At 36.5% G+C, this 129,982-nt stretch overlaps 1 protein-coding gene and 1 pseudogene across 1 annotated transcript; both read right to left on the bottom strand.

Moving 5' to 3' along the window:
• Positions 1-10,811: 10,811 nt before the first annotated feature.
• On the bottom strand, positions 10,812-82,003 carry VWDE (von Willebrand factor D and EGF domains). The gene is made up of 30 exons (XM_059395722.1): positions 81,743-82,003; positions 71,904-72,088; positions 68,319-68,550; positions 59,556-59,621; positions 58,432-58,679; positions 57,224-57,313; positions 54,850-54,994; positions 51,623-51,840; positions 51,301-51,374; positions 49,447-49,717; positions 46,640-46,848; positions 45,528-46,492; positions 42,295-42,431; positions 38,638-38,793; positions 38,427-38,531; positions 36,015-36,129; positions 33,854-34,104; positions 32,569-32,788; positions 30,908-31,045; positions 25,219-25,788; positions 23,718-23,813; positions 23,541-23,636; positions 21,797-21,892; positions 21,126-21,221; positions 19,797-19,892; positions 17,359-17,454; positions 17,164-17,259; positions 16,307-16,402; positions 13,692-13,795; positions 10,812-11,109 (listed from the first exon to the last, which is right to left on the bottom strand). The coding sequence occupies exons 1-30, from the start codon at positions 81,801-81,803 to the stop codon at positions 11,095-11,097; spliced, it is 5,343 nt and encodes a 1,780-aa protein (XP_059251705.1). The 5' UTR covers positions 81,804-82,003; the 3' UTR covers positions 10,812-11,094.
• A 41,633-nt stretch (positions 82,004-123,636) lies between these two features.
• Positions 123,637-124,933, bottom strand: LOC132015057 (RNA-binding motif protein, X chromosome-like; annotated as a pseudogene).
• Positions 124,934-129,982: the final 5,049 nt, after the last annotated feature.

Genomic DNA, 129,982 nt, shown 5'->3' with positions numbered 1-129,982 from the left:
CTTAATCTCACAAAACAAACTGAGGGTTGCTGGGGAGAGGGGGGTTGGGAGAAAGGGGGTGGGGTTATGGACATTGGGGAGGGTATGTGTTTTGGTGAGTGCTGTGAATTGTGTAAATCTGGCGATTCACAGACCTGTACCCCTGGCGATAAAAATATATTATATGTTTATAAAAAATAAAAAAATTTTTAAAAATAAATCTTTAAAAAAAGAAATAAAAACAAAAATAGTAAAACCCCACAACTTGGACCCATGCAATAAGCAAACTCTAAGAAATTTCCTTTGATTTGTAATCAGAGCCCTTAACCAAGAAAGGAGCATCTCAATTTTGGCAGCACTGAGCCAAAACAGTGAAGGAAATGCAGATGAAGATCCCTAGATCCTAGAAGGAGAATCCAAATTAGACAGTAACAATATTTCTTGGCCATATTAACAAGGATTACCACCAATTCCATGATGAGGAAGACTGAAGTCTGATATCAGAAGCCACTCTATATATTTTGATCTATTTATCGGTCATGTCTTCTGAGGGAATTGAAAAATAAAATAAATTGGGATTATTCTCACTATAATATTTGTAACCAGTAAGTCTTATTACTTTTCTCTAGTTCATAGTGTCTTGAGTCAAAGATTTTTCAGGTATCGTCACATACAGTACATGTAGCTGGGGGAACCTTACTTACTTCAGACAAAATGATGGTGCCAAGAAGGAGCACATTCATGAAAGAATCCTTTACAAAGATTTTTTTTTTTTCTCTCCCCCACAGGGTGTGCTACATACTGATATAGGATTATTTGTTAAAGACAGGGAAAACAAGGCATAATTTTGAAATACCTCTCACTGCTGGTTATTTTAATTGCGAGAATTTTCCAAGCTCAATGTATATATGAAAAGCAAAATGTTTTTCTGCTTACACTAATACACTCACAACAATTTTAATCTAGTACAAATTGGGTAAATCACCACTTCTTTGAATGAATTGTTCAGAGCACTCAGGCAAGTGGCTGTTATTATTGATTACTCACCAGGTGAGATGAAGACATCTAAGTTCTCAGGAAATACAGATATCATATTAATGACGAGTTTTATTTTGAAGAACATCCTGTTTGCATTAAATATTTAATATGCTTTCTCACTGAAGCGGTCCTTTCTCATTTCTGGTATGTTACCTGGGAACTGAGGATCTAGCACCACCTGCAGGCAAAAATTGGCTCATTTCATCTGGCAGTCGAAAGTTTGACAAAAGCTTTCCCACTGAGGTCAAAATTGTTTCTCCAAAGAAAAAGGTGGTCCTTACAATAAACATGCAAAGCGAAGTGGCATCTGGTTTGTCTTCCCTTTCTTTTCTTCTCTCAGAGCATGCAGACTGCCTCCTTAATAAGTACTGTGGTCTAACATGGTGTGTGGGCCACAGGCTGCCACGCTGGCCAGTGTGTCACCTTCCTGACCACCACGCACAAGAGGCACAGTGACTAGGGTTCACAGTACTTTCAAAGGCTCAAGAAAATGTTTTCCTTTCTTTTAAAATCAGGGGGAAGAAACCTTTTAGCTTAAAGAAAATGTTTTAAAATATAAATACATTTGCCTTTTTACCAACCCATCTGTAGAATATCACTTTAAATATTTTTATGTGAAGGAAGGGGCCGGAAGACAAAAGGGCTTAGGGCCCCCAGCCGCCTCCACGATGAAGAATTACAGGGAGCACCTCCTCACAGCTGCGTCAGGAGGCACAATCCACCAAACCCTTTGGAAAGCACTCACAACCCAGCCTGACACACGCACAGCTCGCGAACTGTGCTCACTCTGTGCCAGCTGCTTTTAAAGCCTATTTACCCTCGTTCTTACTAATCATATGCCAGACTTGAAGTAAAATTTCCATTCACTTATTTTATCTTGTTTTCATCCCACATACTGTTTAATCAATGCTTTTTTAAAAGTAAATTCTTTAATCAGGGAGCAAGACTCATCAATATACAGTAATCATTGGAAAACCTAAAGCCCAAGTGGGGGAGTCTGCCTGCCATCCTTTCTTCAGCTAGTTGCACAGATTGTTTTCAGCAACAGAAATAATATAAATAGTAAATATTAAAAACAAACATCAATATTGTCAGTAATACTGATAAATATTAATCAAACCCATATATTTGGCATTTATTAGATGGCAGTCACTGTGAAAAAATCATTTCTAATAATCTCATTTTTTACTTAAAAATACCCAGTAATGCTGTGAAATAAATATTATTTACTCCTATGTTACAAATGAAGAAATTAAATATAGAAGGAGGTGAAGCTCTCTGTGCAAGTCCACATCACTGGGAAGAGGTAGAACAAGGATTTGGGGTTGAATTAAACTGAGAGTCTCCTAACTCTAAGTCATAGCCCAATGTCCAGCTGCTCTTCTGGCTTTAGTCCTATCTCTGCAAGGATGCCTTTTCTTACCAGACATCTTTCTAGATACAGCGTATTCCACAGCTAAGATCAAACAGGCTACTAATTCAGAAAGTCTTCTTGAAATGTGTTCCTTTCAAAAATATTTTTTCTGGGAGATTTAGAGCAAGATGGCATAGGAGCAGCAGACTGAAATATCATTAGGTCCCAGGAGTTCAGCTAGATAGTTATCAAACCATTCCAAACACCTACAAACTCAATAGGAGATAGAAGAGAAGAAGAGCAGCAATTCTAGGAACAGAAAATTGACTTGATTATCAAAAAGGAAAGAGAAAGGACCCAAAATAAATAAAATAATGAATGAAAGAAGAGAGATCACAACCAACACCAAAGAAATACAAATAATTATTATTGTTTGTTAATATTGTTAATATTATGAGCAACAATATACCAGCAAATTTGACAATTTGGAAGAAATGGATACATTCCTAGAGATGTATTACCAAAATTGAACCAGGAAGAAATAGAAAACCTGAACAGACCCATAAGCAGTAAGGAGATTGAAGCAGTCATCAAAAATCTCCCAACAAACAAGAGCCCAGGGCCAGACACCCTTCTAGGGGAATTCTACCAAACATTTAAAGAATTAATACTTATTTTCCTGAAACTGTTCCAAAAAATAGAAATAGAAGGAAAACTTCCAAATTCATTTTATGAAGGCAGCATTACCTTGATCCCAACCAGACAAGGTTCCCATCAAAAAGAAGAATTACAGACAAATATCCTTGATGAACACAGATGCAAAAATTCTCACCAAAATACTAGCCAATAGGATCCAAAAGTACATTAAAAGGATTATTCACCACAACCAAGTGGGATTTATTCCTGGGCTGCAAGGTTGGTTCAACATCTACAAATCAATCAATGTGATATGATACATTAATAAAAGAAAGAACAAGAACCATATGATACTCTCAATAGATGCTGAAAAAGCATTTGACAAAGTACAGCATCCGTTCTTGAGCAAAACTTTTCAGACTGTAGGGATAGAGGGTACATACCTCAATATCAACAAAGCCATCTATGAAAAACCCACAGCGAATATCATTCTCGATGCGGAAAAACTGAGAGCTTTTCTCCTAAGGTCAGGAACATGGCAGGGATGTCCATTATCACAATTGCTATTCAACATAGTACTAGAAGTCCTACCCTCAGCAATCAGACAACAAAAATCTGAATCTGCATCTGAATCTGCAAAGAAGAAGTTTAACTATCACTATTTGCAGGTGATATGATACTTATGTGGAAAACCCAAAAGACACCACTCTAAAACTGCTAAAACTCATACAGGAATTCAGTAAAGTGTCAGGATATAAAATCAATGCTCAGAAAACAGCTGCATTTCTATACACCAACAGCAAGAGAGAAGAAAGAGAAATTAAGGAGTTGATCCCATTTACGATTGCACCCCAAACCGTAAGATACCTAGGAATAAACCTAACAAAAGAGGCAAAGAATCTGTATTCAAAAAGCTATAAAGTACTCATGAAAGAAATTGAGGAAGACACAAAGAAATGGAAAATCATTCCATGCTCATAGATTGGAAGAACAAATATTGTGAAAATGTCTATGCTACTTAAAGCAATCTACACATTTAATCCAATCCCTATCAAAATACCATCCATTTTTTTCAAATAAGTGGAACAAATAATCCTAAAATTTATACAGAACCAGAAAAGACCCCGAATAGCCAGGGGAATGTTGAAAAAGAAAGCCAAAGTTGGTGGCATCACAATTCCGGACTTCAAGCTCTATTACAAAGCTGTCATCATCAAGACAGCATGGTACTGGCACAAAAACAGACATTTAGATCAACGGAACAGAAGAGAGAGCCCTGAAATGGACCCTCAACTCTATGGTCAACTAATCTTCGACAAACCAGGAAAGAATGTCCAATGGAAAGAAGTGTCTTCAACAAATGGTGTTGGGAATATTGGACAGCCACATACAGAAGAATGAAACTGGACCACTTCCTTACATCACAAATAAAAAAGCATGAAAGACTTCAGTGGGAGATAGGAATCCATCAAAATCCTTGAGGAGAACACAGACAGCAACCTCTTCGACCTCAGCCACATCAACTTCTTCCTAGAAACATCGCCACAGTCAATGGAAGCAAGGGCAAAAATAAACTGTTGGGGCTTCATCAAGATCAAAAGCTTTTTGCACAGCAAAGGAAACAGTCAACAAAACCAAAAGACAACTGACAGAATGGGAGAAGATATTTGCAAATGACATATCAAATAAAGGGCTATTATCATATGATTTCTCTGATAGGAATTTGAGAGGCAGGGCAGGGGTTTTGGGGGATAGGGAAGGAAAAATGAAACAAGATGGGACTGGGAGGGAGACAAACCATAAGTGACTCTTAATCTCACAAAACAAACAGGGTTGTTGGGGGGTTGGGGGGCAGGGAGAGGGTGGTTGGGTTATGGATATTGGGGAGGGTATGTGCTATGGTGAGTGCTGTGAAGTGTGAAAACCTGGCAATTCACAGACCTTTACCCCTGGGGCAAATAATACATTATATGTTAATAAAAATAAGTAAAATGGAAATTTTTTTTTTGCTGGCTTAATGAATAAATTAAAACCTTTTATTTTAACATGCATAGCTTTCTATATCAGTGCATACTGTGGATCAAAAAGATATGGGGGAAGAGATACTGATGAGGAATCCTTTACTGAAGTTATCAAGTGGTCTTGAGCCATTAAAAGCCATTGAAAATACCTGGCTTTTTTTTTTTTTTTTTTTTTTTTTTAATAAGTGATACAATGCAGTTAAATAATAGGTTTTGGTTTCAGACAGGCATCCGAATACAATCACTGCAATATGTAAGCAGCAGGGTACTAAACAACTGAACTCTTCCGACTTTTAGGATATTCATCTGTAAAATGGGGATGAGTCTCCTTATCTCAGTAATTTTGTGAGGTCTAAATAATTAATGTTAGTTAAAATCCTTAGTGTCATGTTCAATACACTTCAGGTTTTTTTCCCCTTTCAGTGTAGCCTGACAATTTGATAGTCAAATAATTGATCTACTTCCAATCAAGAAAACACTTTTGGGGCGCCTGGGTGGCTCAGTGGTTTGGGCTGCTGCCTTCGGCTCGGGTCATGATCTCAGGGTCCTGGGATCGAGCCCCGCATCGGGCTCCCTGCTCCACAGGAAGCCTGCTTCCCTCTCTCTCTCTCTCGCTCTGCCTGCTTCTCTGCCTACTTGTGATCTCTGTCTGTCAAATAAATAAATAAAATCTTTAAAAGAAAAAAAAAAAGAAAAGAAAACACTTTTGATTCTCACTGTATGCTACTGAATAATTTATGAAAATAAAGTGGATATTGACTGGAGATAGTATCGTACATACACTGTCCTTTAACAGACATTTATTCTCATGGGCTTTAGTTTACCTGTCTCAAATACATAAATTTAAAAAAACCCAGGGACACCTAGGTGGCTCACTTAAGCATCCAACTCTCCGTTTTGGCCCAGATCATGATCTCAGGGTCATGAGTTCCATTTAAGAATCCCTCCTCAGTGGGGAGTCTGCTGAAAATTCTCACCTTCTGACCCTCCCCCCATTTGTTAGCACTTAAGCTCATGTTCTCTCTCTAAAATAAACAAGTAAATCTTTAAATAATCAAAATAAATAAATAAAATTTAAAAACCCAATTACAAAAAACTTCCCTTGACAACATTTTCTGCCTACAAATACCATAATTTCCCAAGAATGGGGGCTTATTCGGGCCTAGTTATTTGCCTCATTTAATTTCAGCATCACAAAAGTCAAACGTTTAATTATTTACAATTAATTTCCGCATCATAAAAGTCAAACTCTGGAAATGAAGGCATACTGGGATCTTCCAGTATTCAGAAGTGTTACATGCCTACCTCAAAAGGTGAACTTCCTCATAGCCTAAACACAGACGATTCCACCCATATGACTTCCAGCTATGATCATGGCTAACCCCCAGGGATGGACAATGCCTCAAGCCTGCCCAATCTTCTGACTCTTCCTTACCTTCTGAGGTTTTTCTATCTCGAACTTTTGAACTAAATGACGTGTTTTCTAGCCAATGGGTGACCACTATGGGAACTGAAAGATTTCCAGGTAGACGTGGCAGCCTTGTGAGATCCTAAGGTGGATCATAAAGGATAGCAATGAGTAGAGAGAAAAGAGAAAAGAGTGGGTCTATTTTCTTGATTACTTTCCGTTCTCATTAAGCCCAACTTTGCATCTTGCCTTTGAGCTCTGCGACATTTTCTATATCCTTTTTCACTAAGTCACCATTTTTACTGAGTTCAATCAAATGTAAAACTTCAACTTGATGGTTCGTACCTTAGAGAAGGGAGGCAGTTTTTATCAAAGTGAGACAAGACGGAAAATGAAGGAAACTGAGGGCAGTTACCCACTCTTCAACACCAGGGAGAGGTAGCTGTCCAACGTACTTGTCCACAGCAACCTCCGGAGCAGTTCAGGCCATTGTGAACAGATAATAGATGCAGTGTCAACGACGACGCTGTCCATCATTTTCAACATCAATGAAGTTACATGAGGAGGTCCTTGGGAGGCAAATTGAAAACTGGGGGGTAAAACTGACAAAGTCATCAACAGGCTCAGGTTCTGCAACCCATTTTCAGGGTTAGGGGGGCTGAGTTCTATGAAAAATGGGAGGTATCTAGGAAAAGGCTTTGTAAGATATTTCTTATTTAATATTAAATATTAGTAATTTCAGCCCAACTGTGTTCTACTGCTGTTCACAAGTACACCATTTCATCCACTTCATCAGATGAGGAAAATGTGCTGAAGACTTATGCAATCTTAAAACTATCAGGCTTTTCTTTTTCTATAAACAAGAAGAGAGTTGATGTTTTCAGTATCATTTGCAAACAGCGACTGAGAAAATGCCAGCTACAGTGCTATTCCAAGTCTCTTATATAAGAATTAATTAATACATTCCACTTAGGTCATCTATTAAGCTTTATATGAACACATAACTATAGCTATTCCACTTTTTAAAAAAATAAAATCTTATAACTGCCTGTTATTTACTTCTTACATATAACATTGTAGATATAATACTGTGTTTCTTTTTTTCATGTTTTCTGTATTTATTGCTTTTTCCCCATTTAATATGTTTAATATTTAGGTCACTTCATCTCATTTTAGAAATAAGTGGCATGCTTATCATAAGGAATGAATTATTAAGTGACATAAAGGAGAGAAAATATTACATTCATTTAACTAATATAAATACACGTGGTTTAAACTCTAGCAAGTGGGGCACCTGGGTGGCTCAGTGGGTTAATGCCTCTGCCTTCAGCTCAGGTCATGATCCCAGGGCCCTGGGATGGAGCCCCACATCGGGCTCTCTGCTCAGTGGGGAGCCTTGCTTCACCCCCCCACCCCGCCTCTCTGCCTAATTGTGATCTCTGTCTGTCAAATAAATAAATAAAATCTTTAAAACAAAAAAAAGAAAAAAAAACCTCTATCATGTAAATGCTTTAAAAACAATTACATGGTTATAATGATACTTATTTTATATCTATCTGTCTATAGATCGATAGATAGATATAAAATGTTCCAATATAGGCTCTAAAAATTTTCAAGTAGTTCTAATCTGAAATTTAAAATTTTATTATGTATGTTGCAATTTGGATCAGTTTTATAATTTGTGAATATGAAAAATAAGATATATTTCTAATTCTATCAAAAAATTATGATACTTTAATATTTTGGAGTAAGGGCTAGCAGCATTATTTTAAAGTTTAGAGAAGTTTGTATTTTATTTATTTATTTATTTATTTATTTAATTTATTTATTTGACAGAGAGAGATCACAAGTAGACAGAGAGGCAGGCAGAGAGAGAGAGGAGGAAGCAGACTCCCTGCTGAGCAGAAAGCCCAATGCGGGACTCGATCCCAGGACCCTGAGATCATGACGTGAGCCGAAGGCAGCGGCCTAACCCACTGAGCCACCCAGGCGCCCCGAAGTTTGTATTTTAAACAAAGGGCCAAAGAAAGAGTCAGAATATTGGATGCATAATATTGGACATAAACCTTTCATTTAAATGCTAACATGAATAAACACAAAATAACCAAGCATATTAAACAAGGTCTATAATCTGAATTCTTTTTGGAAAATGATTTATAAAGTAAACATTGAAAGGTATATATTTTCAAGCACCTTTGCTTTATCTTCGAAGTATTATCCAATAGACTCTGGATAAAAAATTTTAAAGTTAATAAATGTGAAAATATCAACAAGAATAAGAAAAAATTAAATTTCTTCTCCATAAATTTATCAAATTACTTGCTTTTCTAAACTCACATTATATTTCTAAAACATTACTTTCATTTGCATGAGTCATTAGCTTTCATAAGGAGTGCTTTTATATAAAATCTGTAAACCATAGCATTTCTTCATTATTAGCATGTACAGGCCCATTAAATCTATTATAAATGGGCAGTCTACTGATGAATATTTTAATTGTTGCTTGGGATTCTTGGTGTGGATCTAGAAAATGTTTATGAAAGATTTAAAAGTGTTGGTTTAGACATTTCAGAATAAGTCCTTGAGCAATTATAACTTTTTAACCATAAAAATATACATTGAAAATTCACAAGGCTATTGATAAAGCTGCTATGTTGTATACTGAGCAAAGGTGACAAAGAGATGAATATTCAAATTACATCTATTTTTATTACAACTATTTTTGTAGGAATTTCAATTCTAATGATTAACTTGCAAAAAGTATTCATTTTTATCTAGAGTGCTTTTTTCTTTCTAGGACTTCTGTTTCTGTGAGAGCGTAAAAATTCAAGCACACACTAATTGTCAAAGGTTTATTTTACATTTATGTATCCATACTTTTGGTAACAAACTAAAACACAGTGAAACATTATATTTTCTTAAATCTTTAAAACTATCTTTCAGTAAATATGAAATAAAATCTCTTTAATTCTGACATTGAATGCTATTATTTATAAGATTCTTATCAAAGTTAGCATAATTTTATTCTAATAATGTCTTACTTTATCTGATACTTTAAACCTGGCTTAGGAATGTTCAGTATTTCCACTTAAAAGAACAAAATGAGTTTTGTGAACTTCTCTGACTTAAAATAGACACAATCAAGTTAAAATATTTTCTAGAGCACCTGGGTGGCTCAGATGGTTAGGCATTTGCCTTAGGTTCAAGTCTTGATCTCCAGGTCCTGGGATCTGCAGGGAGTCAGCTTCTCCCCCTGTCCCTCTTTCTTGTAAATAAATAAAAAAGTAAAAATCTTTTAAAAACATTAAAATATTTTCTGAAAAAAGACAAACAGTGTGAGGTCAAGTATGATAGGAGAGGAAAGATTTATAACTATAGATAACCTATAGTAATTTTTATCTCTGAGACAAATCTTTCAATTATATGTATATACCTGTTGATATTACCCACTTCCCCAATAATTAATGCCATTAAATTTTGCTTTTATTTAGCTTTCACTTCTCCTTTGGTATTTGTAGAAGGATCTGATTTTGTGATAGTTTTTCTCTTGCTTCTACACCAAAATAGATCAAGGTACCAAAAGAATGGAAAAATGAAACAGACATCTTCATGTTCTTTTTACATATCAGGACAGTGACCAAGTAAGTCTTCTAAGATCAAAATTTCATTCTTTTTTCCACCTTGTCCAGAAATGTACAGGTCAGAGCAACAGAAAGACTGGAGGGGAAATCAGGCAAAAGTAAATATGGTGTTTTCATCATGGAAAAATGATGGCTTCAGTATCTGGAATACAGTCCAAAGCAGTAAGATGCGGGGTATGTCCTATGTTAGCTCACTATCATCTCTTCATGACTGTCAGTTCTGTGTAAGGGTAGAGCTACTTTTTCTGGAATCCCCTTTCCTGTGTGGTTCTGGGTTAGAGTTGATGACAAAAGCTGATGACAAAAGCTTTCCAGGGAGACATAAGATGGAAATGGGAAGTCATTATTTTTTCAAAGGTGTTTGCAGCTAGATATTTGGATAGATAAAAGATTCACAGTGGCCTTCCAACAGATTTTTTTTTTTTTTTTTTATAATGACCTGCTTTGCTTGAGAAGTTGGAGTTTTTTAAAGATTCTCAAGTACTGCAGCAGCTCCAAGAAAGATGAAAAGCATCTGCTTGGTGCTTTAGGCTAGCATCTTCAATATCTACCTCTCTGACTTTCAGCAGCTGCTTTTGGGACCTCTATCTTCCTCTCTCCCTACATTCACCCCCAGGTCATCCAAGAGTCCTGAAAGTTCGTAATTCTGCATTAAACACTATATATCTGAATACATCAAATAGCTTCAGTTATGCTGACTGATCCCTGATGATAAAGACACCATCACATAAGAACTGGGAAATAGTTTATTAGATAATGTGAATGTCTTGAATATCAGATACATCATTTTTATAAGTAAATATCAAATCACATTTCAAAATCCATTCAGATTACCTGGATTTCTTCTTTGCTTTTCTCTAACAATGATAGGTAAGATCATTCTATATGTTATTAGTTTCTTCAGTCTTTAAAATAATTTTTTAAATTATGCTCAAATAAACTTCAAATAATTATCTTCAGCTTTTTCTGAATAAAAATTTCATTCTTATGACAGGCTTGTGATTCACATACTTGATATTAATGGCGTTTTGTCTGTAATAAGAAGAGGGAAATCAAGTTTCAATGAATATTAGAAAACTGTTTAACCCTTGCTCATTATTTGTCACCTACTTCTCTCTGTCGTGATACAGAAAGCTCTTGCTTCTGTGTTTGCCACTGGAGACTAAGTACTGCTTTCATGAAACTGAGATCTAATCCAGATCATATTTAAATATGAAAAATGTTGTGACTAAATGAAGCTTAGAGACTATATGACTCCATCTTGACCAAAGGTTACACTCAAGAAACAGCCTTGCTCAATAAAACCCAGTACATTTTTTTCCCTGATACTTTTCAGGAAAAGACTGTTTTCAATTCATGGCAACGTTTCTTTCCAGTCTCTTTCCTCATTCTTTTCCTTCTCCATGTCTATTCTTCTCTTCAGTGTAATAACTGATAACCAACTAACCCAACTTACACAGTGTCTTTTACATACCAGCCACCTGCGGCGACCTATTTAGTCCTTTAACAACTCTATGATTAGGTGTTACTAGCACCACAGTACAGATGAAGAAACTGAGGCTCAGAGGAGTTCAATACCTTGCTGAAGGTCATAGAGTGTGAACAAGCGGCAGGGCCAATGCTAATTTTAACTACAGCAGCTGGGCAGCAAGTTCAGAAGCCTCTGAAAGTCTTTCATAAACCTCCCCCTCTTCAGCACCTCCTTCGCCCAATTTCCCTTTTCTTTGTGTCCTTTGTTTCTAGCTAGTAATTCTCATTCTGTTGTTGTTTTCATTGAAATGCTGGCAACTCAATCACTATCTTCCAATTCTTTTCCCCCCAGTACCTCAGGATGGTGGAAGAAGGGCCAAGAAGCAGGAAAGGAGTGGGGAGGAGTCAGGGAAGGTTCTGTAAATGCTCATAATGGTACTTGTTTGTTTGTTTCCTATTAAAAAGAAAGTTATTTTTATCCTCTGTTTTGGAGCCATAGAAATATATAAAAGCAAATGAAGCGACGATACCAATGAGCAACAGAGTAAAACTCAAGTGAGAATTAAAGTCAAGGATTTAGAAGAGCTGATTATATAGGAAAGCAGGACATAGGATCCTTGAGCTAATCTCTTCTTTGTTTTCCTTTTCCTTCCCTAATGTGGTTCCAGATGCAATCGCAGAAGTACCATTAGTGGGGATGTTGATGATCTGAGGAAGGATTCAGGTAGTAAAGAAATAGATAAAAACAAGTTATAGCTAAGTCACCTAGTTTGGTATGTCGGAGTGAAATTGAAAGCTTTTGAGGTCATAGAGTTTTCTATGCCATAAAAATCTCCAAATTAAATAAAATAATACATGTGTACACTGCCTTTAGGCCAGGGAATTCACATTTTTACATTTATTGTTCTTAACAACACCTGATCCAAGAGGTACTCCATAACTTATGTTTTCTGGTTTTCAAACCACAGTACTGTCATAAGCTTGTTTGCTTTGTTTTCACAATGGAGGCCATACGCATCCAGGCCGAACACCTGTGCAAGTAGAAACACGTGCGCATGCACTTTGCCTCTGAGCCAGACTGATCTTGGATCACACTTCAAAAAGAAAATTCCTTATCATTTTTCAAATTATGGCACTCCAGCGTACTTTGATATTCACAACACTTGGGCCTTCTGAAGTGTGCAAAATTGCTTTTTATATTAAAACTAATATAGATTAAGAAATTTTTGAGATCTCTGTAGATATTCAGAAACTTAAGATTGGAGACAAAGTAAAGTTCAGTTTGATCTTATGAGCACAGATTTGATCATGAAAACTTTAAAAATAGATGTTTCTACAGCACTGGCCTTGTAAGAGTGAGGCAATATCAGAAACTCTAAGAAAGTGTTTACTTTTCCTTTGTTTTCTTGATTTTTCTAAAATAAAAATAAATCCTAATTCTAATGATATGAAGAGTTTTTTATTGCTTTCCCTGAAATGGATTTTATTTTATTTTTTAAAGATTTTATTTATTTACTTGAGAGAGAGAGTTCATATACAAGCAGGGCGAGAGGCAGGCAGAGGGAGAAGCAGGCAGGCTCCCTGGTGAGCAAGGAGGCAGAGGTTTAACCAAATGAGCCACCCAGGCACCCCTGAAATGGACTGGGGAGCAAATAACGAGAAAGAAATACTGTCCAGGAAAAGAATGAAGATAGACAAGGTCTTAGTGGCACACAACCCATCCTCAAATCAATGAAGCAGTGGATATAAAAGTAGTAGATTAAAAAAAAAAAAAAATGGAGGGAGGGATGAAGGTAGTCTTTTTATCTAGTATTTGACCAAAATATAAATTAGTGGTATCTTAAGTCCATATTGGGGAATATTTGCTCTCTTTCAGCTCCAATGCCATGAAATAGAATATTACACTTGACAGTTACACCTATACATTAAAACTCCTTAAGTGCACATCAAACTTTTGAATAAGAAGATAACTCTATCATGACACAAAAATGATATTATTTTTAGTTTGAGGGCAAATAGTAAATCCTTGCATATTTTTTTAATTTGGAAATAAAATAAACATTAACAGATAGGTATCAATTGCTAAGCAGAATATCTGAGTAGATAGATGTCAATATTTATTTTCCATTTAAAATTTAAAATACCTGTACTTTCTTTTCACATTTGACTCCAGAATATCCATCACGACAAGAGCACACATTGGGAAATACACATCTGCCTCCATGAAGACACTTTTGATTGCAAATTGCTGTAATACATAAATTTTGACCATTAACATCCTTTGACACCAATGCTTGTGACATAGTCTATGCTAATGGTCAGAAGCCATTCAGCAACTCAACTATAAAATAGTTGTAAGACTTTATGAATGGCCAACTACACTCCCATCCTTGTGTGGTCAGAGCACACACATATAGTCATCATACACATAAAAAAAACAAAACACCCGGAACTTAACACAGCAGTTTCACTATTCTTTAAAGATATTATTAAAGTGAAGAGAATTTTCATTGGATACATTTTAAACACTGGGTGTATGTTTTGCTTTCTTGAGAGACGAGATTCAAATTAGAAACATAAAATAGCATTCATAATTTGTTTTTTATTAATTTAGCAAGCATTTAAAAGAAACAATTCAGTACCAGCCAGTGTATGGAAAAATTGACAATTTAATATACTATCATTGGAAGTTTAATGTGAAATAACTGTTTTAGACACTTCCTAAACATTTTTACACTAGCAATTTCTTCCTTAAAAATTTCTTCTCGGGAAACTTATATATACCTACATCTATCTCAACATACCTCAATATCGATCTATTTTTCTATCATCCACCTACTCTATCCACCTATATTATCATCTATTATCTGTTTTTATTATCACCTATCCACTTACAGACAGAAAATGCTTGTCAGAGTAATAACATAAACAACAGAAGGGCAAAAGTCAAGTGAATTATATAAATTATGTTATATATTTAAAATTATATATATTATGGAACTTAATATTTCATTCAAAATTATGTTTTGAAGGACATGGAAAATGCTTTTAAGTAATACTGAGTGAAAATAAGTATAATATAAAATTACATACAATACAGTTATTTTTCATGAGAGAGATATCTGCTTCCATAGCTCATTAGGAAAGTTTGTGTAACCCAAGAATAATATTCACTTTGGTATAAGTGCAACATTAAAAGGTTATGTTTTTAACCATGCTGTTGGGTATAGTTGGGCAGGTTGTGTAATGCACAAGGTACCACAGCTAAGGAAGAACTTCTCACATCACAGACATCATAGATTTGAATACTTGTTACAATAACTTTCCAGCAGATGGCAATAAGACATCTTGTTCAAATAACGTCAATATTCAGAATTTCTGGACAGTTGGAAATAAAACATTTTGAGACTGGGGACTTTGAAAAATTCATATAGAAGTGCTGCAAGGCGCAAAATTAGAGTGCAGATCATAAGGCTACAGAGTACCTCAACCCACACTCACTGGGGCATCTTCGGACACTTTTTTAACATCTCATCATTTTCACCTGTGGACCACATAGCCCTCTTTCCAGAATAAGCAGCTCAAACTGAGGGTGATAACTCTTTTTTTTTTTTTAGCGGTTTATCACATCTAATTTCCAAAGAGAATTATTGATTTTTGAGCAGATATTTCTTAAGTAGATACTAGCACTTGGTGATTTCTTTGATAATATCTTCTTAAGATGAAAAATGTGTAAGTTATAATAGGTATTACCAATAAAATAAAGTAAGAGAGTCACAGGGTTATATGCAGAATCTATGATACATGGAAACAAGTGTAGTTCATAAAACATACAAAAAAAAAAACAGGGCAGGTATTTCCAGTAAAATCACATGGTTCAGTTTAGTAACTGTATTTTCAGTTTATAATGCACTTGGATTACCAGTTTTGAAATGATGTAAGTACTGATTATTTGAAAATATTTGGGGGGAGGGGCACCTGGATGGCTCAGTGGGTTAAGCCTCTGCCTTTGGCTCAGGTCATGGTCTCAGAGTCCTGGGATCGAGCCCCGCATCAGGCTTTCTGCTCAGCAGGTAGCCTGCTTCCCGCCCCTCACCCCCACCTGCCTCTCTGACTACTTATGATTTCTGTCAAATAAATAAATAAAATCTTTAAAAGAAAAAATATTTGGGGGGTATTTCCAGTTTTCCCCTATTCGGTTAATTTTTGTTAATATTTTAACATGTTATTTCAAGTTTTCATACATTTTAAAATTATATAATATTTGATTTTCCTCAATACCCTGAGAACTCATCTATGTAATACACATGACTAAAACTAAGGGAAATGTATTAACATATTAAAGTCATAATAGGAATTAGTTCTGGGTGGTAGAATCAGGGACAATTTAGTTTTTAAAACTTTTTAATATAGTTTATGATTTTCATGATTGATATGTATTTTTCTCATAATATGAAAAAAATATTTAAAGTGTATATTAAAAACCATCTCCAGCACACCTGAAAGAACTTCAAAGGCAATGCACAGACCACAATTAGGAGTTACCTGTGTCACATAAAATCTTAATATATTTTACCATATTTTCTTCTTTTAAATGGGTATGACAATGAAGAAGATTTTCTTTTTTTCTAAAACCATTTTTTTAATGGATCAGCATGCTGGGATTTGTTTTTTCTATGATTTCTCCTCACACTACTTTGCTCAATAACTGTAACAGATTCAGGTTCAGAAGACAGATTAACAAATTCTGTAGGCTTACGTATTTGACACTGCACTCCTTCCCATGTGGTAGGACAATGGCATATACTGGGAGCAATACACTCACCACCATTTTTACATTTCTGAAAGCAGACAGCTGCAAAGAGAAATATAAACAAGTTAAAAATTTATTTTGCTAGTCAAATACTCATGAATAAACCACAAAAAATTTCACCAAAGAAAAGAGAACCAGTTAAAAGTTAACGATTTAAAGGAGATTTTTTCCCATAACATTTTAGCAAGAACATTTTTCAATGTCACACTGATTCTTGGATAAGGCGACTTTAAAGGTTATATAACATTCCACTGATCGGATGTGTGGTGATTTAACTTTTCCTCAATTTGGGGGCATTTATGTTGCTTTTTTTTTCACTTTGACCAATAGATTATAATGGCTGGTAATTTTAAATGGTAATTTATAAAAAGAAAAAAATGAAATATTTGAATGAGGAGAGCTGTTATCACCTCAAAACCCAGCCCGATTTAAAAGCAGTGGCACCCTACCTTGGAAGGTTCTGAATTGGCTGGTCTGAAATGGGGTCAAGGAATCAGTAACTTTTTACACCTTCTCCTGCCCCCTACATAAGACAAGGAGATGGGACTTAAAGACTTGTCATTTATCCTGGCAATTATAGTGGACAGACTGGAAATCCGGAACATTCTCTTTCTCTGCTAACCTAAGAGAATGAACTCAGAGCTCTTTTTATTCTACTCTATTTCAAAAAGGGATCCCCTAATGTAGGAACAAACAATAAAAAACAAAGACAAAACACAACAAAAACAAGGAAAATGCTCTTTGTAGTAAATTCTGCTTTATGTTCTCATGAGGCTTTAACATTTTAAGAGTATTCCTCTTACCTATGTTGCATTGTTTCCCTCTCCAACCAGAAGGACAAGAGCAAACATTTGGTCCCATGCATTTTCCTCCATTCATGCACATTGGATCACAGATACCTTCAGGGAATAGAATGAAACAGCCCTCAAGTAGCAATCCTTTACTATTTCATGTGTTGGATTTACCTCTGGCTGGCAATACCTTCAGTGGTGCCTTACTTTTTTGGCATCTCCTACCAGTGTATCCCTCACGACAGGCGCACACGTTATTTCTCATGCAGCGTCCGCCATTCTTACAGGGAGGGTGACAGAGAGCTGAAAGAACACATGGCCGCAATCTGTGAATATTACATCTCTGATTATTACATATTACATATTGCCTCATGTGCTTGTTATCTATGGGGCCATAAGGCAGAAAAATGTGCTATTAAAATAAAAGATCACAACTGCAAGTCATTAAAATCATCCTTTCTAAATCATAAAATCCAATGCTCATAGCTCTCAGCAGCCTGTGGATTAGCACAATTTGAAATGTATCGATGAACTGTTCATAACAAACGGCATCTTGCTACTATAGTGCTTAAATTACAAACCCAGTCTTATATTTCACCATTCTCGAAAGTAAAGAGTGAAATGATTGGGGAAGAACCAAGAAAATAAGTCAAAACCTAGCTCAAAATAAGAGATGTATCTATGCCTGTAGAAATTAGAAAAATCTCCACAATCTAACACATGATTTTTGGAAAATAATTTTAAGTTGACTTTTGAACACCTGCTGAGGTCATAAAGGCAGAGCTTTATATGTCACTTATTTCTGTGAAAGCTTAGTGAAAAGTCCTTTTAACAGTAATTCCTTGGCTTTGTTAGGACTGTTTATTGGATAACCTTGACTAAACTGTACTAGTATTTTCTGTGTATATGATTCTGCTCCATGGAATTTAAAAATTAGTATTTATTATCTTTTATGAGAGGATTTTTATTCCTTCATATTTCTTCCAGAAATGACAATTAAATACCTTTATTTAAAAAAAAAATGATAAGCAAACCTGCCTGGAAATTTTAAAACTTATTTTTTCCCTCAATGATAATAAAGATCATGTTTTTATTTCTTCTGCATCTTCTGCAGCATGTCCTAAAGACCACTGTACTGGGGCACCTGCGGGGCTCAGTCGGTCAAGTGCCCGACTCTTGATTTGAGTCAAGAACTCTGGTCATGAATCTCGGGCTCGTGAGATTAAGCCCTGCAGTGGGCTCTGCCCTTGATGGAGCCGGCTTAAGATTCTCTCTCCTTCTACCTCTGCCCTCCCCCTCCTCCCCTAAAATAATAACCCCCCAAAACAATTGTACTATTATTTCTGGTAGCTAGCCATGCACTTACAGTATGTATGTCTCACTGACTCCTTATGTCAACTGTCTAGTTCAAACCCGAAATTCAGGAAGTCTGATCCTGGAAACTTTAAGTCAATCCCCAAATCAATGCCAGCTAGAAGTTTTAGAGGCTACCTAACTCCAAAGCCTGCTAGCATGACATATGTTCAACAAATGCATTTTAGTGCAATACTTAATAATTTAGAGATTTCCTCCTTTCCCAGTTACTCGGTTGGAATATAAATTATAGAGACGTTTTCTCACTCTATCTTACATCGACAGCAAGGAGCATGGGGGTTATCAGCTTTTTATTCCCTTCTTAACGTTCTCAGTCAAAACTACACCTACAGATCACAAATACGGGTTTAGATGTAGCTGCTTGGTTTTCAAGGTTTGCCTTAATTTAGTCTTTACTTCTTCCCATTTCACAAGCCGTTTCCTTAAAGAAAATCTTAATTAGAAAAACTCATTTGCTATGCCTGTGTACCTAGAACTTCAGCAATGCCTTCTTTTCTACCTCGACTGCAACCTAAGAATCCTAGCCAACCTCCAAATAAAAGAGATGAAATCACATTAAAGTATAACATGGCAAGGAAAGTATAGGTTTTAGGAATTAAATTATGACAGGTTTTGACATGTTTCTACTAAAAATCTACTCTGCATTTTGCATAAACTCAAAGATATGAAGATGTAGAAAATACATTTTAAATTTCATTTATTGACATTAATTCATGCCTACACTGTCAGCCTCAGGACAAGCTGATAGCAATGCTACAGATTTTTTACTAGAATAGTAACAGGGGAAGTGTTAAAATAGCAGGACATTAAGGGGGGAAATGATGCATCTTTTTGTCTCCCTGTCACCTTGCACAGTGCTGTGCATAGCTTTTCATAAATGTTTAACAAAACTAAAGTTGAGAGATCATGAGATAATAGTGGACATTGGACTGGCCACAAATCAAGCATTTTGGCTGTGAGGGCAATAAAAATGGCACCACGGCACACAGCAGACTGCAAGGGAACTTTGCTTGTTTGGTTCACACCTTGATCCTACAAAACTGCCCAGCCAAGTGCTGAGGCGGGAGCCTAATACATGGGGAAGAAATACAAATATTTTACATAAGAACTCATACATTTCCATGATCTGATCATTCGGTGACCACAACAGCAACATCACAGGAAGGAGAGAAAAAAAATGGCATCTTCCCCTTTGAGACTAGTCTTAGGTTTACTCTGAGTTCTGTTTATGCCTTTCCCTTTTTATTTAGAAAGAAAGAAAGAATAATTACCATTCTGACACTGTGCACCAAAGAATCCATTTGGACAAAGGCAAGTGTTTGGCTTATTACAGGAACCACCATTGAGGCAAACAGGGTCACACAAAGCTAATGAACAGCAGGGGGAAGAGAGACCATAAAAGTTTTATTATTTAAAAAATGAAAGCTGCACTAAAGTACAAAATGGTGCATAATGAAATATTTTATTTTTACTGCAAGTAAAACCCATAACCTATAATTAATTTGACTTTGCCAAACATAAGAGGAATGAAATAACTGGCTAATAGCTTTGAGAGTCTGTTCATTAAGTTTACAAATAATACCACGCTAAGAATATGGAGGTTATGATTAGAATTCAGAATGCCCTCTGTAAGCTGAAAAAATGATGGGAAATTGGAAGACACGTCAACAGCACTAACTGGATGGTCTTTAATCTGCTCAAATACATGGGGCCACATGTGTACCTCCTTAAGTCTCCTTCCTAATTCAAACAGGAACACTGCGTTCAAGTCTTGGCATGCTCAAAAGCATTCTATTTTTGCTTCTTTACTTTTGTTCCACTTTGAGAGTCACCCCCAAATCCATTTTTCAACCAAGACTTTATTCATCCTCCAAAGCCTACCTCAATACTATTTTCTTCCAAAGTGTAATTGCCAGAATGAATTTTTGTCTTTTCTGCTCCCAAGGAGCAATGCGCTATTACATTACTTATTATAATCCAACTTGTATCATAGTCTTTTTGAATAAGTGTATCCTGTGTCTCCTTCACTAATGATGTGCTATTGGAAGTCAGGACAAAAATCAAATTGATCTTTGTGTCCCCTTGCATCATGCTTCACACATAGTTGGCAAGCTATAAGCATTAAATTAAATTTATGTTGAGAAAAGTCATTAGATCACAATGGCTTAGATTATTCATAGATAACCACGAACATGCTGGCAAAGAAGTAAGCCTGATATTGTGATAAAGACACAAATACCGTGATGGTGTCCTTTAACTGTTTGAATGTTTCATGAAACAGAATGTCTGTGCTGTGATAGAAAACTTGAAAGAGATCGAGGAAATGTAACAGATTTCTCTCCACTATGAGGCAAGTGGATGATGGAAATACAAAGGCAAAAAAAAAAAAAAGTACTGATTGGTCTTGATAACAGTAAAGCTGAAATTCTATGGTCTGATAGGAGAAGAAGAAGAATCAAGACAAAAGGCATGTTTTTAATAAAACTTCATACCAGTCTTGTCACATTAGTGTTATGCTTTGGGGTGCTGGTCTTTAGGATACCGGTGCACTTTACATTTGTTTTAACTGATTTATTCATTGAACATATTTCTGATTTTACCTGTACCACAAGTAGGTCCATACCAGCCAGGCTTGCACTGGCAGGTATCTGGTGTAAGACATTCACCTCCATTTTCACAGTGCCTGTTACAAACCACTAAGGTCGTAGAATAAAAATAAAAGCAAGGTAGATTAGGCTTGGAACTGGCCATATTATTGGCTATTACCTAGCTTGCTTGTAATTGCCAATCACATCCTCTAATGAATAAGATCAGAGAAAAAAAGAAAAATAGCTTATTCTTTGGCTTTAAATGGTCTCTGATTCTCCCATTCAGCTATTTTTTGCTCATAGAGTTGGGGAAGGAAGGAAATCATTGAGCTGAATGATAAACAAGAGTTCGCTGATTGAGAAAATTATTAGTAATGAAAATAATCATAGATCTAAATTAAACAAGATAAACTTATATGCAAACCAACGAACTGGAATTCTTATTATTATCTCAAGGAATGGTCATGGATAGGGTCAAGACGAGAGTTGCTTCCAAGAACACTTCTTTATCTTAGTACTGGCACCTGGGGCTCCCAGGGATATGCAGAATGAGAACTGTCAGAACAAATCATGAATAATATGTCCTTTAAGTAGACATTGGGTTTATTTTAGTTAGTACTAAAGCCACCAACTACTCAAAGGAGCAGTTCCCTTACATTAGGCTGCAAGAGAGTTTTGCTTACTTGTTTCACACCTTGGTCCTATAAAACCATAAGGACAAGTGCAGAGATTTCCAGCCAAGCAGGTGCCGCCATGTTGACAAGGTGGACTACAGTGTTCTGCAGACACAGATTATGTTCTTAAGTCAGCTCTGAATTAGGAAAAGGTCAGTTGATATTTATGAATCACAGCACAATACACTTTCTTCTAACAGCAGTTTATAGTAAACTCAGTTCTCATTTACTATGAAATTTAGCTCTGTGGGATTGACTATACAAGTTTATACTCTAACACCACCAACAAATCATCAGCATGTTTTGGTTTATAAAACTCTTGGTTAGCATGTAAATATATCATCTTGGGTTTCTTCTGAAGAGTGAGACCTGGATGTACACATTCCTGCCCTAAAAATGGAATACTCCTCTTGGGGCGCCTGGGTGGCTCAGTGGGTTAAGCCTCTTCCTTTGGCTCAGGTCATGGTCTCAGGGTCCTGGGATTGAGCCCCGAGTCGGGCTCTCTGCTCAGCAGGGAGCCTGCTTTCTCCTCTCTCTGTGCCTGCCTCTCTTCCTACTTGTGATCTCTCTTTCTGTCAAATAAATAAATAAAATTAAAAAAAAAAAAGGAATACTCCTATATTTCCACAATTATTTTCATCATCATTGATATTGTTTCTATTAGTTCACTCTGGATTTACTTTAATTTATTAATTTGTACTTTGCCTTGTCATGGAAGTATTTAGTGTGGCTCTTGGCTTGTTCATAGTTATTGTACCGTCTATCAAAGATATTCTTTAAAATATTATTTAAGGGGAGCCTGGGTGGCTCAGTCATTAAGCGTCTGCCTTTGGCTCAGTTCATGACCCCAGGGACCTAGGATAGAGGCCCGCATCAGGCTCCCTGCCTGGCAGGAGGCCTGCTTCTCCCTCTCCCGCGTCCCCTGCTTGTGTTCCCTCTCTCGTTGTGTCTGTCTTTGTCAAATAAATAAAATATTTTAAAAATAAATAAATAATAAATAGAATATTATGTTAAAGATAACAAATATGTCCTTTTAAAATATTATCCATTTGAAAATGCCATTTCATAAACTCTCAAAATTCCAAAAAAATATTATATAGCTATAGATATGTTTTTATATTTTGTTTATTTTTAAAATATTTTATTTATTTATTTGTCAGAGAAAGAGACAGAGAGAGTGCACAAGCAGGGGGAGATGCAGGCAGAGGGAAAAGCAGGCTCCCCGTTGAGCAAAGAGTCCCATGTGGGACTCAATTCCAGGACCCTGAGATCATGACCTGAGCCAAAGGCAGATGCTTAACTGACTAAGCCACTCAGCTGTCCCTGAATACACGTTTTTAAAAATCACTTTTTAGGATTCTTTTTACCACTTAATATCTTCTAATTATTTGGTATTTAGCACTTTCTTGGAGCCATGTCTGAAAAGTCATTCAATAATCAGGAGTCCTCTGCTTGAAACTAAAATACATATTGGGATATGGCACATTATAACTAAATCTCAAAAATATTACTTCTGAAGACAATTTTACCAAGGAAAAATAAGCTGTTACTCTTTGGCTACCTAATTTTAGAAACTTAAGTGTTTAGAAGCTTCAAATAAATTATTTTTAATAAACATTAAAAAGCTTAGATTTCCCTGCCAGCATTAAGATTTATCAGTACAAACACAGCAAAACTGAATTATCTTTCTAAAAAGCTTTAAAGAAAATAGTGTTATTTTGCTTCTTATTTGGTTTTTAATTTGAATGATCACCTTCATCACATGTTGCTCCGCCATGCCCTGGGGGACATTCACAAACGTTAGGCTTAATACATTTTCCATGGTTTCTGCAATCAGGATGACATATAGCTGTATAAAATAAAGCTCATGTTTTAGAAATGCCCATTATCGATTAAATTCATTATGCAAACTAGTGAGTGCTGTACCTACCAGTTTGGCAGTTAGAACCGGTGTAGCCAGGTTTACACCTGCATATGTTTGGGGCAACACACTCCCTGCTTTTTCCACATGGGTGTCTACAAATGGCTGCAAAAATCAAGGAAAAAAGGTTGAACTGCTGATACAATATACACATGTTGCCCATAGACTTACTTATAAGAAAATTCAAATTCTCTGAAAATTCTGAGGCTGCTTATTGAACAATAATCACTACATTTATCTATAAAATTATTTTTTCCCTTTGAATTTGTTTTACTACTAAGTGACTGAGAAACATGACTAATACAGTCAAAAAGAAATATCATATGAGGTAATTACTCCCATAGCAAAGCCTGATGTTGAAGGTGGCTGCTAGCCATAAATGGGATTACACTTTTCCAGAGGTCAATAAAGTTTCAGAAACTAACCAGACAAATGTTGGTAAATGGTGGGAATAATCAGAATTTCAAAGAGCAAGAGGCTAGAAACACGTCATAAGTTTATAGGCTTATATTCCTTGAGCTTAACTACCTGATATATTTTATTAGACATTTAACATTTTTCTGAGGTAAACAAAATGTATGATTGTTTTGTCTTACTAATAATATGACATTTTATATTATAAACATGTAAGTATTGAAAGTTGTTATTATTATCACTATTCCTACAAAAAAAAAAAACCCAAAAACAAACAGAAAAAGTACCTCTCAGTAATACTGAGAACAAAGAAATACATACCCCAACAGCTCTATTGCTTAATTAAGTTGGTCTCAAATAAATCAAAACACAAATAATACAAAACAAAGTAACAAAATACCAACAACACAAAATAGCTTCTGCAGTATCAAAGCCAAAATTTTGATTTGCCTCAAAGAAAACAATACTGATAATTGTGAAAAGAAGCAAACACTCCTTTCAAAATTAAAGTGATGCCCAACTTGTTTTATTCTCAAGAGCTGGAGGAATTATAGAGAAACCCAGTTTATGCAAATAAGCAAATACACCCAAATTAGTAATTTAAAGTGCTAAGTGCCCACTGCAAGCTGAAAAGAATCCAGACCACAATGTTATTCATATCCTTATTTTCTCTCTTTATCTGCTTAATGCTAGGCAAGTCAGTTAGCCCTGTAAGGCTTTGCCTTTCCTATCCGGATAAGGGGAAAAATAAATAGTCCATGTGCAGAGTCTTTATGGATTATATGACATAATTGATAAAGAATGTGTCTATAAACCTTGGAACACAGCATGTACCCAAACCATATTTATAATATATTATATAGTTATAGTACTATTTGATTTAATTTTTAAAAATAACTCAGGAACAGCCATGTTAATTTTTTTTTGAAATATGAAGAAGATATATATACAAATAATAAATACAATGAATAGAAATTGGTGAACTAAATGAAATAAGCAGAAATTAATAGAGAGAATAGAGAGGCATTTCTTTTTAATCACTTAAATGTGAACTTAAATGCACTTAAATGCATCTTCTCAAGAATTTTCATACTACCTCTGCAATTGATACCATCTCCATAATATCCAAGGGGGCAGCGTCCACACTGGAAGTGACCATCTGTGGTTGGCACACAAGAAACACCAAGAAAACAAGGTGATTCAGCACAAGTTGATATTCTGGTCCATCCAGGCTTTTCTGGCAAAGTAGTGATGGCTCTAGTAACCGATGAGGCAAACCCATCCTTATACTGCGTGTAACCTTTGGCAGGCCTGTTAATTTGAGAATTATTCCCTCCAGCCTCTGTCTGGATAGTGTTCTGTTTAACATCCTTTACTTCACCAGGGGAACCATTTGGGTTGATGCTTAAAGAACTATGGTTTTTCGTCGTCACTCCCAATTCCTCCAGACTGAAATTTGTACTGATAGTATGATCCGCCTGTTCAAACCCTGGTATCTGATGGGAAATAATGTTTTTTGAATTATTCATTTGAGTTGTAACTGATTTTAATGAGAAGTGCGAGATGTCACTGGTTGTGTTCAAGAACTTTTTGATAGTGGCAGGCCTGTGGGTAAAGCTTGCACCGGATGATGAATGATCTGTTGACAGTGACTGAAATTTTATATCTGAAGAACCAAAAAAGAAAAAGAAATGTCAGTCAATAACATTTATTAATATTCTGCTCTTTCCCCAGTATTTAACATTAATTCATTCCTTTATTTAATGCCTATCACATGTATGCCATTACAGTAGTAAGAAGTCATCATACACTTCCTGCCTTCAAAGATTTACAATCTATTTGGATATATCAGGTACCCAGACTGTTAAACATTGTAAAAGTTAAAGAACAATAATTAATAATTTTATTAAGAGTTAGAAAGAGCCAACAAACATTTATTGACCACTTCATACACTGAGGCTCAAAGCAAAGGAAATTGCTCACGTTTGTATTCTTGACATGTGAGCAATTCATAATAATCTGAAGCAAATTTTAAATCATACAAACATACTATGTATAATTTTAAATGAAGACTTAAAATTTTTTTGCAAAATATAATTAAATTGACTGAAGAAGAGCCAGAGGAGTTGATAGAACAATTGCAATGAGAGAAACAAAAATAATCTAAATCTAAATAATCTAAAATAATCGAAAGTCATTAAATATCATGCTAAGACAGATGATCCAATAGAAAAAAAATTACCAAACTATCAAGGAAAGAATATTGTATAAAACTCTTGCAATGCATAGAAAGAGATAAAAATTTTTTACTTTTTATTTTTTTAAAGATTTTATTTATTTATTTGGCAGAGAGAGAGATCACAAATAGGCAGAGAGGCAGGCAGAGAGAGAGGGGGAAGGGGGAAGCAGGCTCCCCACTGAGCAGAGAGCCTGATGTGGGGCTTGATCCCAGGACCCTGAGATCACGACCTGAGCCAGAGGCAGAGGCTTAACCCACTGAGCCACCCAGGCACCCCAAGATGAAAAGTTTTATAAACATTTGATCAAGTGACATAATCCTAAAGTCAGTATCATTTATGAAAATACATATACATTTTCAATGAAATACTACCAGATGAAATGAAGCAGTGTAGTTACAGACTACAACATCCGGATGAAACTGACTTGTATTTCTACTTACCGAATTATATTACATAATTTCATTATGATATTATAATATAAAGAAAATATAAAATGTTAAAAAGTAATTTGATACAATTTTCTCCTGAAAACATTCTAAAAAAGTTAGTCTAACAAAACATTAATAGAAATTATAGCAAGTCATAAATGATGCCGAAAAACCATTTGATAAAATTTAAAAACCACTTTTTTAAAGATTTTATTTATTTATTTAACAGAGAGAGTGTAATCACAGGTAGGCAGAGAGAGAGGGGGAAGCAGGCTCCCTGCTGAGCAGAGAACCCAATCCCACAAAGCCACCCAGGTGCCCCTAAAAACCACTTCTAAATTAAATCTAAAGAGAATTCTGAGAAAGCAACAAATAAAAGGAAAATCCCTTAACTGAATGAAGGGTTTCTAGCAGAAACCTACCATAATATCATACTTAATGGTGAAACATGAGAAGAATTTCCATTAAAATCATTAAAAACTATTCCCTGCCTACACACTGGAGGTCCAGCCATTACAATGGGGGCTCAAATTTGAGAGCTGGGACTGCAGTCAGACTGCTCATGTTCAAATCTCTCTTCTTTTACAAATTGTATATATCTGAACAGAATATTTAACCCATCTATGCCTCTGTACAGATGACTAACATGGAAATAATAACTGTTACTGTCTATAGCTATTGAGAAGATGGAATGACACAGTATATAAATATTTGTCCTGGCATATCATAAATATAGATTAAATCGTAATTACTATTATAATAAGAAAGTAAGTAAGAATAAGAGACAAACTCACTATTGGCAAGAGGCATTGTCTATTTATAAAACCAAGAAAAAGAATCAACTATAAAAAAAAGTGTAGAATGTTTAATAAGGCAACTGGATGCATGAATAAATTAAAATCAAGAGTATTCCTATATTACAGTAATTGATAAAGATATCTTGCAAAATAAGTGCAGTGATAATCTTGCAAGATGAATAGCTAATATAAAATGCAAAACCATAAAGAAAGCTTATGTAAAATGTGTAAGGTCATTGTAAAGACAATCAGAATATTAATTGAATAAATCAAGAGTTATAAGGACAGCACTATGGAAAATAAAAGGCCTAATGAAATAATGAGTTTCTTCTAGTCTTTAGGGTTTAAGTCGATGTTGAATGACCAGGGAGTTGTAAAATGTAACTTTGAAATGGTTACTTATAATCATAAGCCTCGCAGAAATCACCTTAGATATCATTTGTTCATTATACAACATGCATCATTTTTCTAGACTATAAGCCAGGGAGTGAACGGATTAGAAAGAAAAAGAATAATTTGTAAACTGCATTGTATAATCTTAGGCAATCTTTCTAAAGGGAAAAATTCCTAAGGAAGAAATATATTTGTCTTCTGGAAAATAAATGAAAGGTATTACTTGTCCTTTGATTTTATTTAGCAAGACCATTACTTACTAGAGGCAGTTCTATTTGTTGACTTAAAATGCCTGTCTCTCTGTATGGCATTTTTACCATACTCTTCCGTAGTTTCACTTTTGTTAGAACTTGTAAGAACTACAGTATGTGTGGTAGACTCATGTAAAAACTGTGTTTCAACTGCAGATGTATACATGAAAAACAGATTGCACGATTATAAAACCAAAATGCTATGAATAAAAATGTCACTAGGATTGAACTCTTCACAAATTAGATTACAGAGCTAGCTTAAATGTCACCTCTTCAGCAAATCCTTGTATTATGGACTGAATTGTGTCCCCCAAATTTATTTATATTAAAGCCCCAATTCTAAATGTGACTGTATTACCTTTAAGGAGGTAATTAGGGTTAAATGAAGTCATGAGCGGGGCCCTAATCCAATACGACTGGTGTCCTTTTAAGAACAGAAGGAGCCACAAGGGGGGTGCATATGTGAGGACACAGTGAGAAGGGGGCCATCTGTCAGCCACGGAGAGAAGCCAGAAAGCAACCCTGCTGGTACCTTGGTCTTGAACTTCCAGCCTCCAGAATTCTGAGGAAACAAATTTCTGTTGTTTAAGTCATCCTATCTGTTATTCTGTTATGGCAGCCAGATGTGACTAACAGGTGTTCCTAGTCACATACCCACCCAACCAATTTCATCCATCTATATTCTCCCACAGAGTTTTGTCCCTGATATTGACTCATGTGTCTCTTTCCTCTTCTAGTCAGCAATCTAAAGAATAAGAACTGTGCTGTGTTGACTTTTATAATCAGTGTCTGCCATAAAACAAGTAAACAATACCAATAAGAAAAAAGAATTATTTTGTATTAACAAGCATCTTCCTAAATACACAAATGCCTCTGACAGAGTTAAGGAACTTATTAATCACTCATATGTAGTGGGACATGGTTCAAATTGTTTTCCTCTTAAGTTCCACTTGATACAGGTTTTATTCAGGGAATGAGTCTCTGTTTGCAAAAGGCTGATCTTAGATCACTTTAGTGCACACAGTGAAGGGTACGATACTGTTGAGTATTTGGAACTGGGTGTTGAAGGGGAAGTGTGAGTGGCTGAGACAGCAGGGAATTCCCCTTACCAGCCTGCACTGGGCTTAAATCTGTTACCTCTAGTGCTAGACTGGCCCGCTCCAATCTGACTCACAAAGTGATTTATTTTTCATCAGTATGAGGTCTTATTTACTTATAGGTAACAAAATACAGTTCTTTGACACTGTCTTCTATAATTAACTTTTCTCTTTTAAGCTTTTAAAAGGTTGATATCCACCAATTTTTGTCCCCCTTTCTCTTCGTGTTCTCTTTGGGTAATTTCATCATGACTGATAACCTTAAGAACTGTATCTTTAACTTAATCTTCCCTCCAGAGCTCCACTTGGAGTCACCTCAGTCCCTATGTATCCATACTGAATTCATTCTTTCCCTTCCAAAACCCCTTCTTCTTACTTAGATGTCATGTGTGTCACGTATCTTGGTCAGCTCAGGCTGCCTAATAAAATACCATAGACTGAGTGTCCTAAACAAAAGGAGTTTATTTTCCTACTGTTCTGGAGGGTAGCCAGTTCAAGATCAAAGTGCAGGCCCATCTGGTTCCTGGTGAGAGTCTCTTCCTGGCTCCCATACCATCTCCCTGTGTCCTCACATGGCAGAGAGAGATGAAGCTCTCCAGTGTATCCTCTTCTAAGGATACCAATCTTATTGGATCCCAATCCTCCCTTATGACCTCATTCAACTGCTTACTCCAAATACAGCCACAATGGGGTTTTGGGACACAACATTCAGGTGACACTATTTAGTGCATAGCAATATGAAAGCCAATTCTACATGCCCATTCACCTAAACTGAGCACTTGGCACTTAGTAACTCTCTTTCCCTCTCCATGCTAATCCCAATCACTAACCATGGACCATCACCTTGCTCCTTTAGTGTTTCTTTCAACCATTACCTCCTCCTCCAAGGTCAGAATATCTTCATGTCTTTCCTGTTTATTTGTAATACTGTCTTAGCTTTTCTTCCCACCTTCAGAATAGCACAGTTCCTTACACATAAGTGGTCCATCCTCCATATTGCTTTTGAGTAGACTGTAAACTGTATTGTGTTTCTCACAGTTTCTCGGTGATCTGGCCACTGGCTAGGACTCCAGCTTTAATTCTTGCAGCAGTCCCTCTTACCCTCTATATTTTAAGCACACTTAATTACTCATAGTGCCCAAGTGTGCTGTGATTTTACATGCCTCTCCACCTTTGCACATGTTTCTTCTGCCTCAAAAGCTTTTTCTCTCTTGATTGGATACATCAGATTTAGCTGTAATGACTCTTCTTTTTAAAAAACTTTTCATTATCCCTCCAGATAGACATGATTCCCTGTGTAGTATTCCTGCTAGTCTCTGCGGGCACTTCTATCAGCAGACATAGAACGCCATATTGAACTACGGTGATTACATCAGACTCCCTGGTATCATACTCAAACCCATTAGGTCAAAGGGCATGTCTTACCTATTTTTGCATCTTTCCACCTCCAGCTTAGTGCATGACACTTAATGAATATACACTAAATGAATACAGGAGTAAAAGATATAATAGAACTGAGGGATTTGGATTAATTAAATGGAGCAAAAAATACTTCATGGCAGAAAATAGGGACTTTTACCATGACATATTTTCCCATCACCATAAAATCCTTTAGGACATGCACCACAGTGATAGGAGCCAAAGGTATTGAGACACTCTGCTCCTGGAAAGCAAGGCCTGGATTCACACTCATCAACATCTTCCTGGCAATTTTTGCCTAAACAAAATAAAGATTGAGAGTTCAAATTATTTATTTTGAAAAACATTATGTGTCCTGTTAAGTGCTCATTATTTGATTTCTTTTACTTGAAGATATTTTACTTTTACTTTCCAAAAGATATCTTTACTTCTGTTACATTAAGGTATGCCCTACAAACTTCAGAAAAGCTGTAATATATTAAGAGGAATGTACTAATTTTAAAATTTACAACAGAGTAAAACATAGTCATTAATTAGATTCTTTTTAACATTAAACAAGACCCTTCAAGTACATAAGATTTTCCCTATAAAAAAGAAGACAAAAAGCCATTAATATTTTAAGAAAAAAAATTTACCATATTAGAGTAGCAATTTTTACTTTGTTAAAAACACTCCACGAATTTTTAAAAAAGTCTTAGAATGGTTGTCATCTTAGCTTAAGGACACCTTACTGCAGTTATTGCATTAGCTGTGAAAGTCCATGAAAATTTTATAGCATGCTAGGAAAAGTTAGTCTTTCCTCAGTAAAATTTTTTGAGATCAAGTGTTGCTCTTTGAAATGTTCAAAAACTTATTTGAATGAATATATTCAGTCATTTACTCATTAGAGTAAAATCCATGAAACAATCAACATTTGAATTCTTTCAAATGTAGTCTGTAGCCTAACAGTCCCAAATGATAAATTTTTTAATTTTACTCTAAGATTTTATTTATTATATGACAGACTGAACAGGAGGAGGCGCCAAAGAGGAGGGAGAGGGACAAGCCTAAATCCTCCTGGAGCCCAGAGCCAATGTGGGGCTTGATCTCAAGACCGAGATCATGACCTGTGCTGAAATCAAGAGATGCACATTTAACTGACTGAGCCACCCAGGCACCTCTAACATTTTTATGTTAAAATAGATGCCTTCAGGGAAAAAAACTGCAGCTCAATAATTACACATTTACTTATTTAACATTTGTATCTATTTAAATTAGAGGGAACATGGGTATGACTTGCAAAAAGCTTTGGGAAATTAAAAGGTGTCATTCATACTCTTAGTTGAGGTTTCTAGAATCAGACATTTGAGGATAATTAATGAGTTAGCAAATTTCATTTGATTGCAACTCTAACTTTATATCATGATCTTTTAAGTAAATGAATTATCAACCTTTCTTAAATGATAATTTTTACATTTCCCATGGCAAACTTCTTCATTATCCCATGTTATATTTCAATTGAATACATTTAAATACTTTACCTACCAAATTTAGACAGAAATGTTTAGGAACCTGCAAAATACAACACAGCCATAGAATATTGCCATTAAAATGACAAAAATGGGCAAAATTATAAGAGTTTCTGTAAGCAATGTACAATAATAAAAGGATATTGGTAGCAAATGTATTTGTGATGACTATTACTACACTTTTTAAGTGTATATTAAAATCTTTAGGAACATACACTTGCTTGAGCAATCTGTAGATTACTTGGAAAGCCACAGAACTTTCCTTTCTAATCTGATCACATACTAATTTCACTCATGAAGAACCAAAACTCACCTTTGAGTTCAGGCGGACATACACAAGAATAACTGGGAAATCCACTAATACACCTGCCAAGGCCACAGGGGTTCGACTGACACTCAGTGACGTTCACTTCACAGAGAACCCCCTCAAAGCCAGGCAAGCAGATGCACAGGTACATTCCACTTCCTGGAGGAAATTTCCTGTCTGACACACATGATCCACCATTCAAGCAATCACAAGATTTCACAGTCACCTCCAAAAGAAACAAAAAGTAAGATGCTTTATTTTTCAATAAAATTAACTTCAATTTATGCTCCAGAAATTTTGATTGGTATGTATGTTTATGTACAAGACCAGACCACAAGTTTTACAAAAATTAATTAATTGATTAATTTTTAAAAATATATATTTAATGTAAAAGACTATTTAAAAAGATATGTTAATAAAGTAATTATGCCAACTTTCAAAAGCATAGCCAAAATATAAATGCTTTGGATAATTTTTAAAAATGTTACAAGATGGGACGTCTGGGTGGCTCAGTTGGTTAAGCAGCTGCCTTCGGCTTAGGTCATGATCCCAGCGTCCTGGAATCGAGTCCCACATCAGGCTCCTTGCTCAGCAAGGAGCCTGCTTCTCCCTCTCCCTCTGCCTCTGCCTGCCTCTCTGTCTGCCTGTGCTCACTCTCTCTGACAAATAAATAAATAAAATCTAAAAAAAAAAATGTTACAAGATGATTGATCACTTTCTATAATGCACGCACCACAACTGGAACAAAAATCCGTAAGGAGTAAAGCAGTCATGCCCCTGAGTTATCCCAAAATACAGAGAGTAAACAGTCACTTGAATTCTGTGGTTACCATGAAATTGTACACAACTGCACTTCATACCATTACTTCTGTATGAGTGTGTCCCAAATGTCGAGCATATACAGTGCAAAAAAAAAAAAAATAGTATTAACAGCTCATGACTGATAATATCTAAAGAATGGTCAATAAAAAATGACTTTGCTTGAATGAAAGGGTATAATTATCAACCTTAGGTTGAGCACAGGTCTTTCAGAGAGGCAAAAATGAATGCATTCTTTATCCTTATCATAGTTAAGTACAGGTGAAAATGATCCTTTGGCTCCATGCTCTAGAATTGAGAATCTCCATAAGATTTTAAATTCTGACAAAAACAGCATGTTGGCAGTTTAATTTTCCATGAAATGTTGAATAATTTAGTTCCTCTTCACAAATTAAGGATTATATTGCAAGTTTAAAATGGATACCGATATTGCTAATTAATTCAGTGGCATTTATGTAATGATAAATATTACCATAATCGTGACTCTCGTTTCAGCATTGCAGTCGTCGTTAAAGAGTAAAGTGAATTGCTGTGGAGTCTGGGACTCTGCTTTCCATGTGAGAAGTCCTGTAGAGGAAACATTTGCTCCCTCAGGACCTGAGTCCAAGGTAAAATGGATGTCAGAACCTTCGGGATCCAAGGCCATGAACTGGTACACAAAGTTCTCCCCCAAAAATGTCTGCAATTTGTCTTGCGGTATTTGAATCACTGGGGGTTGGTTGTCTGTCACAGAGAAAACATTTACTTTGTACTCGTGTAGAAAAAAAATAAAGGAAAAGGGAAAGTACAATAGAGAGAGCTCCTACTAGAACTTTCTGATGAAGTTCAAACTCAGCTAACTTCCATTACCTTTTTTTTTTTTTAACATTCAGAATAAACTCAATTGCATTCTGAGAAAATGTAAAAGTAACTCACAGGTCCAAGACTTCAACCTTTGCTACAAGAGTGTAAAAGCACTTTGAAAAGAGAAACACTTCTGCATTCCCCAAACTGGATTCCTCTTCTTTCCTGTCTGCAATTACCTCTCCATGTCGACCAACTCAGTGCTTGTTTTCTCACTCTTCTTTGTCCTCTACCCTTTTCAGCTTTACTTTCCCTCTCAGCATCTTCTTTTCTTTATTTCTCCTTTACTCTCCACTATGTCTGGACTGTTCATTTGACTCCCCTGACTCTTCCTCACTGTACCTGTCTCCCCCTTTATAACTGGGGGCCACAGAGTCACAGCAACCCTCTGCTCCTCAGAGATCTTTCCTGCTGCCAAGCTCACTTGCTGGAACTCTGGTTATTTCAGAAGACAGAGAGTGCTCCTTTTGTGCTCAAGTAATGCTTTAAAACATCTTTTTACATTGTCACATTAAAAAATGGCTCCCTCCCTTGCCAACTGGCTTAACAGATTGGAAGAACAGCCTTTTCCATTGTGCTGGGCACAAACACACTCCACTTGCATCAACAAAGCACTGATGCCAAGAGAGTGTAGTGCTGGTTCCTGCTCTGCCCTCATATATCTTTATACAATTTACTGATTTTAATTTCCTCATCCCTCAATACAAGAAACTTGGGACAGATGGTATTTCCAGACCCCTGGTATCCTTGAACATTGTAAATCTATGATGAGTCAGTCATACCAAAACCATTAAAAACACAGATACCAATTCAGAAGCTATAGTGTGTTTCCCTTGTCCCTGGCACTAAATTCTCCAAATTTTCATTGTCTTCCCATAACACCCCATGGGTCTTGCACCTGAGCAATGAATCATCTGACAAATGGTCTAATGCAGTCATGAAATTTGTATATACAGTAATATATATAGTGATGTTATAAAGCACAGTATAAATAAAAGGTTTTATGACTCAGATAAAATTACATGGGGATGGGGCCAGGGAGTAAATATATCTCATTGTATTTTGTGATGCCTGGTCTTTTCACTGAGGAAAGAGAATAAGAAACATCTATGTGGAATTATATATAGCTGTACTTAAGGAAGTGAAGAAATTATATGGTACATGACTATGAGGTGGGGTGTTTTTTTCGGATGGAACTAAGTATTCAGACATTATCTGGACCCACTATTATATTCATGTAGTCACAGAAAGGTAGGGCTGGAAGGCACTTAATAGATTACTGAATCCAGGAAGACTTATTTAACACCTGGTGAATGCATGGCCTCTGGAATTTAAATAGCTAAATGTCTTGTCACAAAACTAAAAAGAAATAAGGCTAAGGATAGGATATAGATCTTTGGTCTCAAAGTAATGTTCTCTTTCCACTAAACCCACCAACTTTACTGATGGACGTTTTATATAGTACTTGAGAGCCTATTTTGTTAGTAGCTATTTGACTTGTACAAACTGTGGGTAACTGAATTAGCCATTCCCATTTCTTCCATTAATAATTCACATTTGCTTTCAGTATCAAATATTAAAATGGAAATCCCATACCCTATTGTATTATAATCATAGAAATTACATGAAATAACATTTCATCCTATATTATGTCCAAGCAAAGTAAGTCATGCAGTTAGGAAGGATCCTAAATTAAACACATCTTAAATATGTTTTAAGTACCTCATGCTTTAAAATCACTTAAAAACATCTTGTAGAGAAAATATCTGGATTAATAAAGATTAACTTACTTTCTAAAAATGACCAAGTAAATTTTGAAATTTTTGGTCTACAAATCAAACAAGGGCTGGTAGGATTTTTATCTCCTTCAATGTAGCAGATCCCATCTATAATGCAAACATTTTCCTAATGGAAATTTTAAAAGGAGAAAAACAATTAAGATGTCATTATAGTTAGTGTTTAGGAAAAAAAATGTACATAGAAAGGAAATACCATATATGTTGGTGATTTCAGTGAAAGCATATAATAAGTCTATTCTGGTTAGGAAACATTTTTTCATATATCCTCATCATAAATGTATGTTAGAAAACAAATCATTTTCTTTTGTGCAATTTGCATATGGAATTGATCAATAAGGAGGGAATAAGAAAATATATATGTAGATTTATCTTTGTGTAGAATTAGTTTATAAATAACAAGGAAGAAAACCTGTGTTTTCTTCTTGTTTTTTCTTTGTTTGTTTTGTTTTGTTTTTACTGCTAACTCAGGCTGGAAATGCTCTATTAATAAAGAAATGAAACAATTTTTCCCCTGCTCATCTTACTGAAACACATTAGTTTCTAACGATTTTCCCTTGCTCTAGGAGCCTACCATGTCCTCTGAATATGGCAAAACTGAACAAGAACTATGATATAATTATCCACATTTGACAATGGATATCCTTATACAAAATAATAGAGAAGCTGATCTGCAAAGAAATAACATTAAATGTAGCAATCATTTTCAACCCGAGAAAAAGACCAAATTTTGTTCAGCATATATAAACTTTGCATATTTGACAAAAATCTCTTCTGATGTCACTTAGAACACAATACAAAAATAAAAACAAAATAGCCCCAACAATATAAAACAATTGTGAATTATAACATTTTAAAAGTATTTCTTATAAGACATGTGGAAATGGAATATTTAAGGGAAAGTAAAAATCAAACAACTTTTCAGAAACAGAAACTTCTTATTGATAACATCTAGTTGCTAATCTCAGGGGAAGAAAGATCTAAAACTTAAAATAATACTTTAAATTTTTATCTACATAAATATTATTTGATATGCTTCTCAGTTTTGAAGAGCCAAGTAATATTAGATCCCTGGCATCGATTACATCAGTAGCTGGCCTATGAGAAAGATCTGTTGATAAACCAACAGACTGCAGCTAAATGAGGAGGGTGTGGCTGTGAGGATTCAGCTCTGGCTGGGCTCTTCCGTAATTCCTTCAGTGGTGGAGATTTGTGAGGTCCAATGAATTTAGTTGCCACAGAACAACAACAACAACAACAACAACAAACAAAACCCAAAACAAAAAACCTCCTTATATACACTGTTGGTGGGAATGCAAGCTGGTGCAGCCACTCTGGAAAACAGCATGGAGGTTCCTCAAAATGTTGAAAATAGAACTGCCCTATGACCCAGCAATTGCACTATTGGGTATTTACCCTAAAGATACAAACGTAGTGATCCAAAGGGGCACATGCACCCGAATGTTTATAGCAGCAATGTCCACAACAGCCAAACTATGGAAAGAACCTAGATGTCCATCAACAGATGAATGGATCAAGAAGATGTGGTATATATACACAATGGAATACTATGCAGCCATCAAAAGAAATGAAATCTTGCCATTTGCGACAACATGGATGGAACTAGAGCGTATCATGCTTAGCGAAATAAGTCAAGCAGAGAAAGACAACTATCATATGATCTCCCTGATATGAGGAAGTGGTGATACAACATGGGGGCTTAAGTGGGTAGGAGAAGAATAAATGAAACAAGATGGGATTGGGAGGGAGACAAACCATAAGTGACTCTTAATCTCACAAAACAAACTGAGGGTTGCTGGGGGGAGGGGGTTTGGGAGAAGGGGGTGGTATTATGGACATTGGGGAGGGTATGTGCTTTGGTGAGTGCTGTGAAGTGTGTAAACCTGGTGATTCACAGACCTGTACCCCTGGGGATAAAAATATATGTTTATAAAAAATAAAAAATTAATTAAAGAGAAAAAAAAAAGTGCTAGCCTTATACATTTTACAAGCTCCATCCTGCACGCCTCTAGTTACAAAGAAGATTAGGTAACTGTGGAGAGACATCTTACTGGAAAATCATTATTACTATTTCAGAAGGAATATATGTAAGAGTTAAAATTCAATCTGAACCTCCTTTCTTTTTTTTTTAAGGAATTTTTTTAAGGAATAAACACTTGCCATTTCAAAACATACAAGGTAGAAACCTTCTCCTTGCCATTTCAACAACAGTTATGGGCAGAATAACAATTTTAGTTAACTGTATATAAACTTGAGAAAGGCTTTTCTCCATTAGTATTTCTGATATGAAGGTGAAAAAACTAATATGCCATTAATATGCCAATAGCATGGGAAATGAAAATACCAACTGTGTAAATGTGAAAATAAGTGGAAAAAAATGCATACCTTTATAGTACATGAGTCCTTCCCATAGAGACCACAAACTTGACAAGCCCCATCATATATGATCATTATTTTGGGATTACTGAACTTATAACCATCATTAGATACCTGTAAGATATAGTTTTATAATCAGAAGATCTATTCTAAATGTAGCTTCATAAATTCATTATGAAATTTTAATATATAAAATTTATTTATGTCTTTTCTCTTTTACCTTTAATTGCCACTTTGCAATTGGTTTCTCCCCCATCAGATTTATGGTATCAGACTGTTGAACATCAGGGGGCAGCTGACAATCAATGGTTCTGCTATTTTGAAAAACAGTATTCGTGTAGACAGCTTTTCCAAGGACCCATTTACTGTTATTATACTAAAGGCATAATGAGAAGGCAATTAACCTCTGTTTAATTATAGAAATTCCTTGCTAGTGAATTACATATAATCAAAAGATAAATTTTAAAATGCATGGCTGGTATAATGGAATATATAATGAAGTAATAAAAGTGACATCAACATTGAATTTTATCCAGAATAATGAAAACCATATACACTTTAATTTGATGTAAACTGCTTCCGACACCTCATGCATTTCTTGTGAGTTCAAATGAAAGAAGTTACCAATATCAGTCACACATAATGAATCACCATGCCATGAGTTTTGTAGCAAGAGGAAACACATTTGACTACATAACTGGCCAACAGTGGATTGATTTCCTACCCAGGAAGTCATTTCTCCTGCAAAAGCTCCTAACCTTCTCCTGCAACTTGAAATTGTTCTTTCTGTCTAGTTCCCAGAGCCCTCTCATGTTCTTATATGACCCATCTTCCTGACTACATGTAACCACTCCAGGGGTGGATCTAAGTTGAGCTAATGTTTTGATTACTTGGACTATTTTAACTTTGTCCCAGGGGGTATGTTGGACCAGTCTGCTTCTGGTGGCTTGAGGTGCAAGACACAAAGTTATGGAGCTATGGGCAGCTGTTGTTTTTCACTATGTGGAGAAAGCCAGTATCTAATGAAAGGGAAAAATGAAGCCCACAGAGAAAAAAAGAACTGAGATAGATAACTACACACACATACAAATGCAGACATACTGAGTTTTCATGTGTTCAAGTCCCAAATTCAAGTTATTCCCGAGAAGTCGGCAATTACATTCTAATCCTGACTCTGTGAAAAACGCACTGTCCTCATAATAAGTACCATTTTTGCTTAAGGCAGTTTGGATAAATTTACGTAACTGAAAACTTAATTCTAACCAGTTCACCCTACTTAATAACTCGGTAGCAAATCATACTTAATCTATATTAAGGGATTACTTTTCAGTATTAAAATGCATTGGTGCCTAAAGAAGAAAAGCCAGAGTAATTTTCTGGGTCCTGCTAACTACATAGAAAACTAAAAAGCCATATTTTATTAACAATATTTTGATTTAATTTTTTTTTAAATTTATGACTGTAGAATGCTTTCAATTGCTCAGAAATGCGCAAGGAGCATGTTGATGCTGCCATACTGAGGGTCAGTAGGAGATGGAAAAGAAGGCAAGAACATGCGGTCATCTGCAGCCAGCAGAAACTATCTTGTTAAATACTGATGACTGACAGAGTAGGTCACAGTAGAAATCTCCACGTTTAAGGGGATGTGTAGAGTCTGGCCCTACAGACAGGTCAGTTCGGTGGTCCCTCCCTATGGAGGGCGACTGACAATGTCTCCAGGTCGTCATGATAAGGACACTTAGATGGATACAGGACTTTGTGTATTGAACGAGATTTCATACAGACATCATTTCCAGCCACATTTAGAGAAGCCTACCCCAAATAAGGAATAAAGAGAGTTCTATTTACTTTCCATTCATCAATATTTTGTGAGTTTCTATAGGTGCTGAGGACTTTCTGATGAAAAAGATCACAGAGGAAAAGACAGACAAAATAATTTTAATATTATTGTAACCAAGACTCAAATAAAGCTTAATAAGAGAGAAAGAAGCCACTGACTCTAGCAGTCACGGGAGGCTTCTCCTCCTGAAAGTAGAAGAAACTGCTCTTCGGACACAGGGAGCAGAAATGGAGAGAGTGGTATTCAATTTGTTTGGAGGGAATAGCAAGTGAAATGCGGGGATGCGAGAGACAGCATGAGATTTTAGTAGAGCATATCCAGGAGGTTCAAGTTTGCAAAAATAGACAAGAGCTGGATCACAAAGGGCCATTCATTTTTAGGATAGCTATTTGGATTTAATCCTCTAAGTATTTAAAAATTGGATTCTGTGAAGTTCTGGTCTGGGGGCAGGGAGTGAAAGAAAGGATTGGGTGGGTGCTTGCATCTCTAGATAAAAACTTGTTGAAAATTACTACTGCAAAAGTAGAAAAGAACATCTATAATATGCTACCTCTCATTTGAAAAAAAGGGATTTATCTGTTCCTTTGTGCAAAAGAAAGGCAGTAAGAATAAACCAGAGAAGAGTGAAAGTGGATACTTTCAGGGGATAGATGGGAATGGGATGGAAAGAAAGGGTAATGGACAGAATGGTAGAGATGATAAAACAGTGACATTTCTCTGTGTGTACCTTTCGTATGGTACAAACCCTCAGAACCATGAGAGTATTTTGTATACGTTCCAAATAAGTACATAACTAAAATCAACCAGAGGGCAGAGGATATTCAAAGTAGAATACAAACATTAAAAAAAAATCATATTACAAATGAAATATATAAATATCCTGAACAGGGTGCTAAAGAAAATAGCTAAGCTAAGTAAGTTTGGTTTGGGCTAGTGAACATCAATATTTCTTTCTGTAGTTCTGTATAGCATGTTAGAAAATTTCATAGTGTGCTCTTTCTCAAATGTTTAGGCAAAATAAAGGTAGTATGAGAATAAATATCACAGCAAATAATATATCTGAAAGTAAGTACAAAGTGTACTTTCTCTTTCTTGGCAAATCACTTAATGGTAGTGTGATATCATATGATTTATTCTGCCACAAACAATATAATGTCTACTCTCTTGAGTAATACTAAGTGAACAAAATTATACATATATTCCATTTTCTATTGTATGTCTTATTATTTCATTAGGATTAAAATATTTCATGGTTATTTAGAAAAGCTCTACTCAAAAATCTGGAAATAAGCATATTTTTCTTGTATAAATATTTGATAAAGACAGATACGAAAGTTATTTCCTCCTTAAATTCTCAATCTCAGGATCCCATTTGGCTTTAGCAATTTAGAAAAAAAGTAAAAAGAATGCTAAAATGTCATTTGCTGTCTTCAGTTTTCAGCTTATCCAAGTAGGTGCTTTCAAAGAATTTCCCTTAAAATAAAAATCCACTTGAATAAAGAAAAGGAAGACCATATAAATAATCATCAAAATAAGGTGTAATCTGATATACCAGTGTTCAAACTGAGTGATCATGTCCATTATTTATGGCCTAAAGAAAGAAAAAGGGATAAAGAAAAAAAGGGATAAGTGCAATTATTCTTCAACTTTTTGTTTTGTAAAGGGAACTGTTCATATCCCTGTGCCCCTTAAGCCACACAGGCTGACTTGGATAAAAATGATCTCTATTCTTTATGGTTTTACATTTTAATAAATACAGAAGCTTCCATATCAAGCTTAATATTATTTTAATTTTTTATTATAACTAGAATAATGAACCAATACTGCAATAAAAATTATATAAAATAGTTTAATAGAGTTAACAAATAAGGAAGAAGTTTTAAGGTCAAGCAATTCAACCATTTTTCTATTGAGCACTCTGTGGCCATGACATCCATTGGAATTATGTTATTAATTGACAGAACAAATTAATTCAGGATATAATTAATCTGAGTAAATCATAAACTTGATTGTTTTTCAACACTAAAATTAACGTACCTGCAGTTTAGTAACTTCACATTTAATTGAAGGTGATTCTTTGAAGCCTTGACCAAACACTCTCACTGTCATACAATTATATTTTCGAATATTACAGAATCCAGCATTCTCGAGTTCTATAATTTCAGGAGCCCTGTCTTTGGACAGAATGATAAAACAAAATGTACAAATTTTCTTTAATTCCAGAAAAATAAACTAATTATTTTCAAGGTCCAAGTTAAAAGCATATGGAAAATATATTCTGAACTCTACTCTAAATATTAGTACATTAAACAAATATATATATGTATATATATGTATGTATGTACTTTATTTTATTTTGCTTTATTTATTTATTTAAAGGGCTTTTTTGTTTTTGTGTTTTTTTTTTAATTTGTCAGAGAGAGAGAGAGAGAGAGCGCCTGAGCGATCACAGGCAGGCAGAGAGGCAAGCAGAGGCAGAGGGAGAAGCAGGCTCCTGGCCAAGCAAAGAGCCCGATGTGGGTCTCGATCCCAGGATGAGGTAGGATCATGACCTGAGCCGAAGGCAGCTGCTTAACCAACTGAGCCACCCAGGCATCCCTCTATGTATGTATTTTAAAGATATTATTTATTGACAGAGAGAGTACAAGCAGGGGAGTGGCAGGGAGAGGGAGCAGGAGGCTCCCTGCTGAGCAGGAAGCCCAACCAGGGGCTCCATCCCAGGTCCCAGGATCATGACTCTTAACCTACTAAGCCACCCAGGCACCCCTGAACTATTAAATATTAAGAGAAATCTGGTGTTAAGTGTGACCCACCATTAAAGCAATAAAAATAGCATTAAAGATACTACCAGTGCCTAAATATACAGGTTTAATTAATGTTTTAATAATGTTTAATACCAATTATTTACAAGCATTAAGAAATTGCTACTACAATGGCTTGTGTTTTGTTCTTGCCATTTTGGTCTGTGCCATAGAAATGGGTTATACCAAAAATAGGGGTAGGGGTGCCTGGGTGGCTCAGTGGTTTAAAGCCTCTGCCTTCAGCTCAGGTCATGATCTCAGGGTCCTGGGATTGAGACCCACATGGGGCTCTCTGCTCAGCAGGGAGCCTGCTTTCCCCCTCTCTCTCTGCTTGCTGCTCTGCCTACTTGTGATCTCTCTCTGTCAGATAAATAAATAAAATCCATAAAAAAAAAACTTAAAAAATACTTTTGTAATAAAACAGTGTAATTAGCAATATGTTAAAATTTAATGAGTTAAAATTTAAAAATTCTTAAACAGTATAAGAGTTATCAAAATTTCATGAAAATGTTACTAATGTTCTTATGTATTATTGCTATCCTATATGCCACCACAATCTTAGGTGTACTTTCAATCATTGGAAAAAAAATTTCTCCTAGCCATCAGAGTTAACTGATCATCATATTTTTATATATCTGATTCTGGTCTCGATAAGACGATACACTATCTGTATCAGCAAGATCTGGCTGTCAAAATAGATAAATGCTGCATATAAAAGCAACAGTTCTCTAAGTACTGGCAAAATATAAGTGAATATAACTTTACTAGCAATGGAATATAAGATCATAAATTATGTGCTCAGAACACTAAAATATTTGTGAAAATTAAAAATATATATTTGCTAGTTTATTCTTTCATATTCAACAAATGTTTACTGAGCATTTTTTTTTCTGATGTTATTCTAGGCACCAGGGATATATGAACAGAATAAAGCTCCTGCCTTCTTATAACTTACATTCTAATATAGGAGGACAAAAAATAAACAAGTGAAAAATAAAGTATATTGCATAAATGTTTTCAAGACTATGAAGAAAACATATATTAACTATATGTAGGGACATAAAGACTATGGGGTGTGTGAAGGAAACTACTTTATTTTGAATGACCATGGAAGATGTCTCAAATAATGACATTTGAAGAGAGAAGAGAAGGAAGTCCATCACAAAGACAGATGTTGGAAGAATGCTTCAGTGAGAGGGAAAGTACATGCAAAGGTCCTGAGGTTGGAGCAGGTTTGGCCTCGTTGAGAAACAGCAAAGCAACCACTTAATTTAACACTGGGGGGCCGTGGAGAGAATGACAGATGAAATTCAGTGAGAGAGGAAGCTCCAACTGCATTGGGTCTTCTAGACCATGGTAGGTTTTACTTGGAAGGAAAAGGAGAGCCATGAGAGGGATTTAAGCAGGAGTACTATATTTCCACTACCATTTCAAAGGGATCACTTTAGCTGCTGTATGGAGAATAAATTTTGAGAAAATCTATAATAATCCAGATGAGAAATAAAGGGTGGCTTGAACTAAGTTGTAGCTGGGGAAGAGATGAAAGTTGTTGAAGCTAGAGTCAGATTTGCTACTAATGGATTAAGCCTGAGGCATGGAAAAAAAAAAGATGAAGAGTCAAAATGACTGCAAGTTTTTCATGTGAACAGTCAGAGGAGTGAAGTTTGTATTTACTGAGATGGCAAAGTCTCTCAGATAGAAGGGTGGGATGGTGGGGGTAGAAGGAAAATCTGGAATTGCTGGTTTAATGGCTAATGAAATCAAATTGATTTTTTTTTTTTAAGATTTTGTTTATTTATTTGAGAGAGAGAACAAGAGCAGGGGGGTGGGCAAAGGCAGAGGAAGAAGCAGGCTCCCCGCTGAGCAGGAAGCCCAATGCCCATGCTGGTTGGATCACAGGGTCAATACTGTGTTCATGACCTGAGCTGGACAGATGCTTAACTGAATGAGTTACCCAGGTGCCCCACAAATTGATATTTAAAATTTTCTTTCTCTTACATATTGGAATATAATAGTTTGTACCATGTAGGTGGATTAGAGAAAAAAATTAAGGAAACTGGCATAATTAGCAGAATATTAGAAACACAGTATCCAAAAAATACTAAATTTGAGTTCTAGAAAAAAATGATTATTCTCTACAACAGAAGGGATGAACTGCATACAAAGACCCTGAGGTCAAGAGAACTTGGCATTACAGAAACCAGAGTGAAATGAGTGAGGGTTTTAGTTGTAGGAGATGAGTTTGAAGAGGTACAGCCTGCCTTATAGGCTATGATAAGTACCACAACTTTTACTCTAAGATGAGATGCTTTGGAAGAATTATGACTGTATCGATTAGTTAATTGGGGTTCTTTTCCCTAAATAATCTGAATAAACCCTGTTAAGATACTGAAAGTAAAAAAAAAAGAACAAAGAATTTCTATAACCCAATAGCATATGCAATATCAAAGCTGTAGAGTTCTCACTCACCATGTGAATCACTGCAGTCATAAGAACTAAAGCCTGGGGAGCATGCGCATCCCCATTCCACACACTGCCCATTGCCACTGCATAAACTGGGGCATCTGAGGACCTCGAGAATGTCTTCAACTGACTTGCTGTATTCTGTGCTGTATTTCCCCTCTTCCAAAATTCTCTTTTCACATTCATTTTCTAAAAGAGCCACACCTGCTTCTGCCCAGCTAAGATCATCTTTTAGGAGAACATCTTTAACACACATATCTATAGCAGTGTCTAGGCTCTTGCCCAGAAAGGCGAGACAGTGTCTTCCTATGCTAGAGTTGGCAAGAGTCTGCTGGCAGAGCGCCAAAGTGCCGTGTTCGGTGAGACCAGAGGGTGTGGGCCACGTAGGGACAAACTCCTGGTGGACATCCTCAATATGGTCCTCAGGGAAGAAATAAGCAAATTCTTCTAGGTTGCTTTGGCTAAGACTTTGGAAAGCAAACATGGGAAGAAACTCGTAAAAGTTTTGCCGTTTCCATCTGTTTTGTGGATCCCGCCTTATCTCCTGGCTGTGGCTACCCTCGCCCCGTGTATGTTTCCCATTGTCCAGAGTTTTTGGTGCCTCTTGTTTTTCATTTCCAGGATGTTTTTGTAAATGTAATTCCAGTTTGGTTAGGTTCACATGCTTTTCTTCTTGAGGAAGGAAGTTCAAATTATTTTCTTCTCCAGATGTATACTCATCTATCCCTCTGATAAGAGCTTCTGAATTAATATACTCAGAGGTGACATCTAGTTCTGGTATCAAGAAAGAGAATCTGACATGTTTGAGATCTCTGCAACCTGAAACAATCTCTTGTTGAGAAGCACTGTCCAGACGATTGGAAGGATATAAAGAATTAGTGTCCGATGAGCAGCTACAATAAGACAGTTTTCCAGGTGAAGGTGGTGGAGAAACTGGCATTGTGTCAAACATGCTTTTCCCTGGCAAAATCCTTCCAGGTGAAAAACAGAAAAGAATAATAAATTGCATAAGAACATTTTTTCTCAGTAACATGTTGCCAAAAAAAAAAAAAAAAAAAAAAAAGAGTATTGTGTCTCCACTAAACACAATAACAAATGAAAACAGTTTACTTTCTTACCTCCATTCATTAATAAAAGCAACACAATTATCAAAAGTTAGATCAATTTTTATCCCATTTTTATTATGGAAATCATTTTCTGGGTTTTCATCAAAGGTGCCACAAAGCCCCAAAGTGTTTCTATAGTCTAGGCTAGGGGCTCTGATGCTTAAACTCATGCCCCATTCACTAAGATCAGCACGGATAAATGCTCCAGAAGAAAACCAGACCTGAAATACAGAAATAAGAAATGCTTAAGCAATATTCAATATGGATTAAGAAAAAAAACTATTATTTGAGAAGAAACAAATTCATTTATTCCTTCAATATAAAGAGAGAACAGAATACTGATTTTCTTCAGATTACAATTTTCCTTTTAATGCTCTGTGTCAAATCAATGGTTTTTGCACTTTGCTGACTTGAAATCTGATCTCTATATTGACTCTTTTATTGCAAAATATTGTTCAAACCTCTTTCTTTTTAAACTAAGGTGGGGTATTTTATACAATCAAAACAGCTATAAATGTTGAGGATTATGTTTACCAAGTAATGCCTCTGATAATAATTAAGTATGGAACTAGACTGCCAAGTAATTAATTTACACAGATAAATGTAAGTCCAGAGGAATACATGTTCCTGTGGCTAATCAACATTCTCATCTTCACAGTAGGCAAACAGAATCATAAGCCAAATTATAAACAGGGCATACCTGGGGAGTCTGAATGAGAGCAAGGGGTTTGTCAAATTATCTCAATAGCCTGTGTCATCCATGATCCTCCTCACAGGCCTACCGCTGCTCCCAGATCAGGGACCTGAATGTTGAGAAATGCTCTCTTCTAAAGTCACTGAAGATACACCATATATGTTTGTTCATCTGACTCTTTCTCCTTTAATTTTTTTAAATTTAAAAATGGCATTTTTTTCTCTGTATAAAAAATCGTAAGTGCTCACTCCCAAAAATTATTTTAAAAGCAAACAAACCTTATGTTACCATTCAATCTGAGCTAGTTCATGTTAAGATTTTGGTGCCGATTTTTCTAAAACTGTTCCTATATGCCATTAATATCTTTGCCTGCCAATTAATGCAATTGGCTCCAAAATTTTCATGACTAGACAATGTTCTATTGTGTGACATCACTTTTCTTAGGGTTTTGGTTAAACTACAAGATCCATCATTGATTAACTGTAACTTTTCCATCTTAGAAGGAGAGATACAATGAACACTATCAGGACTCTGAATATACTTATTACGGTAAATTTTCAGAAGTAAAATTTCTTGAAAAATGACATGCGTAGGTTGTGTGCATGCATAATATAGCTATGTCCTTTGGAAAGACTGTAGATACTATTTTCTATTCTTGCCAACATTGTATGAGATGTTTAATCTGCATTTCTTTGATTGCTAATGAGGTCGTGGTTTTCATATTTTTATTGGTTATTTATACTTTTGGATATATTTATCAGTTTTCTTTTGTCAATTGCCTGTGTATATTGTTTGCTCATTTTAATTGGAGTGCTGATTGTTAGTGATGTATAAGAGTGTTTTCTAGGGGCACCTGGCTGGCCCAGTCAGTAGCACCATGTGACTCTTGATCTTAGGATTATGAATTCAAGACCCACGTTGGGTGTAGAGTTTCTTAAAAAAACAAACAAACAAACAAAAAGACAGGAAGATAGAAAAATACTTTCAAAAAGCAGTGTTTTCTATATTAACTGTATATTTTATATGTAGAAAATATTTTCCCAGTTTTTCATTTGCACTTTGGTTTTTAAGGATAGAATTTAAATACATAACATTATGTTTAAAAATTCTTGTTTACCTCAATGTTATAAGAAACAGTCACCTGTATTTTGTACTACTTTCATTTAAAATTGAATCTTATTCACTTGGAATATACTTTTTTGGAAGATGAAAGGAAAATGACATTATAATATAAATAGCTTACACACACAAACTATTATTTTAAAATATTAATGATCTCTAATCTTTTCCATGTATCTACCAGCTTATTCCTGAGACAGAACCACCTGTACTCATTTCAAAAATTGGCTAACTACTCCTGGAGATTTTTTTTTTAAGATTTTACTTATTTGACAGAGAGAGACACAGCAAGATAGGGAACACAAGCAGGGGGAGTGGGAGAAGGAAAAGCAGGCTTTCTGCTGAGCAGGGAGCTTGATGTGGGGCTTGATCCCAGAACCCCGGGACCATGACCTGAGCTGAAGGCAGATCCTTAACTGACTGAACCACCCAGGCACCCCCCGAATACTTATTCTTTGTTTTTTTTTTTAAAGATTTTATTTATTTATTTGACAGACAGAGACTACAATTAGGCAGAGAGGCAGGCAGAGAGAGAGGAGGAAGCAGGCTCTCTGAGGAGCAGAGAGCCCGATGCGGGGCTTGATCCCAGGACCCTGAGATCATGACCTGAGCCGAAGGCAGAGGCTTTAACCCACTGAGCCACCCAGGCGCCCCCTGAATACTTATTCTTAATTACGTATTTCATCTCTGTGTAATATACTATTTATTCAGCACTGTCAAAAATAATTTATAGGAATAACCCACCAAGTTACTACACTGAAATCTTAAAGTAAGGCTGGTTAGATTTGATGAAGTATTAACTATGCTGCGTCTATTTGTGTGTGCTAAGCCAAAAAAAGAAAAAAAGTTATTCCTTCTAAGATCAGTATTAGTTGTCAAAAAGCTATTTCTGGGGGAAAACTAATGTTAAAATATGATAGTTCCTATAGAGATGAAAAGAAGTTCAGATTTTAATCCAAAATCTGTAGGAAAAAGAGGACAAATACTTTTAAAAAATCATACATACTGTGACTTTTCTTCCTAAGTAGGATTCACTTATCTTGATATTGCTGGTTACATCTTGGCTCTTTACAGATAAATATGGCTGTGATTCATGTAGCTGACCACTGCACATATCAAAAGTAACAACATCACCTTCTTCTTTGGCAACAAACCCACAGTTACACGACACAGGATAGTGAAGGCTTCCACAGTCCCACTGGCGTACATGGACTTCAAAGTCACGTGACACACTCTTATAAAGCACAAATGTTCCAGTTTTGAAATTATCATATACCCTATGGTTAACAAAAATCAACTGCATTAAGAACTGTACAAAATACCACAATACGTTATAAGCAAAAAATGTGTGTTCAATTTATTTATCCACATTCAATGTATTTTGATACAAGAATGAAAAATCCATATATCTAATAGCTTCATATTAGTTTATTTTTTTGATTTACTTATTTATTTGAGAAAGAGAGAGCATGCACATGCATGTGGGAGGGGGGAGAGGGAGAGAATCTCAAGTAGACTCCCCCCAGAGTGTGGAGCCCTATGTGAGTTGATCCCACCACCCCGAGATCAGGACCAAAGACCAAATAAAGAGTCCGACTCTTGACCGACTGAGCCACCGAGACACCACTACTTCCTGTTAGTTTAGAGCACTGAATGAAACACAGAAGTGACAAACACCTAATCCTATGACTTGTTTCTTCCTTTTTCCTATCACTTTGGTCAACACTGCTAAAGCCTTCTCCTCCTGTCCCTGCTACAGTTTTCTTCATAGCACTCATGTTCCTCAGATACACTTTGTATTTTATTTATCAACCGTGCATATCTCTTTACCTATGCAGAAGTGAGCTGCATGACAGCAGGAGATGTCTGTTTTATGAACTGCCATACCCCCAGCATTGAGAACAGGGTTTGTCACTTGTTGCACAATTAATCTTATTGAATTATAACTAACTGAATTAATCCCCACTATGTTTTCTAGAGGTTTTTCCACTAAAACTTCTAAGATTTTTATTGTAACCATAAAGGAATCTTGCACGTGGGATCAATTTCTACAACTTTTCAATAATTGCTCAAACTTTTTGATTATCATTTGTGATGGAGTTCTGTATTTATTTGCCCATACTGAAAAATTTTACTATGATCACATTAAAATTTTTAAAAAGAATAAATTATCTTACCTTACATGATGAAGACAATTTTGACTCAACAAAAAGTTGTTCTTATAATTTTCTTTAGGGACATCTTAAAATCATATATTTCCCAGAACAGTATAACTGAGTTTAAATCCTCATATGCAGATATTAATAGCAAGATAGCTTAGATTACTTTTTGATCATTTTGTCCTTTTACTTGCATTCCAGGGGCAGATATCCAGGTATTCATGATGGCTACAATAGTTTTCCCCTGAGTATCCTTGTCATGAAATAGAAATACTCAGTTTTTTTAAAAAAATTATAATGCATTCGCCTAATCATCTCACCTAAACCTTAAGGATTATTTCAGTATCATGTGGAGATACAATATAGTAAATATCTCTAGAGCCTAGAATTTTAACCACTATTAAAGATAATGAAATCAAGTTAAAATGACTATTTGTATTTGTAAGAATCTTCATTTTTACTAATTCATCCTCATAACTAAATTGTATACTTATCAAGGGCCAAATTTGAAGGCAAAAAAACTCCACACAATAAATTAGTATTTTGAAACAAGCCAGTGATATCCATACATGCCTTCCTGTCTAATCTTTCAGTGAATAGGATGAAGAAACAATGAAATAGGAAGATGTTTAAAAGAAAACAAAAGCAAAATCCAAAAGAACAAAATCTACTAAAAGAAAAAAAAACTTTCAGGAAATTACCTGCCATCAAATGTAATTATATGTGGGTCAGTAAATGAATAGCAGTAAGCAGTTGGGACATCCTTTACTTTGATCTTAAAAGCAAAGACATTTTTGGTAAATATTATCATTAATTGTATTTAGTGATACACAATAAATTGCTTAGCAATCTCAATGACTTTGTCATTACTGTTTTTACCACAGTTATTGAAATTGACTCATTTAAAAATGGAAAAAGCTTATTAAACAATTTTGAAATGAAAAGTTTATAAGATGTACTGATCAAATAAATATATCTTTTTTAAAGCTCCAATTGTAAAAGTAGTTTTTGTAATTTGTCAACCTGGATACTGTCTGGAACGTAGCTATTCCATAGGAAATCCTCATGCACTATAGATTCCACAACAATGTTTGTCACTCTGTCTCCATCTCGAGAAAAATCTGTCACAGCCGTGTAGTACACCAAAGCATGGCTACATGATCCGTTAGCACAGGAAGATGTCTGGTGAAGGTCCACATGACAGGAAGACAGCGCCAAATTTAAACCTTGCTGTTCATTACCTATTTTGTGAAAAAATACATTGACTTTTTTTTAAAGGAAATATACCAACCAAAGCATGTAACAACTTGATTAACATGGAACACTGAATTGAGAGATTATTCCTCTTTCCTCTTGTTTAAAAATATAGTTGTAATTTTGTCTAAATAAAAACAAAGCTACTGAACCCTAGCCAATCTTTACAATGAATTAATCAACTTCAATATATACATATATATGTACATACACAGTACTATTTTCAAAAATGCTATAAATCCATATGTACCTACATAAAATTCAAAAGCAGTATAGAAAATGTATTGTGTTTGGGGCACCTGGGTGGCTCAGTGGGTTAAGCCTCTGCCTTTGGCTCAGATCATGGTCTCAGGGTCCTAGGATCGAGCCTCGTGTCGGGCTCTCTGCTCAGTGGGGATCCTCCTTCCCCCTCTCTCTGCCTGCCTCTCTGCCTACTTGTGATCTCTGTCTGTCAAATAAATAAATAAAATCTTTAAAAAAAAAAAAAAAGAAAATGTATTGTGTTTCTGAAAGAAAAATCATGATTCCACCACCAAGAAACATAATGTAATGTTCTTTCTGCCTAAGAATTTTGCCTTCGGTCCTGATATGTCTGTGACATTTCACAGTGTTTGCACTCATGTCCTATCCATTGTTGAGTGATAGCAACGATTATTGGTATACATGATTATTGGATCATCATCTTAAAAATATAAATGTTAACATAAATTAAGTAATTCCACATCGGTAATAAACTCTCAATTCCTTTTTGTCTCTCAAATGTCCCAATATATTCAGAACCTTGAGATGCTCCCTTTCCTCTGGAACAAAGAACAAAAAATAATAATTTAGAAAAAAAATGGTAAGAGAAGAGGAAAAAAGGAACTTCTGTGAAGTACAACTAAACAAAAAGGATAGATTGCTCCAAAAACCGGCAAAAAGGGAAGTTTGCTCTCATATCTAATTAATGATTACAAAATCCTTTTGAGATCCAGAAAAAAGCAGCAGTTGTTAAAAATTTCTATCTTCTTTTCTTCACACATAATTTTAAGGTATAAAATTATATTGGTCTGATATAGAACACTGTACTGGACTACAGATTCCTGAGGAAAAAAAAAAAGTTCTTTATGCATTTTTTCCCCCCTAGAAATACATACTGCTCCTATACACATAAAAATTAACAAAAACATCTAAACCCTTGGCCAGCTCCCTAAGGTGATCATGGAATACATCTGGCTTGGATATAGCCCCTGACATCATTTCCTCAGTCTATGGTGTGAAGGCCAAGTATTGTTCTCTGTAAGCCTATAATAAAGCAGCATAGTCATTGTAGAAATACATTAGGAGAGAACAACTTGTTCTCTATGGAAGTAGACACACTTAAAAAAGATAAGGTGAGACATATCCAAAATGAAATCCAGAAATTCTTCTCCAGAAAAAAAGGAAATTATTTTTAATTGACAGATAATAGGAACATGCAAACTTTGAAAATGTAAAACCATATTGCTTTTCTATTATTATAATGCTTGTCTTGTTGAAAGAATTGAGAGCACACAAATATAACTCAAAGTAAACTTGCAACTGGAGAAAATCTTTGGCTAACACAATTGGAAAATACCAGTAACATCTTCCTCTTCCTATTCGTCCCCGTAAACTGTAGCAAAATTTACAAAATATGCTTTTCACAGGTTGTCTGAAGTAGAATTATGTCAAATGGTGTGAGAAAGGGTTTAATTTCATATTTCTCTGCTGAATTTCAAAATACAGTACTGCTCATGGTGTTCCTAGAAATCTAAATATGTAGCAGGGTATGACCTCAGCCTGCTTATTGTCAGCTGCCTGGAGATAGCCTCTCTCGATGCCTCTTTCTATTTCCATATCCATCTCTTTACTGGGTGCAGCATTCATTCCCATCAGACTCTCTTTTTATACTTTTGTTTCTCTGGTTTAATTTGGTGTAATACAGTGCTCGCTTTGGCAGCACATATAATTTGGTGTAATACAGACATGAAGACCTAGATATATTGTATTTGTTACATAACATTTTATGTCCTATGGTGAAAAGGTGTATAAACAGAATCTCTCTTAAAAGTTGCATTCTTGGGGCGCCTGGGTGGCTCAGTGAGTTAAAGCCTCTGCCTTCGGCTCAGGTCATGATTCCAGGGTCCTGGGATCGAGACTCCACATCAGGCTCTCTGCTTGGCAGGAAGCCTGCTTCCTCCCCTCTCTCTGCCTGCCTCTCTACCTACTTGGGATCTCTCTCAAATAAATAAAATCTTAAAAAGAAAAAAAAGTTGCATTCTAAAAAAAAAAAAGTTGCATTCTAATTTATGTATCTCTTATGTGTTTTGGTCTGTATATCGGAGTCTTAGGGGGAGAAACAGAATCTAATCAAACCAATGATTGCTATAAATGGTTTGTCCTCTCGTACTCTATCAGTTCATGGGAGAATTTCACCTTTCTCTATAGGCTGTGACAGTACATATATGCAGGCATGCATCCTGCAATCTATATAATTAGTAATTTAAATAGAATTTTAAAACAAAAGATCTCAAACATTAGGGAGAGAGAAGTAAAGAATGCATTAGAAGATTCATGTTGCCTAAGTTGGAACTTATGTTAGCATAAGTTCCATATCACACCTCCCTATTTCGGGATATTTGGAAAATCTTCAAGAGCAGTTTGTACCTCCATCTCCCAAAACAAAACAAAGAAAAAAAAAATAAGTGGGAGGAGGAAGAAAATGATAAGAGGAGGAGTTGCTCATTACTGGGCTGGTTGGTTGGTTTTAACAAAAGCTTCCAGGCCAGGGATAAATGAGAACTGCAACACAGATTGTTTTGACAGTCATAATAATGGCCCAGAAGTATTAATATGAGTGAGCCATAACTTGATGTAAACACACAACATAATTAATTATATATACACACTCCAGTGACTTTTTCTAGAAGAAAAAAAAAAAGCATTAATTATTATCTGAAATCTAATAATAAAATTAAGTGAATTTAATATATTACCTTCATCAACAGTTTTCAGTTTTAATGAGATTTTGCACTGCTGGCCAAGCTCACTGGGTTCAGAACAAATGACAGGAACTGTGCTCTCTATCTTCAACTGATATTCTTTCCCATCTTCTGATATAGTGCTTAACTCTGGGTGTAACTGGCAAAAGAAAGCATGCAGAGCAGTCATGTCAAAACAGAATTTATTCCTAAAATAAAATTCTGCAAGAGCATTTTTCTTGACAGCTCGTATTTTGCTAAATAAGCTAGGAGTAATAACTGAAGCCCTGGAATTTTTTAATTTTTAATTAATTTTTAATTAATTTAATTTTAATTGAGGCCTCTGCCTTCGGCTCAGGTCATGATCCCAGAGTCCTGGGATCAAGCCCCGCATTGGGCTCTCTGTTCTGCAAGGAGCCTGCTTCCTCCTCTTTCTCTCTGCCTGCCTCTCTGCCCACTTGTGATCTCTATCTGTCAAATGGATAAATAAACTCTTTAAACAAGATCAATTAAAACCAAACCCTTAAAAACACTGGCAGCACATGGAATTGCTGGACTGCTCCAAGCTGAGCCATAATCTGGTTCTCCAACACGTTAGGCATCCTGGTACTGCCTTAGTGATTCTGGTTCTGGGATGGGCACTAGAGATGGAGGAGACAAAGATGACTATATTCTTCCATTGCTTTGTCAACGTTTACTGACTCACCAAGGTAACAGCGTATTTATTCTTAGGGACTAATATCATTCCTAACATAAATTAAAAATGTAAAGTTTTTTTTTTTTTCAAACTCCTATTTAAATTCTAGTTAGTTAACATACAGTGCAATACCAGTTTCAGGAGTAGAATTTAGTGATACACCACTTACGTGTAACACCCAGTGCTCTTAAGGGGTGCCTGGGTGTCTCAGTCAGTTAAGTGTAGTCAGTTAAGTGTCTGACTTCGACTCAGGTCATGATCCCAGAGTCTTGTGATAGAGCCCTGCATTGGGCTCCCAGGTCAGTGGGGAGTCTGCTTCTCCTCTCCCTCTGCCTGCCTCTCTGCCTGCTTGTGCACTCATTTCCTCTCTCTCAAATAAATAAATAAAATCTTAATTTAAAAAAAAGTCTCTTATGGTTAATTTCCCTCTCTTTCTTCCCCCCTCCCATATTTCATCTGTTTTGTTTCTTAAATTCCACACATGAATGAAATCATATGGTATTTGTTTTTCTCCAACTTTTTGGCTCAGCATAATATACTCTAGCTCCATCCACATCACTGCAAATAGAAATCTATGTATTTTTTAATATATAAATAAAAATACTATTATCACTTTAAATATCTCAACCATCAGCTTCTTTCACTGCCTCTGTTTTCCTCAGTTGGATTACTGAGTACTGAAAATCTAGGACCAGTCCTATCCAGTTCATAGGCCAATCTTTTTGTAAGCCAGCAAGTTTTTAGTCCATCTTAATTCCTGGCTAGCTCTCCAAACAGATGCTTCTTAGCACCACATTTTCTCCCTGTTAACCTAATCAGAAACATTTTCTGGCGGTGGACTGCTGAATGCTGATGTTGTCTACTGAGTGTTCACCAATGGAGATCCAAAGGTTCTGGGCTCCAAGGTCTGAGCTCTGCTCTCCCTCCACTGTAATGATGCTGTTCGAAAACATGGTTGCTCTTCTCCCTCCTTTCCCTGGTCCCTATTGTGTATAAGTGGATGTTCTACAGGAACAGGGTCTGCCCTGGTTCTGAGTGTTAATCTCACAATCTATAGACCATCCCATCTTGTCCCTGAACTGGAGCTGAATCCAGGCCAAACTCCAGCACCGTGGCTGAGACCGCAGAGGGTGTTCAGTGCTTGCCTGCCTAGACCTCCTGATACTGCCCCATTCCATCCACCCCTTCTGAATTCCCTGTCATACCTGCTCGTCTGCTGCAAAAGCTCACCTGTTCTTGGATGACCATGCTACCAGCAGTGACCACAGATACTGCCTCCTTTAATGAGGCTCCTCATCACAGTTCACAGAGCACAGATCCCTGGGTCAATTCTATTCCAGTCAGAGGTATCAGTACCGGACCTCGTCCTGTCTTCCAAATGCGTGATGACTAAATATCAATACTCTAACTTTTAGTTACATGATATAAAGAATTATGGGAATAAAACTTTTATTTTATTCTAATGTGAGCTACTTCTGAAAAATAATGCAAATATATTCCAATTTTTGTTCATTAACAGGGGTCCTCAAACATCATTGTACATTACAATCATTTGGGTTACTTTTCAAAAATACAGACTCTGGGATCTCAATAGTCGGTGATGAGGTCCTAGAATCAGCATCCACAGATCGCAGTATGGAAAACACAGTGATAGAGAAATAATCTTTCTGATCCACCCCCATGGCTACATACCTTAATGCCTGCAAAAAATTCTTGGCTTTCGATGGCTAAACTTTGTACATGTGGTTTCTCCAATAAAAAGACGGAGGCACTACAGAATATCTACAAATACAATTAACAAATAATCATTCAGCAATAAAATTATGGAGAAAATATGTGTAAACTATTATAATTAGTATTTGGGTAGATAGTGCAAACAAGATAATAAGAAATGAAATAATTTTAAAACTTGCTTGGAAACTTCAAAAATATTAGCTATTCAAAACCTCAACATAAAGTGTTGTAGACTTTGTGTTTTAAGATATATTTAAAAGTAATTGCACTACTGGGTATTTATCCCAAAGATACAGATGTAGTGAAAAGAAGGGCCATCTGTACCCCAATGTTTATAGCAGCAATGGCCACGGTCACCAAACTGGAAAGAACCAAGATGCCCCTCAACGGACGAATGGATAAGGAAGATGTGGTCCATATACAGTATGGAGTATTATGCCTCCATCAGAAAGGATGAATACCCAACTTTTGTAGCAACATGGACGGGACTGGAGGAGATTATGATGAGTGAAATAAGTCAAGCAGAGAGAGTCAATTATCATATGATTTCACTTCTTTGTGGAGCATAACAAATAGCATGGTGAACATGGGGAGTTAGGAGAAGTTGGGGGAAATTGGAAGGGGAGGTGAACCATGAGAGACTATGGACTCTGAAAAACAATCTGAGGGGTTTTAAGTGGTGGGAGGGTGGGAGGTTGGGGGAACCAGGTGGTGGATATTAGAGAGGGCACGGATTGCATGGAGCACTGGGTGTGGTGCAAAAACAATGAATACTGTTATGCTGAAAATAAATAAAAAATAAATTAAAAAAAAGATATATTTAAAAGTAGATAATAAGTGATATCATCATTAAAAAAATGAAAACATCTTTCTAGAATAAAAACTTATCATTTTAAAACCAGAATGAGACATGAAGTCATATGGGTTCCTTGATAATCCAGCCAACTGCAACAGCGGATCTTCACATGTAGTCACTAAAATTATTGACTCATCCAATTATCAGTGGAGTTGGCATGGTTACAAAGGAAAAAAAGAAAAAGAAAAACAATAGTACTTTATATTCTGAGGCCAAAAGTATGTTTAGGATATGTTATATTAAAAAGAATCCATTTTGAAAATTAACACATCATGAAAAGTAAAGAAAATCCAATTATTTGTGAACATACCCTATCTCCGAGCCTGAGATTTATGCCATCCAGTTCTAAAAGAGAGGATGCCTGAACTGTGGTCTCTTGCTTCAGCTCTTCTTTCACTTCTTGAGAAGAAAGCCTAGACCAAGTTATGAGAAATCCCACCGAGGTGTTTGTAGAGGAAACCTCAAAAGCACACCTACAGAAAAGCCTGGATCCAATCAGCTCCAACACAACTTTGGGCCTTTCTGGGGGTGGTGGTGGCAATGAGGCAGACAGCTGACCTGATGGGAGAAAATGCATCATCTGAAGTCAGGAATATTAAAGAACAGAGACTTGGTGATGGGGAAAACTCATGGAGACTAACTCAGGGATTTATATTAGGAAAAGGAAGATAGCACTTAGAGAAATAATTATTCTCTAGCAATCAGCAAAGTTGCATGTTCTTATTTTGATCCATAATCACAGAAATACTGACAGCAGAGAAATTATCAGCTCAAGTTTATATTAATGCGTGTTGGATGTGTCTACTCTTGAAGAGTCTAGCTCTTGGACATAAAAGTAATTTACCTCCTTTAAAGCAATTTCTGAAAGATTTCCTTTTCTAAGACAGAACAAACAATAAAATTAAGGTTTTTTACATTACAATTTCTCACTTAAAAACAGTCATTATAATGTAAATTTAAATGACTCACTGTTTTACTCTTATCATTTACTCTTACAACTCAACTCATCATTACTCTGGATTGAAAGAGCTACTCATCACAAGAGTGATTATACTGTTCAGTGAAATAAATCAAGTGTTAAAAAATAGTCTTTTCATTTTTTCTGATGTTAAAAATGTCTAAAGTTTTCTCTAGGAATTTAGGAAGACTTTGCAGTTTCTATCTCTGGTCATTTGCAAAATTAAATTTGGGGATCTAATGTGTTTTGATTTTAGGCACCTGGGTGGCTCAGTCAGTTAAGCGTCTGCCTTCGGTTCAGGTCATGATCCCAGGTCTCCCTCTACTCCTCACCCCTGCTCTGGTATGTGCTCTCTCTCTCTCACTAGCTCTCTCTCCCAGAGTATAATTAACATCTAAAGTAAGTTACAGAACATAAAAACCCACTGAAATTGTTAGTTTATAAATAATTATTAAAAAATAAAATATGGTACTTACGAACACAGAGACCTCCAATTTCAATTTCATCAGGATGACATGGGTATAATTCTGCATCAGAAATAGCTGAAAAAGGTTCAGATTTGTATCATTATTCAGTTGAGCATAAAGATATAAATACATAAATATCTGAAATGACAATTCTTTAGAGAAGTATGTTTTAATACAGATCTAGACTTAATAGTTCTCTTTTTTAATAATAATTTTTTCCCTTTTCAAGATGAAATTAAATGGAGATAATTTATAATCATATTTTAAAACAACCACAGCTTTCATATCTTGTTTTCTAAATTTTAGTCTACATTATTAAATAACAAAACTACAATTTCCATGAATTTATATGAGAGTTGGTTTGAACCGCTTCCAGGTAACTTGCCACCCCACTAACCATGTGCAGGATTACAGAAACAAGTCAGCAGCTATCATGGTAATAACTGTAACTATAACTATATAATAATTCTTAATGCCAAAATCAGTTAATTGGGATAAGGGTAACTGCCTGAACAAAGATAGTTTCATCATATTGCTTCTTGGGAAGATTTAGAAATTTAGAATTTGAGACAGGAGTTGAAAGCTGGGTCAAGTCAGTGATGAAGCTCTCCAGGAATGTCTACAGACTCTTATTGCCAACATCATGGGAGCTGCTCGATTGCCAGTACCTTCTGAGGACTTTTTTTTTTTAAGCTTTGATTTATTTATTTGACAGAGAGAGATCACAAGCAGGCAGAGAGGCAGGCAGAGAGAGAGGAGGAAGCAGGCTCCCTGCTGAGCAGAGAGCCCTGATGCGGGGCTTGATCCCAGGACCCTGAGATCATGACCTTAGCCAAAGGCACTGGCTTAACCCACTGAGCCATCCAGGCGCCCCTTCTGAGGCCTCGTTATTTAACTCTTTCTTGGATTCAATGACAGATCCTAAAATTGTTACAGTTCATCATTTTTAAACATTCTCTTTACTTATTTTGTTACTTGCAACTCAAACTAATATTCATTGTGAGTTATTTTTTATTTGCATTTTGATCATTTTATTTGTATATGGAAACCCAATTTGTTGAAATTTGTCCTTAAGAACTGACTGTGTTTCCATGTTGAAATCAGTTAACTATGGTGTTGATTTATTTCTAGACTCTATACTTTTCCACCCATCTATTTGTCTATCTTGATGCAAATACAATACTCTGTAGATTAGTGTAACTTTAGAATATGTCTAAAAGTTAGCATAAATTGTCCAATTCTTTTCCTTATCACTATAGTTGTGGATATTGATATCTTGTATTTCTTTAAAAATTTTAGGATTAATTTTTCAATGTCCACAAAAAAGCTTGCTGAGATATTGATCAGGATTGTTTTAGAGCTATAAATTATTCCAAGGAGAACTGATTTCTTTTTTTTTTTTAAGATTTTATTTATTTATTTGACAGAAATCACAAGTAGGCAGAGAGGCAGGCATAGAGAGAAGGGGAAGCAGGCTCCCTGCTGAGCAGAGAGCCCGACGCAGGGCTTGATCCTAGGATCCTGAGATCATGACCTGAGCCAAAGGCAGAGGCTTTAACCCACTGAGCCACCCAGGCACCCCGAGAACTGATTTCTTAACATTGAATCGTTGATCCATAAACATGGTTTATCTCTCCATTATTTTAAGTTTCCCAATTTCTCTTAGCAAAGTTTTACTGTTCTTATTTAATAGGTCTTATACATCTTTCTCCATATTTATTCCTAAGTATTCCATATACTTAGTACTATAATTGGTATTTTTAGATGAAATTTTTGCTGGTATATAAAGAATTACATATAACTTTTACATGTTGATCTTTTTACTCAATATCTCTGTTTGCTAGTTCTAGTAGTTTTTTGTAGATTCCACTGGATGTCTTCTAAATAGACGATATCATCTGTATTTATATTCACGAGTGATACTGTTTCATAGTTTTCTTGTCATGTGTGTCTGCTCTTCGTGTCAGAGTAATGTGGGCCCTAGAGAAGTCTCATAGTTCCTACTACTCATTTTTCTGGAAAAGTTGTGTAAAATTAGTATTATTTCCTCCTTTATTATTAGGAAGAATTCCCAAACCATCTGGGCCAGGGTTTTTCATTTGTTTGTTTTGTCTATGGGATAGATCTTAACTAGAAATATAATTTGTTTAATATAGGGCCATTGAAATTATCTTTGTTGAGTAAGCTCTAGTTATCTGTACATTTCAAGAAATTTGTCTACTTCATTTAAGTTGTCAAATGTACTGGGAATTATTTGTAATTGTTCTTTATTCTTTTAATATTCATAGAGTCTGTACTTGTATTATCTCTCTTATCCTGATATTGGAAATTTCTGTCTTATCGTTTTGTACTGATTGAGTTAGCTAGAGAATTATTAATTTTATTGAATTTCTCAAAGAACTACCTTTTGATTATCTTAAGTTTTTTGTTTTGTGTATTATTTCATTGATTTTCACTCTGGTCATTATTTCCTTCCTGCTTACTTTGGGTCTCATTTACACTGCTGCTTCTAATTTCTTAACTATGAACTAATGGTTGTCTGTGTGGCTCAGTTGTTAAGTATCTGCCTTTGGCTAAAGTCATGATCCCAGGGTCTTGGGATCAAGCCCCATATGGGGCTCCCCACTCTGCGGGAAACCCTCTCCCACTCCCCCAGCTTGTGTTCCCTCTCTCATTCTCTCTCCCTAAAATAAATAAATAATCTTAACTATAAGCTGAGGTTTTTATTATTTGTAAACTTTGTTTTCACTCTATATTTAGTGGGGTGTTGTCGGTTTTTTTTTTTTTTTACTAACATCAAACTTTTTCTAATATTCTAATTTCCTTACTTAGGGTCTAGAAAGTAATCTATCTTGATAATGCTTCCTGTGCACTTGTAAAGAATGTGGGCTACTCAATCATTTGTGGAATCTTCTCTAAATGTCATTTTGATGAAGTTGATTGATAAGAGTTTTCTAGTCTCCTCCATTTTTTTGCTTTTGTTTCTATGTGCTCAATTATCGACTGATGGCTGCTAATCTCCAACATGAACCATAGATTTGTCTATTTCTTGCTGAAGTTCTGTAAGTTTTGCTTCATGTAGTTTGAATTCCATTATTAGATACACCAATCTTTAGGATTCTTTTGTCTTGTTGTTCAATTGACTCTTTTATCTTTAGGAAATGACCCTTGTTTTTCTAGGTAATATCCTTTGCTCATTAATTTATTTTGTCTAATATGAATATTACTACTCTAGATTTCTTGTGATATGTGGTACTTAAGTATATCTTTTTCTATCTTTATATCTTCAACCTCATCTTTCTTTATATTTAAAATGGGTTCTTCTGGGGAACCTATAGTTGGTTGTTGCTTTTATTATCCAATCTGAAAATTTCTGACTTTCAGTTGGGGTGTTTAGACCTTACATATTTCTTTTTAATTTTATTTATTTATTTGTCAGAGAGAGAGAGAGCACAAGCAGGGTAGTGGCAGGCAGAGGGAGAAGCAGACTCCCTGCTGAGCAGGACCCTGCGATCATGATCGGAGCGAAAGGCAGATGCTTAACTGATTGAATCACCAAGGCATCCCCTAATGAATTCTTAATAATTATATATAAGTCTTTTTGTTTGAATGGTATTGATAAGTATAATCTTGAATTAACCTTTCTTATCTGGCTTCTAGAAAGTGCAGATAAACTGTGTGAAAATTATATACAAATTTTAAAAAACAAAACACAGTCATGAGAATATATTATTAAAGTAAAACATTTTTTTTTTAAGATTTTATTTGTTTATTTGACAGAGAGAAATCACAAGTACACTGAGAGGCAGGCAGAGAGAGAGAGAGAAGGAAGCAGGATCCCTGCTGAGCAGAGAGCCCGATGCGGGACTCGATCCCAGGACCCTGAGATCATGACCTGAGCCGAAGGCAGCGGCTTAACCCACTGAGCCACCCAGGCGCCCTAAAGTAAAACATTTTTAATTTTTGCTGTTTTCATGATTTTTTAAGCTAAATATGACTGACTGATTGTTGCCTATCCAACTGCCCATTTGCTGGGAGCAGAAGTTTGTCCAAGTAAAAAAGTACATTTTACAGACTGCCTCTTGAAAACAGAGTTAAGCCAAAGAATTCTTCTAAAGTAGCTATCATAAGACTTATTCCAAATCAACTCCTTAAAGGGAAGTATTTCTGTTAGCACATGCCCTCTTTGCACCCTTAGGGCTTCCCATTTCATCTTGTCTAAAATGCACATAAAGGGGGCGCCTGGGTGGCTCAGTGGGTTAAGCCGCTGCCTTCGGCTCGGGTCATGATCTCAGGGTCCTGGGATCGAGTCCCATGTCGGGCTCTCTGCTCAGCAGGGAGCCTGCTTCCCTCTCTCTCTCTGCCTGCCTCTCTACCTACTTGTGATCTCTCTCTGTCAAATAAATGAATAAAATCTTTAAATAATAATGTTTAAAATGCACATAAAGGGCTTAAACTGGACCTTCATCCCCTCACTGTGAAGGAAAAGCAAAAGCCTAGAGACTCACAGAGTCCTCAGCCTTTCACTGTAACATGGCCAAACCACCATCAACTGGGAACATCTGCTACAGATTCTTGGTAACCAAGAAAAAGAGACACAACGCAGATTAAGTGACTCATTTTTGTTTGCTATCCATGAAGTCTAATTCCAGTTAAAATAGTATTTTAAGGTAAGCTTTTTTTTAATTGGTACATCAGAGAGGGTAATTCATGTGTTTGCCTGATTAATATCTTACACACAAAGAGTAAAAAATAACAGTCTTCTCCCCCAAATTCTCCTTAATTAAAACCAGTAGCAGGACTTGAATATGGAGAATAAGAGAAGTAATTCTCGAATATTCAAGCTTGAGAAACTGAATGGGTGGAAATTTTTTTTTAAGTTTTTTTTTTAAGTTTTTTTTCCCCCCCACAGGAATTTTTTTTAAGTTTTAAGGGTATGTCATAAAAATGCAAATTTTATGTATTTTGTTTATAAATTCAATGTAAACAGTATTTCTGATGACTTGATTGTTTTTATTTTATGATATTCTCTGGTATGAAAGTTTTATTTTCATTTTTAACAGTAATCAATATTTCTTAAAATAATGTAGGCATATTATTGGGTTTTTTTCCATTGAAACACCTACACAATTTTCCACAAATACTTGGCAATATTATTTGAAATTTCATAAAAAATTAACTTTTTAATGACACGAAAATTGAAAAACACTTAAAAGACATTTTTCAAAATCTCTTAACTTGGCCGCTCAGTGAAACAGATGCATCTCTCTAGATTTTCTCCTTCCCAATGAGTAACACTAGCTCTATTAGCTGAGCAGATGCTGTCCTTCCTCAGTGAACGTACCGCTTTCCGCCAGGTTTAGCTGGCCAGCAGCTGTGTAAGAAACATGAATATTTACTGGCTCATGCTCTCAGGATAATTCTCCTAAGACCTCTCATAGCACAGAGAATAAAATTAAGAGCTCCCTAAGAATCAGGCATTGCTGCCTTCCCAAATCCATGTCTTGTTGGGCTCTCCCTCACTCTCTGTGATCCAACATCTCTGTACTGTTTCACTCATGAGAGCAACACCACACTCACTGCCTTAAGGCTGTTCACGTGCTGCCCTTGCTCTCTGAGAGGTTCTTCCCCACACTCTTTATCTGCCCCAGGACTGTCTACCTTCAAACCCTCAGTGTCAATGCCCTGCTCTCAGTAGAGGCTTTCTCAGCATCTCATAAATTTCACCCTCCCCCACCTCTGGTGTTCTTAGCTACAGCCAACTTTTAATCTTCTCATTCACATCATTCATTGCAATTTGTGGTTCCACATATATACTCTTTGCCATTGTTTTTGCCGGATCTGTTATTCGTTTTTGTTTGTTTATTTTTATTTTAATCTGGAGAGTCTAAGAACCTCAGGATGAAAATATTTGTAGGTGTTACTCATACAATTTTTATTTTTTGCTGAATCCAGTGTTTGCCTAGTTTAAGATGGCTGATCTACAACACTATCTCCCAGCATTTTCAATCGACTACATATGAAGGAGTCCAGATAACATAGGGGGAAGTTGGTTTCCTCCCATAGTCTGGTCACATATCAGTACACTCCCTCTACCCCAAGAATAAATCCCTCAATTATTGGTTCCATTCTTATCTACGCAGCCCAAGCCAAAAAAAGATCAGTATTATGTAGTTTCTTTCTATTTTGAGCTCCTCCTATCTGAGGAGTTGGGTCACTAGTTCTATAAACACTTCTAAGGACACGTGGGTGGCTCAGTTATTTGAGCATCTGCCTTCAGCTTGGGTCACAATCTCAGGGTCCTGGGATCGAGCCTTGAATGGAGCTTTCGGTTAAGCAGGGAGTCTGCTTCTCTTTCTCTCTCTGCTCCTCCTCACTGTTCATTCTCTCTCTCTCCCCATCTCTCTCAAATGAGTGGATGAAATCTTAAAAGAAAAAAAAAAACTTCTATTAAACATTCATTTGTTGAATCCTTACTTTGTTAAGGACACAAGGTTTTGAGACCCTGATGTAAAGGGTACGTGGTCTTCAAAATGTTCACAGTCATAATTGAGTACAGAGAGAATGAAACAAACAAACAAAAACTCAGTAAGTTCGATTATCTATTGTGAGCTCCATGATGGTGTATTATGAGAGCTACCCACAAGCGCTCCTATTCCCCAGTATCCTTAGTCAATACCGTATCAGCGGCAGGCTCATGAACCTGGTGTACATTTTATGTCTCTATATCTCATGTTCCCTCTTACAAAACAGGCCAAAGTACAACTTTCCATTTCTCTCCCAACTGATGTCTTACTTTCCCATTTCCATTGCTCAAGAAAATAACCTATGCTTTGTCCTTGGTTCCCTTCTGTCCATCTTCTCCCATACCCAGTGTATGAGTTCTGCTTCCAAGAGACATCTCAACTCAATAACCTCTTTCCTCTGTCACACAGTATAAACCATTTCCTTCCTGCCACCCCCTCCGGGCCGCAACCTTAGAGCCACCACCGTCTTTCCAAAGCTTCCTAAACGGAGTCTTACTGCAGGAATAGTGGCCCTTTAAATACAATCCTTAGACCATATCCGCCTATTTTAAATCCCATAAGGTTTTATACTGCAGTTATGACTAAATCTAAGTTCTTACCATGGTCTACAGACCCTACAGATTCCTACAGATTCTGTCCCCTTCCTACTTTTCTGACTTCATCTCTAAAGTCTCATCTACTCAGTCATCCTGCCACGTTGTTCCTCCTTCAGTTCCTTAAATGGCCATCTTCATGTCTATCCTAGGACACTGGCATTTGTTGTTTTTTCTACATGGAATGCTCTTTCCCCATATATTTCCATGGCTGACTTATTCCCCTCATTCAGAGCTCAGCTCAAGTTCATCATCTACTGAGAGAAACCTTCTTCAGGCATTCTTTGTAAGACAGCATCCCTGTGCCTGTCAATAGCTATTTTCTCTAATTTATACAGATACTGCTTTCAAAAATAATTTTATTTTTTGTTTTATTTTTGGGTTGTGATAAAACATTTTATTTAAAGTTAATTTTAGACTCACATAAAAATTATGAAAATAATATGGATCTTTACCTGTAATAATACCCCTTTCATTAACGTTCACATATTACAAAACCATGATCATTTATTAAAACTCAGAAACTAACCTTAGGAATCTATTCTTAAGTAAACTGAAAGCTCCATTTGGATTTTACTAGTTTTCCAGCAGCATTCTTTTCTGTTTTGGTATTAAATCCAGGCTATCATCATATTGCATTATTCTTCATGTTTCCTTAGTCCTTTCCAATCTGTGACAGTTTTTGCACTCTTTCAAGGCTTTTCATGATTTTGACACTTTGAAAAGTGTTGTTCAGGTATTTTGTAGAATGCTTCTGACTTTGGACTTACATGAATTTTCTCATGATTATACCAGGGTTATGGCTTTTAGGGAAGAACACCACAAAGGAGAAGAGCATCTTATTGCACATTATTAGTAGAAGCCCAATATCAACATACATTATCAATAGTGATATTAACTTTGGTCACTTGATTAATATAGTGTCTACTATATTTCTCCACTATGAAATCACTGTATTTTCCTTCCTATATACTATTATTTGGAAGCAAGTCACTAAGTACAGCCCACAACCAAAACAAAAGGAATTAGACTACACCTTATAGGTGGGATAGTAGCTATACATATTTGCATTTGTCCTTAAGAAAGCTTTATCTCCTTTCCTCCACCCATTTATTTCTCTAATCATGCCTTGATATAGTAGGGATTCATGGATATTTATTTTATTCTTTGGGTCATATTCAGTTCCTTTATGTATGTTGTCTGAGGCACTCCACTAGAATATGAGTTCCATGAGGTAAGATAACGCATTTGTCTTGCTCATTACCATAACCCGAGGTCATAAAAGAATTCCTGGCAAAGGATAAACATTCAATCCATATTAAAGAACGAAAGATGAAATAATATCAAACACATTTTCATGATCTCTTTTACTCACCATTCTTCATCTCTTAATTGAAAAGAGTGAAGGGGCATGAGGAAACCAATGAATTTTTAACACATTCAATCATCATGTTCAAAGGGAGGAAAGAATCCTAAATAGGTTTAGCTAATTTAAACCAGAAATTTAGCTTCACTCTACAAACAGTGGCAGACCAAGACTCTTCCTGAGATCTGTATTATTTCAACACAACCTATCCAAAGAATGGCCCCAAAACACCAACACAAACAGTTCTGTGATTAACAGCTCATGGATATCACTCATATTTTCTTACCTTGTGCACAATATCCCATACATCCCTGAGTGGGCTGTAGTAAGTACACAAAAAAGTTTCCACAGTTTCTTACAGACACTGGGATTTGAAAAACGCAGCAGTCTTTTGTAGCACTAAATGAAAACTGCCACGTGGCACAAGCCGTCAGTTGCTTGATCTCTCCAGGTGAAGGCAGTGTCTCTGAATCTCTCAGTGATAGCCAGATGGGGGCCTGTGTTCCACAGTGATTCACCTTTTGCAACAGAGAAAACAAAAGTTGAAAATCCAATTTATTTTCACACATAAGTCAACTTTGCATTTTCTTCTAAACAACCTTTAAAATAATAAACTCTTATTTAAAAACTCTAATAACTTGTACCTGTACTGTAACAAGAACTTTACATAGCTACTAAATTTAAAGAATACTAAATTTAAGGTTAATTGTTCATAACTAATACAATCTTATTCCATTTAAATTTATTCTATATTACCTTTGTAATGTAAATAAGACAAATTCAGTATCAGATAACTTACTACCATAGTGATACATTCTAAGATAACATAAGAGAATCTGAAGTCATCTTAATATAGAGCAAAAAGATAAACTCACCTTGGAAATTTCTTCTAAAATTACTGGATGTAGTATATGTAAGATTACTGGGGGGGAGGGAGTATGGGGTAATTGGGTAATGGGCAATAAGAAGGCCACTGAGAGTTATATGGAACTGATGAATCACTAAATTCTACACTTGAAACTAATAATACAGTATATGTTAACTAAATTGAACTTATATAAAGAATTTTTTAAAAAGAAGTTAATAGGGACTGCCTGGGTGGCTCAGGGGGTTAAGCCTCTGCCTTCGGCTCAGGTCATGATCTCAGGGTCCTGGGATTAAGCACCACCCCCCCAATCAAGCTCTCTGCTGAGAGGAGGGAGGGAGCCTCCTTTCCCCTCTTCCTCTCTGCCTGCCTCTCTGCCTACTTGTGATCTCTGTCTGTCAAATAAATAAGTAAAATCTTAAAAAAAAAAAAAAGTTAATGTATAGTTCATGAGGTATCAAAAATGAGGGGAAAAGGAAAGGACTGTTCAAATCCAGTGATGAAACAACTGGTTGGGAATTTGGAAAAGAAAAGTCTCCCTTAAAGCCAATTATCAAAATCATTTCCAGTTGGAAAATGAAAATAAATAGGAAACTAACCCAGGAAAAATAAACTACATATGATTTAGGAACGACCCACGCAGGTACTTGCTAAAAGCATGACCTCAGGCAAGACACTTAGCATCCTTCCTTTTTGTTCCAGGTGGATTGTAGTATGTGCTATGGTAAGGTATAAACATAATTATGTACACAACATAATTTCTACATAGCAATGACTCAGTTTTTTTTTCAGATTGTTATCCAAATTACAATACTCAATATTATGATTTCTATACTTAAAAACAATGGAAATCATAAAGGAAAAGATTGATAGTTATGTTTAAATAATAATTTTCAAAATATAAGACAAGTAAGAGTTAATAAGAATTGGGGGCCCCTGGGTGGCTCAGTGGGTTAAGCCTCTACCTTCGGCTCAGGTCATAATCTCAGGGTCCTGGTATTGAGCCCCACATCGGGCTTTCTGCTCAGCGAGGAGCCTGCTTCCCCTTCTCTCTCTCTGCCTGCCTCTGTCTCCTTGTGATCTGTCTGTCAAATAAATAAATAAAATCTTTTAAAAAAAAAAACAGAATTAAATAAGAACTATTTAATAACATTATATTTAGTATATTATTTATTGTCACATTATTTCTTATTTTATTTTAATTATATAATATTATCCACTTAAAAACTGTAAGATCATAGATGGGTAAAAGACACAAACACATAATTCACAAAAGAAATACAGATGTCTAATGAATACATGAAAGTATCCAGTATTTAAAAAGGTATTTTTACCTACCGCTCCTAAAATGAGAGATTAGCATTATTTTTTTTAAGATTATTTATTTATTTGACAGACAGAGATCACAAGTAGGCAGAGAGGCAGGCAGAGAGAAAGGAAGGGAAGCAGGCTCCCCACTGAGCCCAGAGTCTGACCAGGACCCTGGATTCATGACCTGAGCCCAAGGCAGAGGCTTTAACTCACTGAGCCACCCAGGTGCCCCGAGATTAGCATATTTTTAAAAAAACAATTATATGTATCAAAAACTTCAAAAAGATATTAACCTTTACTAATTTTAATTATAAAATAATCGCAATACACTAAAATATAAGCGATTTATATGCATGTTTACTAGTTGCAGAATTACTTATAGCAAGAGCCCAAAGGCTCACACATGGCAATGGTTTATATAAATACAGTATATGCATATGACAGAATATTATTTTCAAAATTAATATTAAAGAATTTTCAATAGCATAGGAAAATGCTAATGCTGTAACTACCTGAAAAAAGCATGTTATGCAATTGAACATGTAGCATGAACCTTACAGAACAATATAAAAAGAGGGAATGATAGCAAAATGTTTTTATGGTATTATGACTATGTGGGTATACGATGAATGAATGTTATTCTATTAATAGTCCTTCATTTTCTAAGTTTTCTATAATGTAAATGAATTACTTTAATCATCATAAATAAACATTTTTATTTACACAGACTTGCATTAACCTCTAGAGGTTAAAAAAAAGAAGAAGAAGAAAAAAGTTCTATGGATTCTTCAGGTGGCTCCTCTAAAGCTTTTAATCAAGTAGGGAATGAGAGAGTTGGGGCAGAGAATACTTCTCCCTGGGGCACAGACCCAGTGAAATCAGTTCACTTTTACATTTGTGTGAGGTTCTAGATTCTATTATAATTAGTTCAGCCAAAGAAAGAAAACACAAATATTTAAGGATGTAATGAATTTCCTCAAATTTTACTTCTAAATTCTGAAATTTTTTAGTTTATTACAAACAAAATGTCACAAAAGTGACAAGCAAATAAACAAAAAGGAAAGAATAAGATGACCACAGTGTCACAACTTAAATACTATTAAAATTTGGATATCTTCCCTGAGTATTTTTACCTTACGTTTGAAAGGGAAAATAATTCCTGCTTCTGCATAATCCACAAAATGTGGGTAACAATAAGGAGAATGAAGAGCCCTCATATAGAAGGAGCCTTCTATTTAAGACTGACAAGAACTTGAAGCACTTAGACAACACAGTATTTTACTGTTTGAAAGTTACTTAGAGGTAAGTACAGGAGCCCTGGAGACTGGTGGCCTGTGATCAAAACGTGGCTGTTTAACTAGGTAACCCTAGCAGGGGTGTTTTCGCTTAAGAAACTGTGTGTCCTGTGTTCTATGATGGAAATAAGGATAACAGACTTTATTCTAGGGTTGTAAAAACTACATAAGATAGTGTAGGTAAAAACCCTTGGTGGACTGCATGAGTATAACATTAGCTATTACTATTATTATTACAACAGGGAACATGGCACAATATTCCTTTGGATTAACTCAATCTTTACACAAAATTAAAATCATATTCCAGAGAGAGAAATAAAATTGGTTTTAACAAGATTCAATTCTCATATGAAAAAATACATAAGAAAACACACATGTAGTTCTTAGTGAGTTGAAATACCTCAACACATTTGGTTGGCATCTCAGCAGGTCTGTCAAAGATGAGAAACCGATACCATCCGGGAGAGAGAGAATGGTCACATATCAGGTCTTGAGAGGGAGAATGCTGGAGGTGCATTGAGTCAAAATGCACACTTCTGTAAGGACTCTGAAGAAACCGGTGTCCCCCAGGAGAGCACTCCTGAGCTAGGATGGAAAGACAGTGTCTTATGTATGTGTTTTCCTCATTAACACAGTTTATTCCTCAGATAAAACTGTTTCTCCTCCCAAATAAAGCAAAAACCTACAGCTGCACATCATGACCATATAAAATGTCAGGATCTCTTAGTAAGTCAAAGATGACTTGCATTTTCCATAAATGCAATAAACCAATCAATAAACTATAGAATGTATTTTTGAGGTACTTCAATTTGAAGAACTTTATTTTCATTTAATTTGGACAAGCAATACTGCTGCTCACTGTTGAGTTAGGATTTGTTTACTCTTATCATCTGAAGTCACAGACCCTGCAAAGATGCCTCTTGAGAGTAGCCCTCCAGATCTGAATGCCATTATTGACCCTTCATGACACACATCCCTCCCCAGTAGCCATATGCCCCCCACATCCCATCTCTGCCAAGTCCTGGAAGGCAACGAATTAAGCTTTTAAGGCCAAGCTAATTTTTGCAAAATGCCCTCCTACTGAAATTTCCTGCATTCTTGAGTACAGGAAAGAATTTAGTTTTCAGTTTTTTTCCTTTTTCTTTTTTGTAAGATAAAGTATCGAAGTCCCTTTTTATTACCAGGCACAAGAAAAGGAAAGGGGTGTAGGGGAACGGTTTTGAAGGAGAAACAAGAAAAAACCCTGGAGAAAGGGAGACTGTAGGTTTTTTTTTAGGGAAGACATTTTCTGAGCAGCACTTTACCTGGAGGAAACTTTTTCTGTCAAACCCACAGAGGCAGAACATAAAGCTCCTCTCCTAGCAAGAAGAGAGAAACAGCGGTAGTAATCCTAGAAATATAACTAGAATTATAACTCTTGTTTGAAGTTCCTGTACTCTCAAATGATAGGAAGCATAAAGAACTGTCCTTATTTGAATACTAGAGTTTCTTGTTGATACAGTAGGTATAAAATCTCCAAATATTAGCTATTATGTATGTTCAAGGAAACTACTATAATACTGATAATATCTATAAAATAGAAATGTGAAAGAAAAATTCAATCATTACGAAAGTACCTCACTGTGGGAAAAAATTATCTAACTGAACAAAATCTCTTAGAATTTATTACATAATTTTAAATTACAGAAGTGTTTTTAAATAAAAATCACTTAACTTAGTAAGAGTCCAATAAACTAGAGATATTACCTTATAAGTCAATCTCATAAATGTAGTTTATTAAAACTTATTATAATTTTTTTTTTGCTTTTTGTTGTTGGCAGAGATCGCAATTGAATTGTACAAAATGTATTGTTCTCCAAGACAAAAGATATTCCCAAAGAAATTTTCATAGTAAAAAAATTTAAGAATGAACACAAAAGGTTTCTCCTCCTTTTATCTCTTGCTCTACTGGTTTTCAACATCCCCAGAAAAGTATAATCCAAAAAATACTATTGACTTTGATGATCTCAAACTGTCAACGTTAGATAAATATTTCATAAAATGTATATGGCTAGAACTCAGGAGACACGCTTCATTTCGTTTAATTTTGAAATAACTCTAAGATCCTATCAGTACCACAACATTGTACCTGGTTAGAAACTAAGAAAATATATAAAAAGAGACTCCTAGTGAGGTTTGCATGAATTATTGAAACATTTTCACTGATCTCTTTCCTGCAAGAATTTTGTCTTGGGAAAAAAGTCACTAACTCTAACTTGATTCTGAAGGGTATTTTTCCTTCTTTAATGCTTCTATAGCGCTCACATTTCCTCTGACTTTGCACTTCGAATAATTGTTTTCGAAATCAAAGCTAAAGATGTAGTAAATGCACTGGCAATCAACAGTGTGCGGAAATGTTGGGGTTTAGAGCAAACATTCAAAAAAGAATTCTTGAGATGTCTTTGGTGCAAAAAGGTGGATTTATTAATGCATGGTGACAGGACCCATGCGCAGAAACAGCTGCACTGAGGTTGTGACCAGTTACATACTTTTAAGTTGGGAGGGGGTTAGGGATAGTGAAGGTCTATAACGAATTTTGGAGGCAAGGTTTCTAGGACCTTGAGGGGGATAGCTATCGTTAGGAAATGGTCATTTATTACTGTCTAGTAAAACCTTAAACCCCTAAAGTGTCTCATGTATATTGGTGGGCCATATGCTTAGGGGATAACTGCTAACATGTATCTTGGGGGGTAGAGACAAAGGAAATTTTCAAAGGAATTTTTTTATGTTAAAGGACCCTGGAGGTTGGGTTAATATTAATGTAAAATTGCCTTCTGTCCTTAGCAAAGTATTAACATTGAGACAGTTGAGTTCTTAGGGGAAATCACTCGACCTATCTTAAGGACTTGTCAGTGGGCTCTAAGCAATAAGGAAATTTAATTTTTTCCTTTGCCTTTGTTCCCCACATCAAATATTGTAATATTTAAAGGATTATGTAATATTTACAGAGAAAAATTTTAAAATTTATTTATTTTTATATAGTATTTATTTTAGAGGTGAATTCTTAACTCATATAATAGTAACCCATATTTTGTATTGTTCATTTCATATTTTTCCCAAAAAATCTACTTGTCTTTTAAAAATGTTAAAGGTCTCTGCAGAAAATTTTAAAATCTATTAGCAATAAACAAGCCACACTCTTAAAAACCTCATTATAACCTTAACTCTAGAATGCAACATACAGTTAACTAAGTGAGAATTATATCCTTATAATTCCCATCCTATCCCATCCTTGGTTTGGGCTCCCATTTGGAAATTTGGGACTTAGCTCCTCAAATACTAAAAGAAGAGCTCTACAATTAGAGCTCACTCATTAGTCAATTTTATGACATGGATGATGTGCTAAGCTTTCTAGCAAACTACCAGTATAACTTTTCCCTCATATCAAAAGTACATATAAAATATACATTAAAATTGACATTTCTATTTATTCTGTCTTTCCAAAGAGGATTCAAATAAGTTAGATAGTATATAATAGAATCTGTAATATCTGGATTTCAAATACTTTGGGAGAATTTGTCAAGTTATAAATAATAGATACATAATGATACAATATGGAAATGGTTTTCTACTTTTCTTTGTAGATATAAAATGATCTGTACTAGATTGTTTTCTAATTTTAACACAATGACCAAGATTCCTTAAGATTCATAACTGGTAGACAAACAAATATGTTAGGAAAGTAGATAAATCACTGTTTTGAATATGCTTAATGCCTGAACACAGCTACTTCATTATACTTGAGTTTATAATCATAAACCTTTGGTGTATTGCTCTATGGTAATTTTAAATATTTGTGATTTTTTTAAAATTTTAAGTATTTGTGATTTTTTTAAGGCTTCTGATATTCAAAATTAGACTATGAGTTCTGCAACAAGACAGAAGACTAAAAAGCAATGTCTGGTAGAGTGACTAGTTTGCTTTATCTCTTTACTTTGCCCTCCTTCATATAACAAGAGGCAAAACTGAATGCCTCTTGTGAAGAATACAAATAGACTGAAAGTGTAAGTATGGAAAAATAACATACAATCAGCACCCACAAGAAAACAGTATTGGCCATATTAATATCAGACCAAAAAAATCTTTAAAAATGTTTCTAGAGATAAGGACAGGCACTTTGTAATGATGATAGGTTCAGTCCATGAGGAAGATACTCAGTTATGAATACACACACACATTGAAGGAAAAAAATACCTACTTCAATGTAATAGTTGGGGACTTCAATACTCCACTTTTTTTTTTTTAAAGATTTTATTTATATATTTGAGAGAGAGTGAGTGGGGTTGGGAGGGAGAAGAGCAGAGGGAGAGGGACAAGCAGACTCCACACTGAGCATGGAGCCTCACACGGCTCCATCTCACAACCCTGGGATCATGACCTGAGCAGAAATCAAGAGCCAGATGCTTAAATGACTAAGCCACCCAGGCATTCCACAATACTCCACTTGCAATATGAATAGAAAAATGAGCAGAAGGTCAAGAAAGAAATAGAGCTAGAACAATACTATAAACCAACTTACCCTAACAGGCATCTACAGAACACACCTGCCAACAACAGCAAAGAGAAGTTCCTCTGAAGTATGCATGAAACATTCTTCAGGATAGACAGTAAACTAAACCACAACATAAACCTTAATCAATTTAAAGAAGATAGAAATCATGAAAAATGTGTTCTCTGACCACAATGGAATGAAATTACAAGTCAACAGCAGAAATAAATTTAAAGAGCTTACAAATATCTGGAAATTAAACAACCTAGATAATTGATGGGTCAAAAAAGAAATTAATAAGGAAATGAGAAAATATACTGAAAAGACTAAAACAAAGATACAGTATACCAAAATCTATGAGATGCTGCTAAATTAGCAGAAAACTTGTAGCTATATATGCCTACATTAGACAAGAGTAAGATCCCAATGTAATACAAGCTAAACTTGCACCTTAACAATGGAGAAAGAAAAGCAGACTGTATCTTAAGGAAGCAGAAGAAAAGAAATTTTAAAGATTAGAGAGTAAATTAATAAAATTGAGAACAGAAAAACAATGGAGAAAATCAATGAAACTAAAAGCTGGTTCTTTAAAAAAAATCAACAGAATTGGCAGATCGCTAAAGAGACTGGGAATAAAGAGAGAAGACTCAATTGCCAGAATCCGAAATGAAAAAGGAGACACCACTAAAGATTTTATTAAGAAATATTATTACAGGGACACCTGGGTGGCACAGCAGGTTAAGTTTTGGACTCTTGGTTTTGGCTCAGATCGTGATCTCAGGTTCATGAGTTTGAGCCCTGCATGGGGATTTGTGCTCACCATGGAATCTGCTTAAGACTCTCTCCCTTTCTCTCTCCCCTGCCCAACATCCTGTGCACTCGCTCTCTAGAATAAATAAATATTTTTTTAAAAGGAATATATTATAATAAATTAGATAAATTAAATAAGATTGACAAGTTCCTAAAAAGACATGACAAAACTGACTCAAGTAGAAATAAGCAATCCAAATAGATATGTCATGTAAAAATATTGAGTTAAAAAAAAATAACACACCCATAAAAAAAGGCCAGGCCAGATTCAGATGGCAACAATGCTATATTCTACCAAACACTTAAACAATAATACCAATTCTTCACAAGCACAAACAATATAAAAGGATGGAATATTTTCAGACTCATTCTATGAACCCAGTATTACTGATACAAAAACGAGAAAAAAAGATATCACAAGAAAAGAAGACTGCAGACCAATACATTTTTTTTTTAAGTTTCCATTTATTTATTCAACAGAAAGATCACAAGTAGACAGGCAGGCAGAAAGAGGGGAGGAAGCAGGCTCCCCGCTGAGCAGAGAGCCTGATGCAGAGCTCCATCCCAGGACCCTGGGATCATGACCCAAGCCGAAGGCAGAGGCTTTAACCCACTGAGCCACCCAGATGCCCCCAATACATCTTTTGAATATGGATGCAAACATCCTCAGCAAAATACTAGCAACATGAATCCAGAAATTAGGCAAAGAATTATAAACCATGACCAAGTGGGATTTAAACCAGGTATGTAAGATTGATTTAACTTCCAAAAATGAATTAACATAATACACTAATATTGATAGAATAAAAACATAAAAATTCTCAAGTACTTTCAAAAGACCCAGAAAAATAATTTGAAATATATCTAACCCCCCTTTTTGATATATATACTGAACAAACTAGCAATAGAATAGAACTTACTCAACCTGATAAAGAGAATCTACATACACACACACATACACACACACACCCAAACAGGAAAAAAACAAAAAACTAACATATAAAAAAATCCCCTCCAATTTACATCATACTTGATGAAGTAAGACTGGGTCCTTTCTCACAAGATTAGGAATGCCCACTCTCCCTAATTTTATTCCACATGGTACTTCAGGTTCTAACTAGGACAAATAGGCAAGATAAATAAATAAAAGGTATCCAGATTGGAAAAGAAGAAGTAAAACTATCTCTAGTCACAGATCGAGTTATAATTAACACATTTAACAAGGTTTTAGGATGCAAAATCAAGATACAAAACTTAATTATACTCTTATACATGTACAGTGAATAGACTGAAAATGAAAATTTAAAAATCGATTCCACCTACTTAGCCTCAAAAGAACAAAAAACTTAGGGATAAATTGAACAAAAGAAGTCCAAACTTACACTCTAAACATCGCACAATATTGCTGAAAGAAACTGGAGATCTACGTAAATGGAAATACATCCTTGTTCATAGATCAGAAGATTTAATGTTGTTCAGATTGTAATCCTTCCCAAATTAATATCAAATCCCTATCAGAATATCAAGGGACTCCTTTGTAAAAATAGGAAAACTAATTCGAAATTCATATGGAATTTCAAGGGACACAGAATAGCTAAATCAATTTTGAAAAAGAAAAATTAAATAGAAGCAATCATATTTTCCATTTCATAAGTTACTACAAAGCACCTGCAATCAAAACAGCATAGTGTTGATATACGGATAAACACAGACCAATGAATAAAATTGAGAGTCCAGAAATAAACCCACATTTCCATCTAGTTTTCAACTGATTTTCGGCATAGGTGCCAAGGTCATTTAATGGGGAAAGCACAGTCTTTTCAACAGATGGTGCTGGGAAAACTGGATATTCACATGCAAAAGAATAAACTTGGACCCTTATGCTGTACCATATATAAAAATTAACTCAAAATGTATCAAAGACCAAAATACAAGAGCAAAAACTATAAAACTCTTTAAAAAAAAAACTGGAGTAAAAAAAAAAAACTGGGGTAAATCTTCATTGGATTTCATTAAAATTAAAACTTCCATGCTTCAAAAGACATTATTAAAGAAGTGAAAAGACAACTCACAGAATGGGGAAAAAATTGCAAATCATGTATCTGGTAAGAGAATTGTATCTATAATACATACATAATTCATACAACTCAACAACAAAAATAACTCATATAACTCAACCCAATTAAAAAAACCGTTGAAGTATCAGAGTAATATTTCTTCACAGAAGATATACTAATGTCCAATAAACACATGAAAAGCACTTGCCATCATTAGCCACGAGGGAAATGCAAATTAAACCACAAAGAAATGTCATTTCATACATAACAGGATGGCTAAAATCAAAATCTCAATATTGACAAGAATGTGGATGAATTAGAACCTTCATATACTTCTATGGGATGATAGAACAGCACAGCCACTATGGAAAACAATCTGGCTGTTCCTCAAAAAGCTAAACAGAATTATTCCCTGATTCAGTAATTCTACCTCTAGTTATATATATGCCTAAGAGAAATGAAATCATGTGTCCACACAAAAACCTGTACCAGGATGTTCAAAGTAGTATTATTTATAATAGCCCAAAGGTGGAAAAACCCCAAATGTTCATTAACTGATGAATGTACATACAAAATGTGGTAAACAGAGAATGGAAAACTATTCCACTACAAAAAGAGGTGAAGGACTAAATATAGTACAACGTGAATGAACCTTGAAAACATAATGCTAGGTGAAAAAAGTCAGTCACAAAAGACAACATAGTATATGATCCCATTTACATAAAATACACAGAATAGGCAAATCCATAGAACAATATAGGTCAGAGATGGCTTACAGTTGGAAAGGCGAGAGGGTAATGGAAGGAATAGGGGATCGAAAGCTAGAGTACGGTATTTCAAAGTGATAAAAATATTCTAAAACTGATGATAGTGGCTGCATTTTTTTTTAAGATTTTATTTATTTATTCGACAGAGAGAAATCACAAGTAGATGGAGAGGCAGGCAGAGAGAGAGAGAGGGAAGCAGGCTCCCCGCTGAGCAGAGAGCCGGATGCGGGACTCAATTCCAGGAACCTGAGATCATGACCTGAGCCGAAGGCAGCGGCTTAACCACTGAGCCACTCAGGCGCCCCGATAGTGGCTGCATTTTTCTGTGAATATGCTAAAACCCAGATCACTATACACAGTAATAACTATCGCACAGTGTGAGTGAGTGATTTATATGGTATATGAGCTATATTTCAATGATGCTGTTTGAAAAAAAAGAACTCATATTTACTTCCTATTTTGACTCTATTAAAGATTAAAAAATGACCAACTTTACCAAGATAGGAGTTAAAACCTAGTAAGGTTAATATTTGCCTTCAGTAGAGAGATTATATGGAGGCAAGAAGGGGTTTTGTGATCTATAGTCAACAATGAAGCAGATTCTCTTTATAAATACTGGTCATTTTTCTGGAAATACTTTATCTAACCATAATACATGCACATTTAATATTATTACATGTATGTTTAACTGTTCTTCAAGAACTAGATCTTCAGGAAGATCTAGTACATCTGTAAGCAAACCAAGGAAGGTATAGAAGAATGATACCTTTTTAGGGTATCATTTCAGGAGGGACGCCTGGGTGGCTCAGTTGGTTAAGTGTCTGTCTTCGGCTCAGGTCATGATCCCAGCGTCCTGGGATGGAGTCCCACATCGGGCACCTTGCTTGGCAGGGAGCCTGCTTCTCCCTCTGCCTTCAGCATCCTCTGCTTGTGCTCTATCTCTCTGACAAATAAATAAAAATCTTCAAAAAAAAAAAAAAAGGTATCATTTCAGGAAATAATAAATTGGGGTTTAATATTATTTTAAAAATCTTTCCTGAGGGAAAGATCGCTTGTTCTTCCCCCTCCGTTGTTTACAGAGCAAATGTAATTTAGTAAAATACTGAGATTAGCAAGATGAGAAGACAGAATTATACCCTAAGCAATTATAAAAGTTGCCCATAACTTTTTTCGAAGTTGTACAACAGATCAGATTTAGTACTGAAAAATATAAGGAAATTTAAAAGAATAAGTTACCCTTCACTTAATACTTTTATCTGTATATACACAAAAAACAATAAGGAAGACCTAATAAATGTTTTAACTTCACTGAATTCTAAACGGTTTTCTTTTGTCCTGGATTAAAGAGAGGGGGGGTGGCGCTATATTTTCATAGAGATCTCTTACAGCAGGAAGAGGGATTCTAACATAAACTAAAAAGTCATACACAAAACGTAACTTAGTGACTTATTTTTTTTTTTAAGATCTTAATTATTTATTTGAGAGAGAGACCGTGAGAGAGAGCATGAGAGGTGAGAAGGTCAGAGGGAGAAGCCGACTCTCCGCGGCGCTGGGAGCCCGATACGGGACTCGATCCCACGACTCCAGGATCATGACGCCAGCCGAAGGCAGTAGGTCAACCAACGGAGCCACTCAGGCGCCCCGACTTATTGACTTATAGTGGGGATAAATGTTCACCGATTACTTATTTCCAGCGGTGGGGTGGGACTGGGGCAGAAACCGCGCCGTTTGGAACTGAACTCTTTTCGAATAATTCGGATTCACTTTCCGCAAGGATGCCTGGCAGAGGCAGTACAAGTTCCTTAGAGTAAACTAAAGGGACCCAAAGACCAGGGTATCAGCAGGAAACAACCAGAGGAAGAGTAACAGTACTGAGGGTACTGAGGGTCTCACAGCGGGAGAAGAGAGGCGACAACCTCCTGAACGCAGGGAGAAAACGGAGAGCTGAAAGGGTGCAAGTTGGCCATTCAAGGATTGCGGTAGGGGACGGCGGAGGCAGTGAGGGACAAATAGCAGATGCCCCCTTCTCCCTCAGGCCGGAGTGTCGTCCCAGGGCTCCCCTCCGCCGGTGCCCTACCTTGCCGACCTTGCCCCGGGGCCAGGAGCAGCAGCGCCAGCGCCCAGAGTCGGCCAAGCATCGTGGCTGCCGCGCGTGGGGTCCAAAGTGTCGCAGAGCCCGGGGCCGCGGGCGCAGGCAGGATGGGGACACCTCAGGCCTATCACAGGACTCTCTCGGCCGGTTCTTGCTAACTCCTCAGAGCCGCTGGGTGTTCTTCGCTCTGGGGCGCAGCAGTCCCTCCCAGGAATAGCGTCTTTCGCGCCGCCGCTTTGCGGCTACGTCCCCCTCTGAAGCCACGCCCACCCGGCGGGAAGCCACGCCCACTTTCCCTCCCTGGAGGCCGCGTCTGGCGTTTTGCGGCTGTGGCTCCACCACCTTGTACCTCAGCAGCGGTCGCGTCCAGGGGACAAGCTCACGGGGTATAGCATGGCCCCTCGCGTCTCACTGTTTTAACAAATGCTTTAAGACAACTTGGTCATCCTGGAAATTGTTCAGATGGACCTCCAATAAAAGCAGCCTTGCGGGGTTCTGTTGGAAGGGGCAGTGCCCTTGATTACTCCTATAGACGGATTTTTAACCTGGTAATTGGGGGTGCTGGTTTGCCTCCAAAGGTGCACATGCTTCTCAGAAGTTGCCCCTGTCACCTAAGGCTTCGGTGATGAAGGATGGAAGGAGGGAGCAGAGGTTAATATTCCAATACTGGTAGCTCTCCTCCTCTGCCTCAATGACAGTTTTAAGAAGTGGAAAGGAGGACATTGAGACTTCCAAACACCTAGGGTTACCCATTTTATATTTGCTGGTGATTCCTGTGTTCTTTCAAGTTGTCCAGTGGTGACCCAGTAACTCAGGATCCTGCCACACATGGTCACATGACTCCCAAGGCTGCGGGGGTGGGGGGGGGGGGGGGTGATGGTTTTTCTAATGAAGTTATTTTTATATGTGTGGTTGCCTCCGCAGAGGAAGCAGGTGCCCGCCTTAAGAAACAAACAAAAAACAAAACAAAACAAAAAAATTTTTAAAGATTTTATTTATTTATTTGACAGACAGAGATCACAAGTAGGCAGAGGCAGGCAGAGAGAGAGAAGGGGAAGCAGGCTCCCCGCTGAGCAGAGAGCCTGATGTGGGGCTGGATCCCAGGACTCTGAGATCATGACCTGAGCCTAAGACAGAGAGGCTTAACCCACTGAGCCACGCAGGTGCCCCAAAACAAAACAAATTTAAAACAAAACAAAACAAAACAACCCAAAAAAGCCCCACAACTGTTTCTGCATCATTCTATGTCATTAAATGAAACTTCACTTTCCTAGTTCTATTCGGCAGTCTCAGTTCTTGAGTCCCCTTAGCCATCACTTGGGACTTTGCCCTCAGAGCTAGTACCTTAGGGAAAAGAAAACACTAGTCAACAGAAAGTAGCCTCAATGTCCTGGATCTTCCAGGATCCAGGCCACAGTTCCATTTATGGATTTGGAGGACTGAGGGGTTGGATGAGGCATGATGATAAACACAGGAGATGCCCAAAAGAAGTCCTTCTGAAAATAGTTTATAATTGGGTGCCTGCATGGTTCAGTCCATTAAGTGTCTGCTTTCAGGTCATAATCCCAGGGTTCTGGAATTGAGTTCCGCATTGGGAACCCTGCTCAGTGGTGAGTTTGCTTCTCCCCCACCTTCTGCCCTTCCAACCTGGTAGTGCTCTCTCTTGCTCACTCACTCTCTCTCAAATAAATAAATCTTAAAAAAAAAAATAGTTTATAACTTTCTTTGAAAGATAAATTGCAATTAAAGAATTTTAAACCTGTTTCTAAAAGTGTAAGTATTAACTCATTTTGAGAAAAAAAAAAAACCTTTGCACTGCATATAACTTGTGTGTAGTCCCCTTTTACATGCGAAGAAGCCACCCAAGTATAGATACAGAAAAAAAGTGAAATATAACTTTTTGGTGGGGTTGGGCAGATGATTTTCATCTTCAGACCTAATTATGAAAGAGAAATTTAAGGTGAGCAGGATGAAAACCCAGAGAATTTTTAGTGTACATCTTTTATTTCAGCATATTAAGTCCTAATAAAATGGACAGAAGGGCACCTGGGTGGCTCAGTTAGGAGACCGACTTTTGATTTTGGCTCAGGTCAGTATCAGGTGAGGGTTCTGGGATCCATTCCTTTGTAGGGCTCCATGCTCAGTGGGGAGTCTGCTTGAGATTCTCTCTCTCCCTCTCCCTCTTTCTCTGCTCCTCCACCCTACCCAACACCCACCCCCATGCTAGCTCTCTCTCTCAAATAAATGAATAAATATTTAACAAAAAACTGGGGCAGAAAAATAAACATCAATTGTCTCAGTCCATTTGTGAAATCACAAGGAATAAAATAATAGCTATAAACAAGATTAAGTTGTAAAAGTCTTTTTGTAAATTTTTTTTGTCCAACAATATCTGTAGAAATGCAAGCAACGTTTATATTTTCTTGGAGGACAACATTACTTACCTAATTCTCAACAAATTATACAACTTAAATTATATAATTTAAAATACAGTGGGTCCCATTTTTCCCCTCAGTTTTTGACTAATGAATACTATTTTATGAGTTTAAAGATTTTTTTTTAATTTTATTTATTTGTCATAGAGAGAGAAGCGAGAGTAAGCACAGGCAGACAGAGTGGAAGGCAGAGGCAGAGGGAGAAGCAGGCTCCCTGCCAAGCAAGGAGCCCCATGTGGGACTCGATCCCAGGACGCTGGGATCATGACCTGAGCCGAAGGCAGCTGCTCAACCAACTGAGCCACCCAGGCGTCCCTTATGAGTTTATAATAGACTTGTAACCACCATTTTTCCTTGATATAGTGAGTTAAGATAGAAAAAAAAAAAATGAATTTAAATTGTTTTCCAAATCTCAATGGAAAATTTATCTACACTCGTGTGGGTCTGCAAGAATATATCAAAAAAAATTGGTTACAGGATTGTGGGAAAAAACAAAATAATAAAAATGATGTTTTAACATATATCTAGTAAAGTTCATTAAAAATTGGTATAAGATTCAGATTTTTTCATTTTTTCTTTATTTTTTGAAAGGAGGAAAAAACAGTGGATGCATGGTACCACTAGTGTAAATATCTATGACACCAGGGAAATTATGGCAGGTATCACTGAGAGAGAAATTTAGTGTAGAATTTCTGGAGGAAGATGAAATGAAGCCAAGAGTTAATAAGTATAACGTAACTTGAATAAAGAGAAAAGCCCACCAACAGAAACCTCCATATGATGATTTTTTTTACGGGGGAGAAGGGGAGAAAATAACTCAGCACTTGTCATGATCATTTGCAAAATGATAATGATCATTTACCTTGGGTAAAACCCCTCAAGGGGAGGCGAGAAGACAGAGCAAATGAAGTGTACGAACCTTGGAGTCAGGACACCTAGGCTCTAATCCTAGATCTGCCACCTATTTACTAGCTGTGTAACCTTGGACAGCATACTTAATGTCTCTTAACCTCATTTATCTGCACGGAGTTTAAGGGAAAAAAGTGTGTATATGTGTGGGAATGAGTGCTGAGGAGGAGTGTGAAAAGAGAGCACTTAGCATCTGATTCAGAGGAACTAAAGTGAATGTATATAACAGTGTACCATTAATAAAATAAAGGTGCAACATCACATAATTATTCTTTTTCTTGTATCTTGTTATTATATAAAGGTGCATAGTTTCTCAGTGTTAGCCTGTAACAGTATACATTATAATTTGGAGTACACTTATTAGAAACACAGGTTTATATAATATATGAATTCCTTGGCCAGTGTGTGTTTTACTAAATGAGAGAGTCTGGCTCTCTCCCAGATACATCTACCTATTTTGGCAAAAGCATCCATGGGGGGATGGGGGAGGGGAGATAATGGCATTACCAAATCAATACTTAAGCTTCATAAATTAATGACTTGGCTCTGAGTTTATATCAGGAGGCTACTGCTCCCAGACTAAATGGGATAGATATCTTGCTCCCAAGACTAGCAAGTTCCTTTTTCTTAATGAGGAGTGAACTAGAGATGTGATACATTAAAGAAAATTCACCGAGAATATCCACTAACTGTGAATTTTATAGTGTTTATTGTGGGCATGCCTCTAGGAAATAATGTGGAAAACCTCGGAGAGAGGAGCTGTCTGCCTTGGCATGAAGGCTGGTTATTAGAATGAATCTTTCCACACCCATGTTCGAAGTAGCATTACTCACAATAGCTAAAACGTGGATGAAACCCAGGTGTCCACTGATGGACAAACTGTCAGCAAAATGTGGTATATACGTGGAATGGAATATTATTTAAAAAGGAAAAAAATTCTGATACAATATAATAGAAATTCTGATACAAGTACAGAAGTTCTGATACAAAACATGGGTGAACCCTGAAGACATTATGCTAATTGAAATAAACCAGTTCAAAGGACAAATACTGTATGATTCCATGCATGTGAAGTACCTAGAGTAGTGAAGTTCATAGAGACAGAAGGTAGAATGGTGGTTTCCAAGGACTGGGGGTGGGGGCAATAATCAGTTTGGAAAGATAAAAAACTTCGGGAGATGAGTGGTGGTAATGGCTGCACAATAGAGTGAATGTATTTATTCCTACTGAACTGTACACTTAAAATGGTTAAGATGATAACTTTATATTACATATGTTTGGCCACAATAGGAAAAAACAAGTAAAATGAATGGATCTTTCATCCATCAGTCAGAAAGCAAACCCTTTATTTAAACAGATCTCAACATTATTGGCTTGAAGGAGATTTTTTGAAATGTTCAGTTGAGTAAAAATAGCTTAACCTCTGACAGAATTTACTTTGAGACATAAACTCATACTCAGAGGTTGACAAATTGATTACACCTCCACCAGCCATGCAAAACCACATAAATTGCAACATAGGGTCATAAGATTTACCAGCTAAGCAGTTTTCCTATCTTATCGGTCACAATTACTTTTCAAAGATTTGTTTCTGTCACTTTTACACAATAAAAATAGTTTTTAAGGATAGTTATTTTAATAAAGAAATCAACTTGTTTCAACTTAATATTTTCCATGATGTGATTTAGAAATGAGATTAGAATACTAAAGTTCCTTTGAATGGAGTTGGAAAAGGTGTATATTATCCCTTTCAACAGCCATCCATATACATAACTATTACTGTTTGCATCCAAAGTACATATTATAAAATGCCTTTATAACTGAAATGTCTTCCTAATAAGTATCATGATTATAATTGAATGTTATTTAGATTTCTCCTAGAAGACTTAAATAAAACGTTGTAGCAGGTGGGAAAACTATGTAACATTTCCATTTTCGTTTATATGATTTATGTTATCATCCCTTTCTAAATCACGAAGCATTTTGAGCCTCATAATTATAACTTGCAATATATAATTAAATTCTGCAACTATAGAGGAACTTTGATAATATTAGAGCAGAAATTCCATTACTTAGGAAATAGATTTTTTATGAAAAAATCTAATAAATATCAGTAAATTTAGCTTTTGTCCAACTCTCCCAATCACCCTTAATCCAATTTAAAATAAACCAAAATTTTATAAGATACAAAGTGATTTTTAACAGTATCTTTATTATAAACATAAACATAAAATTCACCTGCTTTTAGTGTATAATTTAATGAATGTAAGCATATCTACAGAACTGTGCGACATCATCACAGTCTAGTATTAGAACACTTCCATCACTCTAAAGGTAAATCTCATGCCAACTTACAGTTGCACTCCATCCCAACCTGCAGTTTTAAGCAACAACTAATTTCTTTTCTGCTTCCATATATTTGCCTTTCTGGACATCCTATAAAAATGGAACATATGTGTTTTTTTGTAACTGGCTTCTTCCACTTTTAGAGTATCCATGTTGTAGCTTTATCCTACTCTATTTTATTTTATTCCTTTATTTACTTTATTCCTTTTTGTTGGCAAATAATATTCCATTGTGTGGATATAATGCATTTTGTTTAGCCATCAGTTGACATTTGGGGTTGTTTCCACTTTTTGGTCATGTAAATAATGCTGTCATCAACTTAGTGTGTCTGTGTGTGTACATTTACGCTCATTATTTTAGAGATCTAGGAATGGAGTTGGTCATGGGATATGTCTATGTTTCACTTTATTTCTATTTTTCCCCCCAAGGGCTTTTATTTTATTTATCTATTTATCTATCTATTTATTTATTTGAGAGAGAGAGAGAGCACGAGCAGGGGGGACAGGCAGAAGGAGAGAGAGAAGCAGACTTCCCTCTGAGCAGAGAGCCTGATGTGAGGCTCCATCCTAGGACTCTGGGATTCTGACCTGAGCTGAAGGCAGACACTTAACTGACTGAGCCACCCAGGTACCCCTCCTATGGTAAAGTTCTAAAAAAAATTTTGGGTTTTTTTTTTTTTTTTTTTTTGGTGGGGGGACAGTTAGAGGGACCCTGGGAGCGAGGGAGACACAGAGGAAGAGGGAGAGGGCTCCATGCTCACCCCAGAGCCCCACATGGGGCTTGGCCTCACAACCCTGGGATCATGACCTGAGCCAAAATCAAGAGTTGGACACTTACCCAACTGAACCATTCAGGCACCCCTCCTATTCTAAATTTTTATAATTTCGCTAATACAACAACACCTCTAGCAAATTTCTCTGAGAGTAAAGGCAAGGTAATATTTCCCCCTCCTGGGGCTCCTGGATGCTCAGTGGGTTAAGCCTCTGTCTTTGGCTCAGGTCATGATCTTAGGGTCCTGGGATAGAGCCCCACATCAGGCTTTCTGCTTGGCGGGGAGCCTGCTTCCCCCTTTCTCTCTGCCTGCCCTCTCTGCCTACTTGTGATCTCTCTCTCTCTGTCAAGTAAATAAATAAAATCTTAAAAAAAATAAATTCACCCCCCCCCCCACCATATATACTCCTGTGACTACCTTGTTGCATTGATGCCTAGGTTTAAATGTGACATTAAGCCTGCTACTTAAACTATCTGGAAAATGGAAATAATGTAATAGTGCTTATCATTGTGATGGCATAAATATTAAATAGAATTATAAATATATATATACTATATATTAATCTATACATTATATGTAGCCTAATGCCTAATGCCTATTTTCTGTATATATCTGTATTAATTATAAGCACCATTTATTGAAATATCCTATTCAGTATGTTGTGATAGAGTGAATGTACCAATAAGAATATGTAGTCTAAGAGGGAGGGACAGTGTCTTAGTCATCACTTAACACTGGCAAATCTGTATAATGACTTAGTCCCATCTGAGCTAGAACCATTCTGCTCTATGGATGTTGCCCAGATTTTCCTTTAGGGTTGGCAAGCCTTTTCTGAAAATATCAAATATAATATTTTTCAGACAACATGGTCTCTGTTGACACTACTTTCTTGTCACTGTCAAGTGTAAACAGTCATAGATAAATTGTAAGTTTTTCAGTATGGCTGTGTTACAACAAAACTGTATCCCCCAAAACAGACTGCAATCAGATTTGACTTGTAGGCCATGGTGTGCAGATCTTTCACAGAAAGTTAAAATATTATTTCTATTGTTATCTACTTGCATGTACATAGTAAATTTCTTTCCTTCTTAGTCTCTAAATATATGATCTTAGTTTTTTGTTAGAATATTTTAAGCCTATCATAGAATTTCTATATTTTCTTACCTGTATACTAATAAAAACAGTTAAAAATATTTATCTATTTTAGAGCTGGAGAAGTCATCAAGATCAATGATTTTTAAGTTTGTTTTAAGACAATTTGTCCAAAGGCTCTAACTGAAAATGGAGTGAAAGTCCTGAAGCACTCCCCACTAGCTCTGCAGAGGACAGTTTGGGAAACATGGCTTGAGGTAAGGGTACATGCTCAGAATTCCACAGAGGCAGGGCAGGAGAGAGAAATATGTGACAATGGTTCAGTGCAAGACAACTGGGAGAGGTGGGGACTAGGGCATGAAGTTGCATCCATTATATAGAAGTAGGTGCTTCCACCAGCTGATTGTTATACTGACAGAATTCCAGTCTACTTTGCTGGGTCATCTCTTTTTTTTTTTCTAAAAAGCAAAGTTTTTCTTCTTCCATTCTTATATTTTTTTTAATTTTTTTTTTTTTAAGATTTTATTTATTTGGCAGAGAGTGAGAGAGCACAAGCAGGGGGAGCATCAGAGGCAGAGGGAGGTGCAGATTCCCTACCGAGCAGGGAGCCTGATGTGGGGCTCCATCCCAGGACCCTGGGATCATGACCTGAGCCGAAGGCAGATGTTTAACCAACTGATCCACCCAGGTGCCCCAATTTTTTTTTTTTGTATTTATTAAACACTACAATTCTAAAATTCAGAAACTAGTTTAAAATAAACAGAAAACATTGCTTGTCAGACCAAAGAAACAATTATGCTGATCAGCAGCTTCTGCTCAGGCTCAAGGTTCTCATTCTTTTCATGGATAAGAGAATGGAAGATCAGAAATCATGCTTTGGTAAGGCTGGCATATGTTCTTTGACTTCAGTGTCGAAATGTCCTTTTCACTAACACATTGTCTTTGACTTGGGAAAATGGGCTGATCATGCAGTGGTTAAGAGAGCAGAATTTTTGGCTGGGCAGACCTATTCTAGAAATCCCAGCTCTGAATCCTATTATATCTTAGCTTCTTCATTTGTAGCATGAAGGGATAATTGCATCTTTTCCAAGGTTGTACTGAGGGTTAAGGGGGATAGTAAATGGAAAGCACTTAGTCCCATTCCTGACATACAGTAATCACTTGATTAATGAGGCTATTATTAAATTTTACAAAGTAATGAAGATTTTTATAAGAAATTAGTGTGAAAGGTATAGGTCTAATTCATTGGTTAAGTGTAACTATGCCCATATATACATTTCTGTCTTTCTGGGTCTACAGAATGAATAAAAGTCTTCAAAAATTATCACACAAATAAAAATTGTTTAGTTATATTAGTTTTCAATCAAGAAAACAACAAGGATGGGCGCCTGGGTGGCTCAGTTGGTTAAGCGACTGCTTTCCGCTCAGGTCAGGATCCTGGAGTCTCCGGATCGAGTCCCGCATCGGGCTCCGGGATCCACGGGGAGTTTGATTCTCTCTCTGACTTTCTCCTCGCTAATACCCTCTCTCACTGTCTCTTTCTCAAATAAATAAATAAATAAAATATTTAAAAAAGTAAACAACAAGGACAATGTGTACTTTTGGAAGTTTCCAAAGGGGAATGGAGTGAGAATGTAGCCCTCCACATAGGTAACACTGACAATTCATGTCTTCCAAGTTGTAGTGAAACATTATATATCTAGGTTTCATGTTTAATGTTGTAACACTTACCTTAGATGAAGAAGGAACTACACCTCAAAATAAGCAAACACAGGAATACAATTCACTACAAAGAGACTAAAGAAATTGTCATGTTGAGGAAACATATGGCTTCTTGTAAATTACATCTTGTTGAACAATGGTTTTAATGAGAGACTTTCAATAAAATAATGCCTTTGAAAATACCTTTCTTCCCCTTTAACTGTCAGGAAAATCCCCAGTCTTGCTTCAGGGAACTTGAATTTCCTGTTGGTTTTTTCTTAGAACTACAAGTTGTTTTTATTGAGTGGGAATTTCAACTGCAGTAATGAAAAAGGCATACCACCAAAGCACTATAATAAAAGGATTTTGTAGATGATAGAGGACATTATCTGAATTAAATAAAGGTTTCAAAAAACAAATCACTAGGTTCATGCTTCATTTCTTAAAAGCAAATGTATAGCTCACTATTAGAAGCAGGATATAAAACAAGAAGACTCCCAGGAGTCCTTAGCAGAAAAACTCTCCTTTTATGGTCCTCTTTAAACCTAATTATTTAAACAGTGAACAACTTGCTTTAATAAATCATTGTGAAATGTATAGTAACAAACATTTTCTCTCTTGTCTAATCTCTCATGTTTACATGTGGATGCCATTTGTAATAGAGTATAAAATTAAGGAGCTATTTTGTTGTATTCCATAATGGGATTTTTTTGTATAAGTTTCTCCTGTGTCCAAGGGCACAGATGGGTCCTTTATTTGGATATGTCCTAACAATGTAACTATCCATGTGAAAATGTAGTTTTCCAAAAATGTAGATATTTTTGATGACTAGAATTATACTGTATTATATGATGAAAAGTAGAGTGTATTTAATGCTGCAAAGGAAGTTTACTTTTGGCATTCATTTACTTATATCATTTTATGTAGTGTTAGAGTTTCTGTAAACTTGGCCATTAAAGCAAGCTTTTGAACCTTTTAAATTTACATTATATTTCACAAAGCTTTTGAGTCTTAACTTCGTGAAGAATCCTGACTGGTCTTATCAGAACAAAGTGCCAATGGTTTTGGTTTTGAACCTACAAGTTCTTATAAGTAGCAGTATGTTTGATACACTTTTTCTTCTTTATAGTTCTTCATCGTATTCTGTGTTTTGTGCATTTAGAGTTTGAATTTATGTCTTCTGCCATCTCAGTGAACTGAATGAACAAAATGCATTTATCAATTCAACTTGTATTTTGAGCACCTGTTGTGGATTTGTCCCAGGGGAAAATAGAGAGGAATTGGGAAAAAGGAAAAGCAATGAAAATTCTCCAAATGTTCTGTTTTCAGGAAAATGTATAGCTAAATGAGGAAAGTAAAATGATACATGTGACTACTGAAAAATTTGATATTGATAGTTTAGGACTTTTAATTTGTGCTTCTGTTGTTGCTGCTGTTTTAATGTTAGGGTTATTCAAGACAGAGCCCAATTTAAATGGAAAAGGAGCTGGAAAGAACTTGTGACAATTTTAGAGATAAGAAAATTTCTCAAATTCATGTAGTGTGTTGATGTTGGAAAAGGGTTAGATTTGTGTGAACCCAGTAGTCTCAGTAAATGGTTGTTGACTGATTCATTGATTAAAATTATTAATTTGTCAAATCTGTTAAGTAGCCAATCCAATTTGAGTGAAACAAATGAAAATATGGATTTTTTTTGCAGTCTAATTTAGCCAGTCTACCTTTATTTATTTATTTATTTTTAAGATTTTATTTATTTATTTGACCCAGGGAGAGCAAGTGAACGAGAGGGAGAGAGACAGACAGAGAGCAAGCGCAAGCAGGGGAATGGCAGGCAGGGAAGAAGCAGTTGCCCACTCAGCAAGGAGCCAGATGTGGGGCTCAATTCAGGGCCCCTGGGCTCATGACCTTAGCTGAAGGCAGGCACTTAACTGACTGAGCCACTCAGGTGCTCCCAGTCTATCCTTAGATAAAAAGAATGCTTATCACCATCTTAATATTGTTATTCTAAAATTCTAAAACTCAACCATTATCCTTGATCTTCACCTTTAGTCAACTTTGTTTCTACTTAGGTGCCTTATTCTCTGTGTGGATTTCTTATAATGGGAATTTCTTTAAATGTTATTGGTTTGTGGGCTCAGCAAAAAAGGATAAGCATCACGTTTCTTTATGCTATGTAGTTTATGGACTACAATTGTAATGAACATTAATCAAAAGAAAGAATATGGTTATTTACGACTTGGTTAATACAAGAATTTACTTCCTAACATTACTATCAATATAAAGTAGACTCAGCAATAACAATTAGGCTCATGCTTCATATAACTTCCTTTGCAGCATTAAATACACTCTACTTTTCATCATATAATACAGTATAATTCTAGTCATCAAAAATATCTACATTTTTGGAAAACTACATTTTCACATGGATAGTTACACTGTTAGGACATATCCAAATAAAGGACCCATCTGTGCCCTTGGACACAGGAGAAACTTTTACAAAAAAATCCCATTATGGAATACAACAAAATAGCTCCTTAATTTTATATTCTATTACAAATGGCATCCTCGTGTAAACATGAGAGATTAGACAAGAGAGAAAATGTTTGTTACTGATAGTACAAAATAACCTAGAAATATATATGTATATATATACATATTTATTTATTTTTAAAAAGATTGTGTTTATTTGACAGACAGAGATCACAAGTAGGCAGAGAGGCAGGCAGAGAGAGAGAAGGGGGGAAGCAGGCTCCTCGCTGAGCAGAGAACCGGATTCGGGGCTTGATCCCAGGACCCTGGGATCAAGACCTGAGCTGAAGGCAAAGGCTTTAACCCACTGAGCCACCCAGGCACCCCTATTTTTTTTTTTAAAGATGAGCAAAACAACTAGTTTGCCACTTAATATCTTTGTGCTAATTCTACTCACTTTCTAATGTAAAGCATCAGATCTAAAATATTTTAACTGCATCTTCATGTGGTAGGTATGTGCAAGGGAGGAGAAAAACAGATGAAGATTGCTTTCAAGTCTCTATTAATTCTGACCATGTTTGAATAAATTCTAAGATAGCACTAGTGTGTAAACTAGGATTGTGATGATTGCAAATACTTAATAATGTCATATATTGTTTTTAGGTTAACTGTTCAAAAAACCATAAGAAATATACAATAAAGAAAGGATAAGGACACTATTAACTCCTTACATGTGAACAAATAAAAACAAACAAAATCTTAAGTGAAAACATGTAAGAGAATTTTCCTCAGTGCCTGCTGTATGTCTTCAGAATAGGTCTTACAAATGGAAATATGTTAACCATTTTAACAAACTCCTCCTCTTTTGACTTATAGTTCATTCCTCTATGCAGCTTCTCCTGCAGGAGAACAAATGAAAAATAGCTTATTCCTCATGCAAATGTTCCCATAATGGTCTGAGTTGAGATTTCAATAAAAATTTATTCTATTATCTTTATTATTTTATTTTGATATTAAAAGGAAGTATCAGTTATAACTCCATGATAATATTCTGTTAAAGCAACTATTACAATATAAAAAGACATTGACTCCATTATTGCTTGCATATACCGTGAAACCAAGGTGTTCTCTAATAACACATCTCGAGGATAAATCTTCTATATTTCTGGTGCTAGAGACTTGTAAATGACTCTAACTGAAACTATCTCCCAGTTTAATAAGGATTACTTAATTGAATATTTTAATGCCCTTATGATGCTCGCTAAATATAAAAGATACTCAATAAATATTTTTCTTCTCACTTCCCCTTGTATCTCTACTCAATTAAACAGAAGAATATTATCCACTTTCCTTTCATAGGAGCTTAGAACCTGGTGATAATATTTGTCTTAGAGAGTGCCATTACTATTTACGTGACCGCTGAAAAGGAGATATGTGGGCTATAGTAAAAATGCAATAAACTTTAAAGTCTCTTTTCTTTTTAAACGTGGGTCAAATATTTTCTTGCAAAATATTTTGTCTATTTACAATAAATACATATTTTATATTACATGAATCCACTTTTAAACATTCTTTATGAAAACATGGTATTTCTATTGGAGAAAATGGAAAGCACTTGTACTCGGGTTTTTCAGGATATGATCTAATAAACTGGGTTTAATATTCAATTTTTAAATTGTGTGGTGGGTTAGAGGCTCGCTTCCTATTTTTACAAATCAAACTGACCTTAATAGAATAGACTAAAATCAATAAGCCAATAAAAAGACAAGATCATATCCTAAACTGTTAAGTCTTGCACTTAACCTTTGTAAAGCTGTAGAAAATTATACTTCCCATACATGACAGATTTAAACTTGTAAAACCTAAGAGTATTTGGAAAATAACAAAGTAACTTTAATATTCCGTATAACTACTGAACAATAAGTAGGAATGACTACGGAACACTGTTGCTGCTCTAAACACTGTTATGAGGCTAGGTTTTCTTTGGCTAGCTTAAAGGAGTTGAGGGCAGGAGGGTCTTCCCTCAGTAGAGATCTAATTTACAGTAGCACAAGGGATTGTAATAGAATCAGTGTCTGATTATCCTTCTTGAGAAGTAGAAGCTCCTTGCCACTAAGATGCCTTCAGGATCTAGCAGAAGTTTCTCACAGATTTTATTAAAGAGATTTTAAAGAGTAGGCTATCAGAGGAAAAAACCACAAGACCGCAAGGAGGCAACCACCACCGCCGGGAAAACTAAACTCACCGAGGGCAAAGGGATCACTGCAAAAGCAGGAGCGGCATCTGGTTCAGAACCAATCACAACATCCAGCCGTCCATAAAGATGCCCCGTGACCGTCCTCTTGTCGCCTGCCAGTAAGCCCCCGATTTGCACACCAGGCGGCGCCCTGCGCCCCACTCGGTCTCGAACCTCTCCGACCTTGCCTGTGACCTCGGCCAGGCTCCGCCAGTCGCTGCTGCGGCCTGCGCAGGAGTCAAAGATGTCACAGAGCCCACCCAGGCCGCGGGGACAGGGAGGATGGATCCACCTCCGGGCTTCCCCGCCGTCCCTGCTACATTTCGGGCTGGCCAGGGGTCCTGGCTCCCAGTTTAATCGGCCCATGGCCCGAGCAGCCAAGTGAGGCTGCGCGGGGTTCCTGCGTGTCCCCGGCCCGCGACCCCCGCCCGCAGGTCCGCAGCCCGCCCGCCCGCCAGCCCCTCCTGCTGGTTGTTTGTCGCTCTCGCACCCCACGGCCCCGCGCTCAAGCTCAGGGAAGGCTCCCCAGGTGGGGCTGAGCGCCAAGCACCTCGCTGAGTGCAGCTGTTTGGGGATGGCTTAGCGGTTCTAGAAACTGCAGAGAGGAACTAGGGTCAAGACCCGCAACGGGTTCCCTGCTCAGCGGAGAGTCGGCTCCATCCTCTCCCTCTGCCCCTCCCCCCACTTGTGCTGGCTCGCTCTGAATCTTTAGACAAACAAACAAATAATAAATAAAATTGAAATGATAATAGTATGAATTGTGCTGACGAAGAAGGATGAAGAACGGTAGGTCAGTAGGTTCATGAGAGTTAGCAATAAGGCCCTTTATTGGTCTCAGAAGACAGAGTTGCTTCTGCAACCCCAGCTGGGAGACCAGCTTTGGTACCAGATAACCTGTTTAAAAACTCAGCTGCTTAGTCCTCTATTTCCCCCCCCCCCACCCTCAAGCATTTAAAAACAAAAGGAAAAAGCCTAAGTTGGTACATAATCACTGCCAATCGGCTCTGCCTGCCTGCGAAGTTGTTGGAGGGGGGCATCAAGAGGACGGACCACTGGCTGACAAGAGAGCTGACCCCGTGGCTCCTCACGTCTTCTTCTGTCCTAGGAATGCCTGATCTACTCACCGTTTCCACAGCTGGGACTGTCCAAGGACGCAGCCTTGAGGGAGTAATGTGTTGTTGAGACAATCAGGCTTTTCTAGGTGACTGAACTCAGTTAAGGCCACTCGATCACCTTTTAAGATTCTAGGGGGTACACCCAAGACAAGCCTTGTTCTCTTGCTTATTAAGCTTGCCTGTCTGGAGTGGCCTGCCTCTTTCTTCACTCTCTCCTTGCCCTCTTTGCATGGAGGCCAATTTATGAACCAACACAGGTCAACAAAATGCTCAGTAATTAATTACATTACCCCAAAAATTGTCATTGTTTTTCAGGTGACGGTACAATTCCAGTTACTTACTTGCTTAGCATGATGTAACTCAGTGATGTGCTATGCAGACTACAGACCATCAGATGGTAAAGCGGTCTTGTATTTGGTTTAGGAAATTGAGATTGATGCTGACTGTTTTCTGTAACCACACTATATTGCACTGTGACATCAAAATGTACTATGTGTTCTCACATTGCCATACCCTTGTTCACACTGTTTTCTTTTCCTAAACTGCCTTTGCCACTGTTTCTTACGGACAAGATCCTCTTCATGATTCAGCTGAAATAAACCCAGTGATAAAGGAGTTATAAATTCCATGCCAAGAAAAGGAAGTCATCTCTAGAGTGTCACATTCACTGCTCTCAGCCCTTTCATCGTGGCACCCATTAATCTTCATCCATAGTTGCAGAGTAATTGTCAAGCTGTATTTTAATAAACTTTATATGTCTCCCTCCAACATTAAAAATGATTTATTTCTTGCAAATCAGCGACACTGGCAGGCTGTGTTTGGAAAGAGATGTTGCTGGTCAGGTAGCACTAGAGCTATAAAGTGAATATGGCATTTTTATAAGGATTAATGTCCTTAAGAGTACTATGCTGTGTGAAGGAAGACAGATTCAAATGGTTACACACTGTTAGATGTCATTTACATGTCATTACTGCAATGGAAATACGCTCTGGCCAAAGAACAGATTAGCAGGGGGTAGGGGATCCATTGAATTTAAATTAACAAGAGGTACATTCTGCGGTGAGATTCCTGCTCTGTACCTTGCTGAGAGAGGCAGGTACACACATCATGTCATAGAAACTCTCAGAGCTCTACACAAAGAGGATACATTTAATGGAGGGAATTTGTTATTTTAAAAGGAAAAATACAAAAGCTTTGGGCAGCGGCCACATTGGTGATTCATACCCAGGAACCAAAATCTTATTTGTGGTTCAGCTTCCCAGCACTGCAAAGGGTAAGAAGGTTAAGGAGAATTTGATCCCAGTTGTCTTTCTCCTGGTTAAGGTGCTGTAACAGGGAAAGGGCCTTGTACTCACATAGTCACTGTGTACTTTAAAAAAAAAATTTTTTTTATTATGTTCAGTTAGCCAACATATAGTAGTGCATCATTAGTATTAGACGCATCGTCCAATGACTCACTAGTTGCCTGTAGTGCCCAGTGCCCATCCCAGCAAGTGCCCTCCTTAGTGTGTACTGGGTACTTCTGATATACCTACACCTAGCTGTGCGTGCCATATGTGCCCTTATAAACTTCATAAAATTGTAAAAATCAAAGCCACAAACAATTTCATTCTTTAATATCAACCTATGAGAAAATACATCTCAAATTACACAAAGAGTCTATGTCAAGGAAAGAAAATTTCCCCCAAATGAAGTAAACAAAGATTAACATTTTAAAGTATTATATTTTCATAAGTATTGATAAGTTAAACTATCTAAAAGCAAGTCTAAAAGTAAACATGGAGCACATGGATAAAAAAATGTTAAAGAACATATAAAAGAAGTCTTAATTAAATATATATGTATGTTCTCCTGCGGCTATGACTCAATTCCCCTAAATTGGTTTATAAAATTATTACTGAAACCAATAAACAACTTAATAAATTTTGCTGGGGCTTGGGCGAAAAATTCAACCAAATGACAATGGATGCATTCTGCCAAAGATAAGCATATGTTTAAAAATGAGGAAAAGTCCTTTATATGTTTATTTGTGAGAGAGAGAGAGAGCACACTTGAGCACGGAGGGAGCGGGCGTGGAGGGCAGAGGGAGAGAGAGAAACAGACTCCCCCCTGAGCAGAGACCTTGATGCGGGACTCAATCCCAGGACCCTGAGATCATGACCTGAGCTGAAGGCAGACACTTAACCAACTGAGCCACCCAGGCACCCCCAAAACAAGGAAAATTCTTAAAGAGAATGAAGAAACAAAACATTAATAAGCTTTGCTAGGATTTTGCTGTTTCGTGTTTTGCGGGGGAGGGGGTTCTGTTACTTTTAAACCATCACCGATTATTAAAGTGAATACTAAGTTACAGATTTTTTAGTATACTTGATATATACAGAAATAGACTTTAATGTTGCAAATACCTCCAGCTGGTCATATTAAACTTCAAGTATGGCTAAAGTAATTATGGGCCAATGTACTCCTTTAGAAATACAATACTTATATAATCTAATTCTAGAAGGTCCAATGAAATGAAAATAATATATTAATAAGAATTATATTTCAACCATCTATATTTGGGAATCACTCTCTTAGGAGTTATTGTATACAAAATCTTTGAAAGAGAATTAGCTATAGGGCAACAGTTAACACTCAAAAGAGCTGAATCAAAATTACTTTGGGAGGTTTTATTTATTTATTCATTTATTTGAGGGCAAAAGAGACAGCATGAGCAGGAGGGAGGGGTAGAGGCAGAAGAAGCATTCTCCCCACTGAGCAAGGAGCCCAATTCGGGGCTGGATCTCAGGACCTTGGAATCATGACCCGAGCCAAAGGCAAATGCTTAACCTACTGAACTGATTATTTAAAGTAATCAAAATTTCTTTAAAGAGAAGAAACCCCGGGTGGCTCAGTTGGTTAGGAAACTGCCTTTGGCTTAGGTTGTGGTCCTGGGGTACTGGGATCGAGCCCAAATCGGGCTGCCTGTTTGGTGGGGAGCCTGTTTCTTCCTCTGCCACTCCCCCTGGTGTGCTCTCCTGCTCCCTCTCTGTCAAATAAATAAAATCTTTAAAAAAAAAAAAAAAAAAAAAAAAAAGGAAAACCCCATGAGATGTCCCCCCACGCATATGGATGTTCAGACTCACCTACTGTAAACCTGACTCTGACCTATATGTTACCCTGGATCTGTTCCCTCTCTCTGTGGACCTGAGGATGCGGGGGAATTCCTAATGCTCTCCTGTCACTGCCCAGGGCTGCCTGGGAACTAGCAGATACAGAAGGTCACTGGCAAAAGCTGGGTCCTAAGCTCTGAGTCATTTTGACCATTTTCTTCCCTTAGATCATGGAGCTTTCTGTCAGTCACCAGAGCTGTCAGGCTCTGTTCTTCAGACTTTTTGTCATAAGAGAAAAATCCACTTGTGCTAGAATAAAGTGATCATTTCCAATTCTATCTCCAAGTCTCTGGCCAGCTTACTGCCAAATTTTCAATGTGTAAGGTTGATGTTTTGAAGAAGCTTGGGAAGTTTCTATTCTGTTTCTTTCGCTGCCCCCTTTCTCCTTTAACCTGCAGAAATTGTATTCTTTTACAGTTCTGGAGGCCAGAAGTCAGAAATAAATATCACTGGGTAGAAATCAAGGAGATGGCAGGGCTTCGCTTTCCATGGAGGCTCTAGGGGAGAATCCCCTCCTTCCTGTTCCAGCTTCTGCTGGCTGCCAGCGTTCCGGGGCTTGTGGCCACACTGTTCCTATCTCTGCCTTCATCTTCAGATTGCTTTCTCTTCTATGCATTCTGCTCCATCTTAAGGTATGAATTTCCCCATCAATTGATGAGATGCTGCCTGACATATTCATGGCGTAGTTGAAGCACTATTGGGGGGGTCTCAGCTGAAGCTTTTGAATCACATTTTCAACATATGCATTTCACACTGTAAAGATGCTGTCCCAGTTTGAAACTTTGAACTTTGTTTCATTCGCTTGACTGAGCTTCACGTAATTTTTAAAGTATTTTAATATTTAAATCCTCATTTTTCTTTTTTCTCTAATGTCAAGTTGGTTCCATCAATGTGATCTTCTCTAACGAGAGACAGTCACATTTATCATCCTCAGGAGAGTTTCAGTCAGAGGGTGATTTATCATTTATGACCAGTTCACATTGTGTGTGGAAGTTTTTAAGTATCTTTTTTTTTTCTGTTTCTTTACCTTCCACATTCTTTCTTCCCATTCAGCATCTTCTCTGGCAAAGAGTTTTATGCTTTCCTGAGGCTGAGCATTTCCATCAAGACCACTATTCTACTCTGACATACTTCTATAGGTTTCTGAGATGCCTTTAAATTGTCCTTGACCCCAGTCACTTGGAATTGGAAATATTTTGATGGCTCTTTGAGTGAGATAGTGACTGCCTTTAAAGATAAACTATCATCACTCTATTAAATGAAATTTTTGGTGACTCTTATTAATCTCTGTGAAAGTCTCTATCCCTCCGAGAAAAGGTAGGCCTGTTTGAATCTTTACAAACAGCAGAGCGTTACTGCCAAACACAAAGTTTGTACCCTTTGAGGACTGTCGTCTATCATGAGAGCTTCCTGGTCCTCTGTATGAAGTCTAATCTTCTCACTGACTTCATGATGTTCTTCAACCCGAACAGAAAATCTTTTGCTTAGCTCTTTTTTTCCCTTAAAGTAAGTTGAAATTGAGAGAGACAGAGCATAAGCAGGCAGGAGGAGTAGAGGGATAAGGAGAAGCAGACTCCCCACTGAGCAGGGAGCCAGATGCGGGACATGATCCTATGACCCTGTGATCATGACCTGAGCCAGGTGACCCTGTAAGTTGGATTTTTATAATAAATGCAATAGAAAAATTCATATCGGAATTTCATAGGAAAATTCACACCACACCATCAGAGGATTGCCCAGATGCTACAGGACTAGCTGGAAAGACATTTTGGGGGGCCATCAGGAGACCCTCCCAGCTCCAAAGAACACTATAGCTCTATCTGTGGACATGAGCTCATGGGTTACAAGTTGCTGGCAAGTATTGCCAACAATTTGGAACCTGCAAGTATTTTACTTTAAACTAAACAAGTGCCTGGCAACTAGGATAGACTATTAGCGGGAGGGCCATATTTTATAGCTTAGTATACTTTGTGCTCTGGTAGTGGAGCTGTCTTGGAGGTCAAGATGGAAGGGCCATAATATGGTCTGTGACCTTGTAAGAAGTGGAAGAGAATGATCTCTCTCTTTCTCAACCATATGAGGACACAGAGAGGTGGAAGTCATCTGCAAATCTCCTTATTACCTCATTTAACCTAATTACCTCCTAAAGACCCTGCCTCCAGATACAGTCACACTCAGTTAAGTCTTCAGTATATGAACTTGGGGGAGTGGGCTCCATCACTGGAGGCTCCAAGGCAGACAGAAGCTGATTCTGTAAACCCACTATGTCCTCACCTTTGGAGAGTTTGAATTCAAGGCATGGGAAGTCAGCTGCGTAGGGACTGAGTTGCTGCCAGGCCACCACTGCTCTGAGAGCTATTACACTCAAGGAGGAACAACGTAAGGCAAATGAGTGCAGTGATTAAGGGCATGAGCCTGGAATCAAAATGACTTGTTTTGAAAATTGGCCCTGCTGCTCACCAATTAGGTAACTCCGAGCAAGTTATTTTAACTTGTCTTTACCTCTTCTATACCTGTACAATGGGGATAATAATAGTGTTTGCCTCCTAAAGTTATTGTATGTTTAATAAATGTCTGAGGCTTTTCTTATTATTAGTAGTATTATTTTCATGTGGTCTGTAATGCAATCTTATCAACTCAGAAACTTTATTTAGTGCACCCAGAAAAAGCCAAAATTACACATTACTCTGTGAGATCGTCAGGGAGTTTAGAGATTGCTTATGGACTTCAGACTCCCACTCTTTTTCTCTTGTTTTTGTAACTAACTCTTCCTTTTCCCTTATGAGTTTGCTAATACATCACCTCTAGCAAAGCTACCAGCAATCTCCTCTATTTGCTCCCCTGACCCCCTAATCTCATTAGTAAGAGCTGAGGTTCTTGACATTGATTGTGTTGGTTTAAATGTAATCTTAAGTATGTTACAAAAAAAATAGCTAAGCCTCATTTTATCCTCTTGAAAGGGGAAATAATATATAATCACTTACTATTAAGTTGATATAGAATTGAAATAAAATGATGTATGTATAATATTGAGCATAATGACTAGTAAATACTAATTAGCAGTGATTCCTACCATACTGTCATTGTTGGGTCATTATCACAAGCACAGTAAATGAAATATACTTTTTTTATCATTGGTGATAGAGTGAACGTGCCAAGTATAGAAGATCTAGGAGGACAGAGAGACTGTCTTAGACAACAGTTAGCTAAGGATTTCTAAATACTTAGTCGCCAGCTGAGCTAGAATCTTTCTGCATACCAGCCATAGCTTGTTAACATACTCCTTGCAGATTGCATTAATTGTCAACATGTTTTTCACAGACTGACTTTTTCCTTAATTTTTACCTATATGGTCTTATTTTTTATTATATTGAAATTCAGTGAAATCTATTGGAGAAGTCATCTAGATCAGTGTACATGTCTACAGCTTTTGTTGAAGATGAAATGGGAGAAATGGGAATCCTGAAGTACTTTCCCCAGTTTCTAGGACAGCTACCAACTGGCGAGCACATATCATTAGCAGAACAGACTTTGAAATGAACGCTGCTTAAGGTCTTAGAAAAAATCTGATGTGATATTACACTTGTCTATGCTTTTCTGGCAAGGTAGACTTCATAGTTGGTTTTTTTTTCCCCCTGTATGTAGCTATGTCATTTTGTGAGGCAAAGTTTTTAGTTCTTAAGAGTAAATATTAATTAAAATAAAAATACTTGTGGAGCATAAGTAATAACACGGAGGACATTGGGAGATGGAGAGGAGAAGTGAGATGGGGAAAATCGGGGAGGAGGGAGACAAACTATGAGAGACTGTAGACTCTGAGAGACAAATTGAGGGTTTTGGGGGTGGGGGTGAGCCTGGTGGTAGGTATTAAGGAGGGTACGCATTGAATGGAGCACTGGCTGTGGTGCATAAACAATGAATTTTGGAACACTGAAAAAAAATTAAAAAGTAAAAATATTAATTTGCCATCAGATATAATATTTATTTTGCACATAGAAGTCTACTTTGCAAACTGAGACTCAAATAATATCCTTTCCACTAAATATGTCTTATTTTTTGCTTCCAACTTTAATTTCTGTATTTGAAACTATGAAACTAGGAGTGGTGAGGATATAACTATTAGTTGATATTGCTTTTATATTCCATAACTGATTATACGAACTGTTTTAACTCCACAAGTTGATACCGATTACATTAATTATACTGTGTTATTAGTTAACCTTACATATTGTGTTTTAAATTACTTTATATTTATTTTACATTTTAAATTTATTTTAAAAGAAATCAAATAAGCACAATGTCTTATTTAGTCTTTATGCAGTTTTTTTGTGTTTTTCTGGACAAGCACCCTTATATTTTTATCAAACATTTTTAAAGAATCCTGTGACACAGGAGAAAAAAAAAAAAAAAGGAAAAATTCCTTTTCAGTACCCTAGGAATCTTCTGATTTTACCCTTATAAACTATCTCCTGGTAGGTTTTTTGCTCTTCTGACTCTTAATAAATGTGTTCTTAGCTCCTCTTTTTGGCTCATTGTTCTTTTTAGTTTGTCTGTATAGTGTATTACACAATCCATTCTTCCTCATGATTTATCTATTATTCATATCCACCAGCTCATAAATGTGAATATCTGCTCCCGACTTGTGTCTGAGCTTCAGATTCATAAAAGCAGTATGTCCATCCAACATGCCCAGGATGTAACTACTGCATATTGTATTTTACTCACCCCTCCCCATATATGTTGTATTAATTTACATGAAATGCTTTTCTGCCTTAAAACACAGTTTTTCCACGATCTGGGTTGTGCCTAACTTCTCACCCCATACTTCTCACACTTCCTGCTTCATACTTACACATTATCAAGACTGAATTCCACTGTTTTCCCATAACACACGTTCTTTTATCTCAAGGTATTGAAATTATTCTGTTTCTAAGTTTATCTCCACTGCTATCCTATAAACTCCTTAGGAATCAAAGACTTATTTATAGATGAATTTCCAGTGCCTAACTCAGTGTTTAGTATTGATATTAAATATTATTTGAACTGTGGGATGCCTGGGTGGCTCAGTCGGTTAAACCGCTGCCTTCGGCTCAGGTCATGATCCCAGGCTCCTTGCTCCGCAGGGAGCCTGCTTCTCTCTCCTCCTCTGCCTGCCACTCTGCCTGCTTGTGTGTGCTCTCTCTCTGAAAAATAAATAAATAAAATCTTTAAAAAATACTATTTGAACTGAACTGAACTAAAATGAATGAAAGGCAAGCCTACATCTGATACTGAGGGACATTGGAAGTTATTGACGCAGTCTGTCATACTTTGCTCTTACCTATAGGTGGCAGCAAGCTCCTAAAATAAGGGGGAAATGGTCTGTGAGTAGAATCAGTTCCTCACAAGTTAAAATGGCATATTCTTCTTTGTATTTGGGCCTATACATGAATAACAACTATGTAAACTTTAATTTTCGAGAAACACTAAGAAGAGAACACAGTCTATTAAGTTCCTCGAAGTGAGTGTTTTCCTGTCATAATTATTCATCATCTCCAGAATCACTTAGAAAACCTCATTGTCTCACTCCTTCCAGTTTCTTCTATATAGAGGCTGTCATTCTCGCCTCTACGTTTTTGTTTAATGGTCATTGAACAAAACTGTGAAGCTGATTAATTTCTTTTTGTAACACTTTTTTCCTTGATTAAAAAAAAACAAACCTTGGGGCGCCTGGGTGGCTCAGTGGGTTAAAGACTCTGCTTTCAGCTCAGGTCATGATCTCAGGGTCCTGGGATCGAGCCCCACATCGGGCTCTCTGCTCAGCAGGTTGCATGCTTCCTCCTCTTTCTCTCTGCCTGCCTCTCTGCCTACTTGTGATCTCTGTCTGTCAAATAAATAAATAAAATATTTTAAAAAAATAAAAATAAAAAAAACAAAAAACCTCTTTCTCTGACATTCCTGAAGTATATATCACTCATTTCATAATGAGTCTTCTGAAGCACTGTTAGATTTTAAAAAATATTAATTATATCTTCTGAAATGTTTATACCATAATACAGGATAATCTTTAAAAATGAATAACAAAAATTAGCAGTTTTTCTATCTTTCTATTTTCTAGGTAACCAGTTATAACCACACGATACGTTACCTTTCTCCATACTTAACACTTACAGAAACACATACATGCACACACACACATAATATTTAGGGTAGTTTTGGTTTTGTTTTTAAAAATGAGCTTATGTTGTATTAATATACAGAAAATATTTTTCTACCTGGAAACAGATCATGCACATTTCTCCAGGCGCATATGTAGATATCTAATTATTTTTAACAAATTCAAAATATTCCCCCATGTGTACTATCAAAATCTACTCAGTATTTATGGATAATTAAGCTGATGTCAGCTTTTAATAATCCCTCCCCTCAAAATACTGCTGTACAGATATTTTACAATCTAACATTGGGAATGATCCTTTGTCTCTGTGGAACTCATATACAAACAGGAACTCCAAATTGCTTTTATATTTAATTTTAATTGCTATTTCCCAAAAAATCCCTGAAAAACAATAATAATTAATATTCCCACAAACATCATAAGAGGCACTTATGAAAAAACCATAGCTAACACCATTCTCAATGGTGAAAAACTGAAAGTGTTCTCTTTAAGATCAGGAATGAGACAAGATGCCCACTTTCATCACTTTGATGAACTGTTAGCTCTAGCCGAGCAATTAGAAAAGACAAGGAAATAAAAGACATCCAAACTGGAAAGGAAAAAAGCAAAACTATCTCAGCTTGCAGATGACACGATTCTGTATATAGAAAATCCCAAAGAATTCATGAGAAAGATGTTGAAGCTAATACATGAATTCAGCAACATTGCAGGGCGCACGGTTAACACACAAAAAGCCAATTGTGTATCTAAATACCTGCAGTGAACCACCCAAAAAGGAAACTAATGAAGCAACTCTATTTACAATAGCATCTAAAGGAATTAAATAGTAGGAATGAATTTATCAAGAGAGAGACTTGTACACTGAAAGCTACAAAATATTACTGAAGGAGATTAAAGAGGATCTAAGTAAATGGAAATACATCCCATGAAAAGGGAAACCATATTATTAAGGTGTCAATATTACTCAAAGTGATCTACAGATTCATTGCAATCCCCATCAAAATTTCAGCAGACTTTTTGCAGAAATGTAAAAGCCGATTCTCGGTTTCCTATTTGTAGCCAAAACAAAATCTGAAAATAAAGAACAAACTTGGAGGACTCACAGATCAATTTCAAAACTTACTGCAAAGCTATGGTGATCAAAACAGTATGCAATGGAATTAGGACAGACACAGAGAACAATGGAATTGAATTCAGAGTCCAGAAATAAACCCATACACTCACAGTCCATTAATTTTTAATAAAGTTGCAAACTTCATTCAATAGGAAAAAAACAATCTTGTCAACCAATATACTGAGACAACTGGACTTTCCACATGCAAAGGAATGAAGTTGGACCCCTACTTCGCATCAGCTACGAAAATTAATTCCAAATAGATCAACAACCTAATTATATATAAGAGCTAAAACTAGGGGTGCCTGGGTGGCTCACTGAGTTAAGCCTCTGCCTTCTGCTCAGGTCATGATCCCAGGGTCCTGGGATCCAGCTCCACATCTGGGCTCCTTTCTCAGTGGGATGCCTGCTTCCCCATACCCGCCCTGCCTGCCTCTCTGCCTACTTGTGATCTCTCTCTGTGTCAAATAAATAAATAAAATCTTTTTAAAATAAGAGCTGAAACTATAAAACTCTCAGAGAAATACATAGGGATAGATCCTCATGAACTTGGAGTGAGCAGTAAGTTCTTAGGTATGAAAGCATGAACAACAAAAGTAAAGACTATATAAATTGGACTTTATGAAAATTAGAAACTTTCATGCCTCAAAAAACATTATCAAGGAACAGAAAATACAACCTACAGAATGGGAGAAAATATTTGCATATCATGTATCTGATAAAGGTTTAATACCCAGATTATAAAAATGACATTTACAACTTAACAGCAAAAAGGTGGCCCAAATTAAAGGGCTACAAAATTAAATAAACATTGCTCCAAAGAAGATATGCAAATGGACAATAAACCAATAACCAAAAGATGTTCGATAATATCAGTTGTGAGAGAAATACAAATCAAGATCACGGTGAGATACCGTTTCATCCCTACTAATGTGACTTTAATAATCATTTTTAAAAACCTCAAAAGCAATAGAAAATAACAACTGTTACTGGGAATGTGGAGAGATTTGAAATCCTTGGGCACTGCTGGTGGGAATGTAAATGGTGTAGCCAGTGAAAAGCAGTCTGGTTGTTCCTCAGAAAGCTAAAGAGAGAATTACCGCATGACCTAGCAATTCTCCTCCTAGGCATATACCCCCAAAGGTTTGAAAACAGGGACTCAACACCCACGTGTATGCCAATGTTCGTTGCAGCATATTCATGAGAGTCAAAAGGTGGAAACAATCCAAGTGTCCACTAACAAATGAGGGTGTTAAATGCATACAATGGCCATTAAAAAATGAAGTCTTGATCCATGCTACAACATGAATACTGACAACATTATGTAAGTGTAATAAGCCAGACCCAAAACCACAATTACATGATTCCACTTAAATGAAATATCTAATATAGGCATTTTCATAGAGCTAGAGAGTTGTTTAGAGATTACCAGGGGCTGGATGAAGGGGGTTCTGCAGGTTATTGCTTAATGGTTGCAGAGTTTCTGTTTGGAGTGATAAAAGTTTTAGAAATCAAGAGTGGTCATGGCTGCACAACACTGTGAACGTAATTAATGTCATGACTTGTACCCTTAAAAATACATGAGCATTTCCCTTTCTTCACATTAGTGTCAACACTGGATAGAACAACTCCTATTAGCTCTCATCAATCCGATGGGGGAATAATGATATTGCTTCAATTTGCATTTCTCCAACCACTGGTGAGACAAAATATTTTTTCATATTCACTGACCATGTGGGTTTCCTCATCTGTGATTTTAAAATATGTTTTTCTCATTTTAATATTTGTTTTCTTACCAGTTTGTATAAACCCTGTAATATCACAAGTATCAAGCTAATTTCCCCTATGTATCACAATTTTTTTTCCTATTCACTCATTTTTCCTTTGAAACACAAACCTTTAAATGTCAAGGAACATACCCCATCTATCTATGGATAGAAGTTCAGAGCAGTCTTAACACTAGTCTCACAAAAAGAAAAGGATAGATAGATGGTAGATAGATGATAAAGATAGAGTTGATATGTATATGAGTATAGGTACAGGTAGTTATAGGTATGGGTATGGAAATAGGTATAGGTGTAAGTATAGCTATAGGGTTATTTTAGTGCAATAAGGAAAGAAGCTTGTGGTGTCAGCAGCCCATTTCCCGAATCTTACACTCCTTTCATTGAAGTCAATGCATTTTTGTGGTCCAGGCTGTCTTTTGGATTTGACTGATGACAAATAGTATTACTGATCTCTCTTTGGCCATGGTTTTGAGTATGTTGGGGCACCCTGCTTCAGTTTATAGTTCAAGTGGAAAGCTAAAATTTTGAATTGGGTCCCTATGTATAACCCAAATAATTGTCATTTTCAATGCAACTGTCCCAGGCAGTGGCTGAGGATCAGTCTTCTCTCCCTGATCTCAATGTCTGCTCCCACCACCCAAAGCAGGAAGTTACTCTTCATGGAGGGATATTCCACAGAATTTTTATACCGAACCTTAGGCGTTTTTTCTAATTAACTGAACAGTATTGTTCTTGGCAAAGCTATTTGCTAGTAATTTGTAGAATTAAATATTTGAGTAACAGGTCATAAGTAGCCTGATTGTTGCTTTTGATTTGTTTCCATTATAGATGTCATCTGTAAGGAAACTTGATTTTTTATCCTTTTTTGTAAGCTCCCAAAGAAATCACAAACAAAAAAGCTTCCCATAATAAGTAATCTACACAAACTAGAGAGTGAAGAAGCCAAACAGAAGAACAGATAGCTTGGGGACACCTGGGTGTCTCAGTTGGTTAAGCATCTTCCTTTGGTTCAGGTCATGATCTCAGGGTCCTGGATTCAAGTCCCATGTTGGGCTCTCTGCTCAGTAGAGAGCCTGCTTCTTCCTTTCCTTCTTCCCTTCTCCCCTACTTGTGCTTGCTTTCTCTCTCTCAAGGAGATAAATAAAATCTTAAAAATAAATAAATAAATAAGAACAGGTAATTTACTAAAGATGAAGAACAAGGATAATGAAGGAGCTTGGGGAAAATAGTAACCAAATGGTAATGAGTATTTTCTTCTCCTAAAAGGAGCAGAGCACAGAACATTTTACGCCGTTAAAGTTCCATGTACAGTATTTGTTTGATTCTAGTTGAAACTTTGCATCTGCTACAGAGTCCACACTCTGTAGTATATACTAGTGAGTATATACTAGATACTTATATTTGTCAAATTATTGATTTTCATCATTGATTTAGTCAAAAAAACATTTACTGAGATTATGGAAGCCTAGGATTCTGTTCCTTCTCCAATATCAGCATATTATGTGAAATGGGGAAATTTTATTATGCAGAAAATTATTTCATAAGTTTCTCCAACCTCCTTTCCTACTTGAAGCCATAGTGAGGCTCTATGATAACCAACATTGTCAATAACAGCAACACTGTGGCAATAACAACAAAATGATCTCTACCCAGGACTTTTTCCTTTATTAATGTTATTTTGGGTAAATCATCACTAGACTCTGGCTTCTGACATATGAGTTAACATTGCCAATCATTTTACTAAGAAATACCTAATGCGGGGGTATCACCTTTCACCGGTTTGCATATACAATTTGAATAGTCACAATTTTATTTCATTATTTAATAACATGATTGTGTTAGTATTGCTTAAATCATAAAATAAAGAAGAATGATTTCTGAAAAAATAAAGTGAAGTCTATGAACAAGTCAGTTAGATGGAACAGAATAAGAAGAAAATAGCCTTTGTGCCTTTGTGTGTTTCTGTGTGCACAGGTGTCAAGTCACTCCTATAAATACTTTTCTAAAATATGGAACATGTTAACTTATACACCTGGTATCTGATTTTAATATGACCTACCCTGATTTATTTTATGCCAGATAGCTTATTTTATCATATCTTTAAATCTGGCATGCTATAAATCACCTTTGGTTATTATATTACTTTTGGACCAGCAATCTCTCATTCATTAAAAACATTTAATTTAGTCAGTAGGTCCCACAAAGAGGTCTTAATAATAAATTTAACCTCTGTCTATTCTTCAGATAGAAATAATAAATGTAATTAGTTAACCTATACCCATTTTTTAAAATTTTGCTCCGTTTTTAGTTAATATCTATATATTTTGAGAGAAGCAAAGGGAAGCATTTTTTTTAAAGATTTTTATTTATTTATTTGAGAGAGAGTGAGAGAGAGAGAGAGAGAGCATGAGAAGGGGGAGGATCAGAGGGAGAAGCAGACTTCCTGTTGAGCAGGGAACCTAATGTGGGACTCAATCCTGGGACTCCAGGATCATGACCTGAGCCGAAGGCAGTCACTTAACCAACTGAGCCGCCCAGGTGCTTGGGAAGAATTTTTAAATAATGACATTATATTAAGGCCTACATGTACATAGAAAAAGATAATTTACTTTCTCCTTCCTTTATTGGCTTATTTTGTTTCAATAATAATAGAAACACACACTCTTCAATAAATATTTTAGAAAGTCCAATGTAATCTTAAGGGTTGGAAAATATGATTTACAATCTCAACAGCCAGAGCCAACCATTATTAACATATTCTACCTCTATTCACTTCATTTTTTTAATCCCCCCCTTTTTTTATATCATACTTTGTCCCTCAGCATATAACAACTTTCTGTAATGTTCTTTTTTTCTAACATGGTAAAGCCAGAGTAGGCAGCTTTCCTCTGTGGTGCCTGACTTGTCTCAGAGCAAGCATTCCAAGAGAACAGGCAAGAGTTGAATGGCCTTTTCTAACCTAGCTCAGAAATCACATAACATCACTTTTGATGGTAGAATCCACCATATCTTCCCTAGTTTCAAAGAAAGAGCATAGACACTCACCTAACAATGGGAAGAGAGTCAAAGAATCTTGATTAATGTTTACTACCACAATACAGTAAGACACAACTGTAAAACAGAGCCGTAACTGGTATTATTTTAATGAAAAAAAGTGCAAGGATTTCTGTAACAGAAAAGCCTCAGCTTTTTGTCATCTCATTTCACTAAAAGAGCTCTTTCTTCTATTTAGTATGTGAAAATTTTTATAAACTTCCATAATAAAACTGAAGGTCATGGTAGGAATGCTGAAAAGGAAACAGATTTTGCAGATACTTGAGGAGTAGAGATTTGAAATGTTGCTCCTTGTACTGTTCTGAATGACAGCTGGAATTACAGAGAACTTGCTTCGAGCCAGGTGATTGCAAATAGAACTAGGTATGTTGTCTCATATGTGTGTTAGTTTCCTAAGATGTTGGAAAATATTATGAGAAAGTCATACTGTGGAATATTCCACAACAGAATGAATCGTATCTGATATGTTGATTTCTAGAGATGTCCATGATGTATCGAGTGAAAAAGGAAATTCCGCATTTATACATGTATGTGATGCATATATAATAGATATAATAGAAAATGTCTGAGAATACTTAACAAATTGTCACACTTGGTATCTTAGGGAATTGAGATTGGAGTAAAGAATCATGAATTTTTTATGGGGCGCCTGGGTGGCTCAGTGGGTTAAGCCTCTGCCTTCAGCTCAGGTCACGATCTCAGGGTCCTGGGATCAAGCCCTGTGTTGGGCTCTCTGCTCAGCAGGGAGCCTGCTTCTCCCTCTCTTGCTGCCTACTGCTCTGCCTACTTGTGATCTCAGTTTCTCAAATAAATAAATAGAATCTTTTAAAAAAATGAATTTTTTTATAGACTTGTCATATCAAATTGTTAGAATTCATATATATTGCTTCTATAATAAATAAGTTAATGTCTCTCATGCTTTTTCTCTTATAGGGAAAGAATTGGGACAAAGGAGAACAGAGTAAGAAACGTGAAATGAAGTCAAGGGTCTCATCAGGGAGATGCAAAATTTTCAAGCCAGAGTAAAAAGTGCTGTCAGAACCTGAAGGAAGGAATATTAGATCTTTCTTGTGGGGTTGGGAAAGTTTACTCTGTGCTCTTAAGAAGTTCTGAGCAAAAGCAAGGATGAAGGATTCCAGATGCCAAGGAGACCACTCATGCAAAGACATGGAGAAAAAATCCTGAAGAGTAAGAAAGCTGGCCAGGTTTGGTTTTTGTAGGAGCAAAATGTCACTGAGCATGACAATGGCGAGTGAAGATACTGGGTAAGCTGGCATGAACCCAACTGGGAAGGATTTGCTTTTTTGGCAAAATAATGTTTTGAAATATTATGCTAATTTTTCATCCTTCTTCTGATATTTTAGCCTATTTAGATTTCAAGGCTTCTCTATGTTCATCATTCAAAGGAGAATTCTGAGACACAAAGTTAGGATATGCTGAGAATCTCAGCTTTTGCTTTAATTTCATAAAATTATAGGAGAATGTACTAGAGTATGATTCATAAGGAAATATCTGTACATCATGGGTAGGATGATTCCCTTGCAAAAAAATATTCCAGTTGGCCAGAGAGGGAAGAAAAAGTGGCCAAAGTCACATGCATAGAGAAGATGGGTTAGCGAGCAGGTCATGTTCTCAGTCATCATCCCAATGGTGAAGCAGGACCAGAGAAGCAAGTATCTTATGATTATTATTTTGTATTAACATGATCTTGTCAAATCACAAAGTTATTACAATTAGAGTGACATCTTACTTCATATAATTGTTATGCACTCTCCATTTTGTTCTCAAAATTTCCATGGTCTGAGCAATAACTTACGTAGTCACCCTAATTATAATCAATGTGTATCAAAGCGATTCTCTACTTTTTTGCATTCTGCCACTCTTGCTTCTCCACTTTCTCATTTTCAAAGAATTTAAAAGATCTTTGTAAATAAATGACACAATAACATGAAAGGGTAAATATATTGAATTCAAAGATCTGAAGATATCAAGTAAGATGAAGCCAGGAATCAGGTCAACACACAGGTAAATAACACAAGGTTCTGTGTGGTTTGAGCATCTAAATCATGAAAATGTTTTTAGTGCCAAAATTGGCAATAGGATTCATAGTACTGGTGAAAAAAGAAGAAATAGCTCAGTATAAAACATCCACAGGAAACATGTGGGGAACTGAAACAAGCTAATATAAGTGAAAAATTTTTGGCAGGTTTTACTAATTTTCTTGCTGGATGCCTGCTGTAAATCATACGTGACCCTAAGGCCCTAGGAATGAACCAAGCCAAGTTCTAGACCTCATGAAACTTATATTCCATTAGCAGAAACAAATAACTAACAATAACTCTATTTCATTCAACTATAAAATTAAAATGGTGCTAGTTCTAGATTGAGATTTCAGAAGGCAAAATTTGTTGGATCCAAGAACAAAATATAAAATATGGGGAGGTAGGTGGTCAAATTTCCTTTTTTTTTTTAAAATATTTTATTTATTTATTTTACAGAGAGAGAGCAATCACAAGTAGGCAGAGGCAGGCAGAGAGAGAAGGAGAAGCAGTCTCCCCGCTGAGCAGAGAACATGATGTGGGGCTTGATCCTAGGACCCTGAGGTCATGACCTGAGCCAAAAGCAGAGGCTTAACCCACTGAATCACCCAGGCACCCCTCAAATTTCCCTTAAACAAAGTAACGCTCTTTTTCTTAGAACCATAGATTCAATTAATAATTGAGTAATCTGTAATTTAAGACTGTATTTTAGACATACATGGTTACAGTGAACACCTAAAAAGTAATTCTGATTCTCCACTTTGATTTTATATATTTATTCATTTTTACATTTAACTCCAACTCAAAAGCTATATTTATTTAAAGGTCTAAGTATAGATATTTAAACTAGAAAATTGAAAATATGAGGAAAGAAATTACCAAGTAATAATCAACAAAAATATTTAGTGTACATCCTTTCACATTTTTTTGTGTAATCACTTACATTTAGTACAACTAGGTTACTATTTATGTTCTTTGTAGCCTACTTTTTCTGATGTATTGTTATCGTTTTAATAGAGAAAACTACATGTCTTCCTCTTAATGATTGCCTATCCTTTATTATTGTGTGGATTGTATGGACATACTTTTGATTTTATTTTTTATTTTTATTTTTAAAAAATTTTAAAGGATTTTATTTATTTATTTTACAGAGAGAGACACATCAAGAGAGGGAACACAAGCAGGAGTGGGGGAGAAAGGAGCCTGACATGAGGCTCCCAGGATCCCAGGATCCTGGGATCATGACCTGAACTGAAGGCAGATGCTTAACTGACCAAGCCTCCCAGGTGCCCCATATTATTTGCTTTTAAAATATTCTGTATATCATCATTTAGGTTAAGAGCTTTTTCAAATTTTTATAATTTAATAGTTGTGCTTTGGCGTTTGTATAAAGAATTCTACAACTTGATTATGTTGTTTTTGAAATGCCATAAAAGATTATTACAAGCAGAAACCCTGTTAAGTTATTGGCTGGGATATTTGAAAATAAAATTTCTATTTTCAAAGAAAAAAATTAAGTATTAGAATTCTTTGGGGCTGAAAGTTTTTGACTCAGATTTTAGTTTAGACATGCTTAAAAACAATGCACATTAAGTAAGCCAATCGAAATAAATTTTAGTATACATTGCTTACTGCATATTCACCCAAAATGTCAACAGACTTGACTTTTTAATGTTGAGATGGTAATTAAGAGTTCATTTAAGTCTAAATGTTATAGAAAGGCACAATTATTCAAATTCTTTTTTTTAATTATTTAAGTTCTAAGATACACTTCAAGTTGAATCATATACTTGTTATATGCATTAAGTGCATTTTATATCATTTTATATCAATCCATTCAATCCTTTGAAATTATAATAGCTAATGATTATATGATACATAAAAGGTGAGTGGAGACAATGGCACCTAAAGCTGGGTTGGTTGTTGTTTTTTGTTTTGTATCTGGAAAAATTGTGTTTGGGATAAATTAAAAACAGATTCTACCCAGGATAGAGGTAGTGTTTTGTTTTTCAGGTAAATATCTTATTCTAGGAAGGATCCCTTTGTTAGGGTCTTTTTTTTTTTAAGATTTTATTTATTTATTTGACAGACAGAGATCACAAGCAGGCAGAGAGGCAGGCAGAGAGAGAGGAGGAAGCAGGATCCCTGCTGAGCAGAGAGCCCAATGTGGGGCTCGATCCCAGAACCCTGAGATCATGACCTGAGCCAAAGGCAGAGGCTTTACCCACTGAGCCACCCAGGCGCCCCTGTTAGGGTCTTTTCATAGGAGCTATTGCTTCCTCATTGTTCTTGGGGAGTCAGTATGGTAAAATAAGCCAAAGCAGGTTGATCACAACGAGAGACAAGTGTTAAATCAGTTCAAGGACAGCTCATACCATGAAATGATCATTTTTCTTCTGGGAGAGAATCTGAGCGCCATATTCTTCTCTCAGTCTGAAAGGACAGGACTGAATTTGGAATGGAGGAGCCGCACACTGTGTGGACAGGACTGTCTGAGATACATAAATGTTACATTCTATCTTCACATTCTCTGTATCTTCCTTTCAAGTGTTACTAAAATGTGCTATGTATTTCTTAGTGTTTCTCATTCTTTTATTCACCAGAATTAATTGTGTGTGGCTTGCATGTCAGCTCTCTTGCTGACCTCTGCCTCTTAAAATTGTGCACTCCCTGGAACCCAAATCCTAGCTCTTGTTAAAAACTTCCTTCCAAGGACACCCAAGTGGCTCAGTCAGTTAGGCATCTGCCTTCAGCTCAGGTCATGATCCCAGGGGCCAGGGATCAAGTCCCACATCAGGATCCTTGCTCAGCAAGAAGCCTGCTTCTCCCTCTGCCTGCCCCACCCCCCCGCTTGCACTCACTCGCTCTGACAAATAAATAAATACAATCTTTAAAAACAAACAAAAATTTCCTTTCAGAGAAATGCAGAAGTGTCAGGTCAAAGTCTTAACGGTCTCACACAGGAGCAAAAAAAAAAAAAAAAAAAGAGCCTATATTGCACATTTTATAATAAAATAACCTGGAATTTTGTATCCTCTGTCCATCCTACAATGCCTTCCAGGGTTTCCCTTGGAAAAAAATTTCCTCAACCTATAGGGCCCTACTTAGCCAGAGTGACTCCATCTCGGTTAAACAGCCATTTTGTTTTTTATGCAATAAAACTTAAACTGACCCTGTCAACCCCCCCCACTACCACCACCACCACCAAAAACTTACTTAAAAGCAAGTCTGGGAAACCAGTAAAATATGGTCGAACAGTCCCTGATAACAGAGCCCAAATACAAGGACAGGTCAGGTCAGATGGAGATAACAAAGCCCAGAATGCAAGGACTAGTCAGGCCGAGTAGAGACATCCAATCAGTAAAGCACACATACTATCTCCCTAACCACCAAAGAATGCAAACCCTGCCTTTTGGGCGCCAAACTAGGGCACCAATTCTGACCAGAGTCATAGGCTAGTTCAAACAGCTACTATAGGGTAAATTGTAATTCAGTTGGCCAACCATGTGTGACCTAGCATGACTATGCAACTTTCTCTGTGTATTACAATCTCATTGGCCAGGCTCAACCACATGGCCTTTGCTCTATAAAAGCTAGTCTGTGAGACTGGGGGTGGTCCCTCTCTCCGTAAGAGCTGGCCCTGGCCGGTAAGTTTGATTCTCTGTGCTGGTGGGAAATAAAGCTTTGCTTGACCTTTGCTTTGTGTCAGTCTTGCTCCTTTGATCATGGACCCCCATCAAACCTATAAGAAAAGCCTTCCTGCTAAATGCTTGAAATACAGGCAAAGCAGGCTTCTGGAGGTCCAATCTGAACCCTAAAGGAGGCTTACTAAATCATCACCTCCACCAAGAGCAACGAGAAGCTGTCCCTTCAAGGAATCTTCTCACCAACAGTTAAAGAGAACGAAGTGATCTCTACATGTGAGTAGGATTTATCCCCCTCTGAGAAAATAACCAAAATGTGTAATGAAGGGAGAAAACAAGGGAAAGAAGTGACATGTAGAAATGGTTCTTTTTTATCTGGAAGGTTATCTGTCTTTTGTGGAGACATGGAGGAACGTGAGTTCTCCAGCGGTTCCCATGAGACCCAGAGATGGGCCTTTGTTTTCGTCTGCTTGAGCTGCTTGAACAAAATACCACAGGCCGGGTGACCTAAACAAAAAGCATTTGTTTCTAACAATAGTGGAAGTTGAGAAGCCCAAGATAAGAGCTGGCAGATCCTGTGTCTGGTGAAAGGCCTCTTCCTAGTTTTCAGATGTCTACCTTCTTCCTACTGTACCCTCCCTACTGTACCTTCCTACTTCCTACTGTACTTCAACTGGCAGAGAGCAAACAAACACTCAGGTGTTTTGCTTCAAGGGCTTTAATCTCCTCAGGAGGGCCCAGCCTTCATGACCTTGTCAATATCTAATTACCTCCAGAGGCCCCACCTTTGAAAAACACCACTTTGGGGCTAGGATTTCAGCATATAAAATGGGAGCACATTTAGTCCATAACAGCCTTTAACCCCAATCATCCCTCACTGCCCTCCACAGAAAGTCCCTGTGAACCAAGAAGGACCAAAGAAGTAGGGAGATGAAGATTCCTCAGGTAGTCAATGTCGGGGTCACTCCCCCAAGATGGCGCCGGAGCAGTACGGACAGCCTAAAAAATATCCACCCTGGCCACACGTGACTTCGTGCTCCTCACGTGAGCACCGTATGCCACCACTGCCTAGGAGCCCCAGATACCTCCTGTTCACGTGAACACCCCTGTGATTGGCTGTATACTCCCTGTTCACGTGAACACCCCTGTGATTGGCTGTTATGCCCTATATAAGGCAAGGGAACTTCCCCCCACAGGGAGAAAAAAAGATCGACCAGGGAATAAATAAGAGCTTGGGAATAATCAAGAGCTTGTGCATGACCTGTGTGTGTGTTGGTGTTGCATCATCTCTGCGGGCAGGGAGAGCGCGACAAGTCAAGTGTTTCTCCACAGACTGCTCAGATAGCATAAGAGACTCAAGATAATTTACAAGAAATAAGCTGTGTTTCCTGCAGAAAACCAACTTTGTAAGATTGAATATTTAGAACACACTGTAGGATTTTTTTCAGGTTTTTTGGTTTTTCATACATTTTAAAATTAACCTTGTAAAGAATTAATTATTTGGATAATTCTATGGCCTGGCATGTAATAAATATTCAATAAGGTAAAGTCATGATCAATTTGAACTGAATTTATGAGAACAAAATAATTTTCACTGCATTTAAGCCAAGTTCTTTAAAATAAAACCTTAATTTTAGAGGCGCCTGGGTGGCTCAGGGGGTGGAGCGTCTGCCTTCAGCTCAGGTCCTGATCCTGGGACCCTGGGATCGAGTCCCACATCAGGTTCCCTGCCCAGTGGGGAGTCTGTTTCTTTCTCTTCCTCTGTGCCTCCCCACTCGTGCTTGCTTGCTCTTTCTCTCAAATAAAAAAATAAAGAATCTTAAAAAAAAAAAGTAGTATGAAAAAAATAAAACCTTAATTTAAAAAAAAGGAAAGCACATTTGCAATGTAGAAAATAAATATAAGCCATATCAAAAGAATATGTATTAAAAAAGAGAGAGAGAGAAAGAGACCAAGAGACCAAGAAACAGACTCAACTATAAAGAACAGGCTGGTGGGACCAGAGGATGGAAGGAATGGGTATAATAGGTGAAGGGGATTGAGAGTACATATATCATGATGAGCACTGAGTAATGCATAGAATTGTTAAGTCGCTACATCGTACACCTGCAACAATATAACACTGTAGATTAACTACAATAGAAGTAAAATAAAAACCTTTTAGAAAGAGCGAAAAAAAGATGTATTTTAAAAACCATGCATAGTCTTACCATACAAAGATGACTCACTGTAACAATTTTGATGCAAACTCTCCTTTGGAAGGAGTGGAGACAAGATGCAGAATTTCAAAACAAAAAAGAAATCTATTTTCCTGAAGGCTAATTGTAGTGGCAGCTTCAGGAATCAAGTTAGAATTCCATAAGAAAAAGATCACTGAAAAGACAAAGAGAAGGAAAAACAAAAAGGTCACTGGGCTGTTTCTTCCTTAATTAGGATCCTATCTAGAGTTCTTTATGACTTTCTCATGTAAGGGGCAGAACCAGGTTTTATGAGGCCTAAAGTTGTATAATTTGGACCCTCTTTACAAAAAAGAATACAAATTTATGCATACAAAATCTGACACAAAATGAATATCTTTCAGAAAGAGAAAAATCACAACACATTACATATTTTAAAAATTGGCAAATACAATAAACATCACAAAATAAAATAAAATACAGATTTTTATTAATAACTGCTTCACACACTTCTGTAATACTTTTCCTACATCTTTTAGCTATATACTTTTTGAGTGCCTCTTCACGTGAAACAATGTTATGACATTTTCTACAGAAAATAGAAAGATAATCCAATTTTCTATAATAGTTGATAGAAATTTTTTATTACTAATGATAATTTAGAAAAATTTCTTCTAGATTCACAGCTCATCACTAGTGCTTTCAAGTAGAGCTTTGCAGTATTTGTTTCCTTTATTTGTAAACTGTACAGTTTGGACAAATTTCCACAGAGCAGCACTTGAGTATGTATGTTTCAAGACCAATCTTTTTCTCCATTTCTCTTCTAGTGTCAGATGCTGTTGGACATGTTTATAGAGTACTATGCCTTTGACTCAGGTGCTAACATCCTTGTGACCTGACACCAGCCTAATTGGTATGATGGATGACAGCCTTTCCAACACAGACACAACCAGAATTGATGTAACTATCCATATAAGAGACCGTGAGCCACATTAACTATGTGCTACTTTCAACTCAACTTGCAATGTATCCCCAACTAACTTCCTTTTAGACTAATCTCAAAACTTTCTTTCTTTTCTTTTTCCTTAAGGATTTTTTTTTTTTCATTTTTATTTTAGAAAGAGAGAGAGCACATGCAGTGGAGGGCCAAAGGGAGAGGGGAAGCAGACTCCCTGCTGAGCAGGGAGCCAGATTCAGGACCTGAGTTGAAACCAAGAGGCAGACGCTTAACCAGCTGAGCCACCCAGATGCCCCTCAAAACTTTCTTTAATCATTCCAACACCATTTTCCCTGAAGAAAGTATAAAGAAGTCAAAGTGACGAGAGAACAGTCTTCACTGCTTTCAGATAAAATACCTGGCTTTTGCAAATGTTATAAAGCATATGCTTTTTCCCATTGCAAGGGTCCTTTGTGAGTCCCTGGAAGTAAATGGCCAGTCATAGTAAGAAGCCCTGAAGCCTGTGGGTGCCTAAGTGGTTTCCTGGTAAATCCAACTCTGACTGGAGTTGTGCTTTGTTTTATCAAAAGCGAGTCTCCTAAAATTTCTCTCACCTAAAGCTGACGACTGCTATAGACCTAGGCAGAGCCACGTGGCACAAAGCATCCACATGGTTTCATGAACATTTGTTCAGCTAAGTAGATCTTTTTTTCATATCAAAGGTTAGTTCAGTATTTCAGTGTGGTGGACTAATAAGTTTAATAATGAATTTAAATTATGATTATCTGTTTATAAGACAGTGGCAAACAATAATTAATAGTTAACTCCTCTATCATAATGTTTCCCTATGTTTATATGGTATTTCCAACTTTTCAATATACATTTCCATAAAGCATGACGGCTATTAGCTAGATTCACTGTCAACAGTAAAAGTCTATATAATACATGTAAATATGGATTAGTAAAAAGATCTGTCATCTCACTTATTTACATACAACAAAACCTGCATTTACCTACAGTACGATAATTTAATGTGTAAGCAGACACAGCAGGAACTACAGTCCCTCCCCCCATGTAAATAAGTGCCATTCTGTATATACAAACTACCTCTACAACAAAAAAGGAGATTAGTAGGATTAAAAACCATAGTACATGATTTCATGTGTAAAGTAAGTCATTTAGGCAATTTATTTTTTAAAAGTATTTTATTTATTTATTTGAGAAAGAGCATGAGCGGGCAGTGTGGGGAAGGGAGAAGCAGACTGCACACTGAGCAGGAAGCCTGATGTAGGGCTCGATCCCAGGACCCCAGGATCATAACCTGAGCCAAAGGCAGACTCTTTTTTTTTAATAGGAGAATTATTATTATTATTTAAGGATTTTATATATTTATTTGACAGAGATCACAAGTAGGCAGAGGCAGACAGAGAGAGAGAGAGGGAGGTAGGCTCCCCGCCGAGCAGAGAACCCGATGCGGGGCTCGATCTGAGGTCCCCGGCATCTTGCCCTGAGCCAAAGGCAAACTCTTAACCAATTGAGCCCCCCAGGCACCCCAGCAATTTCAAGCATTATTTTGAGACTTAAAAATTAGCAACCTCTTTTACTATATCACAGATTTAGTTATCTTATAACCTAGTTACTAATGATATCTTTTTGTCTGTATTCCAGAAATTATTGTAATTTTTTTTACAAATAAAACACACAAGAAAACTGAAAATGAAAATTCTTATAAGCAAAGATAAAAAAAATCAGCATTTTGATTTTTGCTTAAGTGACAATTCATCTCAATAGATCAATAATGTGCCAGTTAACTAGAAAAAAAAAACAACAAAAAACCAGAATATCACTTCAGCTATGCCATATGGCTTCTTGAACAAGATAAATGTTCTAAACAGAAATTATGTAACACCAACATGCTGTTTTTTATAATCCAATAGTGGACATGCTTGTGTCTGGATGATTTCTTATAGAAAAATTGATTTGAGAAAGAATTCCATAAAAACTAGTCTTGGTATTCACAGCTTATGCCTTTTTGTTTTTGTTGTTGTTGTTGTTGGTTTTGGCCAAACTTTTTATTTAGTATTCTGTAGTTGCTTAACACACACTTAAATGGTCTTATTGGGGGGAGGGGAAAGAGGAGGTTCTTGTAGATTCCCAAGGAAATGTCAGAAAGGCAAAATATGGCCAGCATTATCCATTTGGTTTTTCGGGTTTACTGGGTGAATAGCACTTTCCTTACATAAGCATCTGATCTCAGGTTTTTCATACTGAGAACATTGAGATTTCAGTTTGAAGACCCTCTGAAATCCTACGAGTAGCATACCCCGACCACCCTCTAACAGCTAGCTTGTTTGTATAGGCAGAAGGATTCACCTCTCCATTTCAGATGGCTAGATGTTTGTGGAAGGTCTTAGAATTGCTTTGCCTCACTTACTGGGAAAAGTCAGATATAGGAAGTGGCCTTTAGGGACACTTTTAATTTGAAAAATTACAACACTAGTACACAAGTCAAGTCTTAACACATTCAACATTTGCTTATTGAAAGCAATGTCATAAAGTCAAGTAAGATTAAACAGGTTTTACTTTTTTTCCCTTCACAAGAACATAAAAATTATGGAAGGGGAACTTAAACAGGAAATTTAAAAACAGGTAACACAATTTTTCCTTTTAGTAGTCCTTGGGTAGTTATGACAGAAAAGGTTCTGCTTTTTTGGTTGTTTCTTTGAACAGGGATTTTGTTCCAAAGTTTTGTTTGTTTTTAATATCTGCTTCTGCCTCCCCCTCTATCAGATCGGCTTCCTCCACGGCCACCACCTCTTGGTGCTCCGTGGCTTGAACTGCTGTAGGAATCACGTGGAGGAGGGTACCCCCTTTCCATAGAAGGGGGAAGCCCTCTTTCTTGTCACTTCGGCTGCTTGAGTAACTGTCTCGACTTCCACCATATCCGTCACGTGAGCTGCTGTAATCATCATAGCGACTGCTTCCACCATAAGATGGTGGGGGCCCTCGTGTAGGTGGAGCACTACGTGAGTTACCATAACTCTCATATGAATCTCTGTAGGAGCCTCCACTTGGATGATCTGAATAGTCACGATCACGACCATAGCCATCTCTATCACTATAGCCTCTTGACGGGTAGTCATCACGTGAACTGGAATGACCATAATCACGGTAAGTATAATCTCTCGGCGGTGGTGCATAATCTCTTGTATCACGAGAACTTGGGTAATCTCTGCTTGAATAGCTGTCTCTAGTGGAGTATCCATCATCTCTCAGGGACAAATAAACATCTCTACGAGAGGGCAGGGGTTCCCTTCGAGGTGGGCCTCCGTAACTATCTCTTCTGCATGACACAGGAGCTCTTCTCCCATTCCACTGCTGCTGCGAACTGGTCCTGAAGGGGCAGATCTTTTAGGAGGAGGACCACCACTTCGTGGTGGTGGTCCTCTTTTTACTGGAAGTGGTCCCTTGGAAGAACTTATGTTAAAATTCATGGAATAGCCACCATCATCCATGTGCCCTCCACGTGAGGGAGGTCCCCTGGTTCCTGCACTCCCTCCTCTTCCACCTCTAAGACCTCTTGGAGGGCCTCTGCTTCTTGGAGGTGGTGGTGGTCCACGTCTACCACTTTCAAATGATGGTTTAGTGGCTTGTTCTACTTTGATGGCTTTTCCATCTAAGGACTTTCCATTCATGTCTCTGGCTGCATCCTTAGCATCTGCTGGGCTCTCAAAGGTGACAAAAGCAAATCCTCTTGATTTGTTGGTTTCACGATCTTTCATCAATAGAACTTCCACTCTTCGTCCATATTTGCCAAATACTGCTTCAAGAGCTTTTTCATTTGTTTCTGTATTGAGGCCACCAATGAAAAGCTTTCCTGGGCTATCTGCTTCAACCATTTTTTCCCCCTGGTGAGAGTCGGAGGGGGTGACAACGGTTCAAAGCTCCTACGAGCTCGCCGGCAGGGGCTTCGTAGCAGCTCAGCACGAGAGAGTGCCGCGGGATCCGCGAACGGAAGAGGGAAGCCGCTAGCAATACTGCGCAACGAGTAGCTTATGCCTTTTTAAAGTAAGAATTTCTTTTTTAATCCATCAAAGAAAATGATGTAGCCACATGTCATTCAACTAACATTAAATTAACTAGAGTCTTATGAACTTATTTCAAATTAAAATTAAACTTGAAAATGCTTCTGAATATGCTTGAATATGCTTGAAAGCTTGAATATGCTTCTGACCAAAGGAGTTTTGGATTGACCTCCTGCCAATTATGACTCAAATTTTCATTGAACTTTATTTGTTATAAATTTTATAAAGATAAATCCCACAAATAAATGACCAATGATTTCTCTATAACTATGCCAATAATATTAAGCCAGTTATTTTAAAGTTAAATATTTTAACCTCCTAATATGTGTATTTTGTTTTCCTTGAGACGAGGATCTTAATCTGTGTCTGTAATTGGTCAATCAAGCTAAGATTCTGTAAAACCTCTGAAATTATATCCATAATTTTTTTGGGGGGATGATATTTTTAAAGGAAACTAGTTCATAGTGTTCATCAGATTCTTAAAATAGTCTGTGGCCCATAAAGTCTCAATACCTAATTCACATTATTGTCAGCTAGAATGTAAGAAAGCGAAGAACTAGAATCAAGAAAGTCATTGGAGTGTTTGAGTGTCTGTATCCAACTGGATTTTCATATTTAAGTTGATTTCATGTATAGCTATTGTTCACTTCATTCAGGATAGATTTCCCTCTTCCCTCCCAGCAAATGAATCATTTAAATGAAGTATACAGAAACCACTTAAATGAAGTATACTAGAAACCACTTAAATGACATATACAGAATCCCTGTCTCAGTGTTTTGAAAATTACTAAAATCTAAGACTATATATTATTTTTCAGTTTTAGATAGTTGTGTAACAAGACCCATAATTTCTGATCAAAGTAAATAAAAAGGAGCCCTAAAGTGAGTAAGAAATAAACACTACTTTTTCTTTCTGTGCTGTGTGTGTGTCATTTGCTAGAGAAGAGACTACATAAATACATAGTCCACATTGTTCTTTCAACTTAATCTTCTGTTACACGGTTACTAAAAAACCATTATAATTTTCTTTTCATCTTCTTTTAAACACATTAAAATCATTGGCATCCATTTAGATTTAACTTGTTAAAATGGGCAATTGAGGGACACCTGGGTGGCACAGTGGGTAAAGCTGCTGCCTTGGGCTCAGGTCATGATCCTGGGGTCCTGGGATCGAGTCCCCCATCTGGCTCCTTGCTCGGCGGGGAGCCTGCCTTTCTCTCCACCTCTGCCTGCCTCTCTGCCTGCTTGTGTGCTTTCTCTCTTTCTTTCTGACAAATAAATAAAATCTTTAAAAAAATAATAAAATGGGCAATTGAGAGACCACCGATATATGTCTTTTAAGATATTATCTTTAGAAATTTGTTTTAGAAATAAAAACATGCTGTGTTGCATTTCCCTAATTGTCTTGAATTAGGGAACTGCCATTCATCATTATTTTGTTTTTCATTTTGTTTTGCTTTGTTTGCTATTCCTAAATGTGTAAGACACACTTTGTCATTTTTTCCCCCTCAGTGTTATATTTGTCTTCCAATCAGTTTGGTGTCAGGGTTGTAATATATATAATGTATAGAGAGAGTTGTAATAAATATGTAACATAGTACATATCTGTTATATATATTTATGTGAATGTAAATATGTATATATAATTTTTTTAGTATATGTGCTGCCGAAGCGAGCACAGTATATATAATTTTTATACAGAATATATTTTTTCTTAAGAAAGTAAAAATACAGGGCACCTGGGTGGCTCCGTTGGTTAAGTAACTGCCTTTGGCTCATGATCCTGAAGTCCCAGGATCGAGTCCCATATCAGGGTCCCTGCTCTGTGGGGTGTCTGCTTCTCCCTCTAACCTCTCCCCTCTCATGGTCTCTCTCTCTCTCAAATAAATAAATAAAATCTTTTAAAAAAAAGTAAAAATATGTATTTTATTGATAGCTCCATTGTTTAAAAATTAGGATAACCAGAATTTGAGACAAAGTAGACAAAATCCTTTTGTTTATGAACAAAAGAATAGTCTATTGAGTCTACCAGCTTCTTCCATGCCTGTAATAGTACATTTAGATGGTTTTATTAATCAGTCACTCATTTTCTGAATTAATTCAAGATTTAAAAAAAATTACAGCTTTTAAAAAACTCATATCTCAAATGTCTCTCTCATACTTACCAGATTTCCAGTGTACTCTGACCTCTGTCTGTGATGGTGTATTTAAAGGTAGGGTAACAGATTAAAAAGCAAAGCTCAATAGCTAAATTAAAGAGTTCCTATTAAAATTGCTTTTACAGGGACACCTAGGTGGTTCAGTTGGTTAAGCGACTGCCTTTGGCTCATGTCATGATCCTGGATTCCTGGGATCAAGTCTGGCATCGGGCTCCCTGCTCAGTGGGGAGTCTGCTTCTCCTTCTGACTTTTCCCCTCTCATGTTCTCTCTCTCTTTCAAATAAATAAAATCTTAAAAGAAAAAAAAAAGAATTGCTTTTACAAATAATACATTTTCATTTTCTGTCAAATAAATATATAATGGCTTACAGATACAAATATAGAATTAAGTTTGACTTTCTAATTAAGAAACTGTTCAAAGCGTAAAGATGAAAGGAAGTTACTTAAAGTAACAACAACAATGGATATAAACAGATGAATCATAGAAGAGAAAACATAACTGGGTAATACGTATATCAAAAAAAGCCAAACCACACTTACACTAAAAATGCAGCTAAAAATTAAAAGCCATTCCACTATCAAATTAGAAAACATCTTCAGAAGAAACAAAAGATGCTGATAGATGTACAGTAAACAGAAACAATCATATTTTCCTAATTCAGTTTCTCTGAAAACAATGTCAATATAAGTCATAAACTTAAAAATTGTCACATATTTTGATATACTCCTCTATCCTGATCTAAGTAGATAATCAGAAATAAAATCAAACACTTGCATACAAAGATGTTCTATTTAAAATTAGTGAGAAATTGGAAACAATGTAAATGTCTAAAAAATTAAGAATAATTAATTAGTCTATGACTGTGCTATGAAATTTTACTTACTTATTAGAGATTATGTTTAGGAAAATTATTTTGCATTAAGATAAAATATTTGCAATATAATGGGAACAGAAATAAGCTGCTGCATCAATGTGCACCTGGAACCCCTTTTAAATTATTTTTTAAAAAATATTTTATTATTTTTTTAATTTTTTAGTGCTTAAGTATAATTAGCATACAGTGTTATATTAGTTTCAGGTGTATAATACAGTGACTCATCAATTCTATACATTACTCAATCCCTTTCACCCATTTTACCACTCCCCCACCTGCCTATCGGCCACACAGAACTCCTTCTATAGTAAGTGTATGTAGAACAATTATAGCAACTCCATTCTTTTCAAAAGAAAAACAATGTAAGATTATTGAAAGTTTATGCAGTTGTGATTCTAGACCTAGATTAATCACTAATCCATATTTGACAAAGAAAATATTTAACCAAAAAAAGGCTCATATTTTTAGAACTATGACTAACCTTGACTGAAAATTTTGGTTTTCATTTAGAATACTGTCAGCTAGAAGAAGAAAAACAAAACAATAACAAACAAAAACGATCTCTTAACCAATGACAGAATAGGGATATTTATTCATATATGATTTATCAATGTCAGTGATCACTCAGGAGACAGAACAGAATAGAAGGAAAGTGATTGAGACTCTAGAAAGCAGGAGGACTGCTGGTAGCATGCAGTCACCTGCTGACCTACATAAATGGTATCACCAGGTTTAGATGCTTATTTCCCAAGCTAATGTGGTGCTAACGATAATCCAAAGTGTGATCATTGGATTTAGACCTTTGTAAAGCTTTGCTGTGACCACAGGGATGAAATTTTAAAGACCAATAACCATATTATTAATAAAAATGATAGCAAAAGAGATTTTGTTTTCCCTTTTGTAGAGGAATCCATGTAATAAAATCCATAATTATATTGCATTATCTTTTTAGCATTTATTTTTAAACCTCCTAGAAAGAATAGAGTTACTTCATGAGTCTAATCATATTTATTTGGTTGATCACTAATAACTATTGAGTGATTTGAACAGTAGTCATGGATATGTTAATTTTCAAGGTTGACAGTCAATGAATATACACCCTTCTCTTGGAGGCAGAACTGCTCTAGCATAAATAAATAAAGAAAATCCTCTTAAGAACTTTCCCCATTTCCTTTGCTTATTACTACTGACTGCAAAATGTTAAGAGAATTAGAATACATACACTTAAAATAAGCAACCCACCACATCTAACCCAAGTGGAAAATTCAATTCCAAAAATTCAGTGATCCAAATGTAAAAGCAACCAGATTTAACGTATTTCCTAGAATCTATATTCTATTTCCAAGGGGCAGAACCAGCAGAATGATAGTAAGTACACAGATTCCTACACACACAGGCAAAAATGTACTATGCATGAAATCTTGGAAGAGAAAAAAAATTCTACTTTCTTCACTAGTTTTTAGATGTCACAGTCATAAATATACTAGCTTGGTATTTCAGATTCAGAAATATGTCTCCTCAAAGTGTTGACATTTTTATATATGGATGCCTTTCGAGGAAAAAACTCAATTTGCACACACTGTTGTGAACATAATCTGGTTTTCTTCCTCTGAGTTAGCACAGAAGGCCTACCTACCTGACCACATCACATGTAAATCAAGGAAGGTGGAGATATTTTTTTCTCCAGTTGTAGATGAATTGCTTCCTATGACCTTCTGAAAGTTCCATATAATAGCTACTTGAATACATCAGTTTTGAGTTGTCAATGTCACCAGAATTAGGCATGGAGGTTTTTACTTTCTACAAATGTTGTCTCAAGGTAATATCAGCCAGATCTCAGACAAGGAAAAATCTTGTTTGATTAACTTTTTATAATCTATCAGATACAAAGGACATGGGGGGAAAAAAGAACAGAAATCCATCTTGTATTATAGACAGCTCAAACGATTACACTAAAGCTAAAGAAGATA

The sequence above is a fragment of the Mustela nigripes genome, chromosome 4, assembly GCF_022355385.1.
Source record: "Mustela nigripes isolate SB6536 chromosome 4, MUSNIG.SB6536, whole genome shotgun sequence".
Taxonomy (NCBI): Eukaryota; Metazoa; Chordata; class Mammalia; order Carnivora; family Mustelidae; genus Mustela; species Mustela nigripes.
Note: the sequence above shows the minus strand (reverse complement) of the source record. Positions and strands in the feature narration are given on the sequence as shown.

What these genes read in the sequence shown, in the direction of transcription:
- VWDE (XM_059395722.1), bottom strand. Translation starts at nt 81,803, where the DNA reads ATGCTTGGCCGACTCTGGGCGCTGGCGCTGCTGCTCCTGGCCCCGGGG. An exon ending in AGGACTCATGTACTATAAAG is followed by an intron (nt 36,130 to 38,426) that starts GTATGCATTTTT and finishes AATTTCCATTAG; the next exon opens with GAAAATGTTTGCATTATAGA. An exon ending in TGGTAGGAGATGCCAAAAAA is followed by an intron (nt 17,260 to 17,358) that starts GTAAGGCACCAC and finishes TATTCCCTGAAG; the next exon opens with GTATCTGTGATCCAATGTGC.